Source organism: Eschrichtius robustus, unplaced genomic scaffold (assembly GCF_028021215.1).
Source record: "Eschrichtius robustus isolate mEscRob2 unplaced genomic scaffold, mEscRob2.pri scaffold_661, whole genome shotgun sequence".
In the NCBI taxonomy this organism is placed as follows: Eukaryota; Metazoa; Chordata; class Mammalia; order Artiodactyla; family Eschrichtiidae; genus Eschrichtius; species Eschrichtius robustus.
The window spans coordinates 1-134,492 of NW_027175536.1; the positions used below are offsets into that span (position 1 = coordinate 1).

Below are 134,492 nucleotides of genomic sequence, written 5' to 3' on the forward strand. Positions count from 1 at the left end.
TAGAGGAGACGGTAGGGATTTTTCACTCATTTTGTTCAGATTTCCAAGGAATGCATTTGTGGGAGTCATCATCGATCCAAACTCGGGCTCAAACGTTGGACATGCAAATTTGCAGATTCCACCATGGGACGGCCAGCGAGCTGAATCATATCAGCGTACAGAAGTGCCCAGAGCCGAGCCATGAGTCAGGAAATGCAGCCAGTTCTCAGGGCATGAAAGCTCGTGTTCCCCGAGAAATTACCAGAAGGTGAGGGTGTAGCCCCGGTGCACACGTTCCCGTCGCCAAACCTTTAGGTTAAGCAAAGAAGTGTCCCTTACCGCAACAAGGGTTAAAGCAGGATCCTCATGGAATGCACGCCAGGACCCATCCGAGACTCCTTCGCCTGGCTTCGCCTTGCCACGCCGTCCTCCTTTCAACGGGTATCAGGGATTATACGGATGGCCCCAGGCTGCTGCTAGCATTCTTTCCCTGGCATTCCACCTGGCTCGGGTGAGAGAACACACGCAGGCTTGAGGAGGGTGCACGGGCGCAGCGAGGGACAGGTCGATACCACCCAGTGATGTGTGTTCTATCTCTCCTCAACATTTCATTTGCTGTCCGTCTTGCCTGTGTGTACGCACCCAAACGTGAAAGCATCGTGGCACAGGCGCCTTCAGAGCATGCGGCCATCAGGACAAAGAGCGCCGCCGGCCAACAACACCCTGGTCTCGGGCCCTGAAATTCCTCTCCTGAGCAATCTGCCCCGCATCACAGCAAAACGATGTCTTCCTGATCCCCTGAGACACCCTCAGGACAACTGGGCCCCCTCAGCCTAAGAGCAAGTGCCCTCTTTGGCAACAAACACGCCCTTGGCACTTATGATTCCACACAGTGGACACACCCTTAAGGCGAGAGATCTTCCACAAGGGAAGGGCCCTTGGCCGAATATGACGACCTCCATCAAAAGCGGCTCGTAGGGACCCGTGACAAAGGGCACCTGAGGAACCCCTGGACTGATCAAGGGAGACTCACCAGCAGGCATACTTCCTGGTCTCCTTCCAAGCCAGAGGAACTTCTTAGGACCGCAACCACAGCTAATGGCAAGGGAGCCATTCCAATGCCCAAAGTGGCGGAGCAAACCCTTGCAGCAACTGGGTATCTTATCGTAGCACCTTGCACATTGTCTTTCTTCCCTTCAAGGACAAGACCTTGGAGAAAACATGAGACCCAGGTCCTCCAAAACCAACGTGTCACCCACAGCCGTGCAATGAGGGAACGCCTCCGACATCCTGGACCCTTGAACCGGCATGACTTCTCTGGCTTGAAGCCATGCATGCTGGAGATCACAGGCTCGCAGCACCAGAAGGCGGCAGGACAAAATGACCCCTGCAGCACACATTCACTCCAGCCCTTAAACCTGTAGCATTTCCTTGGCAGCCAACTCGCTCCTTTCTGCATGGTTGGGCCCAAAGACCTCCGGGAAGAGCTCCAAACCTCAGGGAATGCTATGCCGACTGGGCATAGCAATGACGCTGGGCTGTCCGAAGGAACACCTTAACATCCTCAACATAGGGGCAAGGAGGCCACACAGGGACAAAACATCCCAACGGCTCCAAATCGGGCCCAGTGAGAAGACACCATACTGTGCTGTGAAGGCACCATTCAGTGGAACAAGGACCCGCCGTGAAGCACATTGAGAAAGGAGAGGAAAAGGTTGGGATGGTCCATGAATGTGCACCTGTGTTCCTTCCCTACACGGGACTCCAAATGCTCCTGAAGATATCCCAAAAGAGTTCCGGGAACCCTATGTCCACCGAACATCTATCCACCCAACAGTAAGCCTGTGGGCTTAGCCAACACTCTCACGTGTATTTCCCACTCGCCTTGCCTTCCTCTCTCCACCAGGATCCAGACGAATCCACCCCTCACCTAAGTAGCTTGATATCCCCTGGAATTGCCTAAGGCATTTTCCAACCTCTCCACACACAACACACAAGCAGGACACAACCCAAGGAGGAGCCAGCAGCGTCGCCCAAATCTGTGGGACGGTGGCCCATTTGATTTCCCCTGACCATCAGGGCAAATGTAAACTACATCCCACCTCCCAAGCTGAACATGACATAGAAGCCTGGCCTGGCCAGGACTCCTTCTCTGACCCTGAGTGCAGAGACTTCTGCTTCCTTGCGGGAACAAGGCAACGACCTGAGCTCGAGGGTGGCCTGTAGATCTCGAGGGGAAGCCAGAGGAGTACCAGTGGCTCACGCTTCCTTTCATACCTGCATACAGACCGCGGCAGGATATAGCAGTTTTGGCTAGACTCAGGTGCCCAGAGACATCAAGTTGTCCTTAGCCTTCCCATGTAGATGGACATCCCAGGCTCCTTTCCACATGGCTCTTTCTGCACGAGAAGCCCGCCACCCTCAACTTGAACAATGTTGCTGCACACGCCCACAGTAGCAAATGCGACATGGACCTCTCCCTAATTTTCCTTTGGGAGCCACGTGCTGGACCTCAGTTAGGATGAGAAGATGGTAGGTATTGCTCATTCATTTTGTTTAGATTTTGAAGGAATGCATTTATGGGAGTCATCATCGATCCACGCAGCTGCTCAAAGGCTGGACGTGCAAAGTCGCGGATTGTCAGCAAGCTAAAACCTCTCAGCAGTAGGGAGCGGCCAGACTCGAGCCACGGGGCAGAAAGTGCACCCAAGTCTCAGGGCATTGGAGCTCGGGTTCCCCAGGAAGAGCCCGGAATGTGACGGGGTAGTCTCGCCGCACAAGTCCCCGTGGCCAAACATCTAGGTTTCTTCAAAGAAGTTCCGTTTACCCCCACAAGGTTTCTACCACGAACCTTGTCAAGCCAGAGGCGATGCCCTTGGGTCGTACAGAAAGCTATTGGCATTGGAGATATTCCAATGCCCAAACTGGCAGGGCAAACCCTTGCAGCAACTGGGTAACTTGCCCTGGCGCATTGTATTTTCGCCCCCGGGACTGTCAGTGACATGACCGCGGAGAAACCTGAGACCCATTCATTGGTTCAGAGTTCCAAGCAGTGCATTTATGGGAGTCATCATCAATCCACCTGCTCAAAGGCTGCACGTTCAAAGTTGCAGGCTCCACCGCAGGGCAGCCAACGATCTCAATCATGTCAGCAGTCAGGAGCGGCCAGAGCCGACCCACGGGGCTGCCAATGGAGCTAAGGATCATGGCATCGGATCTGGGGTGCCACTGGAGGAGCCAAGAAGGTGAGGGTGTAGTCTCAGGGCACAAGTCCCCGTGGCCAAACATCTAGGTTTCTGCAAAGAATTTCCACTCACCACCACAAGGTTCCTACGAGGATCCTCAAGTACTTCACGCCAAAATCACTCTGAGACTCTTTTGCCTCGACTTGCCTCAACTTGCCGCACTGTCCTCACTTCGCCAGGTTTCATGGACTATACAGAGGGCCCCATGCTGCTGCAGGTGTTTGTTCCCGGGCACTCCACCACCTGCCTCAGTGTGACAGAACACAGGGATGTTTGCGAAAAGTGAACGGGGGCACAGAGGCAAAGGGTGATACTGCCCAGCGAAGTGCGCTGCGATGTGCGCTATATCTCACCTCAACATTTCATTTGCAGCCCATCATGTCTGTGTGTCCACAGCCAAACGTGAATGCATCATGGCACAGATGCCTTCAGAGTGCACGGGCATCAACACAAAGAGCACGGCCGTCCATCAAACCCCTGGTATGGGCCTTGAACTTCCCCGCCTGAGCCGCCTCCCCACCGACACAGCATAGGGATGTCATCCTGAACCGCTGAGACACCCTCAGGGGAAATGGGATTACTCAGCGTAAGAGCCACTGCCCTCTGGGGAACCAAACCACTCCTGGCGCATACGCTTCCACACAATGGACTCAGCCTCAAGGGGAAATGTGGTCCCTGAGATCTTCCACAAGGGAACGACCCTTGGACAAATGTCACGACCTCCAACAAAAGCAGCTTGTAGGGACCGGTGACAAATCGCACCAGAGGAACTCCTGGACTGAATAATGGAGATTCACCTGTAGCCATACTTCCTGGCCTGCTGCCAAGACTGGCAACCTACCCTTAGCCCACACACAAAGCTAATGGCACGGGAACCATTCCGATGCTCAACGCGGCGGGGAAACCCTTGCAACAATGGTGTAACTTGCAGTGGTGTCTGGCACTTTCACACTCTGGGCCCATCAGTGACGTGACATTGGGGAAACCGTGAGGCCCAGGTACTCTACAAGCAACTTGTTACCCACAGCCATGCAACGAGAGAACCCAGACAACAGCCTAGACACTTGAACCGGTATGATTTGTCTGGCCTGTGGCCAGGCTCGCCGGATACCACAGTCTCGACGCACCAGCGGGTGGCAGGAAAAATGACACCCACACCACACATCCTCTCCTGCCCTTAAAACTGTAGCCTTTCCTTGGCAACCGACTCCCTTGTTTCTGCATGGTTGCGCCCAATGACCTCCTAGTAGAGCTCCAATCCTCAGGGAACGCTATGTGGGCCGGGTATAGAAATGATGCTTGGCTGTCCTCAGGAACACCTTCACATCTTCAACACAGGGGGAACGTGGCCAGACAGGCACAAAACACCCCAAGGCCTCTAAATCGGCCCCCATGAGAAGACACCATACTGTGCCATGAAGGCAACCTTTCGCTGGACAAGGACCCGCCATGAAGCAAATCGACCAAGGAGAGGAAAGAGGCGGGACAGTCCACAAAGGTGCTCCCGTATTCTCTCCCTACACGTGCCTCCAGATGCTCCTGAGGGAATCCCAAATGTGTTCCGGGGACCCCATGGCCACCGTCGATCTATCCACCCACCAATAAACCTGTGGGCTTAGTCAGCCATCTCACGTGTCTCTTTCACTCGCCTTGCCTTACTCTCTCTCCACCGGGATCCCAACGTGTCACGGCAAGATGCCAGAGCCACCCCTCACCAAGGAAGCTTGCCGTGACCAAGCTTGACTAAGGCATTTTCCAGCCCCTTCACACAGCACACACAAGCAGGACACAACCCGAGGAGGAGCCATCAGATTGCCTAAACTCCCAGGAACACTGGCCCATTTGATTTCTCCCCTCATCAGGAGAAACCTAAATTGCATATGGTCTCCCAAGCAGAACATGACAAAGAAGCCTGGCCTAGGCCTGGAATCCTGTTCTGACCCTGAGCCTACAGACTTCTGTTTCTTTGAGGCCACAAGGCAATGACCAGCAGGTGGGGGCAGCCTGTAGAACACAAGCGCAGGTGGCAGAACCAGCAATGGCGCACGCTTCCTCTCCTACCTGCATGCTGAACCGTGACAGGGGACAGCAGTCCTGGCTAGACCAAGGAACAAAGAGACGGCAAGCTGTCCCAAGCCTTCCCACCTGCATTGGCATCCCAGGCTCCTTTCCCAATGGCTCTTCTCCCCATGAGATGACCACAACCCTCAACTTGAACAACGTGGCTGTGGACACCCACAGCCGCAAATGCAATGTGAACCTCTCCCTACTTTCCTTTTGGGAGCCACGTGCTGGACCTCAGTTCCAAAGAGGAGACGGTAGGGATTTTTCACTCATTTTGTTCAGATTTCCAAGGAATGCATTTGTGGGAGTCATCATCGATCCAAACTCGGGCTCAAACGTTGGACATGCAAATTTGCAGATTCCACCATGGGACGGCCAGCGAGCTGAATCATATCAGCGTACAGAAGTGCCCAGAGCCGAGCCATGAGTCAGGAAATGCAGCCAGTTCTCAGGGCATGAAAGCTCGTGTTCCCCGAGAAATTACCAGAAGGTGAGGGTGTAGCCCCGGTGCACACGTTCCCGTCGCCAAACCTTTAGGTTAAGCAAAGAAGTGTCCCTTACCGCAACAAGGGTTAAAGCAGGATCCTCATGGAATGCACGCCAGGACCCATCCGAGACTCCTTCGCCTGGCTTCGCCTTGCCACGCCGTCCTCCTTTCAACGGGTATCAGGGATTATACGGATGGCCCCAGGCTGCTGCTAGCATTCTTTCCCTGGCATTCCACCTGGCTCGGGTGAGAGAACACACGCAGGCTTGAGGAGGGTGCACGGGCGCAGCGAGGGACAGGTCGATACCACCCAGTGATGTGTGTTCTATCTCTCCTCAACATTTCATTTGCTGTCCGTCTTGCCTGTGTGTACGCACCCAAACGTGAAAGCATCGTGGCACAGGCGCCTTCAGAGCATGCGGCCATCAGGACAAAGAGCGCCGCCGGCCAACAACACCCTGGTCTCGGGCCCTGAAATTCCTCTCCTGAGCAATCTGCCCCGCATCACAGCAAAACGATGTCTTCCTGATCCCCTGAGACACCCTCAGGACAACTGGGCCCCCTCAGCCTAAGAGCAAGTGCCCTCTTTGGCAACAAACACGCCCTTGGCACTTATGATTCCACACAGTGGACACACCCTTAAGGCGAGAGATCTTCCACAAGGGAAGGGCCCTTGGCCGAATATGACGACCTCCATCAAAAGCGGCTCGTAGGGACCCGTGACAAAGGGCACCTGAGGAACCCCTGGACTGATCAAGGGAGACTCACCAGCAGGCATACTTCCTGGTCTCCTTCCAAGCCAGAGGAACTTCTTAGGACCGCAACCACAGCTAATGGCAAGGGAGCCATTCCAATGCCCAAAGTGGCGGAGCAAACCCTTGCAGCAACTGGGTATCTTATCGTAGCACCTTGCACATTGTCTTTCTTCCCTTCAAGGACAAGACCTTGGAGAAAACATGAGACCCAGGTCCTCCAAAACCAACGTGTCACCCACAGCCGTGCAATGAGGGAACGCCTCCGACATCCTGGACCCTTGAACCGGCATGACTTCTCTGGCTTGAAGCCATGCATGCTGGAGATCACAGGCTCGCAGCACCAGAAGGCGGCAGGACAAAATGACCCCTGCAGCACACATTCACTCCAGCCCTTAAACCTGTAGCATTTCCTTGGCAGCCAACTCGCTCCTTTCTGCATGGTTGGGCCCAAAGACCTCCGGGAAGAGCTCCAAACCTCAGGGAATGCTATGCCGACTGGGCATAGCAATGACGCTGGGCTGTCCGAAGGAACACCTTAACATCCTCAACATAGGGGCAAGGAGGCCACACAGGGACAAAACATCCCAACGGCTCCAAATCGGGCCCAGTGAGAAGACACCATACTGTGCTGTGAAGGCACCATTCAGTGGAACAAGGACCCGCCGTGAAGCACATTGAGAAAGGAGAGGAAAAGGTTGGGATGGTCCATGAATATGCACCTGTGTTCCTTCCCTACACGGGACTCCAAATGCTCCTGAAGATATCCCAAAAGAGTTCCGGGAACCCTATGTCCACCGAACATCTATCCACCCAACAGTAAGCCTGTGGGCTTAGCCAACACTCTCACGTGTATTTCCCACTCGCCTTGCCTTCCTCTCTCCACCAGGATCCAGACGAATCCACCCCTCACCTAAGTAGCTTGATATCCCCTGGAATTGCCTAAGGCATTTTCCAACCTCTCCACACACAACACACAAGCAGGACACAACCCAAGGAGGAGCCAGCAGCGTCGCCCAAATCTGTGGGACGGTGGCCCATTTGATTTCCCCTGACCATCAGGGCAAATGTAAACTACATCCCACCTCCCAAGCTGAACATGACATAGAAGCCTGGCCTGGCCAGGACTCCTTCTCTGACCCTGAGTGCAGAGACTTCTGCTTCCTTGCGGGAACAAGGCAACGACCTGAGCTCGAGGGTGGCCTGTAGATCTCGAGGGGAAGCCAGAGGAGTACCAGTGGCTCACGCTTCCTTTCATACCTGCATACAGACCGCGGCAGGATATAGCAGTTTTGGCTAGACTCAGGTGCCCAGAGACATCAAGTTGTCCTTAGCCTTCCCATGTAGATGGACATCCCAGGCTCCTTTCCACATGGCTCTTTCTGCACGAGAAGCCCGCCACCCTCAACTTGAACAATGTTGCTGCACACGCCCACAGTAGCAAATGCGACATGGACCTCTCCCTAATTTTCCTTTGGGAGCCACGTGCTGGACCTCAGTTAGGATGAGAAGATGGTAGGTATTGCTCATTCATTTTGTTTAGATTTTGAAGGAATGCATTTATGGGAGTCATCATCGATCCACGCAGCTGCTCAAAGGCTGGACGTGCAAAGTCGCGGATTGTCAGCAAGCTAAAACCTCTCAGCAGTAGGGAGCGGCCAGACTCGAGCCACGGGGCAGAAAGTGCACCCAAGTCTCAGGGCATTGGAGCTCGGGTTCCCCAGGAAGAGCCCGGAATGTGACGGGGTAGTCTCGCCGCACAAGTCCCCGTGGCCAAACATCTAGGTTTCTTCAAAGAAGTTCCGTTTACCCCCACAAGGTTTCTACCACGAACCTTGTCAAGCCAGAGGCGATGCCCTTGGGTCGTACAGAAAGCTATTGGCATTGGAGATATTCCAATGCCCAAACTGGCAGGGCAAACCCTTGCAGCAACTGGGTAACTTGCCCTGGCGCATTGTATTTTCGCCCCCGGGACTGTCAGTGACATGACCGCGGAGAAACCTGAGACCCATTCATTGGTTCAGAGTTCCAAGCAGTGCATTTATGGGAGTCATCATCAATCCACCTGCTCAAAGGCTGCACGTTCAAAGTTGCAGGCTCCACCGCAGGGCAGCCAACGATCTCAATCATGTCAGCAGTCAGGAGCGGCCAGAGCCGACCCACGGGGCTGCCAATGGAGCTAAGGATCATGGCATCGGATCTGGGGTGCCACTGGAGGAGCCAAGAAGGTGAGGGTGTAGTCTCAGGGCACAAGTCCCCGTGGCCAAACATCTAGGTTTCTGCAAAGAATTTCCACTCACCACCACAAGGTTCCTACGAGGATCCTCAAGTACTTCACGCCAAAATCACTCTGAGACTCTTTTGCCTCGACTTGCCTCAACTTGCCGCACTGTCCTCACTTCGCCAGGTTTCATGGACTATACAGAGGGCCCCATGCTGCTGCAGGTGTTTGTTCCCGGGCACTCCACCACCTGCCTCAGTGTGACAGAACACAGGGATGTTTGCGAAAAGTGAACGGGGGCACAGAGGCAAAGGGTGATACTGCCCAGCGAAGTGCGCTGCGATGTGCGCTATATCTCACCTCAACATTTCATTTGCAGCCCATCATGTCTGTGTGTCCACAGCCAAACGTGAATGCATCATGGCACAGATGCCTTCAGAGTGCACGGGCATCAACACAAAGAGCACGGCCGTCCATCAAACCCCTGGTATGGGCCTTGAACTTCCCCGCCTGAGCCGCCTCCCCACCGACACAGCATAGGGATGTCATCCTGAACCGCTGAGACACCCTCAGGGGAAATGGGATTACTCAGCGTAAGAGCCACTGCCCTCTGGGGAACCAAACCACTCCTGGCGCATACGCTTCCACACAATGGACTCAGCCTCAAGGGGAAATGTGGTCCCTGAGATCTTCCACAAGGGAACGACCCTTGGACAAATGTCACGACCTCCAACAAAAGCAGCTTGTAGGGACCGGTGACAAATCGCACCAGAGGAACTCCTGGACTGAATAATGGAGATTCACCTGTAGCCATACTTCCTGGCCTGCTGCCAAGACTGGCAACCTACCCTTAGCCCACACACAAAGCTAATGGCACGGGAACCATTCCGATGCTCAACGCGGCGGGGAAACCCTTGCAACAATGGTGTAACTTGCAGTGGTGTCTGGCACTTTCACACTCTGGGCCCATCAGTGACGTGACATTGGGGAAACCGTGAGGCCCAGGTACTCTACAAGCAACTTGTTACCCACAGCCATGCAACGAGAGAACCCAGACAACAGCCTAGACACTTGAACCGGTATGATTTGTCTGGCCTGTGGCCAGGCTCGCCGGATACCACAGTCTCGACGCACCAGCGGGTGGCAGGAAAAATGACACCCACACCACACATCCTCTCCTGCCCTTAAAACTGTAGCCTTTCCTTGGCAACCGACTCCCTTGTTTCTGCATGGTTGCGCCCAATGACCTCCTAGTAGAGCTCCAATCCTCAGGGAACGCTATGTGGGCCGGGTATAGAAATGATGCTTGGCTGTCCTCAGGAACACCTTCACATCTTCAACACAGGGGGAACGTGGCCAGACAGGGACAAAACACCCCAAGGCCTCTAAATCGGCCCCCATGAGAAGACACCATACTGTGCCATGAAGGCAACCTTTCGCTGGACAAGGACCCGCCATGAAGCAAATCGACCAAGGAGAGGAAAGAGGCGGGACAGTCCACAAAGGTGCTCCCGTATTCTCTCCCTACACGTGCCTCCAGATGCTCCTGAGGGAATCCCAATTGTGTTCCGGGGACCCCATGGCCACCGTCGATCTATCCACCCACCAATAAACCTGTGGGCTTAGCCAGCCATCTCACGTGTCTCTTTCACTCGCCTTGCCTTACTCTCTCTCCACCGGGATCCCAACGTGTCACGGCAAGATGCCAGAGCCACCCCTCACCAAGGAAGCTTGCCGTGACCAAGCTTGACTAAGGCATTTTCCAGCCCCTTCACACAGCACACACAAGCAGGACACAACCCGAGGAGGAGCCATTCAGATTGCCTAAACTCCCAGGAACACTGGCCCATTTGATTTCTCCCCTCATCAGGAGAAACCTAAATTGCATATGGTCTCCCAAGCAGAACATGACAAAGAAGCCTGGCCTAGGCCTGGAATCCTGTTCTGACCCTGAGCCTACAGACTTCTGTTTCTTTGAGGCCACAAGGCAATGACCAGCAGGTGGGGGCAGCCTGTAGAACACAAGCGCAGGTGGCAGAACCAGCAATGGCGCACGCTTCCTCTCCTACCTGCATGCTGAACCGTGACAGGGGACAGCAGTCCTGGCTAGACCAAGGAACAAAGAGACGGCAAGCTGTCCCAAGCCTTCCCACCTGCATTGGCATCCCAGGCTCCTTTCCCAATGGCTCTTCTCCCCATGAGATGACCACAACCCTCAACTTGAACAACGTGGCTGTGGACACCCACAGCCGCAAATGCAATGTGAACCTCTCCCTACTTTCCTTTTGGGAGCCACGTGCTGGACCTCAGTTCCAAAGAGGAGACGGTAGGGATTTTTCACTCATTTTGTTCAGATTTCCAAGGAATGCATTTGTGGGAGTCATCATCGATCCAAACACGGGCTCAAACGTTGGACATGCAAAGTTGCAGATTCCACCATGGGACGGCCAGCGAGCTGAATCATATCAGCGTACAGAAGTGGCCAGAGCCGAGCCATGAGTCAGGAAATGCAGCCAGTTCTCAGGGCATCAAAGCTCGTGTTCCCCGAGAAATTACCAGAAGGTGAGGGTGTAGCCCCGGTGCACACGTTCCTGTCGCCAAACCTTTAGGTTAAGCAAAGAAGTGTCCCTTACCGCAACAAGGGTTAAAGCAGGATCCTCATGGAATGCACGCCAGGACCCATCCGAGACTCCTTCGCCTGGCCTCGCCTTGCCACGCCGTCCTCCTTTCAACGGGTATCAGGGATTATACGGATGGCCCCAGGCTGCTGCTAGCATTCTTTCCCTGGCATTCCACCTGGCTCGGGTGAGAGAACACACGCAGGCTTGAGGAGGGTGCACGGGCGCAGCGAGGGACAGTTCGATACCACCCAGTGATGTGTGTTCTATCTCTCCTCAACATTTCATTTGCTGTCCGTCTTGCCTGTGTGTACGCACCCAAACGTGAAAGCATCGTGGCACAGGCGCCTTCAGAGCATGCGGCCATCAGGACAAAGAGCGCCGCCGGCCAACAACACCCTGGTCTCGGGCCCTGAAATTCCTCTCCTGAGCAATCTGCCCCGCATCACAGCAAAACGATGTCTTCCTGATCCCCTGAGACACCCTCAGGACAACTGGGCCCCCTCAGCCTAAGAGCAAGTGCCCTCTTTGGCGACAAACACGCCCTTGGCACTTATGATTCCACACAGTGGACACACCCTCAAGGCGAGAGATCTTCCACAAGGGAAGGGCCCTTGGCCGAATATGACGACCTCCATCAAAAGCGGCTCGTAGGGACCCGTGACAAAGGGCACCTGAGGAACCCCTGGACTGATCAAGGGAGACTCACCAGCAGGCATACTTCCTGGTCTCCTGCCAAGCCAGAGGAACTTCTTAGGACCGCAACCAAAGCTAATGGCAAGGGAGCCATTCCAATGCCCAAAGTGGCGGGGCAAACCCTTGCAGCAACTGGGTATCTTATTGTACCACCTTGCACATTGTCTTTCTTCCCTTCAAGGACTAGACCTTGGAGAAACCATGAGACCCTGGTCCTCCAGAACCAACGTGTCACCCACAGCCGTGCAATGAGGGAACGCCTCCAACATCCTGGACCCTTGAACCGGCATGACTTCTCTGGCTTGAAGCCATGCATGCTGGAGATCACAGGCTCGCAGCACCAGAAGGCGGCAGGACAAAATGACCCCTGCAGCACACATTCACTCCAGCCCTTAAACCTGTAGCATTTCCTTGGCAGCCAACTCGCTTCTTTCTGCATGGTTGGGCCCAAAGACCTCCGGGAAGAGCTCCAAACCTCAGGGAATGCTATGCCGACTGGGCATAGCAATGACGCTGGGCTGTCCGAAGGAACACCTTAACATCCTCAACATAGGGGCAAGGAGGCCACACAGGGACAAAACATCCCAACGGCTCCAAATCGGGCCCAGTGAGAAGACACCATACTGTGCTGTGAAGGCACCATTCAGTGGAACAAGGACCCGCCGTGAAGCACATTGAGAAAGGAGAGGAAAAGGTTGGGATGGTCCATGAATGTGCACCTGTGTTCCTTCCCTACACGGGACTCCAAATGCTCCTGAAGATATCCCAAAAGAGTTCCGGGAACCCTATGTCCACCGAACATCTATCCACCCAACAGTAAGCCTGTGGGCTTAGCCAACACTGTCACGTGTATTTCCCACTCGCCTTGCCTTCCTCTCTCCACCAGGATCCAGACGAATCCACCCCTCACCTAAGTAGCTTGATATCCCCTGGAATTGCCTAAGGCATTTTCCAACCTCTCCACACACAACACACAAGCAGGACACAACCCAAGGAGGAGCCAGCAGCGTCGCCCAAATCTGTGGGACGGTGGCCCATTTGATTTCCCCTGACCATCAGGGCAAATGTAAACTACATCGCACCTCCCAAGCTGAACATGACATAGAAGCCTGGCCTGGCCAGGACTCCTTCTCTGACCCTGAGTGCAGAGACTTCTGCTTCCTTGCGGGAACAAGGCAACGACCTGAGCTCGAGGGTGGCCTGTAGATCTCGAGGGGAAGCCAGAGGAGTACCAGTGGCTCACGCTTCCTTTCATACCTGCATACAGACCGCGGCAGGATATAGCAGTTTTGGCTAGACTCAGGTGCCCAGAGACATCAAGTTGTCCTTAGCCTTCCCATGTAGATGGACATCCCAGGCTCCTTTCCACATGGCTCTTTCTGCACGAGAAGCCCGCCACCCTCAACTTGAACAATGTTGCTGCACACGCCCACAGTAGCAAATGCGACATGGACCTCTCCCTAATTTTCCTTTGGGAGCCACGTGCTGGACCTCAGTTAGGATGAGAAGATGGTAGGTATTGCTCATTCATTTTGTTTAGATTTTGAAGGAATGCATTTATGGGAGTCATCATCGATCCACGCAGCTGCTCAAAGGCTGGACGTGCAAAGTCGCGGATTGTCAGCAAGCTAAAACCTCTCAGCAGTAGGGAGCGGCCAGACTCGAGCCACGGGGCAGAAAGTGCACCCAAGTCTCAGGGCATTGGAGCTCGGGTTCCCCAGGAAGAGCCCGGAATGTGACGGGGTAGTCTCGCCGCACAAGTCCCCGTGGCCAAACATCTAGGTTTCTTCAAAGAAGTTCCGTTTACCCCCACAAGGTTTCTACCACGAACCTTGTCAAGCCAGAGGCGATGCCCTTGGGTCGTACAGAAAGCTATTGGCATTGGAGATATTCCAATGCCCAAACTGGCAGGGCAAACCCTTGCAGCAACTGGGTAACTTGCCCTGGCGCATTGTATTTTCGCCCCCGGGACTGTCAGTGACATGACCGCGGAGAAACCTGAGACCCATTCATTGGTTCAGAGTTCCAAGCAGTGCATTTATGGGAGTCATCATCAATCCACCTGCTCAAAGGCTGCACGTTCAAAGTTGCAGGCTCCACCGCAGGGCAGCCAACGATCTCAATCATGTCAGCAGTCAGGAGCGGCCAGAGCCGACCCACGGGGCTGCCAATGGAGCTAAGGATCATGGCATCGGATCTGGGGTGCCACTGGAGGAGCCAAGAAGGTGAGGGTGTAGTCTCAGGGCACAAGTCCCCGTGGCCAAACATCTAGGTTTCTGCAAAGAATTTCCACTCACCACCACAAGGTTCCTACGAGGATCCTCAAGTACTTCACGCCAAAATCACTCTGAGACTCTTTTGCCTCGACTTGCCTCAACTTGCCGCACTGTCCTCACTTCGCCAGGTTTCATGGACTATACAGAGGGCCCCATGCTGCTGCAGGTGTTTGTTCCCGGGCACTCCACCACCTGCCTCAGTGTGACAGAACACAGGGATGTTTGAGAAAAGTGAACGGGGGCACAGAGGCAAAGGGTGATACCGCCCAGCGAAGTGCGCTGCGATGTGCGCTATATCTCACCTCAACATTTCATTTGCAGCCCATCATGTCTGTGTGTCCACAGCCAAACGTGAATGCATCATGGCACAGATGCCTTCAGAGTGCACGGGCATCAACACAAAGAGCACGGCCGTCCATCAAACCCCTGGTATGGGCCTTGAACTTCCCCGCCTGAGCCGCCTCCCCACCGACACAGCATAGGGATGTCATCCTGAACCGCTGAGACACCCTCAGGGGAAATGGGATTACTCAGCGTAAGAGCCACTGCCCTCTGGGGAACCAAACCACTCCTGGCGCATACGCTTCCACACAATGGACTCAGCCTCAAGGGGAAATGTGGTCCCTGAGATCTTCCACAAGGGAACGACCCTTGGCCAAATGTCACGACCTCCAACAAAAGCAGCTTGTAGGGACCGGTGACAAATCGCACCAGAGGAACTCCTGGACTGAATAATGGAGATTCACCTGTAGCCATACTTCCTGGCCTGCTGCCAAGACTGGCAACCTACCCTTAGCCCACACACAAAGCTAATGGCACGGGAACCATTCCGATGCTCAACGCGGCGGGGAAACCCTTGCAACAATGGTGTAACTTGCAGTGGTGTCTGGCACTTTCACACTCTGGGCCCATCAGTGACGTGACATTGGGGAAACCGTGAGGCCCAGGTACTCTACAAGCAACTTGTTACCCACAGCCATGCAACGAGAGAACCCAGACAACAGCCTAGACACTTGAACCGGTATGATTTGTCTGGCCTGTGGCCAGGCTCGCCGGATACCACAGTCTCGACGCACCAGCGGGTGGCAGGAAAAATGACACCCACACCACACATCCTCTCCTGCCCTTAAAACTGTAGCCTTTCCTTGGCAACCGACTCCCTTGTTTCTGCATGGTTGCGCCCAATGACCTCCTAGTAGAGCTCCAATCCTCAGGGAACGCTATGTGGGCCGGGTATAGAAATGATGCTTGGCTGTCCTCAGGAACACCTTCACATCTTCAACACAGGGGGAACGTGGCCAGACAGGGACAAAACACCCCAAGGCCTCTAAATCGGCCCCCATGAGAAGACACCATACTGTGCCATGAAGGCAACCTTTCGCTGGACAAGGACCCGCCATGAAGCAAATCGACCAAGGAGAGGAAAGAGGCGGGACAGTCCACAAAGGTGCTCCCGTATTCTCTCCCTACACGTGCCTCCAGATGCTCCTGAGGGAATCCCAAATGTGTTCCGGGGACCCCATGGCCACCGTCGATCTATCCACCCACCAATAAACCTGTGGGCTTAGTCAGCCATCTCACGTGTCTCTTTCACTCGCCTTGCCTTACTCTCTCTCCACCGGGATCCCAACGTGTCACGGCAAGATGCCAGAGCCACCCCTCACCAAGGAAGCTTGCCGTGACCAAGCTTGACTAAGGCATTTTCCAGCCCCTTCACACAGCACACACAAGCAGGACACAACCCGAGGAGGAGCCATCAGATTGCCTAAACTCCCAGGAACACTGGCCCATTTGATTTCTCCCCTCATCAGGAGAAACCTAAATTGCATATGGTCTCCCAAGCAGAACATGACAAAGAAGCCTGGCCTAGGCCTGGAATCCTGTTCTGACCCTGAGCCTACAGACTTCTGTTTCTTTGAGGCCACACGGCAATGACCAGCAGGTGGGGGCAGCCTGTAGAACACAAGCGCAGGTGGCAGAACCAGCAATGGCGCACGCTTCCTCTCCTACCTGCATGCTGAACCGTGACAGGGGACAGCAGTCCTGGCTAGACCAAGGAACAAAGAGACGGCAAGCTGTCCCAAGCCTTCCCACCTGCATTGGCATCCCAGGCTCCTTTCCCAATGGCTCTTCTCCCCATGAGATGACCACAACCCTCAACTTGAACAACGTGGCTGTGGACACCCACAGCCGCAAATGCAATGTGAACCTCTCCCTACTTTCCTTTTGGGAGCCACGTGCTGGACCTCAGTTCCAAAGAGGAGACGGTAGGGATTTTTCACTCATTTTGTTCAGATTTCCAAGGAATGCATTTGTGGGAGTCATCATCGATCCAAACTCGGGCTCAAACTTTGGACATGCAAAGTTGCAGATTCCACCATGGGACGGCCAGCGAGCTGAATCATATCAGCGTACAGAAGTGGCCAGAGCCGATCCATGAGTCAGGAAATGCAGCCAGTTCTCAGGGCATGAAAGCTCGTGTTCCCCGAGAAATTACCAGAAGGTGAGGGTGTAGCCCCGGTGCACACGTTCCCGTCGCCAAAACTTTAGGTTAAGCAAAGAAGTGTCCCTTACCGCAACAAGGGTTAAAGCAGGATCCTCATGGAATGCACGCCAGGACCCATCCGAGACTCCTTCGCCTGGCCTCGCCTTGCCACGCCGTCCTCCTTTCAACGGGTATCAGGGATTATACGGATTGCCCCAGGCTGCTGCTAGCATTCTTTCCCTGGCATTCCACCTGGCTCGGGTGAGAGAACACACGCAGGCTTGAGGAGGGTGCATGGGCGCAGCGAGGGACAGGTCGATACCACCCAGTGATGTGTGTTCTATCTCTCCTCAACATTTCATTTGCTGTCCGTCTTGCCTGTGTGTACGCACCCAAACGTGAAAGCATCGTGGCACAGGCGCCTTCAGAGCATGCGGCCATCAGGACAAAGAGCGCCGCCGGCCAACAACACCCTGGTCTCGGGCCCTGAAATTCCTCTCCTGAGCAATCTGCCCCGCATCACAGCAAAACGATGTCTTCCTGATCCCCTGAGACACCCTCAGGACAACTGGGCCCCCTCAGCCTAAGAGCAAGTGCCCTCTTTGGCAACAAACACGCCCTTGGCACTTATGATTCCACACAGTGGACACACCCTCAAGGCGAGAGATCTTCCACAAGGGAAGGGCCCTTGGCCGAATATGACGACCTCCATCAAAAGCGGCTCGTAGGGACCCGTGACAAAGGGCACCTGAGGAACCCCTGGACTGATCAAGGGAGACTCACCAGCAGGCATACTTCCTGGTCTCCTGCCAAGCCAGAGGAACTTCTTAGGACCGCAACCAAAGCTAATGGCAAGGGAGCCATTCCAATGCCCAAAGTGGCGGGGCAAACCCTTGTAGCAACTGGGTATCTTATTGTACCACCTTGCACATTGTCTTTCTTCCCTTCAAGGACTAGACCTTGGAGAAACCATGAGACCCTGGTCCTCCAGAACCAACGTGTGACCCACAGCCGTGCAATGAGGGAACGCCTCCAACATCCTGGACCCTTGAACCGGCATGACTTCTCTGGCTTGAAGCCATGCATGCTGGAGATCACAGGCTCGCAGCACCAGAAGGCGGCAGGACAAAATGACCCCTGCAGCACACATTCACTCCAGCCCTTAAACCTGTAGCATTTCCTTGGCAGCCAACTCGCTTCTTTCTGCATGGTTGGGCCCAAAGACCTCCGGGAAGAGCTCCAAACCTCAGGGAATGCTATGCCGACTGGGCATAGCAATGACGCTGGGCTGTCCGAAGGAACACCTTAACATCCTCAACATAGGGGCAAGGAGGCCACACAGGGACAAAACATCCCAACGGCTCCAAATCGGGCCCAGTGAGAAGACACCATACTGTGCTGTGAAGGCACCATTCAGTGGAACAAGGACCCGCCGTGAAGCACATTGAGAAAGGAGAGGAAAAGGTTGGGATGGTCCATGAATGTGCACCTGTGTTCCTTCCCTACACGGGACTCCAAATGCTCCTGAAGATATCCCAAAAGAGTTCCGGGAACCCTATGTCCACCGAACATCTATCCACCCAACAGTAAGCCTGTGGGCTTAGCCAACACTCTCACGTGTATTTCCCACTCGCCTTGCCTTCCTCTCTCCACCAGGATCCAGACGAATCCACCCCTCACCTAAGTAGCTTGATATCCCCTGGAATTGCCTAAGGCATTTTCCAACCTCTCCACACACAACACACAAGCAGGACACAACCCAAGGAGGAGCCAGCAGCGTCGCCCAAATCTGTGGGACGGTGGCCCATTTGATTTCCCCTGACCATCAGGGCAAATGTAAACTACATCGCACCTCCCAAGCTGAACATGACATAGAAGCCTGGCCTGGCCAGGACTCCTTCTCTGACCCTGAGTGCAGAGACTTCTGCTTCCTTGCGGGAACAAGGCAACGACCTGAGCTCGAGGGTGGCCTGTAGATCTCGAGGGGAAGCCAGAGGAGTACCAGTGGCTCACGCTTCCTTTCATACCTGCATACAGACCGCGGCAGGATATAGCAGTTTTGGCTAGACTCAGGTGCCCAGAGACATCAAGTTGTCCTTAGCCTTCCCATGTAGATGGACATCCCAGGCTCCTTTCCACATGGCTCTTTCTGCACGAGAAGCCCGCCACCCTCAACTTGAACAATGTTGCTGCACACGCCCACAGTAGCAAATGCGACATGGACCTCTCCCTAATTTTCCTTTGGGAGCCACGTGCTGGACCTCAGTTAGGATGAGAAGATGGTAGGTATTGCTCATTCATTTTGTTTAGATTTTGAAGGAATGCATTTATGGGAGTCATCATCGATCCACGCAGCTGCTCAAAGGCTGGACGTGCAAAGTCGCGGATTGTCAGCAAGCTAAAACCTCTCAGCAGTAGGGAGCGGCCAGACTCGAGCCACGGGGCAGAAAGTGCACCCAAGTCTCAGGGCATTGGAGCTCGGGTTCCCCAGGAAGAGCCCGGAATGTGACGGGGTAGTCTCGCCGCACAAGTCCCCGTGGCCAAACATCTAGGTTTCTTCAAAGAAGTTCCGTTTACCCCCACAAGGTTTCTACCACGAACCTTGTCAAGCCAGAGGCGATGCCCTTGGGTCGTACAGAAAGCTATTGGCATTGGAGATATTCCAATGCCCAAACTGGCAGGGCAAACCCTTGCAGCAACTGGGTAACTTGCCCTGGCGCATTGTATTTTCGCCCCCGGGACTGTCAGTGACATGACCGCGGAGAAACCTGAGACCCATTCATTGGTTCAGAGTTCCAAGCAGTGCATTTATGGGAGTCATCATCAATCCACCTGCTCAAAGGCTGCACGTTCAAAGTTGCAGGCTCCACCGCAGGGCAGCCAACGATCTCAATCATGTCAGCAGTCAGGAGCGGCCAGAGCCGACCCACGGGGCTGCCAATGGAGCTAAGGATCATGGCATCGGATCTGGGGTGCCACTGGAGGAGCCAAGAAGGTGAGGGTGTAGTCTCAGGGCACAAGTCCCCGTGGCCAAACATCTAGGTTTCTGCAAAGAATTTCCACTCACCACCACAAGGTTCCTACGAGGATCCTCAAGTACTTCACGCCAAAATCACTCTGAGACTCTTTTGCCTCGACTTGCCTCAACTTGCCGCACTGTCCTCACTTCGCCAGGTTTCATGGACTATACAGAGGGCCCCATGCTGCTGCAGGTGTTTGTTCCCGGGCACTCCACCACCTGCCTCAGTGTGACAGAACACAGGGATGTTTGAGAAAAGTGAACGGGGGCACAGAGGCAAAGGGTGATACCGCCCAGCGAAGTGCGCTGCGATGTGCGCTATATCTCCCCTCAACATTTCATTTGCAGCCCATCATGTCTGTGTGTCCACAGCCAAACGTGAATGCATCATGGCACAGATGCCTTCAGAGTGCACGGGCATCAACACAAAGAGCACGGCCGTCCATCAAACCCCTGGTATGGGCCTTGAACTTCCCCGCCTGAGCCGCCTCCCCACCGACACAGCATAGGGATGTCATCCTGAACCGCTGAGACACCCTCAGGGGAAATGGGATTACTCAGCGTAAGAGCCACTGCCCTCTGGGGAACCAAACCACTCCTGGCGCATACGCTTCCACACAATGGACTCAGCCTCAAGGGGAAATGTGGTCCCTGAGATCTTCCACAAGGGAACGACCCTTGGACAAATGTCACGACCTCCAACAAAAGCAGCTTGTAGGGACCGGTGACAAATCGCACCAGAGGAACTCCTGGACTGAATAATGGAGATTCACCTGTAGCCATACTTCCTGGCCTGCTGCCAAGACTGGCAACCTACCCTTAGCCCACACACAAAGCTAATGGCACGGGAACCATTCCGATGCTCAACGCGGCGGGGAAACCCTTGCAACAATGGTGTAACTTGCAGTGGTGTCTGGCACTTTCACACTCTGGGCCCATCAGTGACGTGACATTGGGGAAACCGTGAGGCCCAGGTACTCTACAAGCAACTTGTTACCCACAGCCATGCAACGAGAGAACCCAGACAACAGCCTAGACACTTGAACCGGTATGATTTGTCTGGCCTGTGGCCAGGCTCGCCGGATACCACAGTCTCGACGCACCAGCGGGTGGCAGGAAAAATGACACCCACACCACACATCCTCTCCTGCCCTTAAAACTGTAGCCTTTCCTTGGCAACCGACTCCCTTGTTTCTGCATGGTTGCGCCCAATGACCTCCTAGTAGAGCTCCAATCCTCAGGGAACGCTATGTGGGCCGGGTATAGAAATGATGCTTGGCTGTCCTCAGGAACACCTTCACATCTTCAACACAGGGGGAACGTGGCCAGACAGGGACAAAACACCCCAAGGCCTCTAAATCGGCCCCCATGAGAAGACACCATACTGTGCCATGAAGGCAACCTTTCGCTGGACAAGGACCCGCCATGAAGCAAATCGACCAAGGAGGGGAAAGAGGCCGGACAGTCCACAAAGGTGCTCCCGTATTCTCTCCCTACACGTGCCTCCAGATGCTCCTGAGGGAATCCCAAATGTGTTCCGGGGACCCCATGGCCACTGTCGATCTATCCACCCACCAATAAACCTGTGGGCTTAGTCAGCCATCTCACGTGTCTCTTTCACTCGCCTTGCCTTACTCTCTCTCCACCGGGATCCCAACGTGTCACGGCAAGATGCCAGAGCCACCCCTCACCAAGGAAGCTTGCCGTGACCAAGCTTGACTAAGGCATTTTCCAGCCCCTTCACACAGCACACACAAGCAGGACACAACCCGAGGAGGAGCCATCAGATTGCCTAAACTCCCAGGAACACTGGCCCATTTGATTTCTCCCCTCATCAGGAGAAACCTAAATTGCATATGGTCTCCCAAGCAGAACATGACAAAGAAGCCTGGCCTAGGCCTGGAATCCTGTTCTGACCCTGAGCCTACAGACTTCTGTTTCTTTGAGGACACAAGGCAATGACCAGCAGGTGGGGGCAGCCTGTAGAACACAAGCGCAGGTGGCAGAACCAGCAATGGCGCACGCTTCCTCTCCTACCTGCATGCTGAACCGTGACAGGGGACAGCAGTCCTGGCTAGACCAAGGAACAAAGAGACGGCAAGCTGTCCCAAGCCTTCCCACCTGCATTGGCATCCCAGGCTCCTTTCCCAATGGCTCTTCTCCCCATGAGATGACCACAACCCTCAACTTGAACAACGTGGCTGTGGACACCCACAGCCGCAAATGCAATGTGAACCTCTCCCTACTTTCCTTTTGGGAGCCACGTGCTGGACCTCAGTTCCAAAGAGGAGACGGTAGGGATTTTTCACTCATTTTGTTCAGATTTCCAAGGAATGCATTTGTGGGAGTCATCATCGATCCAAACACGGGCTCAAACGTTGGACATGCAAAGTTGCAGATTCCACCATGGGACGGCCAGCGAGCTGAATCATATCAGCGTACAGAAGTGGCCAGAGCCGAGCCATGGGTCAGGAAATGCAGCCAGTTCTCAGGGCATCAAAGCTCGTGTTCCCCGAGAAATTACCAGAAGGTGAGGGTGTAGCCCCGGTGCACACGTTCCCGTCGCCAAACCTTTAGGTTAAGCAAAGAAGTGTCCCTTACCGCAACAAGGGTTAAAGCAGGATCCTCATGGAATGCACGCCAGGACCCATCCGAGACTCCTTCGCCTGGCCTCGCCTTGCCACGCCGTCCTCCTTTCAACGGGTATCAGGGATTATACGGATGGCCCCAGGCTGCTGCTAGCATTCTTTCCCTGGCATTCCACCTGGCTCGGGTGAGAGAACACACGCAGGCTTGAGGAGGGTGCACGGGCACAGCGAGGGACAGGTCGATACCACCCAGTGATGTGTGTTCTATCTCTCCTCAACATTTCATTTGCTGTCCGTCTTGCCTGTGTGTACGCACCCAAACGTGAAAGCATCGTGGCACAGGCGCCTTCAGAGCATGCGGCCATCAGGACAAAGAGCGCCGCCGGCCAACAACACCCTGGTCTCGGGCCCTGAAATTCCTCTCCTGAGCAATCTGCCCCGCATCACAGCAAAACGATGTCTTCCTGATCCCCTGAGATACCCTCAGGACAACTGGGCCCCCTCAGCCTAAGAGCAAGTGCCCTCTTTGGCAACAAACACGCCCTTGGCACTTATGATTCCACACAGTGGACACACCCTCAAGGCGAGAGATCTTCCACAAGGGAAGGGCCCTTGGCCGAATATGACGACCTCCATCAAAAGCGGCTCGTAGGGACCCGTGACAAAGGGCACCTGAGGAACCCCTGGACTGATCAAGGGAGACTCACCAGCAGGCATACTTCCTGGTCTCCTGCCAAGCCAGAGGAACTTCTTAGGACCGCAACCAAAGCTAATGGCAAGGGTCAATGCCCAAAGTGGCGGGGCAAACCCTTGCAGCAACTGGGGTATCTTATTGTACCACCTTGCACATTGTCTTTCTTCCCTTCAAGGACTAGACCTTGGAGAAACCATGAGACCCTGGTCCTCCAGAACCAACGTGTCACCCACAGCCGTGCAATGAGGGAACGCCTCCAACATCCTGGACCCTTGAACCGGCATGACTTCTCTGGCTTGAAGCCATGCATGCTGGAGATCACAGGCTCGCAGCACCAGAAGGCGGCAGGACAAAATGACCCCTGCAGCACACATTCACTCCAGCCCTTAAACCTGTAGCATTTCCTTGGCAGCCAACTCGCTTCTTTTCTGCATGGTTGGGCCCAAAGACACTCCGGGAAGAGCTCCAAACCTCAGGGAATGCTATGCCGACTGGGCATAGCAATGACGCTGGGCTGTCCCGAAGGAACACCTTAACATCCTCAACATAGGGGCAAGGAGGGCCACACAGGGACAAAACATCCCAACCGGCTCCAAATCGGGGCCCAGTGAGAAGACACCATACTGTGCTGTGAAGGCACCATTCAGTGGAACAAGGACCCGCCGTGAAGCACATTGAGAAAGGAGAGGAAAAGGTTGGGATGGTCCATGAATGTGCACCTGTGTTCCTTCCCTACACGGGACTCCAAATGCTCCTGAAGATATCCCAAAAGAGTTCCGGGAACCCTATGTCCACCGAACATCTATCCACCCAACAGTAAGCCTGTGGGCTTAGCCAACACTCTCACGTGTATTTCCCACTCGCCTTGCCTTCCTCTCTCCACCAGGATCCAGACGAATCCACCCCTCACCTAAGTAGCTTGATATCCCCTGGAATTGCCTAAGGCATTTTCCAACCTCTCCACACACAACACACAAGCAGGACACAACCCAAGGAGGAGCCAGCAGCGTCGCCCAAATCTGTGGGACGGTGGCCCATTTGATTTGCCCTGACCATCAGGGCAAATGTAAACTACATCCCACCTCCCAAGCTGAACATGACATAGAAGCCTGGCCTGGCCAGGACTCCTTCTCTGACCCTGAGTGCAGAGACTTCTGCTTCCTTGCGGGAACAAGGCAACGACCTGAGCTCGAGGGTGGCCTGTAGATCTCGAGGGGAAGCCAGAGGAGTACCAGTGGCTCACGCTTCCTTTCATACCTGCATACAGACCGCGGCAGGATATAGCAGTTTTGGCTAGACTCAGGTGCCCAGAGACATCAAGTTGTCCTTAGCCTTCCCATGTAGATGGACATCCCAGGCTCCTTTCCACATGGCTCTTTCTGCACGAGAAGCCCGCCACCCTCAACTTGAACAATGTTGCTGCACACGCCCACAGTAGCAAATGCGACATGGACCTCTCCCTAATTTTCCTTTGGGAGCCACGTGCTGGACCTCAGTTAGGATGAGAAGATGGTAGGTATTGCTCATTCATTTTGTTTAGATTTTGAAGGAATGCATTTATGGGAGTCATCATCGATCCACGCAGCTGCTCAAAGGCTGGACGTGCAAAGTCGCGGATTGTCAGCAAGCTAAAACCTCTCAGCAGTAGGGAGCGGCCAGACTCGAGCCACGGGGCAGAAAGTGCACCCAAGTCTCAGGGCATTGGAGCTCGGGTTCCCCAGGAAGAGCCCGGAATGTGACGGGGTAGTCTCGCCGCACAAGTCCCCGTGGCCAAACATCTAGGTTTCTTCAAAGAAGTTCCGTTTACCCCCACAAGGTTTCTACCACGAACCTTGTCAAGCCAGAGGCGATGCCCTTGGGTCGTACAGAAAGCTATTGGCATTGGAGATATTCCAATGCCCAAACTGGCAGGGCAAACCCTTGCAGCAACTGGGTAACTTGCCCTGGCGCATTGTATTTTCGCCCCCGGGACTGTCAGTGACATGACCGCGGAGAAACCTGAGACCCATTCATTGGTTCAGAGTTCCAAGCAGTGCATTTATGGGAGTCATCATCAATCCACCTGCTCAAAGGCTGCACGTTCAAAGTTGCAGGCTCCACCGCAGGGCAGCCAACGATCTCAATCATGTCAGCAGTCAGGAGCGGCCAGAGCCGACCCACGGGGCTGCCAATGGAGCTAAGGATCATGGCATCGGATCTGGGGTGCCACTGGAGGAGCCAAGAAGGTGAGGGTGTAGTCTCAGGGCACAAGTCCCCGTGGCCAAACATCTAGGTTTCTGCAAAGAATTTCCACTCACCACCACAAGGTTCCTACGAGGATCCTCAAGTACTTCACGCCAAAATCACTCTGAGACTCTTTTGCCTCGACTTGCCTCAACTTGCCGCACTGTCCTCACTTCGCCAGGTTTCATGGACTATACAGAGGGCCCCATGCTGCTGCAGGTGTTTGTTCCCGGGCACTCCACCACCTGCCTCAGTGTGACAGAACACAGGGATGTTTGAGAAAAGTGAACGGGGGCACAGAGGCAAAGGGTGATACCGCCCAGCGAAGTGCGCTGCGATGTGCGCTATATCTCCCCTCAACATTTCATTTGCAGCCCATCATGTCTGTGTGTCCACAGCCAAACGTGAATGCATCATGGCACAGATGCCTTCAGAGTGCACGGGCATCAACACAAAGAGCACGGCCGTCCATCAAACCCCTGGTATGGGCCTTGAACTTCCCCGCCTGAGCCGCCTCCCCACCGACACAGCATAGGGATGTCATCCTGAACCGCTGAGACACCCTCAGGGGAAATGGGATTACTCAGCGTAAGAGCCACTGCCCTCTGGGGAACCAAACCACTCCTGGCGCATACGCTTCCACACAATGGACTCAGCCTCAAGGGGAAATGTGGTCCCTGAGATCTTCCACAAGGGAACGACCCTTGGACAAATGTCACGACCTCCAACAAAAGCAGCTTGTAGGGACCGGTGACAAATCGCACCAGAGGAACTCCTGGACTGAATAATGGAGATTCACCTGTAGCCATACTTCCTGGCCTGCTGCCAAGACTGGCAACCTACCCTTAGCCCACACACAAAGCTAATGGCACGGGAACCATTCCGATGCTCAACGCGGCGGGGAAACCCTTGCAACAATGGTGTAACTTGCAGTGGTGTCTGGCACTTTCACACTCTGGGCCCATCAGTGACGTGACATTGGGGAAACCGTGAGGCCCAGGTACTCTACAAGCAACTTGTTACCCACAGCCATGCAACGAGAGAACCCAGACAACAGCCTAGACACTTGAACCGGTATGATTTGTCTGGCCTGTGGCCAGGCTCGCCGGATACCACAGTCTCGACGCACCAGCGGGTGGCAGGAAAAATGACACCCACACCACACATCCTCTCCTGCCCTTAAAACTGTAGCCTTTCCTTGGCAACCGACTCCCTTGTTTCTGCATGGTTGCGCCCAATGACCTCCTAGTAGAGCTCCAATCCTCAGGGAACGCTATGTGGGCCGGGTATAGAAATGATGCTTGGCTGTCCTCAGGAACACCTTCACATCTTCAACACAGGGGGAACGTGGCCAGACAGGGACAAAACACCCCAAGGCCTCTAAATCGGCCCCCATGAGAAGACACCATACTGTGCCATGAAGGCAACCTTTCGCTGGACAAGGACCCGCCATGAAGCAAATCGACCAAGGAGAGGAAAGAGGCGGGACAGTCCACAAAGGTGCTCCCGTATTCTCTCCCTACACGTGCCTCCAGATGCTCCTGAGGGAATCCCAAATGTGTTCCGGGGACCCCATGGCCACTGTCGATCTATCCACCCACCAATAAACCTGTGGGCTTAGTCAGCCATCTCACGTGTCTCTTTCACTCGCCTTGCCTTACTCTCTCTCCACCGGGATCCCAACGTGTCACGGCAAGATGCCAGAGCCACCCCTCACCAAGGAAGCTTGCCGTGACCAAGCTTGACTAAGGCATTTTCCAGCCCCTTCACACAGCACACACAAGCAGGACACAACCCGAGGAGGAGCCATCAGATTGCCTAAACTCCCAGGAACACTGGCCCATTTGATTTCTCCCCTCATCAGGAGAAACCTAAGTTGCATATGGTCTCCCAAGCAGAACATGACAAAGAAGCCTGGCCTAGGCCTGGAATCCTGTTCTGACTCTGAGCCTACAGACTTCTGTTTCTTTGAGGCCACAAGGCAATGACCAGCAGGTGGGGGCAGCCTGTAGAACACAAGCGCAGGTGGCAGAACCAGCAATGGCGCACGCTTCCTCTCCTACCTGCAAGCTGAACCGTGACAGGGGACAGCAGTCCTGGCTAGACCAAGGAACAAAGAGACGGCAAGCTGTCCCAAGCCTTCCCACCTGCATTGGCATCCCAGGCTCCTTTCCCAATGGCTCTTCTCCCCATGAGATGACCACAACCCTCAACTTGAACAACGTGGCTGTGGACACCCACAGCCGCAAATGCAATGTGAACCTCTCCCTACTTTCCTTTTGGGAGCCACGTGCTGGACCTCAGTTCCAAAGAGGAGACGGTAGGGATTTTTCACTCATTTTGTTCAGATTTCCAAGGAATGCATTTGTGGGAGTCATCATCGATCCAAACACGGGCTCAAACGTTGGACATGCAAAGTTGCAGATTCCACCATGGGACGGCCAGCGAGCTGAATCATATCAGCGTACAGAAGTGGCCAGAGCCGAGCCATGGGTCAGGAAATGCAGCCAGTTCTCAGGGCATCAAAGCTCGTGTTCCCCGAGAAATTACCAGAAGGTGAGGGTGTAGCCCCGGTGCACACGTTCCCGTCGCCAAACCTTTAGGTTAAGCAAAGAAGTGTCCCTTACCGCAACAAGGGTTAAAGCAGGATCCTCATGGAATGCACGCCAGGACCCATCCGAGACTCCTTCGCCTGGCCTCGCCTTGCCACGCCGTCCTCCTTTCAACGGGTATCAGGGATTATACGGATGGCCCCAGGCTGCTGCTAGCATTCTTTCCCTGGCATTCCACCTGGCTCGGGTGAGAGAACACACGCAGGCTTGAGGAGGGTGCACGGGCACAGCGAGGGACAGGTCGATACCACCCAGTGATGTGTGTTCTATCTCTCCTCAACATTTCATTTGCTGTCCGTCTTGCCTGTGTGTACGCACCCAAACGTGAAAGCATCGTGGCACAGGCGCCTTCAGAGCATGCGGCCATCAGGACAAAGAGCGCCGCCGGCCAACAACACCCTGGTCTCGGGCCCTGAAATTCCTCTCCTGAGCAATCTGCCCCGCATCACAGCAAAACGATGTCTTCCTGATCCCCTGAGATACCCTCAGGACAACTGGGCCCCCTCAGCCTAAGAGCAAGTGCCCTCTTTGGCAACAAACACGCCCTTGGCACTTATGATTCCACACAGTGGACACACCCTCAAGGCGAGAGATCTTCCACAAGGGAAGGGCCCTTGGCCGAATATGACGACCTCCATCAAAAGCGGCTCGTAGGGACCCGTGACAAAGGGCACCTGAGGAACCCCTGGACTGATCAAGGGAGACTCACCAGCAGGCATACTTCCTGGTCTCCTGCCAAGCCAGAGGAACTTCTTAGGACCGCAACCAAAGCTAATGGCAAGGGAGCCATTCCAATGCCCAAAGTGGCGGGGCAAACCCTTGTAGCAACTGGGTATCTTATTGTACCACCTTGCACATTGTCTTTCTTCCCTTCAAGGACTAGACCTTGGAGAAACCATGAGACCCTGGTCCTCCAGAACCAACGTGTCACCCACAGCCGTGCAATGAGGGAACGCCTCCAACATCCTGGACCCTTGAACCGGCATGACTTCTCTGGCTTGAAGCCATGCATGCTGGAGATCACAGGCTCGCAGCACCAGAAGGCGGCAGGACAAAATGACCCCTGCAGCACACATTCACTCCAGCCCTTAAACCTGTAGCATTTCCTTGGCAGCCAACTCGCTTCTTTCTGCATGGTTGGGCCCAAAGACCTCCGGGAAGAGCTCCAAACCTCAGGGAATGCTATGCCGACTGGGCATAGCAATGACGCTGGGCTGTCCGAAGGAACACCTTAACATCCTCAACATAGGGGCAAGGAGGCCACACAGGGACAAAACATCCCAACGGCTCCAAATCGGGCCCAGTGAGAAGACACCATACTGTGCTGTGAAGGCACCATTCAGTGGAACAAGGACCCGCCGTGAAGCACATTGAGAAAGGAGAGGAAAAGGTTGGGATGGTCCATGAATGTGCACCTGTGTTCCTTCCCTACACGGGACTCCAAATGCTCCTGAAGATATCCCAAAAGAGTTCCGGGAACCCTATGTCCACCGAACATCTATCCACCCAACAGTAAGCCTGTGGGCTTAGCCAACACTCTCACGTGTATTTCCCACTCGCCTTGCCTTCCTCTCTCCACCAGGATCCAGACGAATCCACCCCTCACCTAAGTAGCTTGATATCCCCTGGAATTGCCTAAGGCATTTTCCAACCTCTCCACACACAACACACAAGCAGGACACAACCCAAGGAGGAGCCAGCAGCGTCGCCCAAATCTGTGGGACGGTGGCCCATTTGATTTGCCCTGACCATCAGGGCAAATGTAAACTACATCCCACCTCCCAAGCTGAACATGACATAGAAGCCTGGCCTGGCCAGGACTCCTTCTCTGACCCTGAGTGCAGAGACTTCTGCTTCCTTGCGGGAACAAGGCAACGACCTGAGCTCGAGGGTGGCCTGTAGATCTCGAGGGGAAGCCAGAGGAGTACCAGTGGCTCACGCTTCCTTTCATACCTGCATACAGACCGCGGCAGGATATAGCAGTTTTGGCTAGACTCAGGTGCCCAGAGACATCAAGTTGTCCTTAGCCTTCCCATGTAGATGGACATCCCAGGCTCCTTTCCACATGGCTCTTTCTGCACGAGAAGCCCGCCACCCTCAACTTGAACAATGTTGCTGCACACGCCCACAGTAGCAAATGCGACATGGACCTCTCCCTAATTTTCCTTTGGGAGCCACGTGCTGGACCTCAGTTAGGATGAGAAGATGGTAGGTATTGCTCATTCATTTTGTTTAGATTTTGAAGGAATGCATTTATGGGAGTCATCATCGATCCACGCAGCTGCTCAAAGGCTGGACGTGCAAAGTCGCGGATTGTCAGCAAGCTAAAACCTCTCAGCAGTAGGGAGCGGCCAGACTCGAGCCACGGGGCAGAAAGTGCACCCAAGTCTCAGGGCATTGGAGCTCGGGTTCCCCAGGAAGAGCCCGGAATGTGACGGGGTAGTCTCGCCGCACAAGTCCCCGTGGCCAAACATCTAGGTTTCTTCAAAGAAGTTCCGTTTACCCCCACAAGGTTTCTACCACGAACCTTGTCAAGCCAGAGGCGATGCCCTTGGGTCGTACAGAAAGCTATTGGCATTGGAGATATTCCAATGCCCAAACTGGCAGGGCAAACCCTTGCAGCAACTGGGTAACTTGCCCTGGCGCATTGTATTTTCGCCCCCGGGACTGTCAGTGACATGACCGCGGAGAAACCTGAGACCCATTCATTGGTTCAGAGTTCCAAGCAGTGCATTTATGGGAGTCATCATCAATCCACCTGCTCAAAGGCTGCACGTTCAAAGTTGCAGGCTCCACCGCAGGGCAGCCAACGATCTCAATCATGTCAGCAGTCAGGAGCGGCCAGAGCCGACCCACGGGGCTGCCAATGGAGCTAAGGATCATGGCATCGGATCTGGGGTGCCACTGGAGGAGCCAAGAAGGTGAGGGTGTAGTCTCAGGGCACAAGTCCCCGTGGCCAAACATCTAGGTTTCTGCAAAGAATTTCCACTCACCACCACAAGGTTCCTACGAGGATCCTCAAGTACTTCACGCCAAAATCACTCTGAGACTCTTTTGCCTCGACTTGCCTCAACTTGCCGCACTGTCCTCACTTCGCCAGGTTTCATGGACTATACAGAGGGCCCCATGCTGCTGCAGGTGTTTGTTCCCGGGCACTCCACCACCTGCCTCAGTGTGACAGAACACAGGGATGTTTGAGAAAAGTGAACGGGGGCACAGAGGCAAAGGGTGATACCGCCCAGCGAAGTGCGCTGCGATGTGCGCTATATCTCCCCTCAACATTTCATTTGCAGCCCATCATGTCTGTGTGTCCACAGCCAAACGTGAATGCATCATGGCACAGATGCCTTCAGAGTGCACGGGCATCAACACAAAGAGCACGGCCGTCCATCAAACCCCTGGTATGGGCCTTGAACTTCCCCGCCTGAGCCGCCTCCCCACCGACACAGCATAGGGATGTCATCCTGAACCGCTGAGACACCCTCAGGGGAAATGGGATTACTCAGCGTAAGAGCCACTGCCCTCTGGGGAACCAAACCACTCCTGGCGCATACGCTTCCACACAATGGACTCAGCCTCAAGGGGAAATGTGGTCCCTGAGATCTTCCACAAGGGAACGACCCTTGGACAAATGTCACGACCTCCAACAAAAGCAGCTTGTAGGGACCGGTGACAAATCGCACCAGAGGAACTCCTGGACTGAATAATGGAGATTCACCTGTAGCCATACTTCCTGGCCTGCTGCCAAGACTGGCAACCTACCCTTAGCCCACACACAAAGCTAATGGCACGGGAACCATTCCGATGCTCAACGCGGCGGGGAAACCCTTGCAACAATGGTGTAACTTGCAGTGGTGTCTGGCACTTTCACACTCTGGGCCCATCAGTGACGTGACATTGGGGAAACCGTGAGGCCCAGGTACTCTACAAGCAACTTGTTACCCACAGCCATGCAACGAGAGAACCCAGACAACAGCCTAGACACTTGAACCGGTATGATTTGTCTGGCCTGTGGCCAGGCTCGCCGGATACCACAGTCTCGACGCACCAGCGGGTGGCAGGAAAAATGACACCCACACCACACATCCTCTCCTGCCCTTAAAACTGTAGCCTTTCCTTGGCAACCGACTCCCTTGTTTCTGCATGGTTGCGCCCAATGACCTCCTAGTAGAGCTCCAATCCTCAGGGAACGCTATGTGGGCCGGGTATAGAAATGATGCTTGGCTGTCCTCAGGAACACCTTCACATCTTCAACACAGGGGGAACGTGGCCAGACAGGGACAAAACACCCCAAGGCCTCTAAATCGGCCCCCATGAGAAGACACCATACTGTGCCATGAAGGCAACCTTTCGCTGGACAAGGACCCGCCATGAAGCAAATCGACCAAGGAGAGGAAAGAGGCGGGACAGTCCACAAAGGTGCTCCCGTATTCTCTCCCTACACGTGCCTCCAGATGCTCCTGAGGGAATCCCAAATGTGTTCCGGGGACCCCATGGCCACTGTCGATCTATCCACCCACCAATAAACCTGTGGGCTTAGTCAGCCATCTCACGTGTCTCTTTCACTCGCCTTGCCTTACTCTCTCTCCACCGGGATCCCAACGTGTCACGGCAAGATGCCAGAGCCACCCCTCACCAAGGAAGCTTGCCGTGACCAAGCTTGACTAAGGCATTTTCCAGCCCCTTCACACAGCACACACAAGCAGGACACAACCCGAGGAGGAGCCATCAGATTGCCTAAACTCCCAGGAACACTGGCCCATTTGATTTCTCCCCTCATCAGGAGAAACCTAAGTTGCATATGGTCTCCCAAGCAGAACATGACAAAGAAGCCTGGCCTAGGCCTGGAATCCTGTTCTGACTCTGAGCCTACAGACTTCTGTTTCTTTGAGGCCACAAGGCAATGACCAGCAGGTGGGGGCAGCCTGTAGAACACAAGCGCAGGTGGCAGAACCAGCAATGGCGCACGCTTCCTCTCCTACCTGCAAGCTGAACCGTGACAGGGGACAGCAGTCCTGGCTAGACCAAGGAACAAAGAGACGGCAAGCTGTCCCAAGCCTTCCCACCTGCATTGGCATCCCAGGCTCCTTTCCCAATGGCTCTTCTCCCCATGAGATGACCACAACCCTCAACTTGAACAACGTGGCTGTGGACACCCACAGCCGCAAATGCAATGTGAACCTCTCCCTACTTTCCTTTTGGGAGCCACGTGCTGGACCTCAGTTCCAAAGAGGAGACGGTAGGGATTTTTCACTCATTTTGTTCAGATTTCCAAGGAATGCATTTGTGGGAGTCATCATCGATCCAAACACGGGCTCAAACGTTGGACATGCAAAGTTGCAGATTCCACCATGGGACGGCCAGCGAGCTGAATCATATCAGCGTACAGAAGTGGCCAGAGCCGAGCCATGGGTCAGGAAATGCAGCCAGTTCTCAGGGCATCAAAGCTCGTGTTCCCCGAGAAATTACCAGAAGGTGAGGGTGTAGCCCCGGTGCACACGTTCCCGTCGCCAAACCTTTAGGTTAAGCAAAGAAGTGTCCCTTACCGCAACAAGGGTTAAAGCAGGATCCTCATGGAATGCACGCCAGGACCCATCCGAGACTCCTTCGCCTGGCCTCGCCTTGCCACGCCGTCCTCCTTTCAACGGGTATCAGGGATTATACGGATGGCCCCAGGCTGCTGCTAGCATTCTTTCCCTGGCATTCCACCTGGCTCGGGTGAGAGAACACACGCAGGCTTGAGGAGGGTGCACGGGCACAGCGAGGGACAGGTCGATACCACCCAGTGATGTGTGTTCTATCTCTCCTCAACATTTCATTTGCTGTCCGTCTTGCCTGTGTGTACGCACCCAAACGTGAAAGCATCGTGGCACAGGCGCCTTCAGAGCATGCGGCCATCAGGACAAAGAGCGCCGCCGGCCAACAACACCCTGGTCTCGGGCCCTGAAATTCCTCTCCTGAGCAATCTGCCCCGCATCACAGCAAAACGATGTCTTCCTGATCCCCTGAGATACCCTCAGGACAACTGGGCCCCCTCAGCCTAAGAGCAAGTGCCCTCTTTGGCAACAAACACGCCCTTGGCACTTATGATTCCACACAGTGGACACACCCTCAAGGCGAGAGATCTTCCACAAGGGAAGGGCCCTTGGCCGAATATGACGACCTCCATCAAAAGCGGCTCGTAGGGACCCGTGACAAAGGGCACCTGAGGAACCCCTGGACTGATCAAGGGAGACTCACCAGCAGGCATACTTCCTGGTCTCCTGCCAAGCCAGAGGAACTTCTTAGGACCGCAACCAAAGCTAATGGCAAGGGAGCCATTCCAATGCCCAAAGTGGCGGGGCAAACCCTTGTAGCAACTGGGTATCTTATTGTACCACCTTGCACATTGTCTTTCTTCCCTTCAAGGACTAGACCTTGGAGAAACCATGAGACCCTGGTCCTCCAGAACCAACGTGTCACCCACAGCCGTGCAATGAGGGAACGCCTCCAACATCCTGGACCCTTGAACCGGCATGACTTCTCTGGCTTGAAGCCATGCATGCTGGAGATCACAGGCTCGCAGCACCAGAAGGCGGCAGGACAAAATGACCCCTGCAGCACACATTCACTCCAGCCCTTAAACCTGTAGCATTTCCTTGGCAGCCAACTCGCTTCTTTCTGCATGGTTGGGCCCAAAGACCTCCGGGAAGAGCTCCAAACCTCAGGGAATGCTATGCCGACTGGGCATAGCAATGACGCTGGGCTGTCCGAAGGAACACCTTAACATCCTCAACATAGGGGCAAGGAGGCCACACAGGGACAAAACATCCCAACGGCTCCAAATCGGGCCCAGTGAGAAGACACCATACTGTGCTGTGAAGGCACCATTCAGTGGAACAAGGACCCGCCGTGAAGCACATTGAGAAAGGAGAGGAAAAGGTTGGGATGGTCCATGAATGTGCACCTGTGTTCCTTCCCTACACGGGACTCCAAATGCTCCTGAAGATATCCCAAAAGAGTTCCGGGAACCCTATGTCCACCGAACATCTATCCACCCAACAGTAAGCCTGTGGGCTTAGCCAACACTCTCACGTGTATTTCCCACTCGCCTTGCCTTCCTCTCTCCACCAGGATCCAGACGAATCCACCCCTCACCTAAGTAGCTTGATATCCCCTGGAATTGCCTAAGGCATTTTCCAACCTCTCCACACACAACACACAAGCAGGACACAACCCAAGGAGGAGCCAGCAGCGTCGCCCAAATCTGTGGGACGGTGGCCCATTTGATTTGCCCTGACCATCAGGGCAAATGTAAACTACATCCCACCTCCCAAGCTGAACATGACATAGAAGCCTGGCCTGGCCAGGACTCCTTCTCTGACCCTGAGTGCAGAGACTTCTGCTTCCTTGCGGGAACAAGGCAACGACCTGAGCTCGAGGGTGGCCTGTAGATCTCGAGGGGAAGCCAGAGGAGTACCAGTGGCTCACGCTTCCTTTCATACCTGCATACAGACCGCGGCAGGATATAGCAGTTTTGGCTAGACTCAGGTGCCCAGAGACATCAAGTTGTCCTTAGCCTTCCCATGTAGATGGACATCCCAGGCTCCTTTCCACATGGCTCTTTCTGCACGAGAAGCCCGCCACCCTCAACTTGAACAATGTTGCTGCACACGCCCACAGTAGCAAATGCGACATGGACCTCTCCCTAATTTTCCTTTGGGAGCCACGTGCTGGACCTCAGTTAGGATGAGAAGATGGTAGGTATTGCTCATTCATTTTGTTTAGATTTTGAAGGAATGCATTTATGGGAGTCATCATCGATCCACGCAGCTGCTCAAAGGCTGGACGTGCAAAGTCGCGGATTGTCAGCAAGCTAAAACCTCTCAGCAGTAGGGAGCGGCCAGACTCGAGCCACGGGGCAGAAAGTGCACCCAAGTCTCAGGGCATTGGAGCTCGGGTTCCCCAGGAAGAGCCCGGAATGTGACGGGGTAGTCTCGCCGCACAAGTCCCCGTGGCCAAACATCTAGGTTTCTTCAAAGAAGTTCCGTTTACCCCCACAAGGTTTCTACCACGAACCTTGTCAAGCCAGAGGCGATGCCCTTGGGTCGTACAGAAAGCTATTGGCATTGGAGATATTCCAATGCCCAAACTGGCAGGGCAAACCCTTGCAGCAACTGGGTAACTTGCCCTGGCGCATTGTATTTTCGCCCCCGGGACTGTCAGTGACATGACCGCGGAGAAACCTGAGACCCATTCATTGGTTCAGAGTTCCAAGCAGTGCATTTATGGGAGTCATCATCAATCCACCTGCTCAAAGGCTGCACGTTCAAAGTTGCAGGCTCCACCGCAGGGCAGCCAACGATCTCAATCATGTCAGCAGTCAGGAGCGGCCAGAGCCGACCCACGGGGCTGCCAATGGAGCTAAGGATCATGACATCGGATCTGGGGTGCCACTGGAGGAGCCAAGAAGGTGAGGGTGTAGTCTCAGGGCACAAGTCCCCGTGGCCAAACATCTAGGTTTCTGCAAAGAATTTCCACTCACCACCACAAGGTTCCTACGAGGATCCTCAAGTACTTCACGCCAAAATCACTCTGAGACTCTTTTGCCTCGACTTGCCTCAACTTGCCGCACTGTCCTCACTTCGCCAGGTTTCATGGACTATACAGAGGGCCCCATGCTGCTGCAGGTGTTTGTTCCCGGGCACTCCACCACCTGCCTCAGTGTGACAGAACACAGGGATGTTTGCGAAAAGTGAACGGGGGCACAGAGGCAAAGGGTGATACCGCCCAGCGAAGTGCGCTGCGATGTGCGCTATATCTCCCCTCAACATTTCATTTGCAGCCCATCATGTCTGTGTGTCCACAGCCAAACGTGAATGCATCATGGCACAGATGCCTTCAGAGTGCACGGGCATCAACACAAAGAGCACGGCCGTCCATCAAACCCCTGGTATGGGCCTTGAACTTCCCCGCCTGAGCCGCCTCCCCACCGACACAGCATAGGGATGTCATCCTGAACCGCTGAGACACCCTCAGGGGAAATGGGATTACTCAGCGTAAGAGCCACTGCCCTCTGGGGAACCAAACCACTCCTGGCGCATACGCTTCCACACAATGGACTCAGCCTCAAGGGGAAATGTGGTCCCTGAGATCTTCCACAAGGGAACGACCCTTGGACAAATGTCACGACCTCCAACAAAAGCAGCTTGTAGGGACCGGTGACAAATCGCACCAGAGGAACTCCTGGACTGAATAATGGAGATTCACCTGTAGCCATACTTCCTGGCCTGCTGCCAAGACTGGCAACCTACCCTTAGCCCACACACAAAGCTAATGGCACGGGAACCATTCCGATGCTCAACGCGGCGGGGAAACCCTTGCAACAATGGTGTAACTTGCAGTGGTGTCTGGCACTTTCACACTCTGGGCCCATCAGTGACGTGACATTGGGGAAACCGTGAGGCCCAGGTACTCTACAAGCAACTTGTTACCCACAGCCATGCAACGAGAGAACCCAGACAACAGCCTAGACACTTGAACCGGTATGATTTGTCTGGCCTGTGGCCAGGCTCGCCGGATACCACAGTCTCGACGCACCAGCGGGTGGCAGGAAAAATGACACCCACACCACACATCCTCTCCTGCCCTTAAAACTGTAGCCTTTCCTTGGCAACCGACTCCCTTGTTTCTGCATGGTTGCGCCCAATGACCTCCTAGTAGAGCTCCAATCCTCAGGGAACGCTATGTGGGCCGGGTATAGAAATGATGCTTGGCTGTCCTCAGGAACACCTTCACATCTTCAACACAGGGGGAACGTGGCCAGACAGGGACAAAACACCCCAAGGCCTCTAAATCGGCCCCCATGAGAAGACACCATACTGTGCCATGAAGGCAACCTTTCGCTGGACAAGGACCCGCCATGAAGCAAATCGACCAAGGAGAGGAAAGAGGCGGGACAGTCCACAAAGGTGCTCCCGTATTCTCTCCCTACACGTGCCTCCAGATGCTCCTGAGGGAATCCCAAATGTGTTCCGGGGACCCCATGGCCACTGTCGATCTATCCACCCACCAATAAACCTGTGGGCTTAGTCAGCCATCTCACGTGTCTCTTTCACTCGCCTTGCCTTACTCTCTCTCCACCGGGATCCCAACGTGTCACGGCAAGATGCCAGAGCCACCCCTCACCAAGGAAGCTTGCCGTGACCAAGCTTGACTAAGGCATTTTCCAGCCCCTTCACACAGCACACACAAGCAGGACACAACCCGAGGAGGAGCCATCAGATTGCCTAAACTCCCAGGAACACTGGCCCATTTGATTTCTCCCCTCATCAGGAGAAACCTAAGTTGCATATGGTCTCCCAAGCAGAACATGACAAAGAAGCCTGGCCTAGGCCTGGAATCCTGTTCTGACTCTGAGCCTACAGACTTCTGTTTCTTTGAGGCCACAAGGCAATGACCAGCAGGTGGGGGCAGCCTGTAGAACACAAGCGCAGGTGGCAGAACCAGCAATGGCGCACGCTTCCTCTCCTACCTGCAAGCTGAACCGTGACAGGGGACAGCAGTCCTGGCTAGACCAAGGAACAAAGAGACGGCAAGCTGTCCCAAGCCTTCCCACCTGCATTGGCATCCCAGGCTCCTTTCCCAATGGCTCTTCTCCCCATGAGATGACCACAACCCTCAACTTGAACAACGTGGCTGTGGACACCCACAGCCGCAAATGCAATGTGAACCTCTCCCTACTTTCCTTTTGGGAGCCACGTGCTGGACCTCAGTTCCAAAGAGGAGACGGTAGGGATTTTTCACTCATTTTGTTCAGATTTCCAAGGAATGCATTTGTGGGAGTCATCATCGATCCAAACACGGGCTCAAACGTTGGACATGCAAAGTTGCAGATTCCACCATGGGACGGCCAGCGAGCTGAATCATATCAGCGTACAGAAGTGGCCAGAGCCGAGCCATGGGTCAGGAAATGCAGCCAGTTCTCAGGGCATCAAAGCTCGTGTTCCCCGAGAAATTACCAGAAGGTGAGGGTGTAGCCCCGGTGCACACGTTCCCGTCGCCAAACCTTTAGGTTAAGCAAAGAAGTGTCCCTTACCGCAACAAGGGTTAAAGCAGGATCCTCATGGAATGCACGCCAGGACCCATCCGAGACTCCTTCGCCTGGCCTCGCCTTGCCACGCCGTCCTCCTTTCAACGGGTATCAGGGATTATACGGATGGCCCCAGGCTGCTGCTAGCATTCTTTCCCTGGCATTCCACCTGGCTCGGGTGAGAGAACACACGCAGGCTTGAGGAGGGTGCACGGGCACAGCGAGGGACAGGTCGATACCACCCAGTGATGTGTGTTCTATCTCTCCTCAACATTTCATTTGCTGTCCGTCTTGCCTGTGTGTACGCACCCAAACGTGAAAGCATCGTGGCACAGGCGCCTTCAGAGCATGCGGCCATCAGGACAAAGAGCGCCGCCGGCCAACAACACCCTGGTCTCGGGCCCTGAAATTCCTCTCCTGAGCAATCTGCCCCGCATCACAGCAAAACGATGTCTTCCTGATCCCCTGAGATACCCTCAGGACAACTGGGCCCCCTCAGCCTAAGAGCAAGTGCCCTCTTTGGCAACAAACACGCCCTTGGCACTTATGATTCCACACAGTGGACACACCCTCAAGGCGAGAGATCTTCCACAAGGGAAGGGCCCTTGGCCGAATATGACGACCTCCATCAAAAGCGGCTCGTAGGGACCCGTGACAAAGGGCACCTGAGGAACCCCTGGACTGATCAAGGGAGACTCACCAGCAGGCATACTTCCTGGTCTCCTGCCAAGCCAGAGGAACTTCTTAGGACCGCAACCAAAGCTAATGGCAAGGGAGCCATTCCAATGCCCAAAGTGGCGGGGCAAACCCTTGTAGCAACTGGGTATCTTATTGTACCACCTTGCACATTGTCTTTCTTCCCTTCAAGGACTAGACCTTGGAGAAACCATGAGACCCTGGTCCTCCAGAACCAACGTGTCACCCACAGCCGTGCAATGAGGGAACGCCTCCAACATCCTGGACCCTTGAACCGGCATGACTTCTCTGGCTTGAAGCCATGCATGCTGGAGATCACAGGCTCGCAGCACCAGAAGGCGGCAGGACAAAATGACCCCTGCAGCACACATTCACTCCAGCCCTTAAACCTGTAGCATTTCCTTGGCAGCCAACTCGCTTCTTTCTGCATGGTTGGGCCCAAAGACCTCCGGGAAGAGCTCCAAACCTCAGGGAATGCTATGCCGACTGGGCATAGCAATGACGCTGGGCTGTCCGAAGGAACACCTTAACATCCTCAACATAGGGGCAAGGAGGCCACACAGGGACAAAACATCCCAACGGCTCCAAATCGGGCCCAGTGAGAAGACACCATACTGTGCTGTGAAGGCACCATTCAGTGGAACAAGGACCCGCCGTGAAGCACATTGAGAAAGGAGAGGAAAAGGTTGGGATGGTCCATGAATGTGCACCTGTGTTCCTTCCCTACACGGGACTCCAAATGCTCCTGAAGATATCCCAAAAGAGTTCCGGGAACCCTATGTCCACCGAACATCTATCCACCCAACAGTAAGCCTGTGGGCTTAGCCAACACTCTCACGTGTATTTCCCACTCGCCTTGCCTTCCTCTCTCCACCAGGATCCAGACGAATCCACCCCTCACCTAAGTAGCTTGATATCCCCTGGAATTGCCTAAGGCATTTTCCAACCTCTCCACACACAACACACAAGCAGGACACAACCCAAGGAGGAGCCAGCAGCGTCGCCCAAATCTGTGGGACGGTGGCCCATTTGATTTGCCCTGACCATCAGGGCAAATGTAAACTACATCCCACCTCCCAAGCTGAACATGACATAGAAGCCTGGCCTGGCCAGGACTCCTTCTCTGACCCTGAGTGCAGAGACTTCTGCTTCCTTGCGGGAACAAGGCAACGACCTGAGCTCGAGGGTGGCCTGTAGATCTCGAGGGGAAGCCAGAGGAGTACCAGTGGCTCACGCTTCCTTTCATACCTGCATACAGACCGCGGCAGGATATAGCAGTTTTGGCTAGACTCAGGTGCCCAGAGACATCAAGTTGTCCTTAGCCTTCCCATGTAGATGGACATCCCAGGCTCCTTTCCACATGGCTCTTTCTGCACGAGAAGCCCGCCACCCTCAACTTGAACAATGTTGCTGCACACGCCCACAGTAGCAAATGCGACATGGACCTCTCCCTAATTTTCCTTTGGGAGCCACGTGCTGGACCTCAGTTAGGATGAGAAGATGGTAGGTATTGCTCATTCATTTTGTTTAGATTTTGAAGGAATGCATTTATGGGAGTCATCATCGATCCACGCAGCTGCTCAAAGGCTGGACGTGCAAAGTCGCGGATTGTCAGCAAGCTAAAACCTCTCAGCAGTAGGGAGCGGCCAGACTCGAGCCACGGGGCAGAAAGTGCACCCAAGTCTCAGGGCATTGGAGCTCGGGTTCCCCAGGAAGAGCCCGGAATGTGACGGGGTAGTCTCGCCGCACAAGTCCCCGTGGCCAAACATCTAGGTTTCTTCAAAGAAGTTCCGTTTACCCCCACAAGGTTTCTACCACGAACCTTGTCAAGCCAGAGGCGATGCCCTTGGGTCGTACAGAAAGCTATTGGCATTGGAGATATTCCAATGCCCAAACTGGCAGGGCAAACCCTTGCAGCAACTGGGTAACTTGCCCTGGCGCATTGTATTTTCGCCCCCGGGACTGTCAGTGACATGACCGCGGAGAAACCTGAGACCCATTCATTGGTTCAGAGTTCCAAGCAGTGCATTTATGGGAGTCATCATCAATCCACCTGCTCAAAGGCTGCACGTTCAAAGTTGCAGGCTCCACCGCAGGGCAGCCAACGATCTCAATCATGTCAGCAGTCAGGAGCGGCCAGAGCCGACCCACGGGGCTGCCAATGGAGCTAAGGATCATGGCATCGGATCTGGGGTGCCACTGGAGGAGCCAAGAAGGTGAGGGTGTAGTCTCAGGGCACAAGTCCCCGTGGCCAAACATCTAGGTTTCTGCAAAGAATTTCCACTCACCACCACAAGGTTCCTACGAGGATCCTCAAGTACTTCACGCCAAAATCACTCTGAGACTCTTTTGCCTCGACTTGCCTCAACTTGCCGCACTGTCCTCACTTCGCCAGGTTTCATGGACTATACAGAGGGCCCCATGCTGCTGCAGGTGTTTGTTCCCGGGCACTCCACCACCTGCCTCAGTGTGACAGAACACAGGGATGTTTGAGAAAAGTGAACGGGGGCACAGAGGCAAAGGGTGATACCGCCCAGCGAAGTGCGCTGCGATGTGCGCTATATCTCCCCTCAACATTTCATTTGCAGCCCATCATGTCTGTGTGTCCACAGCCAAACGTGAATGCATCATGGCACAGATGCCTTCAGAGTGCACGGGCATCAACACAAAGAGCACGGCCGTCCATCAAACCCCTGGTATGGGCCTTGAACTTCCCCGCCTGAGCCGCCTCCCCACCGACACAGCATAGGGATGTCATCCTGAAACGCTGAGACACCCTCAGGGGAAATGGGATTACTCAGCGTAAGAGCCACTGCCCTCTGGGGAACCAAACCACTCCTGGCGCATACGCTTCCACACAATGGACTCAGCCTCAAGGGGAAATGTGGTCCCTGAGATCTTCCACAAGGGAACGACCCTTGGACAAATGTCACGACCTCCAACAAAAGCAGCTTGTAGGGACCGGTGACAAATCGCACCAGAGGAACTCCTGGACTGAATAATGGAGATTCACCTGTAGCCATACTTCCTGGCCTGCTGCCAAGACTGGCAACCTACCCTTAGCCCACACACAAAGCTAATGGCACGGGAACCATTCCGATGCTCAACGCGGCGGGGAAACCCTTGCAACAATGGTGTAACTTGCAGTGGTGTCTGGCACTTTCACACTCTGGGCCCATCAGTGACGTGACATTGGGGAAACCGTGAGGCCCAGGTACTCTACAAGCAACTTGTTACCCACAGCCATGCAACGAGAGAACCCAGACAACAGCCTAGACACTTGAACCGGTATGATTTGTCTGGCCTGTGGCCAGGCTCGGCGGATACCACAGTCTCGACGCACCAGCGGGTGGCAGGAAAAATGACACCCACACCACACATCCTCTCCTGCCCTTAAAACTGTAGCCTTTCCTTGGCAACCGACTCCCTTGTTTCTGCATGGTTGCGCCCAATGACCTCCTAGTAGAGCTCCAATCCTCAGGGAACGCTATGTGGGCCGGGTATACAAATGATGCTTGGCTGTCCTCAGGAACACCTTCACATCTTCAACACAGGGGGAACGTGGCCAGACAGGGACAAAACACCCCAAGGCCTCTAAATCGGCCCCCATGAGAAGACACCATACTGTGCCATGAAGGCAACCTTTCGCTGGACAAGGACCCGCCATGAAGCAAATCGACCAAGGAGAGGAAAGAGGCGGGACAGTCCACAAAGGTGCTCCCGTATTCTCTCCCTACACGTGCCTCCAGATGCTCCTGAGGGAATCCCAAATGTGTTCCGGGGACCCCATGGCCACTGTCGATCTATCCACCCACCAATAAACCTGTGGGCTTAGTCAGCCATCTCACGTGTCTCTTTCACTCGCCTTGCCTTACTCTCTCTCCACCGGGATCCCAACGTGTCACGGCAAGATGCCAGAGCCACCCCTCACCAAGGAAGCTTGCCGTGACCAAGCTTGACTAAGGCATTTTCCAGCCCCTTCACACAGCACACACAAGCAGGACACAACCCGAGGAGGAGCCATCAGATTGCCTAAACTCCCAGGAACACTGGCCCATTTGATTTCTCCCCTCATCAGGAGAAACCTAAATTGCATATGGTCTCCCAAGCAGAACATGACAAAGAAGCCTGGCCTAGGCCTGGAATCCTGTTCTGACTCTGAGCCTACAGACTTCTGTTTCTTTGAGGCCACAAGGCAATGACCAGCAGGTGGGGGCAGCCTGTAGAACACAAGCGCAGGTGGCAGAACCAGCAATGGCGCACGCTTCCTCTCCTACCTGCATGCTGAACCGTGACAGGGGACAGCAGTCCTGGCTAGACCAAGGAACAAAGAGACGGCAAGCTGTCCCAAGCCTTCCCACCTGCATTGGCATCCCAGGCTCCTTTCCCAATGGCTCTTCTCCCCATGAGATGACCACAACCCTCAACTTGAACAACGTGGCTGTGGACACCCACAGCCGCAAATGCAATGTGAACCTCTCCCTACTTTCCTTTTGGGAGCCACGTGCTGGACCTCAGTTCCAAAGAGGAGACGGTAGGGATTTTTCACTCATTTTGTTCAGATTTCCAAGGAATGCATTTGTGGGAGTCATCATCGATCCAAACACGGGCTCAAACGTTGGACATGCAAAGTTGCAGATTCCACCATGGGACGGCCAGCGAGCTGAATCATATCAGCGTACAGAAGTGGCCAGAGCCGAGCCATGGGTCAGGAAATGCAGCCAGTTCTCAGGGCATCAAAGCTCGTGTTCCCCGAGAAATTACCAGAAGGTGAGGGTGTAGCCCCGGTGCACACGTTCCCGTCGCCAAACCTTTAGGTTAAGCAAAGAAGTGTCCCTTACCGCAACAAGGGTTAAAGCAGGATCCTCATGGAATGCACGCCAGGACCCATCCGAGACTCCTTCGCCTGGCCTCGCCTTGCCACGCCGTCCTCCTTTCAACGGGTATCAGGGATTATACGGATGGCCCCAGGCTGCTGCTAGCATTCTTTCCCTGGCATTCCACCTGGCTCGGGTGAGAGAACACACGCAGGCTTGAGGAGGGTGCACGGGCACAGCGAGGGACAGGTCGATACCACCCAGTGATGTGTGTTCTATCTCTCCTCAACATTTCATTTGCTGTCCGTCTTGCCTGTGTGTACGCACCCAAACGTGAAAGCATCGTGGCACAGGCGCCTTCAGAGCATGCGGCCATCAGGACAAAGAGCGCCGCCGGCCAACAACACCCTGGTCTCGGGCCCTGAAATTCCTCTCCTGAGCAATCTGCCCCGCATCACAGCAAAACGATGTCTTCCTGATCCCCTGAGATACCCTCAGGACAACTGGGCCCCCTCAGCCTAAGAGCAAGTGCCCTCTTTGGCAACAAACACGCCCTTGGCACTTATGATTCCACACAGTGGACACACCCTCAAGGCGAGAGATCTTCCACAAGGGAAGGGCCCTTGGCCGAATATGACGACCTCCATCAAAAGCGGCTCGTAGGGACCCGTGACAAAGGGCACCTGAGGAACCCCTGGACTGATCAAGGGAGACTCACCAGCAGGCATACTTCCTGGTCTCCTGCCAAGCCAGAGGAACTTCTTAGGACCGCAACCAAAGCTAATGGCAAGGGAGCCATTCCAATGCCCAAAGTGGCGGGGCAAACCCTTGTAGCAACTGGGTATCTTATTGTACCACCTTGCACATTGTCTTTCTTCCCTTCAAGGACTAGACCTTGGAGAAACCATGAGACCCTGGTCCTCCAGAACCAACGTGTCACCCACAGCCGTGCAATGAGGGAACGCCTCCAACATCCTGGACCCTTGAACCGGCATGACTTCTCTGGCTTGAAGCCATGCATGCTGGAGATCACAGGCTCGCAGCACCAGAAGGCGGCAGGACAAAATGACCCCTGCAGCACACATTCACTCCAGCCCTTAAACCTGTAGCATTTCCTTGGCAGCCAACTCGCTTCTTTCTGCATGGTTGGGCCCAAAGACCTCCGGGAAGAGCTCCAAACCTCAGGGAATGCTATGCCGACTGGGCATAGCAATGACGCTGGGCTGTCCGAAGGAACACCTTAACATCCTCAACATAGGGGCAAGGAGGCCACACAGGGACAAAACATCCCAACGGCTCCAAATCGGGCCCAGTGAGAAGACACCATACTGTGCTGTGAAGGCACCATTCAGTGGAACAAGGACCCGCCGTGAAGCACATTGAGAAAGGAGAGGAAAAGGTTGGGATGGTCCATGAATGTGCACCTGTGTTCCTTCCCTACACGGGACTCCAAATGCTCCTGAAGATATCCCAAAAGAGTTCCGGGAACCCTATGTCCACCGAACATCTATCCACCCAACAGTAAGCCTGTGGGCTTAGCCAACACTCTCACGTGTATTTCCCACTCGCCTTGCCTTCCTCTCTCCACCAGGATCCAGACGAATCCACCCCTCACCTAAGTAGCTTGATATCCCCTGGAATTGCCTAAGGCATTTTCCAACCTCTCCACACACAACACACAAGCAGGACACAACCCAAGGAGGAGCCAGCAGCGTCGCCCAAATCTGTGGGACGGTGGCCCATTTGATTTGCCCTGACCATCAGGGCAAATGTAAACTACATCCCACCTCCCAAGCTGAACATGACATAGAAGCCTGGCCTGGCCAGGACTCCTTCTCTGACCCTGAGTGCAGAGACTTCTGCTTCCTTGCGGGAACAAGGCAACGACCTGAGCTCGAGGGTGGCCTGTAGATCTCGAGGGGAAGCCAGAGGAGTACCAGTGGCTCACGCTTCCTTTCATACCTGCATACAGACCGCGGCAGGATATAGCAGTTTTGGCTAGACTCAGGTGCCCAGAGACATCAAGTTGTCCTTAGCCTTCCCATGTAGATGGACATCCCAGGCTCCTTTCCACATGGCTCTTTCTGCACGAGAAGCCCGCCACCCTCAACTTGAACAATGTTGCTGCACACGCCCACAGTAGCAAATGCGACATGGACCTCTCCCTAATTTTCCTTTGGGAGCCACGTGCTGGACCTCAGTTAGGATGAGAAGATGGTAGGTATTGCTCATTCATTTTGTTTAGATTTTGAAGGAATGCATTTATGGGAGTCATCATCGATCCACGCAGCTGCTCAAAGGCTGGACGTGCAAAGTCGCGGATTGTCAGCAAGCTAAAACCTCTCAGCAGTAGGGAGCGGCCAGACTCGAGCCACGGGGCAGAAAGTGCACCCAAGTCTCAGGGCATCGGAGCTCGGGTTCCCCAGGAAGAGCCCGGAATGTGACGGGGTAGTCTCGCCGCACAAGTCCCCGTGGCCAAACATCTAGGTTTCTTCAAAGAAGTTCCGTTTACCCCCACAAGGTTTCTACCACGAACCTTGTCAAGCCAGAGGCGATGCCCTTGGGTCGTACAGAAAGCTATTGGCATTGGAGATATTCCAATGCCCAAACTGGCAGGGCAAACCCTTGCAGCAACTGGGTAACTTGCCCTGGCGCATTGTATTTTCGCCCCCGGGACTGTCAGTGACATGACCGCGGAGAAACCTGAGACCCATTCATTGGTTCAGAGTTCCAAGCAGTGCATTTATGGGAGTCATCATCAATCCACCTGCTCAAAGGCTGCACGTTCAAAGTTGCAGGCTCCACCGCAGGGCAGCCAACGATCTCAATCATGTCAGCAGTCAGGAGCGGCCAGAGCCGACCCACGGGGCTGCCAATGGAGCTAAGGATCATGGCATCGGATCTGGGGTGCCACTGGAGGAGCCAAGAAGGTGAGGGTGTAGTCTCAGGGCACAAGTCCCCGTGGCCAAACATCTAGGTTTCTGCAAAGAATTTCCACTCACCACCACAAGGTTCCTACGAGGATCCTCAAGTACTTCACGCCAAAATCACTCTGAGACTCTTTTGCCTCGACTTGCCTCAACTTGCCGCACTGTCCTCACTTCGCCAGGTTTCATGGACTATACAGAGGGCCCCATGCTGCTGCAGGTGTTTGTTCCCGGGCACTCCACCACCTGCCTCAGTGTGACAGAACACAGGGATGTTTGAGAAAAGTGAACGGGGGCACAGAGGCAAAGGGTGATACCGCCCAGCGAAGTGCGCTGCGATGTGCGCTATATCTCCCCTCAACATTTCATTTGCAGCCCATCATGTCTGTGTGTCCACAGCCAAACGTGAATGCATCATGGCACAGATGCCTTCAGAGTGCACGGGCATCAACACAAAGAGCACGGCCGTCCATCAAACCCCTGGTATGGGCCTTGAACTTCCCCGCCTGAGCCGCCTCCCCACCGACACAGCATAGGGATGTCATCCTGAACCGCTGAGACACCCTCAGGGGAAATGGGATTACTCAGCGTAAGAGCCACTGCCCTCTGGGGAACCAAACCACTCCTGGCGCATACGCTTCCACACAATGGACTCAGCCTCAAGGGGAAATGTGGTCCCTGAGATCTTCCACAAGGGAACGACCCTTGGACAAATGTCACGACCTCCAACAAAAGCAGCTTGTAGGGACCGGTGACAAATCGCACCAGAGGAACTCCTGGACTGAATAATGGAGATTCACCTGTAGCCATACTTCCTGGCCTGCTGCCAAGACTGGCAACCTACCCTTAGCCCACACACAAAGCTAATGGCACGGGAACCATTCCGATGCTCAACGCGGCGGGGAAACCCTTGCAACAATGGTGTAACTTGCAGTGGTGTCTGGCACTTTCACACTCTGGGCCCATCAGTGACGTGACATTGGGGAAACCGTGAGGCCCAGGTACTCTACAAGCAACTTGTTACCCACAGCCATGCAACGAGAGAACCCAGACAACAGCCTAGACACTTGAACCGGTATGATTTGTCTGGCCTGTGGCCAGGCTCGCCGGATACCACAGTCTCGACGCACCAGCGGGTGGCAGGAAAAATGACACCCACACCACACATCCTCTCCTGCCCTTAAAACTGTAGCCTTTCCTTGGCAACCGACTCCCTTGTTTCTGCATGGTTGCGCCCAATGACCTCCTAGTAGAGCTCCAATCCTCAGGGAACGCTATGTGGGCCGGGTATAGAAATGATGCTTGGCTGTCCTCAGGAACACCTTCACATCTTCAACACAGGGGGAACGTGGCCAGACAGGGACAAAACACCCCAAGGCCTCTAAATCGGCCCCCATGAGAAGACACCATACTGTGCCATGAAGGCAACCTTTCGCTGGACAAGGACCCGCCATGAAGCAAATCGACCAAGGAGAGGAAAGAGGCGGGACAGTCCACAAAGGTGCTCCCGTATTCTCTCCCTACACGTGCCTCCAGATGCTCCTGAGGGAATCCCAAATGTGTTCCGGGGACCCCATGGCCACTGTCGATCTATCCACCCACCAATAAACCTGTGGGCTTAGTCAGCCATCTCACGTGTCTCTTTCACTCGCCTTGCCTTACTCTCTCTCCACCGGGATCCCAACGTGTCACGGCAAGATGCCAGAGCCACCCCTCACCAAGGAAGCTTGCCGTGACCAAGCTTGACTAAGGCATTTTCCAGCCCCTTCACACAGCACACACAAGCAGGACACAACCCGAGGAGGAGCCATCAGATTGCCTAAACTCCCAGGAACACTGGCCCATTTGATTTCTCCCCTCATCAGGAGAAACCTAAATTGCATATGGTCTCCCAAGCAGAACATGACAAAGAAGCCTGGCCTAGGCCTGGAATCCTGTTCTGACCCTGAGCCTACAGACTTCTGTTTCTTTGAGGCCACAAGGCAATGACCAGCAGGTGGGGGCAGCCTGTAGAACACAAGCGCAGGTGGCAGAACCAGCAATGGCGCACGCTTCCTCTCCTACCTGCATGCTGAACCGTGACAGGGGACAGCAGTCCTGGCTAGACCAAGGAACAAAGAGACGGCAAGCTGTCCCAAGCCTTCCCACCTGCATTGGCATCCCAGGCTCCTTTCCCAATGGCTCTTCTCCCCATGAGATGACCACAACCCTCAACTTGAACAACGTGGCTGTGGACACCCACAGCCGCAAATGCAATGTGAACCTCTCCCTACTTTCCTTTTGGGAGCCACGTGCTGGACCTCAGTTCCAAAGAGGAGACGGTAGGGATTTTTCACTCATTTTGTTCAGATTTCCAAGGAATGCATTTGTGGGAGTCATCATCGATCCAAACACGGGCTCAAACGTTGGACATGCAAAGTTGCAGATTCCACCATGGGACGGCCAGCGAGCTGAATCATATCAGCGTACAGAAGTGGCCAGAGCCGAGCCATGGGTCAGGAAATGCAGCCAGTTCTCAGGGCATCAAAGCTCGTGTTCCCCGAGAAATTACCAGAAGGTGAGGGTGTAGCCCCGGTGCACACGTTCCCGTCGCCAAACCTTTAGGTTAAGCAAAGAAGTGTCCCTTACCGCAACAAGGGTTAAAGCAGGATCCTCATGGAATGCACGCCAGGACCCATCCGAGACTCCTTCGCCTGGCCTCGCCTTGCCACGCCGTCCTCCTTTCAACGGGTATCAGGGATTATACGGATGGCCCCAGGCTGCTGCTAGCATTCTTTCCCTGGCATTCCACCTGGCTCGGGTGAGAGAACACACGCAGGCTTGAGGAGGGTGCACGGGCACAGCGAGGGACAGGTCGATACCACCCAGTGATGTGTGTTCTATCTCTCCTCAACATTTCATTTGCTGTCCGTCTTGCCTGTGTGTACGCACCCAAACGTGAAAGCATCGTGGCACAGGCGCCTTCAGAGCATGCGGCCATCAGGACAAAGAGCGCCGCCGGCCAACAACACCCTGGTCTCGGTCCCTGAAATTCCTCTCCTGAGCAATCTGCCCCGCATCACAGCAAAACGATGTCTTCCTGATCCCCTGAGACACCCTCAGGACAACTGGGCCCCCTCAGCCTAAGAGCAAGTGCCCTCTTTGGCAACAAACACGCCCTTGGCACTTATGATTCCACACAGTGGACACACCCTCAAGGCGAGAGATCTTCCACAAGGGAAGGGCCCTTGGCCGAATATGACGACCTCCATCAAAAGCGGCTCGTAGGGACCCGTGACAAAGGGCACCTGAGGAACCCCTGGACTGATCAAGGGAGACTCACCAGCAGGCATACTTCCTGGTCTCCTGCCAAGCCAGAGGAACTTCTTAGGACCGCAACCAAAGCTAATGGCAAGGGAGCCATTCCAATGCCCAAAGTGGCGGGGCAAACCCTTGTAGCAACTGGGTATCTTATTGTACCACCTTGCACATTGTCTTTCTTCCCTTCAAGGACTAGACCTTGGAGAAACCATGAGACCCTGGTCCTCCAGAACCAACGTGTCACCCACAGCCGTGCAATGAGGGAACGCCTCCAACATCCTGGACCCTTGAACCGGCATGACTTCTCTGGCTTGAAGCCATGCATGCTGGAGATCACAGGCTCGCAGCACCAGAAGGCGGCAGGACAAAATGACCCCTGCAGCACACATTCACTCCAGCCCTTAAACCTGTAGCATTTCCTTGGCAGCCAACTCGCTTCTTTCTGCATGGTTGGGCCCAAAGACCTCCGGGAAGAGCTCCAAACCTCAGGGAATGCTATGCCGACTGGGCATAGCAATGACGCTGGGCTGTCCGAAGGAACACCTTAACATCCTCAACATAGGGGCAAGGAGGCCACACAGGGACAAAACATCCCAACGGCTCCAAATCGGGCCCAGTGAGAAGACACCATACTGTGCTGTGAAGGCACCATTCAGTGGAACAAGGACCCGCCGTGAAGCACATTGAGAAAGGAGAGGAAAAGGTTGGGATGGTCCATGAATGTGCACCTGTGTTCCTTCCCTACACGGGACTCCAAATGCTCCTGAAGATATCCCAAAAGAGTTCCGGGAACCCTATGTCCACCGAACATCTATCCACCCAACAGTAAGCCTGTGGGCTTAGCCAACACTCTCACGTGTATTTCCCACTCGCCTTGCCTTCCTCTCTCCACCAGGATCCAGACGAATCCACCCCTCACCTAAGTAGCTTGATATCCCCTGGAATTGCCTAAGGCATTTTCCAACCTCTCCACACACAACACACAAGCAGGACACAACCCAAGGAGGAGCCAACAGCGTCGCCCAAATCTGTGGGACGGTGGCCCATTTGATTTCCCCTGACCATCAGGGCAAATGTAAACTACATCCCACCTCCCAAGCTGAACATGACATAGAAGCCTGGCCTGGCCAGGACTCCTTCTCTGACCCTGAGTGCAGAGACTTCTGCTTCCTTGCGGGAACAAGGCAACGACCTGAGCTCGAGGGTGGCCTGTAGATCTCGAGGGGAAGCCAGAGGAGTACCAGTGGCTCACGCTTCCTTTCATACCTGCATACAGACCGCGGCAGGATATAGCAGTTTTGGCTAGACTCAGGTGCCCAGAGACATCAAGTTGTCCTTAGCCTTCCCATGTAGATGGACATCCCAGGCTCCTTTCCACATGGCTCTTTCTGCACGAGAAGCCCGCCACCCTCAACTTGAACAATGTTGCTGCACACGCCCACAGTAGCAAATGCGACATGGACCTCTCCCTAATTTTCCTTTGGGAGCCACGTGCTGGACCTCAGTTAGGATGAGAAGATGGTAGGTATTGCTCATTCATTTTGTTTAGATTTTGAAGGAATGCATTTATGGGAGTCATCATCGATCCACGCAGCTGCTCAAAGGCTGGACGTGCAAAGTCGCGGATTGTCAGCAAGCTAAAACCTCTCAGCAGTAGGGAGCGGCCAGACTCGAGCCACGGGGCAGAAAGTGCACCCAAGTCTCAGGGCATTGGAGCTCGGGTTCCCCAGGAAGAGCCCGGAATGTGACGGGGTAGTCTCGCCGCACAAGTCCCCGTGGCCAAACATCTAGGTTTCTTCAAAGAAGTTCCGTTTACCCCCACAAGGTTTCTACCACGAACCTTGTCAAGCCAGAGGCGATGCCCTTGGGTCGTACAGAAAGCTATTGGCATTGGAGATATTCCAATGCCCAAACTGGCAGGGCAAACCCTTGCAGCAACTGGGTAACTTGCCCTGGCGCATTGTATTTTCGCCCCCGGGACTGTCAGTGACATGACCGCGGAGAAACCTGAGACCCATTCATTGGTTCAGAGTTCCAAGCAGTGCATTTATGGGAGTCATCATCAATCCACCTGCTCAAAGGCTGCACGTTCAAAGTTGCAGGCTCCACCGCAGGGCAGCCAACGATCTCAATCATGTCAGCAGTCAGGAGCGGCCAGAGCCGACCCACGGGGCTGCCAATGGAGCTAAGGATCATGGCATCGGATCTGGGGTGCCACTGGAGGAGCCAAGAAGGTGAGGGTGTAGTCTCAGGGCACAAGTCCCCGTGGCCAAACATCTAGGTTTCTGCAAAGAATTTCCACTCACCACCACAAGGTTCCTACGAGGATCCTCAAGTACTTCACGCCAAAATCACTCTGAGACTCTTTTGCCTCGACTTGCCTCAACTTGCCGCACTGTCCTCACTTCGCCAGGTTTCATGGACTATACAGAGGGCCCCATGCTGCTGCAGGTGTTTGTTCCCGGGCACTCCACCACCTGCCTCAGTGTGACAGAACACAGGGATGTTTGAGAAAAGTGAACGGGGGCACAGAGGCAAAGGGTGATACTGCCCAGCGAAGTGCGCTGCGATGTGCGCTATATCTCCCCTCAACATTTCATTTGCAGCCCATCATGTCTGTGTGTCCACAGCCAAACGTGAATGCATCATGGCACAGATGCCTTCAGAGTGCACGGGCATCAACACAAAGAGCACGGCCGTCCATCAAACCCCTGGTATGGGCCTTGAACTTCCCCGCCTGAGCCGCCTCCCCACCGACACAGCATAGGGATGTCATCCTGAACCGCTGAGACACCCTCAGGGGAAATGGGATTACTCAGCGTAAGAGCCACTGCCCTCTGGGGAACCAAACCACTCCTGGCGCATACGCTTCCACACAATGGACTCAGCCTCAAGGGGAAATGTGGTCCCTGAGATCTTCCACAAGGGAACGACCCTTGGACAAATGTCACGACCTCCAACAAAAGCAGCTTGTAGGGACCGGTGACAAATCGCACCAGAGGAACTCCTGGACTGAATAATGGAGATTCACCTGTAGCCATACTTCCTGGCCTGCTGCCAAGACTGGCAACCTACCCTTAGCCCACACACAAAGCTAATGGCACGGGAACCATTCCGATGCTCAACGCGGCGGGGAAACCCTTGCAACAATGGTGTAACTTGCAGTGGTGTCTGGCACTTTCACACTCTGGGCCCATCAGTGACGTGACATTGGGGAAACCGTGAGGCCCAGGTACTCTACAAGCAACTTGTTACCCACAGCCATGCAACGAGAGAACCCAGACAACAGCCTAGACACTTGAACCGGTATGATTTGTCTGGCCTGTGGCCAGGCTCGCCGGATACCACAGTCTCGACGCACCAGCGGGTGGCAGGAAAAATGACACCCACACCACACATCCTCTCCTGCCCTTAAAACTGTAGCCTTTCCTTGGCAACCGACTCCCTTGTTTCTGCATGGTTGCGCCCAATGACCTCCTAGTAGAGCTCCAATCCTCAGGGAACGCTATGTGGGCCGGGTATAGAAATGATGCTTGGCTGTCCTCAGGAACACCTTCACATCTTCAACACAGGGGGAACGTGGCCAGACAGGGACAAAACACCCCAAGGCCTCTAAATCGGCCCCCATGAGAAGACACCATACTGTGCCATGAAGGCAACCTTTCGCTGGACAAGGACCCGCCATGAAGCAAATCGACCAAGGAGAGGAAAGAGGCGGGACAGTCCACAAAGGTGCTCCCGTATTCTCTCCCTACACGTGCCTCCAGATGCTCCTGAGGGAATCCCAAATGTGTTCCGGGGACCCCATGGCCACTGTCGATCTATCCACCCACCAATAAACCTGTGGGCTTAGTCAGCCATCTCACGTGTCTCTTTCACTCGCCTTGCCTTACTCTCTCTCCACCGGGATCCCAACGTGTCACGGCAAGATGCCAGAGCCACCCCTCACCAAGGAAGCTTGCCGTGACCAAGCTTGACTAAGGCATTTTCCAGCCCCTTCACACAGCACACACAAGCAGGACACAACCCGAGGAGGAGCCATCAGATTGCCTAAACTCCCAGGAACACTGGCCCATTTGATTTCTCCCCTCATCAGGAGAAACCTAAATTGCATATGGTCTCCCAAGCAGAACATGACAAAGAAGCCTGGCCTAGGCCTGGAATCCTGTTCTGACCCTGAGCCTACAGACTTCTGTTTCTTTGAGGCCACAAGGCAATGACCAGCAGGTGGGGGCAGCCTGTAGAACACAAGCGCAGGTGGCAGAACCAGCAATGGCGCACGCTTCCTCTCCTACCTGCATGCTGAACCGTGACAGGGGACAGCAGTCCTGGCTAGACCAAGGAACAAAGAGACGGCAAGCTGTCCCAAGCCTTCCCACCTGCATTGGCATCCCAGGCTCCTTTCCCAATGGCTCTTCTCCCCATGAGATGACCACAACCCTCAACTTGAACAACGTGGCTGTGGACACCCACAGCCGCAAATGCAATGTGAACCTCTCCCTACTTTCCTTTTGGGAGCCACGTGCTGGACCTCAGTTCCAAAGAGGAGACGGTAGGGATTTTTCACTCATTTTGTTCAGATTTCCAAGGAATGCATTTGTGGGAGTCATCATCGATCCAAACACGGGCTCAAACGTTGGACATGCAAAGTTGCAGATTCCACCATGGGACGGCCAGCGAGCTGAATCATATCAGCGTACAGAAGTGGCCAGAGCCGAGCCATGGGTCAGGAAATGCAGCCAGTTCTCAGGGCATCAAAGCTCGTGTTCCCCGAGAAATTACCAGAAGGTGAGGGTGTAGCCCCGGTGCACACGTTCCCGTCGCCAAACCTTTAGGTTAAGCAAAGAAGTGTCCCTTACCGCAACAAGGGTTAAAGCAGGATCCTCATGGAATGCACGCCAGGACCCATCCGAGACTCCTTCGCCTGGCCTCGCCTTGCCACGCCGTCCTCCTTTCAACGGGTATCAGGGATTATACGGATGGCCCCAGGCTGCTGCTAGCATTCTTTCCCTGGCATTCCACCTGGCTCGGGTGAGAGAACACACGCAGGCTTGAGGAGGGTGCACGGGCACAGCGAGGGACAGGTCGATACCACCCAGTGATGTGTGTTCTATCTCTCCTCAACATTTCATTTGCTGTCCGTCTTGCCTGTGTGTACGCACCCAAACGTGAAAGCATCGTGGCACAGGCGCCTTCAGAGCATGCGGCCATCAGGACAAAGAGCGCCGCCGGCCAACAACACCCTGGTCTCGGGCCCTGAAATTCCTCTCCTGAGCAATCTGCCCCGCATCACAGCAAAACGATGTCTTCCTGATCCCCTGAGACACCCTCAGGACAACTGGGCCCCCTCAGCCTAAGAGCAAGTGCCCTCTTTGGCAACAAACACGCCCTTGGCACTTATGATTCCACACAGTGGACACACCCTCAAGGCGAGAGATCTTCCACAAGGGAAGGGCCCTTGGCCGAATATGACGACCTCCATCAAAAGCGGCTCGTAGGGACCCGTGACAAAGGGCACCTGAGGAACCCCTGGACTGATCAAGGGAGACTCACCAGCAGGCATACTTCCTGGTCTCCTGCCAAGCCAGAGGAACTTCTTAGGACCGCAACCAAAGCTAATGGCAAGGGAGCCATTCCAATGCCCAAAGTGGCGGGGCAAACCCTTGTAGCAACTGGGTATCTTATTGTACCACCTTGCACATTGTCTTTCTTCCCTTCAAGGACTAGACCTTGGAGAAACCATGAGACCCTGGTCCTCCAGAACCAACGTGTCACCCACAGCCGTGCAATGAGGGAACGCCTCCAACATCCTGGACCCTTGAACCGGCATGACTTCTCTGGCTTGAAGCCATGCATGCTGGAGATCACAGGCTCGCAGCACCAGAAGGCGGCAGGACAAAATGACCCCTGCAGCACACATTCACTCCAGCCCTTAAACCTGTAGCATTTCCTTGGCAGCCAACTCGCTTCTTTCTGCATGGTTGGGCCCAAAGACCTCCGGGAAGAGCTCCAAACCTCAGGGAATGCTATGCCGACTGGGCATAGCAATGACGCTGGGCTGTCCGAAGGAACACCTTAACATCCTCAACATAGGGGCAAGGAGGCCACACAGGGACAAAACATCCCAACGGCTCCAAATCGGGCCCAGTGAGAAGACACCATACTGTGCTGTGAAGGCACCATTCAGTGGAACAAGGACCCGCCGTGAAGCACATTGAGAAAGGAGAGGAAAAGGTTGGGATGGTCCATGAATGTGCACCTGTGTTCCTTCCCTACACGGGACTCCAAATGCTCCTGAAGATATCCCAAAAGAGTTCCGGGAACCCTATGTCCACCGAACATCTATCCACCCAACAGTAAGCCTGTGGGCTTAGCCAACACTCTCACGTGTATTTCCCACTCGCCTTGCCTTCCTCTCTCCACCAGGATCCAGACGAATCCACCCCTCACCTAAGTAGCTTGATATCCCCTGGAATTGCCTAAGGCATTTTCCAACCTCTCCACACACAACACACAAGCAGGACACAACCCAAGGAGGAGCCAACAGCGTCGCCCAAATCTGTGGGACGGTGGCCCATTTGATTTCCCCTGACCATCAGGGCAAATGTAAACTACATCCCACCTCCCAAGCTGAACATGACATAGAAGCCTGGCCTGGCCAGGACTCCTTCTCTGACCCTGAGTGCAGAGACTTCTGCTTCCTTGCGGGAACAAGGCAACGACCTGAGCTCGAGGGTGGCCTGTAGATCTCGAGGGGAAGCCAGAGGAGTACCAGTGGCTCACGCTTCCTTTCATACCTGCATACAGACCGCGGCAGGATATAGCAGTTTTGGCTAGACTCAGGTGCCCAGAGACATCAAGTTGTCCTTAGCCTTCCCATGTAGATGGACATCCCAGGCTCCTTTCCACATGGCTCTTTCTGCACGAGAAGCCCGCCACCCTCAACTTGAACAATGTTGCTGCACACGCCCACAGTAGCAAATGCGACATGGACCTCTCCCTAATTTTCCTTTGGGAGCCACGTGCTGGACCTCAGTTAGGATGAGAAGATGGTAGGTATTGCTCATTCATTTTGTTTAGATTTTGAAGGAATGCATTTATGGGAGTCATCATCGATCCACGCAGCTGCTCAAAGGCTGGACGTGCAAAGTCGCGGATTGTCAGCAAGCTAAAACCTCTCAGCAGTAGGGAGCGGCCAGACTCGAGCCACGGGGCAGAAAGTGCACCCAAGTCTCAGGGCATTGGAGCTCGGGTTCCCCAGGAAGAGCCCGGAATGTGACGGGGTAGTCTCGCCGCACAAGTCCCCGTGGCCAAACATCTAGGTTTCTTCAAAGAAGTTCCGTTTACCCCCACAAGGTTTCTACCACGAACCTTGTCAAGCCAGAGGCGATGCCCTTGGGTCGTACAGAAAGCTATTGGCATTGGAGATATTCCAATGCCCAAACTGGCAGGGCAAACCCTTGCAGCAACTGGGTAACTTGCCCTGGCGCATTGTATTTTCGCCCCCGGGACTGTCAGTGACATGACCGCGGAGAAACCTGAGACCCATTCATTGGTTCAGAGTTCCAAGCAGTGCATTTATGGGAGTCATCATCAATCCACCTGCTCAAAGGCTGCACGTTCAAAGTTGCAGGCTCCACCGCAGGGCAGCCAACGATCTCAATCATGTCAGCAGTCAGGAGCGGCCAGAGCCGACCCACGGGGCTGCCAATGGAGCTAAGGATCATGGCATCGGATCTGGGGTGCCACTGGAGGAGCCAAGAAGGTGAGGGTGTAGTCTCAGGGCACAAGTCCCCGTGGCCAAACATCTAGGTTTCTGCAAAGAATTTCCACTCACCACCACAAGGTTCCTACGAGGATCCTCAAGTACTTCACGCCAAAATCACTCTGAGACTCTTTTGCCTCGACTTGCCTCAACTTGCCGCACTGTCCTCACTTCGCCAGGTTTCATGGACTATACAGAGGGCCCCATGCTGCTGCAGGTGTTTGTTCCCGGGCACTCCACCACCTGCCTCAGTGTGACAGAACACAGGGATGTTTGAGAAAAGTGAACGGGGGCACAGAGGCAAAGGGTGATACCGCCCAGCGAAGTGCGCTGCGATGTGCGCTATATCTCCCCTCAACATTTCATTTGCAGCCCATCATGTCTGTGTGTCCACAGCCAAACGTGAATGCATCATGGCACAGATGCCTTCAGAGTGCACGGGCATCAACACAAAGAGCACGGCCGTCCATCAAACCCCTGGTATGGGCCTTGAACTTCCCCGCCTGAGCCGCCTCCCCACCGACACAGCATAGGGATGTCATCCTGAACCGCTGAGACACCCTCAGGGGAAATGGGATTACTCAGCGTAAGAGCCACTGCCCTCTGGGGAACCAAACCACTCCTGGCGCATACGCTTCCACACAATGGACTCAGCCTCAAGGGGAAATGTGGTCCCTGAGATCTTCCACAAGGGAACGACCCTTGGACAAATGTCACGACCTCCAACAAAAGCAGCTTGTAGGGACCGGTGACAAATCGCACCAGAGGAACTCCTGGACTGAATAATGGAGATTCACCTGTAGCCATACTTCCTGGCCTGCTGCCAAGACTGGCAACCTACCCTTAGCCCACACACAAAGCTAATGGCACGGGAACCATTCCGATGCTCAACGCGGCGGGGAAACCCTTGCAACAATGGTGTAACTTGCAGTGGTGTCTGGCACTTTCACACTCTGGGCCCATCAGTGACGTGACATTGGGGAAACCGTGAGGCCCAGGTACTCTACAAGCAACTTGTTACCCACAGCCATGCAACGAGAGAACCCAGACAACAGCCTAGACACTTGAACCGGTATGATTTGTCTGGCCTGTGGCCAGGCTCGCCGGATACCACAGTCTCGACGCACCAGCGGGTGGCAGGAAAAATGACACCCACACCACACATCCTCTCCTGCCCTTAAAACTGTAGCCTTTCCTTGGCAACCGACTCCCTTGTTTCTGCATGGTTGCGCCCAATGACCTCCTAGTAGAGCTCCAATCCTCAGGGAACGCTATGTGGGCCGGGTATAGAAATGATGCTTGGCTGTCCTCAGGAACACCTTCACATCTTCAACACAGGGGGAACGTGGCCAGACAGGGACAAAACACCCCAAGGCCTCTAAATCGGCCCCCATGAGAAGACACCATACTGTGCCATGAAGGCAACCTTTCGCTGGACAAGGACCCGCCATGAAGCAAATCGACCAAGGAGAGGAAAGAGGCGGGACAGTCCACAAAGGTGCTCCCGTATTCTCTCCCTACACGTGCCTCCAGATGCTCCTGAGGGAATCCCAAATGTGTTCCGGGGACCCCATGGCCACTGTCGATCTATCCACCCACCAATAAACCTGTGGGTTAGTCAGCCATCTCACGTGTCTCTTTCACTCGCCTTGCCTTACTCTCTCTCCACCGGGATCCCAACGTGTCACGGCAAGATGCCAGAGCCACCCCTCACCAAGGAAGCTTGCCGTGACCAAGCTTGACTAAGGCATTTTCCAGCCCCTTCACACAGCACACACAAGCAGGACACAACCCGAGGAGGAGCCATCAGATTGCCTAAACTCCCAGGAACACTGGCCCATTTGATTTCTCCCCTCATCAGGAGAAACCTAAATTGCATATGGTCTCCCAAGCAGAACATGACAAAGAAGCCTGGCCTAGGCCTGGAATCCTGTTCTGACCCTGAGCCTACAGACTTCTGTTTCTTTGAGGCCACAAGGCAATGACCAGCAGGTGGGGGCAGCCTGTAGAACACAAGCGCAGGTGGCAGAACCAGCAATGGCGCACGCTTCCTCTCCTACCTGCATGCTGAACCGTGACAGGGGACAGCAGTCCTGGCTAGACCAAGGAACAAAGAGACGGCAAGCTGTCCCAAGCCTTCCCACCTGCATTGGCATCCCAGGCTCCTTTCCCAATGGCTCTTCTCCCCATGAGATGACCACAACCCTCAACTTGAACAACGTGGCTGTGGACACCCACAGCCGCAAATGCAATGTGAACCTCTCCCTACTTTCCTTTTGGGAGCCACGTGCTGGACCTCAGTTCCAAAGAGGAGACGGTAGGGATTTTTCACTCATTTTGTTCAGATTTCCAAGGAATGCATTTGTGGGAGTCATCATCGATCCAAACACGGGCTCAAACGTTGGACATGCAAAGTTGCAGATTCCACCATGGGACGGCCAGCGAGCTGAATCATATCAGCGTACAGAAGTGGCCAGAGCCGAGCCATGGGTCAGGAAATGCAGCCAGTTCTCAGGGCATCAAAGCTCGTGTTCCCCGAGAAATTACCAGAAGGTGAGGGTGTAGCCCCGCTGCACACGTTCCCGTCGCCAAACCTTTAGGTTAAGCAAAGAAGTGTCCCTTACCGCAACAAGGGTTAAAGCAGGATCCTCATGGAATGCACGCCAGGACCCATCCGAGACTCCTTCGCCTGGCCTCGCCTTGCCACGCCGTCCTCCTTTCAACAGGTATCAGGGATTATACGGATGGCCCCAGGCTGCTGCTAGCATTCTTTCCCTGGCATTCCACCTGGCTCGGGTGAGAGAACACACGCAGGCTTGAGGAGGGTGCACGGGCACAGCGAGGGACAGGTCGATACCACCCAGTGATGTGTGTTCTATCTCTCCTCAACATTTCATTTGCTGTCCGTCTTGCCTGTGTGTACGCACCCAAACGTGAAAGCATCGTGGCACAGGCGCCTTCAGAGCATGCGGCCATCAGGACAAAGAGCGCCGCCGGCCAACAACACCCTGGTCTCGGTCCCTGAAATTCCTCTCCTGAGCAATCTGCCCCGCATCACAGCAAAACGATGTCTTCCTGATCCCCTGAGACACCCTCAGGACAACTGGGCCCCCTCAGCCTAAGAGCAAGTGCCCTCTTTGGCAACAAACACGCCCTTGGCACTTATGATTCCACACAGTGGACACACCCTCAAGGCGAGAGATCTTCCACAAGGGAAGGGCCCTTGGCCGAATATGACGACCTCCATCAAAAGCGGCTCGTAGGGACCCGTGACAAAGGGCACCTGAGGAACCCCTGGACTGATCAAGGGAGACTCACCAGCAGGCATACTTCCTGGTCTCCTGCCAAGCCAGAGGAACTTCTTAGGACCGCAACCAAAGCTAATGGCAAGGGAGCCATTCCAATGCCCAAAGTGGCGGGGCAAACCCTTGCAGCAACTGGGTATCTTATTGTACCACCTTGCACATTGTCTTTCTTCCCTTCAAGGACTAGACCTTGGAGAAACCATGAGACCCTGGTCCTCCAGAACCAACGTGTCACCCACAGCCGTGCAATGAGGGAACGCCTCCAACATCCTGGACCCTTGAACCGGCATGACTTCTCTGGCTTGAAGCCATGCATGCTGGAGATCACAGGCTCGCAGCACCAGAAGGCGGCAGGACAAAATGACCCCTGCAGCACACATTCACTCCAGCCCTTAAACCTGTAGCATTTCCTTGGCAGCCAACTCGCTTCTTTCTGCATGGTTGGGCCCAAAGACCTCCGGGAAGAGCTCCAAACCTCAGGGAATGCTATGCCGACTGGGCATAGCAATGACGCTGGGCTGTCCGAAGGAACACCTTAACATCCTCAACATAGGGGCAAGGAGGCCACACAGGGACAAAACATCCCAACGGCTCCAAATCGGGCCCAGTGAGAAGACACCATACTGTGCTGTGAAGGCACCATTCAGTGGAACAAGGACCCGCCGTGAAGCACATTGAGAAAGGAGAGGAAAAGGTTGGGATGGTCCATGAATGTGCACCTGTGTTCCTTCCCTACACGGGACTCCAAATGCTCCTGAAGATATCCCAAAAGAGTTCCGGGAACCCTATGTCCACCGAACATCTATCCACCCAACAGTAAGCCTGTGGGCTTAGCCAACACTCTCACGTGTATTTCCCACTCGCCTTGCCTTCCTCTCTCCACCAGGATCCAGACGAATCCACCCCTCACCTAAGTAGCTTGATATCCCCTGGAATTGCCTAAGGCATTTTCCAACCTCTCCACACACAACACACAAGCAGGACACAACCCAAGGAGGAGCCAACAGCGTCGCCCAAATCTGTGGGACGGTGGCCCATTTGATTTCCCCTGACCATCAGGGCAAATGTAAACTACATCCCACCTCCCAAGCTGAACATGACATAGAAGCCTGGCCTGGCCAGGACTCCTTCTCTGACCCTGAGTGCAGAGACTTCTGCTTCCTTGCGGGAACAAGGCAACGACCTGAGCTCGAGGGTGGCCTGTAGATCTCGAGGGGAAGCCAGAGGAGTACCAGTGGCTCACGCTTCCTTTCATACCTGCATACAGACCGCGGCAGGATATAGCAGTTTTGGCTAGACTCAGGTGCCCAGAGACATCAAGTTGTCCTTAGCCTTCCCATGTAGATGGACATCCCAGGCTCCTTTCCACATGGCTCTTTCTGCACGAGAAGCCCGCCACCCTCAACTTGAACAATGTTGCTGCACACGCCCACAGTAGCAAATGCGACATGGACCTCTCCCTAATTTTCCTTTGGGAGCCACGTGCTGGACCTCAGTTAGGATGAGAAGATGGTAGGTATTGCTCATTCATTTTGTTTAGATTTTGAAGGAATGCATTTATGGGAGTCATCATCGATCCACGCAGCTGCTCAAAGGCTGGACGTGCAAAGTCGCGGATTGTCAGCAAGCTAAAACCTCTCAGCAGTAGGGAGCGGCCAGACTCGAGCCACGGGGCAGAAAGTGCACCCAAGTCTCAGGGCATTGGAGCTCGGGTTCCCCAGGAAGAGCCCGGAATGTGACGGGGTAGTCTCGCCGCACAAGTCCCCGTGGCCAAACATCTAGGTTTCTTCAAAGAAGTTCCGTTTACCCCCACAAGGTTTCTACCACGAACCTTGTCAAGCCAGAGGCGATGCCCTTGGGTCGTACAGAAAGCTATTGGCATTGGAGATATTCCAATGCCCAAACTGGCAGGGCAAACCCTTGCAGCAACTGGGTAACTTGCCCTGGCGCATTGTATTTTCGCCCCCGGGACTGTCAGTGACATGACCGCGGAGAAACCTGAGACCCATTCATTGGTTCAGAGTTCCAAGCAGTGCATTTATGGGAGTCATCATCAATCCACCTGCTCAAAGGCTGCACGTTCAAAGTTGCAGGCTCCACCGCAGGGCAGCCAACGATCTCAATCATGTCAGCAGTCAGGAGCGGCCAGAGCCGACCCACGGGGCTGCCAATGGAGCTAAGGATCATGGCATCGGATCTGGGGTGCCACTGGAGGAGCCAAGAAGGTGAGGGTGTAGTCTCAGGGCACAAGTCCCCGTGGCCAAACATCTAGGTTTCTGCAAAGAATTTCCACTCACCACCACAAGGTTCCTACGAGGATCCTCAAGTACTTCACGCCAAAATCACTCTGAGACTCTTTTGCCTCGACTTGCCTCAACTTGCCGCACTGTCCTCACTTCGCCAGGTTTCATGGACTATACAGAGGGCCCCATGCTGCTGCAGGTGTTTGTTCCCGGGCACTCCACCACCTGCCTCAGTGTGACAGAACACAGGGATGTTTGAGAAAAGTGAACGGGGGCACAGAGGCAAAGGGTGATACCGCCCAGCGAAGTGCGCTGCGATGTGCGCTATATCTCCCCTCAACATTTCATTTGCAGCCCATCATGTCTGTGTGTCCACAGCCAAACGTGAATGCATCATGGCACAGATGCCTTCAGAGTGCACGGGCATCAACACAAAGAGCACGGCCGTCCATCAAACCCCTGGTATGGGCCTTGAACTTCCCCGCCTGAGCCGCCTCCCCACCGACACAGCATAGGGATGTCATCCTGAACCGCTGAGACACCCTCAGGGGAAATGGGATTACTCAGCGTAAGAGCCACTGCCCTCTGGGGAACCAAACCACTCCTGGCGCATACGCTTCCACACAATGGACTCAGCCTCAAGGGGAAATGTGGTCCCTGAGATCTTCCACAAGGGAACGACCCTTGGACAAATGTCACGACCTCCAACAAAAGCAGCTTGTAGGGACCGGTGACAAATCGCACCAGAGGAACTCCTGGACTGAATAATGGAGATTCACCTGTAGCCATACTTCCTGGCCTGCTGCCAAGACTGGCAACCTACCCTTAGCCCACACACAAAGCTAATGGCACGGGAACCATTCCGATGCTCAACGCGGCGGGGAAACCCTTGCAACAATGGTGTAACTTGCAGTGGTGTCTGGCACTTTCACACTCTGGGCCCATCAGTGACGTGACATTGGGGAAACCGTGAGGCCCAGGTACTCTACAAGCAACTTGTTACCCACAGCCATGCAACGAGAGAACCCAGACAACAGCCTAGACACTTGAACCGGTATGATTTGTCTGGCCTGTGGCCAGGCTCGCCGGATACCACAGTCTCGACGCACCAGCGGGTGGCAGGAAAAATGACACCCACACCACACATCCTCTCCTGCCCTTAAAACTGTAGCCTTTCCTTGGCAACCGACTCCCTTGTTTCTGCATGGTTGCGCCCAATGACCTCCTAGTAGAGCTCCAATCCTCAGGGAACGCTATGTGGGCCGGGTATAGAAATGATGCTTGGCTGTCCTCAGGAACACCTTCACATCTTCAACACAGGGGGAACGTGGCCAGACAGGGACAAAACACCCCAAGGCCTCTAAATCGGCCCCCATGAGAAGACACCATACTGTGCCATGAAGGCAACCTTTCGCTGGACAAGGACCCGCCATGAAGCAAATCGACCAAGGAGAGGAAAGAGGCGGGACAGTCCACAAAGGTGCTCCCGTATTCTCTCCCTACACGTGCCTCCAGATGCTCCTGAGGGAATCCCAAATGTGTTCCGGGGACCCCATGGCCACTGTCGATCTATCCACCCACCAATAAACCTGTGGGCTTAGTCAGCCATCTCACGTGTCTCTTTCACTCGCCTTGCCTTACTCTCTCTCCACCGGGATCCCAACGTGTCACGGCAAGATGCCAGAGCCACCCCTCACCAAGGAAGCTTGCCGTGACCAAGCTTGACTAAGGCATTTTCCAGCCCCTTCACACAGCACACACAAGCAGGACACAACCCGAGGAGGAGCCATCAGATTGCCTAAACTCCCAGGAACACTGGCCCATTTGATTTCTCCCCTCATCAGGAGAAACCTAAGTTGCATATGGTCTCCCAAGCAGAACATGACAAAGAAGCCTGGCCTAGGCCTGGAATCCTGTTCTGACCCTGAGCCTACAGACTTCTGTTTCTTTGAGGCCACAAGGCAATGACCAGCAGGTGGGGGCAGCCTGTAGAACACAAGCGCAGGTGGCAGAACCAGCAATGGCGCACGCTTCCTCTCCTACCTGCAAGCTGAACCGTGACAGGGGACAGCAGTCCTGGCTAGACCAAGGAACAAAGAGACGGCAAGCTGTCCCAAGCCTTCCCACCTGCATTGGCATCCCAGGCTCCTTTCCCAATGGCTCTTCTCCCCATGAGATGACCACAACCCTCAACTTGAACAACGTGGCTGTGGACACCCACAGCCGCAAATGCAATGTGAACCTCTCCCTACTTTCCTTTTGGGAGCCACGTGCTGGACCTCAGTTCCAAAGAGGAGACGGTAGGGATTTTTCACTCATTTTGTTCAGATTTCCAAGGAATGCATTTGTGGGAGTCATCATCGATCCAAACACGGGCTCAAACGTTGGACATGCAAAGTTGCAGATTCCACCATGGGACGGCCAGCGAGCTGAATCATATCAGCGTACAGAAGTGGCCAGAGCCGAGCCATGGGTCAGGAAATGCAGCCAGTTCTCAGGGCATCAAAGCTCGTGTTCCCCGAGAAATTACCAGAAGGTGAGGGTGTAGCCCCGCTGCACACGTTCCCGTCGCCAAACCTTTAGGTTAAGCAAAGAAGTGTCCCTTACCGCAACAAGGGTTAAAGCAGGATCCTCATGGAATGCACGCCAGGACCCATCCGAGACTCCTTCGCCTGGCCTCGCCTTGCCACGCCGTCCTCCTTTCAACGGGTATCAGGGATTATACGGATGGCCCCAGGCTGCTGCTAGCATTCTTTCCCTGGCATTCCACCTGGCTCGGGTGAGAGAACACACGCAGGCTTGAGGAGGGTGCACGGGCACAGCGAGGGACAGGTCGATACCACCCAGTGATGTGTGTTCTATCTCTCCTCAACATTTCATTTGCTGTCCGTCTTGCCTGTGTGTACGCACCCAAACGTGAAAGCATCGTGGCACAGGCGCCTTCAGAGCATGCGGCCATCAGGACAAAGAGCGCCGCCGGCCAACAACACCCTGGTCTCGGTCCCTGAAATTCCTCTCCTGAGCAATCTGCCCCGCATCACAGCAAAACGATGTCTTCCTGATCCCCTGAGACACCCTCAGGACAACTGGGCCCCCTCAGCCTAAGAGCAAGTGCCCTCTTTGGCAACAAACACGCCCTTGGCACTTATGATTCCACACAGTGGACACACCCTCAAGGCGAGAGATCTTCCACAAGGGAAGGGCCCTTGGCCGAATATGACGACCTCCATCAAAAGCGGCTCGTAGGGACCCGTGACAAAGGGCACCTGAGGAACCCCTGGACTGATCAAGGGAGACTCACCAGCAGGCATACTTCCTGGTCTCCTGCCAAGCCAGAGGAACTTCTTAGGACCGCAACCAAAGCTAATGGCAAGGGAGCCATTCCAATGCCCAAAGTGGCGGGGCAAACCCTTGCAGCAACTGGGTATCTTATTGTACCACCTTGCACATTGTCTTTCTTCCCTTCAAGGACTAGACCTTGGAGAAACCATGAGACCCTGGTCCTCCAGAACCAACGTGTCACCCACAGCCGTGCAATGAGGGAACGCCTCCAACATCCTGGACCCTTGAACCGGCATGACTTCTCTGGCTTGAAGCCATGCATGCTGGAGATCACAGGCTCGCAGCACCAGAAGGCGGCAGGACAAAATGACCCCTGCAGCACACATTCACTCCAGCCCTTAAACCTGTAGCATTTCCTTGGCAGCCAACTCGCTTCTTTCTGCATGGTTGGGCCCAAAGACCTCCGGGAAGAGCTCCAAACCTCAGGGAATGCTATGCCGACTGGGCATAGCAATGACGCTGGGCTGTCCGAAGGAACACCTTAACATCCTCAACATAGGGGCAAGGAGGCCACACAGGGACAAAACATCCCAACGGCTCCAAATCGGGCCCAGTGAGAAGACACCATACTGTGCTGTGAAGGCACCATTCAGTGGAACAAGGACCCGCCGTGAAGCACATTGAGAAAGGAGAGGAAAAGGTTGGGATGGTCCATGAATGTGCACCTGTGTTCCTTCCCTACACGGGACTCCAAATGCTCCTGAAGATATCCCAAAAGAGTTCCGGGAACCCTATGTCCACCGAACATCTATCCACCCAACAGTAAGCCTGTGGGCTTAGCCAACACTCTCACGTGTATTTCCCACTCGCCTTGCCTTCCTCTCTCCACCAGGATCCAGACGAATCCACCCCTCACCTAAGTAGCTTGATATCCCCTGGAATTGCCTAAGGCATTTTCCAACCTCTCCACACACAACACACAAGCAGGACACAACCCAAGGAGGAGCCAGCAGCGTCGCCCAAATCTGTGGGACGGTGGCCCATTTGATTTGCCCTGACCATCAGGGCAAATGTAAACTACATCCCACCTCCCAAGCTGAACATGACATAGAAGCCTGGCCTGGCCAGGACTCCTTCTCTGACCCTGAGTGCAGAGACTTCTGCTTCCTTGCGGGAACAAGGCAACGACCTGAGCTCGAGGGTGGCCTGTAGATCTCGAGGGGAAGCCAGAGGAGTACCAGTGGCTCACGCTTCCTTTCATACCTGCATACAGACCGCGGCAGGATATAGCAGTTTTGGCTAGACTCAGGTGCCCAGAGACATCAAGTTGTCCTTAGCCTTCCCATGTAGATGGACATCCCAGGCTCCTTTCCACATGGCTCTTTCTGCACGAGAAGCCCGCCACCCTCAACTTGAACAATGTTGCTGCACACGCCCACAGTAGCAAATGCGACATGGACCTCTCCCTAATTTTCCTTTGGGAGCCACGTGCTGGACCTCAGTTAGGATGAGAAGATGGTAGGTATTGCTCATTCATTTTGTTTAGATTTTGAAGGAATGCATTTATGGGAGTCATCATCGATCCACGCAGCTGCTCAAAGGCTGGACGTGCAAAGTCGCGGATTGTCAGCAAGCTAAAACCTCTCAGCAGTAGGGAGCGGCCAGACTCGAGCCACGGGGCAGAAAGTGCACCCAAGTCTCAGGGCATTGGAGCTCGGGTTCCCCAGGAAGAGCCCGGAATGTGACGGGGTAGTCTCGCCGCACAAGTCCCCGTGGCCAAACATCTAGGTTTCTTCAAAGAAGTTCCGTTTACCCCCACAAGGTTTCTACCACGAACCTTGTCAAGCCAGAGGCGATGCCCTTGGGTCGTACAGAAAGCTATTGGCATTGGAGATATTCCAATGCCCAAACTGGCAGGGCAAACCCTTGCAGCAACTGGGTAACTTGCCCTGGCGCATTGTATTTTCGCCCCCGGGACTGTCAGTGACATGACCGCGGAGAAACCTGAGACCCATTCATTGGTTCAGAGTTCCAAGCAGTGCATTTATGGGAGTCATCATCAATCCACCTGCTCAAAGGCTGCACGTTCAAAGTTGCAGGCTCCACCGCAGGGCAGCCAACGATCTCAATCATGTCAGCAGTCAGGAGCGGCCAGAGCCGACCCACGGGGCTGCCAATGGAGCTAAGGATCATGGCATCGGATCTGGGGTGCCACTGGAGGAGCCAAGAAGGTGAGGGTGTAGTCTCAGGGCACAAGTCCCCGTGGCCAAACATCTAGGTTTCTGCAAAGAATTTCCACTCACCACCACAAGGTTCCTACGAGGATCCTCAAGTACTTCACGCCAAAATCACTCTGAGACTCTTTTGCCTCGACTTGCCTCAACTTGCCGCACTGTCCTCACTTCGCCAGGTTTCATGGACTATACAGAGGGCCCCATGCTGCTGCAGGTGTTTGTTCCCGGGCACTCCACCACCTGCCTCAGTGTGACAGAACACAGGGATGTTTGAGAAAAGTGAACGGGGGCACAGAGGCAAAGGGTGATACCGCCCAGCGAAGTGCGCTGCGATGTGCGCTATATCTCCCCTCAACATTTCATTTGCAGCCCATCATGTCTGTGTGTCCACAGCCAAACGTGAATGCATCATGGCACAGATGCCTTCAGAGTGCACGGGCATCAACACAAAGAGCACGGCCGTCCATCAAACCCCTGGTATGGGCCTTGAACTTCCCCGCCTGAGCCGCCTCCCCACCGACACAGCATAGGGATGTCATCCTGAACCGCTGAGACACCCTCAGGGGAAATGGGATTACTCAGCGTAAGAGCCACTGCCCTCTGGGGAACCAAACCACTCCTGGCGCATACGCTTCCACACAATGGACTCAGCCTCAAGGGGAAATGTGGTCCCTGAGATCTTCCACAAGGGAACGACCCTTGGACAAATGTCACGACCTCCAACAAAAGCAGCTTGTAGGGACCGGTGACAAATCGCACCAGAGGAACTCCTGGACTGAATAATGGAGATTCACCTGTAGCCATACTTCCTGGCCTGCTGCCAAGACTGGCAACCTACCCTTAGCCCACACACAAAGCTAATGGCACGGGAACCATTCCGATGCTCAACGCGGCGGGGAAACCCTTGCAACAATGGTGTAACTTGCAGTGGTGTCTGGCACTTTCACACTCTGGGCCCATCAGTGACGTGACATTGGGGAAACCGTGAGGCCCAGGTACTCTACAAGCAACTTGTTACCCACAGCCATGCAACGAGAGAACCCAGACAACAGCCTAGACACTTGAACCGGTATGATTTGTCTGGCCTGTGGCCAGGCTCGGCGGATACCACAGTCTCGACGCACCAGCGGGTGGCAGGAAAAATGACACCCACACCACACATCCTCTCCTGCCCTTAAAACTGTAGCCTTTCCTTGGCAACCGACTCCCTTGTTTCTGCATGGTTGCGCCCAATGACCTCCTAGTAGAGCTCCAATCCTCAGGGAACGCTATGTGGGCCGGGTATAGAAATGATGCTTGGCTGTCCTCAGGAACACCTTCACATCTTCAACACAGGGGGAACGTGGCCAGACAGGGACAAAACACCCCAAGGCCTCTAAATCGGCCCCCATGAGAAGACACCATACTGTGCCATGAAGGCAACCTTTCGCTGGACAAGGACCCGCCATGAAGCAAATCGACCAAGGAGAGGAAAGAGGCGGGACAGTCCACAAAGGTGCTCCCGTATTCTCTCCCTACACGTGCCTCCAGATGCTCCTGAGGGAATCCCAAATGTGTTCCGGGGACCCCATGGCCACTGTCGATCTATCCACCCACCAATAAACCTGTGGGCTTAGTCAGCCATCTCACGTGTCTCTTTCACTCGCCTTGCCTTACTCTCTCTCCACCGGGATCCCAACGTGTCACGGCAAGATGCCAGAGCCACCCCTCACCAAGGAAGCTTGCCGTGACCAAGCTTGACTAAGGCATTTTCCAGCCCCTTCACACAGCACACACAAGCAGGACACAACCCGAGGAGGAGCCATCAGATTGCCTAAACTCCCAGGAACACTGGCCCATTTGATTTCTCCCCTCATCAGGAGAAACCTAAATTGCATATGGTCTCCCAAGCAGAACATGACAAAGAAGCCTGGCCTAGGCCTGGAATCCTGTTCTGACTCTGAGCCTACAGACTTCTGTTTCTTTGAGGCCACAAGGCAATGACCAGCAGGTGGGGGCAGCCTGTAGAACACAAGCGCAGGTGGCAGAACCAGCAATGGCGCACGCTTCCTCTCCTACCTGCATGCTGAACCGTGACAGGGGACAGCAGTCCTGGCTAGACCAAGGAACAAAGAGACGGCAAGCTGTCCCAAGCCTTCCCACCTGCATTGGCATCCCAGGCTCCTTTCCCAATGGCTCTTCTCCCCATGAGATGACCACAACCCTCAACTTGAACAACGTGGCTGTGGACACCCACAGCCGCAAATGCAATGTGAACCTCTCCCTACTTTCCTTTTGGGAGCCACGTGCTGGACCTCAGTTCCAAAGAGGAGACGGTAGGGATTTTTCACTCATTTTGTTCAGATTTCCAAGGAATGCATTTGTGGGAGTCATCATCGATCCAAACACGGGCTCAAACGTTGGACATGCAAAGTTGCAGATTCCACCATGGGACGGCCAGCGAGCTGAATCATATCAGCGTACAGAAGTGGCCAGAGCCGAGCCATGGGTCAGGAAATGCAGCCAGTTCTCAGGGCATCAAAGCTCGTGTTCCCCGAGAAATTACCAGAAGGTGAGGGTGTAGCCCCGGTGCACACGTTCCCGTCGCCAAACCTTTAGGTTAAGCAAAGAAGTGTCCCTTACCGCAACAAGGGTTAAAGCAGGATCCTCATGGAATGCACGCCAGGACCCATCCGAGACTCCTTCGCCTGGCCTCGCCTTGCCACGCCGTCCTCCTTTCAACGGGTATCAGGGATTATACGGATGGCCCCAGGCTGCTGCTAGCATTCTTTCCCTGGCATTCCACCTGGCTCGGGTGAGAGAACACACGCAGGCTTGAGGAGGGTGCACGGGCACAGCGAGGGACAGGTCGATACCACCCAGTGATGTGTGTTCTATCTCTCCTCAACATTTCATTTGCTGTCCGTCTTGCCTGTGTGTACGCACCCAAACGTGAAAGCATCGTGGCACAGGCGCCTTCAGAGCATGCGGCCATCAGGACAAAGAGCGCCGCCGGCCAACAACACCCTGGTCTCGGTCCCTGAAATTCCTCTCCTGAGCAATCTGCCCCGCATCACAGCAAAACGATGTCTTCCTGATCCCCTGAGACACCCTCAGGACAACTGGGCCCCCTCAGCCTAAGAGCAAGTGCCCTCTTTGGCAACAAACACGCCCTTGGCACTTATGATTCCACACAGTGGACACACCCTCAAGGCGAGAGATCTTCCACAAGGGAAGGGCCCTTGGCCGAATATGACGACCTCCATCAAAAGCGGCTCGTAGGGACCCGTGACAAAGGGCACCTGAGGAACCCCTGGACTGATCAAGGGAGACTCACCAGCAGGCATACTTCCTGGTCTCCTGCCAAGCCAGAGGAACTTCTTAGGACCGCAACCAAAGCTAATGGCAAGGGAGCCATTCCAATGCCCAAAGTGGCGGGGCAAACCCTTGCAGCAACTGGGTATCTTATTGTACCACCTTGCACATTGTCTTTCTTCCCTTCAAGGACTAGACCTTGGAGAAACCATGAGACCCTGGTCCTCCAGAACCAACGTGTCACCCACAGCCGTGCAATGAGGGAACGCCTCCAACATCCTGGACCCTTGAACCGGCATGACTTCTCTGGCTTGAAGCCATGCATGCTGGAGATCACAGGCTCGCAGCACCAGAAGGCGGCAGGACAAAATGACCCCTGCAGCACACATTCACTCCAGCCCTTAAACCTGTAGCATTTCCTTGGCAGCCAACTCGCTTCTTTCTGCATGGTTGGGCCCAAAGACCTCCGGGAAGAGCTCCAAACCTCAGGGAATGCTATGCCGACTGGGCATAGCAATGACGCTGGGCTGTCCGAAGGAACACCTTAACATCCTCAACATAGGGGCAAGGAGGCCACACAGGGACAAAACATCCCAACGGCTCCAAATCGGGCCCAGTGAGAAGACACCATACTGTGCTGTGAAGGCACCATTCAGTGGAACAAGGACCCGCCGTGAAGCACATTGAGAAAGGAGAGGAAAAGGTTGGGATGGTCCATGAATGTGCACCTGTGTTCCTTCCCTACACGGGACTCCAAATGCTCCTGAAGATATCCCAAAAGAGTTCCGGGAACCCTATGTCCACCGAACATCTATCCACCCAACAGTAAGCCTGTGGGCTTAGCCAACACTCTCACGTGTATTTCCCACTCGCCTTGCCTTCCTCTCTCCACCAGGATCCAGACGAATCCACCCCTCACCTAAGTAGCTTGATATCCCCTGGAATTGCCTAAGGCATTTTCCAACCTCTCCACACACAACACACAAGCAGGACACAACCCAAGGAGGAGCCAGCAGCGTCGCCCAAATCTGTGGGACGGTGGCCCATTTGATTTCCCCTGACCATCAGGGCAAATGTAAACTACATCCCACCTCCCAAGCTGAACATGACATAGAAGCCTGGCCTGGCCAGGACTCCTTCTCTGACCCTGAGTGCAGAGACTTCTGCTTCCTTGCGGGAACAAGGCAACGACCTGAGCTCGAGGGTGGCCTGTAGATCTCGAGGGGAAGCCAGAGGAGTACCAGTGGCTCACGCTTCCTTTCATACCTGCATACAGACCGCGGCAGGATATAGCAGTTTTGGCTAGACTCAGGTGCCCAGAGACATCAAGTTGTCCTTAGCCTTCCCATGTAGATGGACATCCCAGGCTCCTTTCCACATGGCTCTTTCTGCACGAGAAGCCCGCCACCCTCAACTTGAACAATGTTGCTGCACACGCCCACAGTAGCAAATGCGACATGGACCTCTCCCTAATTTTCCTTTGGGAGCCACGTGCTGGACCTCAGTTAGGATGAGAAGATGGTAGGTATTGCTCATTCATTTTGTTTAGATTTTGAAGGAATGCATTTATGGGAGTCATCATCGATCCACGCAGCTGCTCAAAGGCTGGACGTGCAAAGTCGCGGATTGTCAGCAAGCTAAAACCTCTCAGCAGTAGGGAGCGGCCAGACTCGAGCCACGGGGCAGAAAGTGCACCCAAGTCTCAGGGCATTGGAGCTCGGGTTCCCCAGGAAGAGCCCGGAATGTGACGGGGTAGTCTCGCCGCACAAGTCCCCGTGGCCAAACATCTAGGTTTCTTCAAAGAAGTTCCGTTTACCCCCACAAGGTTTCTACCACGAACCTTGTCAAGCCAGAGGCGATGCCCTTGGGTCGTACAGAAAGCTATTGGCATTGGAGATATTCCAATGCCCAAACTGGCAGGGCAAACCCTTGCAGCAACTGGGTAACTTGCCCTGGCGCATTGTATTTTCGCCCCCGGGACTGTCAGTGACATGACCGCGGAGAAACCTGAGACCCATTCATTGGTTCAGAGTTCCAAGCAGTGCATTTATGGGAGTCATCATCAATCCACCTGCTCAAAGGCTGCACGTTCAAAGTTGCAGGCTCCACCGCAGGGCAGCCAACGATCTCAATCATGTCAGCAGTCAGGAGCGGCCAGAGCCGACCCACGGGGCTGCCAATGGAGCTAAGGATCATGGCATCGGATCTGGGGTGCCACTGGAGGAGCCAAGAAGGTGAGGGTGTAGTCTCAGGGCACAAGTCCCCGTGGCCAAACATCTAGGTTTCTGCAAAGAATTTCCACTCACCACCACAAGGTTCCTACGAGGATCCTCAAGTACTTCACGCCAAAATCACTCTGAGACTCTTTTGCCTCGACTTGCCTCAACTTGCCGCACTGTCCTCACTTCGCCAGGTTTCATGGACTATACAGAGGGCCCCATGCTGCTGCAGGTGTTTGTTCCCGGGCACTCCACCACCTGCCTCAGTGTGACAGAACACAGGGATGTTTGAGAAAAGTGAACGGGGGCACAGAGGCAAAGGGTGATACCGCCCAGCGAAGTGCGCTGCGATGTGCGCTATATCTCCCCTCAACATTTCATTTGCAGCCCATCATGTCTGTGTGTCCACAGCCAAACGTGAATGCATCATGGCACAGATGCCTTCAGAGTGCACGGGCATCAACACAAAGAGCACGGCCGTCCATCAAACCCCTGGTATGGGCCTTGAACTTCCCCGCCTGAGCCGCCTCCCCACCGACACAGCATAGGGATGTCATCCTGAACCGCTGAGACACCCTCAGGGGAAATGGGATTACTCAGCGTAAGAGCCACTGCCCTCTGGGGAACCAAACCACTCCTGGCGCATACGCTTCCACACAATGGACTCAGCCTCAAGGGGAAATGTGGTCCCTGAGATCTTCCACAAGGGAACGACCCTTGGACAAATGTCACGACCTCCAACAAAAGCAGCTTGTAGGGACCGGTGACAAATCGCACCAGAGGAACTCCTGGACTGAATAATGGAGATTCACCTGTAGCCATACTTCCTGGCCTGCTGCCAAGACTGGCAACCTACCCTTAGCCCACACACAAAGCTAATGGCACGGGAACCATTCCGATGCTCAACGCGGCGGGGAAACCCTTGCAACAATGGTGTAACTTGCAGTGGTGTCTGGCACTTTCACACTCTGGGCCCATCAGTGACGTGACATTGGGGAAACCGTGAGGCCCAGGTACTCTACAAGCAACTTGTTACCCACAGCCATGCAACGAGAGAACCCAGACAACAGCCTAGACACTTGAACCGGTATGATTTGTCTGGCCTGTGGCCAGGCTCGCCGGATACCACAGTCTCGACGCACCAGCGGGTGGCAGGAAAAATGACACCCACACCACACATCCTCTCCTGCCCTTAAAACTGTAGCCTTTCCTTGGCAACCGACTCCCTTGTTTCTGCATGGTTGCGCCCAATGACCTCCTAGTAGAGCTCCAATCCTCAGGGAACGCTATGTGGGCCGGGTATAGAAATGATGCTTGGCTGTCCTCAGGAACACCTTCACATCTTCAACACAGGGGGAACGTGGCCAGACAGGGACAAAACACCCCAAGGCCTCTAAATCGGCCCCCATGAGAAGACACCATACTGTGCCATGAAGGCAACCTTTCGCTGGACAAGGACCCGCCATGAAGCAAATCGACCAAGGAGAGGAAAGAGGCGGGACAGTCCACAAAGGTGCTCCCGTATTCTCTCCCTACACGTGCCTCCAGATGCTCCTGAGGGAATCCCAAATGTGTTCCGGGGACCCCATGGCCACTGTCGATCTATCCACCCACCAATAAACCTGTGGGCTTAGTCAGCCATCTCACGTGTCTCTTTCACTCGCCTTGCCTTACTCTCTCTCCACCGGGATCCCAACGTGTCACGGCAAGATGCCAGAGCCACCCCTCACCAAGGAAGCTTGCCGTGACCAAGCTTGACTAAGGCATTTTCCAGCCCCTTCACACAGCACACACAAGCAGGACACAACCCGAGGAGGAGCCATCAGATTGCCTAAACTCCCAGGAACACTGGCCCATTTGATTTCTCCCCTCATCAGGAGAAACCTAAATTGCATATGGTCTCCCAAGCAGAACATGACAAAGAAGCCTGGCCTAGGCCTGGAATCCTGTTCTGACCCTGAGCCTACAGACTTCTGTTTCTTTGAGGCCACAAGGCAATGACCAGCAGGTGGGGGCAGCCTGTAGAACACAAGCGCAGGTGGCAGAACCAGCAATGGCGCACGCTTCCTCTCCTACCTGCATGCTGAACCGTGACAGGGGACAGCAGTCCTGGCTAGACCAAGGAACAAAGAGACGGCAAGCTGTCCCAAGCCTTCCCACCTGCATTGGCATCCCAGGCTCCTTTCCCAATGGCTCTTCTCCCCATGAGATGACCACAACCCTCAACTTGAACAACGTGGCTGTGGACACCCACAGCCGCAAATGCAATGTGAACCTCTCCCTACTTTCCTTTTGGGAGCCACGTGCTGGACCTCAGTTCCAAAGAGGAGACGGTAGGGATTTTTCACTCATTTTGTTCAGATTTCCAAGGAATGCATTTGTGGGAGTCATCATCGATCCAAACACGGGCTCAAACGTTGGACATGCAAAGTTGCAGATTCCACCATGGGACGGCCAGCGAGCTGAATCATATCAGCGTACAGAAGTGGCCAGAGCCGAGCCATGGGTCAGGAAATGCAGCCAGTTCTCAGGGCATCAAAGCTCGTGTTCCCCGAGAAATTACCAGAAGGTGAGGGTGTAGCCCCGGTGCACACGTTCCCGTCGCCAAACCTTTAGGTTAAGCAAAGAAGTGTCCCTTACCGCAACAAGGGTTAAAGCAGGATCCTCATGGAATGCACGCCAGGACCCATCCGAGACTCCTTCGCCTGGCCTCGCCTTGCCACGCCGTCCTCCTTTCAACGGGTATCAGGGATTATACGGATGGCCCCAGGCTGCTGCTAGCATTCTTTCCCTGGCATTCCACCTGGCTCGGGTGAGAGAACACACGCAGGCTTGAGGAGGGTGCACGGGCACAGCGAGGGACAGGTCGATACCACCCAGTGATGTGTGTTCTATCTCTCCTCAACATTTCATTTGCTGTCCGTCTTGCCTGTGTGTACGCACCCAAACGTGAAAGCATCGTGGCACAGGCGCCTTCAGAGCATGCGGCCATCAGGACAAAGAGCGCCGCCGGCCAACAACACCCTGGTCTCGGGCCCTGAAATTCCTCTCCTGAGCAATCTGCCCCGCATCACAGCAAAACGATGTCTTCCTGATCCCCTGAGACACCCTCAGGACAACTGGGCCCCCTCAGCCTAAGAGCAAGTGCCCTCTTTGGCAACAAACACGCCCTTGGCACTTATGATTCCACACAGTGGACACACCCTCAAGGCGAGAGATCTTCCACAAGGGAAGGGCCCTTGGCCGAATATGACGACCTCCATCAAAAGCGGCTCGTAGGGACCCGTGACAAAGGGCACCTGAGGAACCCCTGGACTGATCAAGGGAGACTCACCAGCAGGCATACTTCCTGGTCTCCTGCCAAGCCAGAGGAACTTCTTAGGACCGCAACCAAAGCTAATGGCAAGGGAGCCATTCCAATGCCCAAAGTGGCGGGGCAAACCCTTGCAGCAACTGGGTATCTTATTGTACCACCTTGCACATTGTCTTTCTTCCCTTCAAGGACTAGACCTTGGAGAAACCATGAGACCCTGGTCCTCCAGAACCAACGTGTCACCCACAGCCGTGCAATGAGGGAACGCCTCCGACATCCTGGACCCTTGAACCGGCATGACTTCTCTGGCTTGAAGCCATGCATGCTGGAGATCACAGGCTCGCAGCACCAGAAGGCGGCAGGACAAAATGACCCCTGCAGCACACATTCACTCCAGCCCTTAAACCTGTAGCATTTCCTTGGCAGCCAACTCGCTTCTTTCTGCATGGTTGGGCCCAAAGACCTCCGGGAAGAGCTCCAAACCTCAGGGAATGCTATGCCGACTGGGCATAGCAATGACGCTGGGCTGTCCGAAGGAACACCTTAACATCCTCAACATAGGGGCAAGGAGGCCACACAGGGACAAAACATCCCAACGGCTCCAAATCGGGCCCAGTGAGAAGACACCATACTGTGCTGTGAAGGCACCATTCAGTGGAACAAGGACCCGCCGTGAAGCACATTGAGAAAGGAGAGGAAAAGGTTGGGATGGTCCATGAATGTGCACCTGTGTTCCTTCCCTACACGGGACTCCAAATGCTCCTGAAGATATCCCAAAAGAGTTCCGGGAACCCTATGTCCACCGAACATCTATCCACCCAACAGTAAGCCTGTGGGCTTAGCCAACACTCTCACGTGTATTTCCCACTCGCCTTGCCTTCCTCTCTCCACCAGGATCCAGACGAATCCACCCCTCACCTAAGTAGCTTGATATCCCCTGGAATTGCCTAAGGCATTTTCCAACCTCTCCACACACAACACACAAGCAGGACACAACCCAAGGAGGAGCCAGCAGCGTCGCCCAAATCTGTGGGACGGTGGCCCATTTGATTTCCCCTGACCATCAGGGCAAATGTAAACTACATCCCACCTCCCAAGCTGAACATGACATAGAAGCCTGGCCTGGCCAGGACTCCTTCTCTGACCCTGAGTGCAGAGACTTCTGCTTCCTTGCGGGAACAAGGCAACGACCTGAGCTCGAGGGTGGCCTGTAGATCTCGAGGGGAAGCCAGAGGAGTACCAGTGGCTCACGCTTCCTTTCATACCTGCATACAGACCGCGGCAGGATATAGCAGTTTTGGCTAGACTCAGGTGCCCAGAGACATCAAGTTGTCCTTAGCCTTCCCATGTAGATGGACATCCCAGGCTCCTTTCCACATGGCTCTTTCTGCACGAGAAGCCCGCCACCCTCAACTTGAACAATGTTGCTGCACACGCCCACAGTAGCAAATGCGACATGGACCTCTCCCTAATTTTCCTTTGGGAGCCACGTGCTGGACCTCAGTTAGGATGAGAAGATGGTAGGTATTGCTCATTCATTTTGTTTAGATTTTGAAGGAATGCATTTATGGGAGTCATCATCGATCCACGCAGCTGCTCAAAGGCTGGACGTGCAAAGTCGCGGATTGTCAGCAAGCTAAAACCTCTCAGCAGTAGGGAGCGGCCAGACTCGAGCCACGGGGCAGAAAGTGCACCCAAGTCTCAGGGCATTGGAGCTCGGGTTCCCCAGGAAGAGCCCGGAATGTGACGGGGTAGTCTCGCCGCACAAGTCCCCGTGGCCAAACATCTAGGTTTCTTCAAAGAAGTTCCGTTTACCCCCACAAGGTTTCTACCACGAACCTTGTCAAGCCAGAGGCGATGCCCTTGGGTCGTACAGAAAGCTATTGGCATTGGAGATATTCCAATGCCCAAACTGGCAGGGCAAACCCTTGCAGCAACTGGGTAACTTGCCCTGGCGCATTGTATTTTCGCCCCCGGGACTGTCAGTGACATGACCGCGGAGAAACCTGAGACCCATTCATTGGTTCAGAGTTCCAAGCAGTGCATTTATGGGAGTCATCATCAATCCACCTGCTCAAAGGCTGCACGTTCAAAGTTGCAGGCTCCACCGCAGGGCAGCCAACGATCTCAATCATGTCAGCAGTCAGGAGCGGCCAGAGCCGACCCACGGGGCTGCCAATGGAGCTAAGGATCATGGCATCGGATCTGGGGTGCCACTGGAGGAGCCAAGAAGGTGAGGGTGTAGTCTCAGGGCACAAGTCCCCGTGGCCAAACATCTAGGTTTCTGCAAAGAATTTCCACTCACCACCACAAGGTTCCTACGAGGATCCTCAAGTACTTCACGCCAAAATCACTCTGAGACTCTTTTGCCTCGACTTGCCTCAACTTGCCGCACTGTCCTCACTTCGCCAGGTTTCATGGACTATACAGAGGGCCCCATGCTGCTGCAGGTGTTTGTTCCCGGGCACTCCACCACCTGCCTCAGTGTGACAGAACACAGGGATGTTTGAGAAAAGTGAACGGGGGCACAGAGGCAAAGGGTGATACCGCCCAGCGAAGTGCGCTGCAATGTGCGCTATATCTCCCCTCAACATTTCATTTGCAGCCCATCATGTCTGTGTGTCCACAGCCAAACGTGAATGCATCATGGCACAGATGCCTTCAGAGTGCACGGGCATCAACACAAAGAGCACGGCCGTCCATCAAACCCCTGGTATGGGCCTTGAACTTCCCCGCCTGAGCCGCCTCCCCACCGACACAGCATAGGGATGTCATCCTGAACCGCTGAGACACCCTCAGGGGAAATGGGATTACTCAGCGTAAGAGCCACTGCCCTCTGGGGAACCAAACCACTCCTGGCGCATACGCTTCCACACAATGGACTCAGCCTCAAGGGGAAATGTGGTCCCTGAGATCTTCCACAAGGGAACGACCCTTGGACAAATGTCACGACCTCCAACAAAAGCAGCTTGTAGGGACCGGTGACAAATCGCACCAGAGGAACTCCTGGACTGAATAATGGAGATTCACCTGTAGCCATACTTCCTGGCCTGCTGCCAAGACTGGCAACCTACCCTTAGCCCACACACAAAGCTAATGGCACGGGAACCATTCCGATGCTCAACGCGGCGGGGAAACCCTTGCAACAATGGTGTAACTTGCAGTGGTGTCTGGCACTTTCACACTCTGGGCCCATCAGTGACGTGACATTGGGGAAACCGTGAGGCCCAGGTACTCTACAAGCAACTTGTTACCCACAGCCATGCAACGAGAGAACCCAGACAACAGCCTAGACACTTGAACCGGTATGATTTGTCTGGCCTGTGGCCAGGCTCGCCGGATACCACAGTCTCGACGCACCAGCGGGTGGCAGGAAAAATGACACCCACACCACACATCCTCTCCTGCCCTTAAAACTGTAGCCTTTCCTTGGCAACCGACTCCCTTGTTTCTGCATGGTTGCGCCCAATGACCTCCTAGTAGAGCTCCAATCCTCAGGGAACGCTATGTGGGCCGGGTATAGAAATGATGCTTGGCTGTCCTCAGGAACACCTTCACATCTTCAACACAGGGGGAACGTGGCCAGACAGGGACAAAACACCCCAAGGCCTCTAAATCGGCCCCCATGAGAAGACACCATACTGTGCCATGAAGGCAACCTTTCGCTGGACAAGGACCCGCCATGAAGCAAATCGACCAAGGAGAGGAAAGAGGCGGGACAGTCCACAAAGGTGCTCCCGTATTCTCTCCCTACACGTGCCTCCAGATGCTCCTGAGGGAATCCCAAATGTGTTCCGGGGACCCCATGGCCACTGTCGATCTATCCACCCACCAATAAACCTGTGGGCTTAGTCAGCCATCTCACGTGTCTCTTTCACTCGCCTTGCCTTACTCTCTCTCCACCGGGATCCCAACGTGTCACGGCAAGATGCCAGAGCCACCCCTCACCAAGGAAGCTTGCCGTGACCAAGCTTGACTAAGGCATTTTCCAGCCCCTTCACACAGCACACACAAGCAGGACACAACCCGAGGAGGAGCCATCAGATTGCCTAAACTCCCAGGAACACTGGCCCATTTGATTTCTCCCCTCATCAGGAGAAACCTAAATTGCATATGGTCTCCCAAGCAGAACATGACAAAGAAGCCTGGCCTAGGCCTGGAATCCTGTTCTGACCCTGAGCCTACAGACTTCTGTTTCTTTGAGGCCACAAGGCAATGACCAGCAGGTGGGGGCAGCCTGTAGAACACAAGCGCAGGTGGCAGAACCAGCAATGGCGCACGCTTCCTCTCCTACCTGCATGCTGAACCGTGACAGGGGACAGCAGTCCTGGCTAGACCAAGGAACAAAGAGACGGCAAGCTGTCCCAAGCCTTCCCACCTGCATTGGCATCCCAGGCTCCTTTCCCAATGGCTCTTCTCCCCATGAGATGACCACAACCCTCAACTTGAACAACGTGGCTGTGGACACCCACAGCCGCAAATGCAATGTGAACCTCTCCCTACTTTCCTTTTGGGAGCCACGTGCTGGACCTCAGTTCCAAAGAGGAGACGGTAGGGATTTTTCACTCATTTTGTTCAGATTTCCAAGGAATGCATTTGTGGGAGTCAATATCGATCCAAACACGGGCTCAAACGTTGGACATGCAAAGTTGCAGATTCCACCATGGGACGGCCAGCGAGCTGAATCATATCAGCGTACAGAAGTGGCCAGAGCCGAGCCATGGGTCAGGAAATGCAGCCAGTTCTCAGGGCATCAAAGCTCGTGTTCCCCGAGAAATTACCAGAAGGTGAGGGTGTAGCCCCGGTGCACACGTTCCCGTCGCCAAACCTTTAGGTTAAGCAAAGAAGTGTCCCTTACCGCAACAAGGGTTAAAGCAGGATCCTCATGGAATGCACGCCAGGACCCATCCGAGACTCCTTCGCCTGGCCTCGCCTTGCCACGCCGTCCTCCTTTCAACGGGTATCAGGGATTATACGGATGGCCCCAGGCTGCTGCTAGCATTCTTTCCCTGGCATTCCACCTGGCTCGGGTGAGAGAACACACGCAGGCTTGAGGAGGGTGCACGGGCACAGCGAGGGACAGGTCGATACCACCCAGTGATGTGTGTTCTATCTCTCCTCAACATTTCATTTGCTGTCCGTCTTGCCTGTGTGTACGCACCCAAACGTGAAAGCATCGTGGCACAGGCGCCTTCAGAGCATGCGGCCATCAGGACAAAGAGCGCCGCCGGCCAACAACACCCTGGTCTCGGGCCCTGAAATTCCTCTCCTGAGCAATCTGCCCCGCATCACAGCAAAACGATGTCTTCCTGATCCCCTGAGACACCCTCAGGACAACTGGGCCCCCTCAGCCTAAGAGCAAGTGCCCTCTTTGGCAACAAACACGCCCTTGGCACTTATGATTCCACACAGTGGACACACCCTCAAGGCGAGAGATCTTCCACAAGGGAAGGGCCCTTGGCCGAATATGACGACCTCCATCAAAAGCGGCTCGTAGGGACCCGTGACAAAGGGCACCTGAGGAACCCCTGGACTGATCAAGGGAGACTCACCAGCAGGCATACTTCCTGGTCTCCTGCCAAGCCAGAGGAACTTCTTAGGACCGCAACCAAAGCTAATGGCAAGGGAGCCATTCCAATGCCCAAAGTGGCGGGGCAAACCCTTGCAGCAACTGGGTATCTTATTGTACCACCTTGCACATTGTCTTTCTTCCCTTCAAGGACTAGACCTTGGAGAAACCATGAGACCCTGGTCCTCCAGAACCAACGTGTCACCCACAGCCGTGCAATGAGGGAACGCCTCCAACATCCTGGACCCTTGAACCGGCATGACTTCTCTGGCTTGAAGCCATGCATGCTGGAGATCACAGGCTCGCAGCACCAGAAGGCGGCAGGACAAAATGACCCCTGCAGCACACATTCACTCCAGCCCTTAAACCTGTAGCATTTCCTTGGCAGCCAACTCGCTTCTTTCTGCATGGTTGGGCCCAAAGACCTCCGGGAAGAGCTCCAAACCTCAGGGAATGCTATGCCGACTGGGCATAGCAATGACGCTGGGCTGTCCGAAGGAACACCTTAACATCCTCAACATAGGGGCAAGGAGGCCACACAGGGACAAAACATCCCAACGGCTCCAAATCGGGCCCAGTGAGAAGACACCATACTGTGCTGTGAAGGCACCATTCAGTGGAACAAGGACCCGCCGTGAAGCACATTGAGAAAGGAGAGGAAAAGGTTGGGATGGTCCATGAATGTGCACCTGTGTTCCTTCCCTACACGGGACTCCAAATGCTCCTGAAGATATCCCAAAAGAGTTCCGGGAACCCTATGTCCACCGAACATCTATCCACCCAACAGTAAGCCTGTGGGCTTAGCCAACACTCTCACGTGTATTTCCCACTCGCCTTGCCTTCCTCTCTCCACCAGGATCCAGACAAATCCACCCCTCACCTAAGTAGCTTGATATCCCCTGGAATTGCCTAAGGCATTTTCCAACCTCTCCACACACAACACACAAGCAGGACACAACCCAAGGAGGAGCCAGCAGCGTCGCCCAAATCTGTGGGACGGTGGCCCATTTGATTTGCCCTGACCATCAGGGCAAATGTAAACTACATCCCACCTCCCAAGCTGAACATGACATAGAAGCCTGGCCTGGCCAGGACTCCTTCTCTGACCCTGAGTGCAGAGACTTCTGCTTCCTTGCGGGAACAAGGCAACGACCTGAGCTCGAGGGTGGCCTGTAGATCTCGAGGGGAAGCCAGAGGAGTACCAGTGGCTCACGCTTCCTTTCATACCTGCATACAGACCGCGGCAGGATATAGCAGTTTTGGCTAGACTCAGGTGCCCAGAGACATCAAGTTGTCCTTAGCCTTCCCATGTAGATGGACATCCCAGGCTCCTTTCCACATGGCTCTTTCTGCACGAGAAGCCCGCCACCCTCAACTTGAACAATGTTGCTGCACACGCCCACAGTAGCAAATGCGACATGGACCTCTCCCTAATTTTCCTTTGGGAGCCACGTGCTGGACCTCAGTTAGGATGAGAAGATGGTAGGTATTGCTCATTCATTTTGTTTAGATTTTGAAGGAATGCATTTATGGGAGTCATCATCGATCCACGCAGCTGCTCAAAGGCTGGACGTGCAAAGTCGCGGATTGTCAGCAAGCTAAAACCTCTCAGCAGTAGGGAGCGGCCAGACTCGAGCCACGGGGCAGAAAGTGCACCCAAGTCTCAGGGCATTGGAGCTCGGGTTCCCCAGGAAGAGCCCGGAATGTGACGGGGTAGTCTCGCCGCACAAGTCCCCGTGGCCAAACATCTAGGTTTCTTCAAAGAAGTTCCGTTTACCCCCACAAGGTTTCTACCACGAACCTTGTCAAGCCAGAGGCGATGCCCTTGGGTCGTACAGAAAGCTATTGGCATTGGAGATATTCCAATGCCCAAACTGGCAGGGCAAACCCTTGCAGCAACTGGGTAACTTGCCCTGGCGCATTGTATTTTCGCCCCCGGGACTGTCAGTGACATGACCGCGGAGAAACCTGAGACCCATTCATTGGTTCAGAGTTCCAAGCAGTGCATTTATGGGAGTCATCATCAATCCACCTGCTCAAAGGCTGCACGTTCAAAGTTGCAGGCTCCACCGCAGGGCAGCCAACGATCTCAATCATGTCAGCAGTCAGGAGCGGCCAGAGCCGACCCACGGGGCTGCCAATGGAGCTAAGGATCATGGCATCGGATCTGGGGTGCCACTGGAGGAGCCAAGAAGGTGAGGGTGTAGTCTCAGGGCACAAGTCCCCGTGGCCAAACATCTAGGTTTCTGCAAAGAATTTCCACTCACCACCACAAGGTTCCTACGAGGATCCTCAAGTACTTCACGCCAAAATCACTCTGAGACTCTTTTGCCTCGACTTGCCTCAACTTGCCGCACTGTCCTCACTTCGCCAGGTTTCATGGACTATACAGAGGGCCCCATGCTGCTGCAGGTGTTTGTTCCCGGGCACTCCACCACCTGCCTCAGTGTGACAGAACACAGGGATGTTTGAGAAAAGTGAACGGGGGCACAGAGGCAAAGGGTGATACCGCCCAGCGAAGTGCGCTGCGATGTGCGCTATATCTCCCCTCAACATTTCATTTGCAGCCCATCATGTCTGTGTGTCCACAGCCAAACGTGAATGCATCATGGCACAGATGCCTTCAGAGTGCACGGGCATCAACACAAAGAGCACGGCCGTCCATCAAACCCCTGGTATGGGCCTTGAACTTCCCCGCCTGAGCCGCCTCCCCACCGACACAGCATAGGGATGTCATCCTGAACCGCTGAGACACCCTCAGGGGAAATGGGATTACTCAGCGTAAGAGCCACTGCCCTCTGGGGAACCAAACCACTCCTGGCGCATACGCTTCCACACAATGGACTCAGCCTCAAGGGGAAATGTGGTCCCTGAGATCTTCCACAAGGGAACGACCCTTGGACAAATGTCACGACCTCCAACAAAAGCAGCTTGTAGGGACCGGTGACAAATCGCACCAGAGGAACTCCTGGACTGAATAATGGAGATTCACCTGTAGCCATACTTCCTGGCCTGCTGCCAAGACTGGCAACCTACCCTTAGCCCACACACAAAGCTAATGGCACGGGAACCATTCCGATGCTCAACGCGGCGGGGAAACCCTTGCAACAATGGTGTAACTTGCAGTGGTGTCTGGCACTTTCACACTCTGGGCCCATCAGTGACGTGACATTGGGGAAACCGTGAGGCCCAGGTACTCTACAAGCAACTTGTTACCCACAGCCATGCAACGAGAGAACCCAGACAACAGCCTAGACACTTGAACCGGTATGATTTGTCTGGCCTGTGGCCAGGCTCGCCGGATACCACAGTCTCGACGCACCAGCGGGTGGCAGGAAAAATGACACCCACACCACACATCCTCTCCTGCCCTTAAAACTGTAGCCTTTCCTTGGCAACCGACTCCCTTGTTTCTGCATGGTTGCGCCCAATGACCTCCTAGTAGAGCTCCAATCCTCAGGGAACGCTATGTGGGCCGGGTATAGAAATGATGCTTGGCTGTCCTCAGGAACACCTTCACATCTTCAACACAGGGGGAACGTGGCCAGACAGGGACAAAACACCCCAAGGCCTCTAAATCGGCCCCCATGAGAAGACACCATACTGTGCCATGAAGGCAACCTTTCGCTGGACAAGGACCCGCCATGAAGCAAATCGACCAAGGAGAGGAAAGAGGCGGGACAGTCCACAAAGGTGCTCCCGTATTCTCTCCCTACACGTGCCTCCAGATGCTCCTGAGGGAATCCCAAATGTGTTCCGGGGACCCCATGGCCACTGTCGATCTATCCACCCACCAATAAACCTGTGGGCTTAGTCAGCCATCTCACGTGTCTCTTTCACTCGCCTTGCCTTACTCTCTCTCCACCGGGATCCCAACGTGTCACGGCAAGATGCCAGAGCCACCCCTCACCAAGGAAGCTTGCCGTGACCAAGCTTGACTAAGGCATTTTCCAGCCCCTTCACACAGCACACACAAGCAGGACACAACCCGAGGAGGAGCCATCAGATTGCCTAAACTCCCAGGAACACTGGCCCATTTGATTTCTCCCCTCATCAGGAGAAACCTAAATTGCATATGGTCTCCCAAGCAGAACATGACAAAGAAGCCTGGCCTAGGCCTGGAATCCTGTTCTGACCCTGAGCCTACAGACTTCTGTTTCTTTGAGGCCACAAGGCAATGACCAGCAGGTGGGGGCAGCCTGTAGAACACAAGCGCAGGTGGCAGAACCAGCAATGGCGCACGCTTCCTCTCCTACCTGCATGCTGAACCGTGACAGGGGACAGCAGTCCTGGCTAGACCAAGGAACAAAGAGACGGCAAGCTGTCCCAAGCCTTCCCACCTGCATTGGCATCCCAGGCTCCTTTCCCAATGGCTCTTCTCCCCATGAGATGACCACAACCCTCAACTTGAACAACGTGGCTGTGGACACCCACAGCCGCAAATGCAATGTGAACCTCTCCCTACTTTCCTTTTGGGAGCCACGTGCTGGACCTCAGTTCCAAAGAGGAGACGGTAGGGATTTTTCACTCATTTTGTTCAGATTTCCAAGGAATGCATTTGTGGGAGTCAATATCGATCCAAACACGGGCTCAAACGTTGGACATGCAAAGTTGCAGATTCCACCATGGGACGGCCAGCGAGCTGAATCATATCAGCGTACAGAAGTGGCCAGAGCCGAGCCATGGGTCAGGAAATGCAGCCAGTTCTCAGGGCATCAAAGCTCGTGTTCCCCGAGAAATTACCAGAAGGTGAGGGTGTAGCCCCGGTGCACACGTTCCCGTCGCCAAACCTTTAGGTTAAGCAAAGAAGTGTCCCTTACCGCAACAAGGGTTAAAGCAGGATCCTCATGGAATGCACGCCAGGACCCATCCGAGACTCCTTCGCCTGGCCTCGCCTTGCCACGCCGTCCTCCTTTCAACGGGTATCAGGGATTATACGGATGGCCCCAGGCTGCTGCTAGCATTCTTTCCCTGGCATTCCACCTGGCTCGGGTGAGAGAACACACGCAGGCTTGAGGAGGGTGCACGGGCACAGCGAGGGACAGGTCGATACCACCCAGTGATGTGTGTTCTATCTCTCCTCAACATTTCATTTGCTGTCCGTCTTGCCTGTGTGTACGCACCCAAACGTGAAAGCATCGTGGCACAGGCGCCTTCAGAGCATGCGGCCATCAGGACAAAGAGCGCCGCCGGCCAACAACACCCTGGTCTCGGGCCCTGAAATTCCTCTCCTGAGCAATCTGCCCCGCATCACAGCAAAACGATGTCTTCCTGATCCCCTGAGACACCCTCAGGACAACTGGGCCCCCTCAGCCTAAGAGCAAGTGCCCTCTTTGGCAACAAACACGCCCTTGGCACTTATGATTCCACACAGTGGACACACCCTCAAGGCGAGAGATCTTCCACAAGGGAAGGGCCCTTGGCCGAATATGACGACCTCCATCAAAAGCGGCTCGTAGGGACCCGTGACAAAGGGCACCTGAGGAACCCCTGGACTGATCAAGGGAGACTCACCAGCAGGCATACTTCCTGGTCTCCTGCCAAGCCAGAGGAACTTCTTAGGACCGCAACCAAAGCTAATGGCAAGGGAGCCATTCCAATGCCCAAAGTGGCGGGGCAAACCCTTGCAGCAACTGGGTATCTTATTGTACCACCTTGCACATTGTCTTTCTTCCCTTCAAGGACTAGACCTTGGAGAAACCATGAGACCCTGGTCCTCCAGAACCAACGTGTCACCCACAGCCGTGCAATGAGGGAACGCCTCCAACATCCTGGACCCTTGAACCGGCATGACTTCTCTGGCTTGAAGCCATGCATGCTGGAGATCACAGGCTCGCAGCACCAGAAGGCGGCAGGACAAAATGACCCCTGCAGCACACATTCACTCCAGCCCTTAAACCTGTAGCATTTCCTTGGCAGCCAACTCGCTTCTTTCTGCATGGTTGGGCCCAAAGACCTCCGGGAAGAGCTCCAAACCTCAGGGAATGCTATGCCGACTGGGCATAGCAATGACGCTGGGCTGTCCGAAGGAACACCTTAACATCCTCAACATAGGGGCAAGGAGGCCACACAGGGACAAAACATCCCAACGGCTCCAAATCGGGCCCAGTGAGAAGACACCATACTGTGCTGTGAAGGCACCATTCAGTGGAACAAGGACCCGCCGTGAAGCACATTGAGAAAGGAGAGGAAAAGGTTGGGATGGTCCATGAATGTGCACCTGTGTTCCTTCCCTACACGGGACTCCAAATGCTCCTGAAGATATCCCAAAAGAGTTCCGGGAACCCTATGTCCACCGAACATCTATCCACCCAACAGTAAGCCTGTGGGCTTAGCCAACACTCTCACGTGTATTTCCCACTCGCCTTGCCTTCCTCTCTCCACCAGGATCCAGACGAATCCACCCCTCACCTAAGTAGCTTGATATCCCCTGGAATTGCCTAAGGCATTTTCCAACCTCTCCACACACAACACACAAGCAGGACACAACCCAAGGAGGAGCCAACAGCGTCGCCCAAATCTGTGGGACGGTGGCCCATTTGATTTCCCCTGACCATCAGGGCAAATGTAAACTACATCCCACCTCCCAAGCTGAACATGACATAGAAGCCTGGCCTGGCCAGGACTCCTTCTCTGACCCTGAGTGCAGAGACTTCTGCTTCCTTGCGGGAACAAGGCAACGACCTGAGCTCGAGGGTGGCCTGTAGATCTCGAGGGGAAGCCAGAGGAGTACCAGTGGCTCACGCTTCCTTTCATACCTGCATACAGACCGCGGCAGGATATAGCAGTTTTGGCTAGACTCAGGTGCCCAGAGACATCAAGTTGTCCTTAGCCTTCCCATGTAGATGGACATCCCAGGCTCCTTTCCACATGGCTCTTTCTGCACGAGAAGCCCGCCACCCTCAACTTGAACAATGTTGCTGCACACGCCCACAGTAGCAAATGCGACATGGACCTCTCCCTAATTTTCCTTTGGGAGCCACGTGCTGGACCTCAGTTAGGATGAGAAGATGGTAGGTATTGCTCATTCATTTTGTTTAGATTTTGAAGGAATGCATTTATGGGAGTCATCATCGATCCACGCAGCTGCTCAAAGGCTGGACGTGCAAAGTCGCGGATTGTCAGCAAGCTAAAACCTCTCAGCAGTAGGGAGCGGCCAGACTCGAGCCACGGGGCAGAAAGTGCACCCAAGTCTCAGGGCATTGGAGCTCGGGTTCCCCAGGAAGAGCCCGGAATGTGACGGGGTAGTCTCGCCGCACAAGTCCCCGTGGCCAAACATCTAGGTTTCTTCAAAGAAGTTCCGTTTACCCCCACAAGGTTTCTACCACGAACCTTGTCAAGCCAGAGGCGATGCCCTTGGGTCGTACAGAAAGCTATTGGCATTGGAGATATTCCAATGCCCAAACTGGCAGGGCAAACCCTTGCAGCAACTGGGTAACTTGCCCTGGCGCATTGTATTTTCGCCCCCGGGACTGTCAGTGACATGACCGCGGAGAAACCTGAGACCCATTCATTGGTTCAGAGTTCCAAGCAGTGCATTTATGGGAGTCATCATCAATCCACCTGCTCAAAGGCTGCACGTTCAAAGTTGCAGGCTCCACCGCAGGGCAGCCAACGATCTCAATCATGTCAGCAGTCAGGAGCGGCCAGAGCCGACCCACGGGGCTGCCAATGGAGCTAAGGATCATGGCATCGGATCTGGGGTGCCACTGGAGGAGCCAAGAAGGTGAGGGTGTAGTCTCAGGGCACAAGTCCCCGTGGCCAAACATCTAGGTTTCTGCAAAGAATTTCCACTCACCACCACAAGGTTCCTACGAGGATCCTCAAGTACTTCACGCCAAAATCACTCTGAGACTCTTTTGCCTCGACTTGCCTCAACTTGCCGCACTGTCCTCACTTCGCCAGGTTTCATGGACTATACAGAGGGCCCCATGCTGCTGCAGGTGTTTGTTCCCGGGCACTCCACCACCTGCCTCAGTGTGACAGAACACAGGGATGTTTGAGAAAAGTGAACGGGGGCACAGAGGCAAAGGGTGATACCGCCCAGCGAAGTGCGCTGCGATGTGCGCTATATCTCCCCTCAACATTTCATTTGCAGCCCATCATGTCTGTGTGTCCACAGCCAAACGTGAATGCATCATGGCACAGATGCCTTCAGAGTGCACGGGCATCAACACAAAGAGCACGGCCGTCCATCAAACCCCTGGTATGGGCCTTGAACTTCCCCGCCTGAGCCGCCTCCCCACCGACACAGCATAGGGATGTCATCCTGAACCGCTGAGACACCCTCAGGGGAAATGGGATTACTCAGCGTAAGAGCCACTGCCCTCTGGGGAACCAAACCACTCCTGGCGCATACGCTTCCACACAATGGACTCAGCCTCAAGGGGAAATGTGGTCCCTGAGATCTTCCACAAGGGAACGACCCTTGGACAAATGTCACGACCTCCAACAAAAGCAGCTTGTAGGGACCGGTGACAAATTGCACCAGAGGAACTCCTGGACTGAATAATGGAGATTCACCTGTAGCCATACTTCCTGGCCTGCTGCCAAGACTGGCAACCTACCCTTAGCCCACACACAAAGCTAATGGCACGGGAACCATTCCGATGCTCAACGCGGCGGGGAAACCCTTGCAACAATGGTGTAACTTGCAGTGGTGTCTGGCACTTTCACACTCTGGGCCCATCAGTGACGTGACATTGGGGAAACCGTGAGGCCCAGGTACTCTACAAGCAACTTGTTACCCACAGCCATGCAACGAGAGAACCCAGACAACAGCCTAGACACTTGAACCGGTATGATTTGTCTGGCCTGTGGCCAGGCTCGCCGGATACCACAGTCTCGACGCACCAGCGGGTGGCAGGAAAAATGACACCCACACCACACATCCTCTCCTGCCCTTAAAACTGTAGCCTTTCCTTGGCAACCGACTCCCTTGTTTCTGCATGGTTGCGCCCAATGACCTCCTAGTAGAGCTCCAATCCTCAGGGAACGCTATGTGGGCCGGGTATAGAAATGATGCTTGGCTGTCCTCAGGAACACCTTCACATCTTCAACACAGGGGGAACGTGGCCAGACAGGGACAAAACACCCCAAGGCCTCTAAATCGGCCCCCATGAGAAGACACCATACTGTGCCATGAAGGCAACCTTTCGCTGGACAAGGACCCGCCATGAAGCAAATCGACCAAGGAGAGGAAAGAGGCGGGACAGTCCACAAAGGTGCTCCCGTATTCTCTCCCTACACGTGCCTCCAGATGCTCCTGAGGGAATCCCAAATGTGTTCCGGGGACCCCATGGCCACTGTCGATCTATCCACCCACCAATAAACCTGTGGGCTTAGTCAGCCATCTCACGTGTCTCTTTCACTCGCCTTGCCTTACTCTCTCTCCACCGGGATCCCAACGTGTCACGGCAAGATGCCAGAGCCACCCCTCACCAAGGAAGCTTGCCGTGACCAAGCTTGACTAAGGCATTTTCCAGCCCCTTCACACAGCACACACAAGCAGGACACAACCCGAGGAGGAGCCATCAGATTGCCTAAACTCCCAGGAACACTGGCCCATTTGATTTCTCCCCTCATCAGGAGAAACCTAAATTGCATATGGTCTCCCAAGCAGAACATGACAAAGAAGCCTGGCCTAGGCCTGGAATCCTGTTCTGACCCTGAGCCTACAGACTTCTGTTTCTTTGAGGCCACAAGGCAATGACCAGCAGGTGGGGGCAGCCTGTAGAACACAAGCGCAGGTGGCAGAACCAGCAATGGCGCACGCTTCCTCTCCTACCTGCATGCTGAACCGTGACAGGGGACAGCAGTCCTGGCTAGACCAAGGAACAAAGAGACGGCAAGCTGTCCCAAGCCTTCCCACCTGCATTGGCATCCCAGGCTCCTTTCCCAATGGCTCTTCTCCCCATGAGATGACCACAACCCTCAACTTGAACAACGTGGCTGTGGACACCCACAGCCGCAAATGCAATGTGAACCTCTCCCTACTTTCCTTTTGGGAGCCACGTGCTGGACCTCAGTTCCAAAGAGGAGACGGTAGGGATTTTTCACTCATTTTGTTCAGATTTCCAAGGAATGCATTTGTGGGAGTCATCATCGATCCAAACACGGGCTCAAACGTTGGACATGCAAAGTTGCAGATTCCACCATGGGACGGCCAGCGAGCTGAATCATATCAGCGTACAGAAGTGGCCAGAGCCGAGCCATGGGTCAGGAAATGCAGCCAGTTCTCAGGGCATCAAAGCTCGTGTTCCCCGAGAAATTACCAGAAGGTGAGGGTGTAGCCCCGGTGCACACGTTCCCGTCGCCAAACCTTTAGGTTAAGCAAAGAAGTGTCCCTTACCGCAACAAGGGTTAAAGCAGGATCCTCATGGAATGCACGCCAGGACCCATCCGAGACTCCTTCGCCTGGCCTCGCCTTGCCACGCCGTCCTCCTTTCAACGGGTATCAGGGATTATACGGATGGCCCCAGGCTGCTGCTAGCATTCTTTCCCTGGCATTCCACCTGGCTCGGGTGAGAGAACACACGCAGGCTTGAGGAGGGTGCACGGGCACAGCGAGGGACAGGTCGATACCACCCAGTGATGTGTGTTCTATCTCTCCTCAACATTTCATTTGCTGTCCGTCTTGCCTGTGTGTACGCACCCAAACGTGAAAGCATCGTGGCACAGGCGCCTTCAGAGCATGCGGCCATCAGGACAAAGAGCGCCGCCGGCCAACAACACCCTGGTCTCGGTCCCTGAAATTCCTCTCCTGAGCAATCTGCCCCGCATCACAGCAAAACGATGTCTTCCTGATCCCCTGAGACACCCTCAGGACAACTGGGCCCCCTCAGCCTAAGAGCAAGTGCCCTCTTTGGCAACAAACACGCCCTTGGCACTTATGATTCCACACAGTGGACACACCCTCAAGGCGAGAGATCTTCCACAAGGGAAGGGCCCTTGGCCGAATATGACGACCTCCATCAAAAGCGGCTCGTAGGGACCCGTGACAAAGGGCACCTGAGGAACCCCTGGACTGATCAAGGGAGACTCACCAGCAGGCATACTTCCTGGTCTCCTGCCAAGCCAGAGGAACTTCTTAGGACCGCAACCAAAGCTAATGGCAAGGGAGCCATTCCAATGCCCAAAGTGGCGGGGCAAACCCTTGTAGCAACTGGGTATCTTATTGTACCACCTTGCACATTGTCTTTCTTCCCTTCAAGGACTAGACCTTGGAGAAACCATGAGACCCTGGTCCTCCAGAACCAACGTGTCACCCACAGCCGTGCAATGAGGGAACGCCTCCAACATCCTGGACCCTTGAACCGGCATGACTTCTCTGGCTTGAAGCCATGCATGCTGGAGATCACAGGCTCGCAGCACCAGAAGGCGGCAGGACAAAATGACCCCTGCAGCACACATTCACTCCAGCCCTTAAACCTGTAGCATTTCCTTGGCAGCCAACTCGCTTCTTTCTGCATGGTTGGGCCCAAAGACCTCCGGGAAGAGCTCCAAACCTCAGGGAATGCTATGCCGACTGGGCATAGCAATGACGCTGGGCTGTCCGAAGGAACACCTTAACATCCTCAACATAGGGGCAAGGAGGCCACACAGGGACAAAACATCCCAACGGCTCCAAATCGGGCCCAGTGAGAAGACACCATACTGTGCTGTGAAGGCACCATTCAGTGGAACAAGGACCCGCCGTGAAGCACATTGAGAAAGGAGAGGAAAAGGTTGGGATGGTCCATGAATGTGCACCTGTGTTCCTTCCCTACACGGGACTCCAAATGCTCCTGAAGATATCCCAAAAGAGTTCCGGGAACCCTATGTCCACCGAACATCTATCCACCCAACAGTAAGCCTGTGGGCTTAGCCAACACTCTCACGTGTATTTCCCACTCGCCTTGCCTTCCTCTCTCCACCAGGATCCAGACGAATCCACCCCTCACCTAAGTAGCTTGATATCCCCTGGAATTGCCTAAGGCATTTTCCAACCTCTCCACACACAACACACAAGCAGGACACAACCCAAGGAGGAGCCAACAGCGTCGCCCAAATCTGTGGGACGGTGGCCCATTTGATTTCCCCTGACCATCAGGGCAAATGTAAACTACATCCCACCTCCCAAGCTGAACATGACATAGAAGCCTGGCCTGGCCAGGACTCCTTCTCTGACCCTGAGTGCAGAGACTTCTGCTTCCTTGCGGGAACAAGGCAACGACCTGAGCTCGAGGGTGGCCTGTAGATCTCGAGGGGAAGCCAGAGGAGTACCAGTGGCTCACGCTTCCTTTCATACCTGCATACAGACCGCGGCAGGATATAGCAGTTTTGGCTAGACTCAGGTGCCCAGAGACATCAAGTTGTCCTTAGCCTTCCCATGTAGATGGACATCCCAGGCTCCTTTCCACATGGCTCTTTCTGCACGAGAAGCCCGCCACCCTCAACTTGAACAATGTTGCTGCACACGCCCACAGTAGCAAATGCGACATGGACCTCTCCCTAATTTTCCTTTGGGAGCCACGTGCTGGACCTCAGTTAGGATGAGAAGATGGTAGGTATTGCTCATTCATTTTGTTTAGATTTTGAAGGAATGCATTTATGGGAGTCATCATCGATCCACGCAGCTGCTCAAAGGCTGGACGTGCAAAGTCGCGGATTGTCAGCAAGCTAAAACCTCTCAGCAGTAGGGAGCGGCCAGACTCGAGCCACGGGGCAGAAAGTGCACCCAAGTCTCAGGGCATTGGAGCTCGGGTTCCCCAGGAAGAGCCCGGAATGTGACGGTGTAGTCTCGCCGCACAAGTCCCCGTGGCCAAACATCTAGGTTTCTTCAAAGAAGTTCCGTTTACCCCCACAAGGTTTCTACCAGGAACCTTGTCAAGCCAGAGGCGATGCCCTTGGGTCGTACAGAAAGCTATTGGCATTGGAGATATTCCAATGCCCAAACTGGCAGGGCAAACCCTTGCAGCAACTGGGTAACTTGCCCTGGCGCATTGTATTTTCGCCCCCGGGACTGTCAGTGACATGACCGCGGAGAAACCTGAGACCCATTCATTGGTTCAGAGTTCCAAGCAGTGCATTTATGGGAGTCATCATCAATCCACCTGCTCAAAGGCTGCACGTTCAAAGTTGCAGGCTCCACCGCAGGGCAGCCAACGATCTCAATCATGTCAGCAGTCAGGAGCGGCCAGAGCCGACCCACGGGGCTGCCAATGGAGCTAAGGATCATGGCATCGGATCTGGGGTGCCACTGGAGGAGCCAAGAAGGTGAGGGTGTAGTCTCAGGGCACAAGTCCCCGTGGCCAAACATCTAGGTTTCTGCAAAGAATTTCCACTCACCACCACAAGGTTCCTACGAGGATCCTCAAGTACTTCACGCCAAAATCACTCTGAGACTCTTTTGCCTCGACTTGCCTCAACTTGCCGCACTGTCCTCACTTCGCCAGGTTTCATGGACTATACAGAGGGCCCCATGCTGCTGCAGGTGTTTGTTCCCGGGCACTCCACCACCTGCCTCAGTGTGACAGAACACAGGGATGTTTGAGAAAAGTGAACGGGGGCACAGAGGCAAAGGGTGATACCGCCCAGCGAAGTGCGCTGCGATGTGCGCTATATCTCCCCTCAACATTTCATTTGCAGCCCATCATGTCTGTGTGTCCACAGCCAAACGTGAATGCATCATGGCACAGATGCCTTCAGAGTGCACGGGCATCAACACAAAGAGCACGGCCGTCCATCAAACCCCTGGTATGGGCCTTGAACTTCCCCGCCTGAGCCGCCTCCCCACCGACACAGCATAGGGATGTCATCCTGAACCGCTGAGACACCCTCAGGGGAAATGGGATTACTCAGCGTAAGAGCCACTGCCCTCTGGGGAACCAAACCACTCCTGGCGCATACGCTTCCACACAATGGACTCAGCCTCAAGGGGAAATGTGGTCCCTGAGATCTTCCACAAGGGAACGACCCTTGGACAAATGTCACGACCTCCAACAAAAGCAGCTTGTAGGGACCGGTGACAAATCGCACCAGAGGAACTCCTGGACTGAATAATGGAGATTCACCTGTAGCCATACTTCCTGGCCTGCTGCCAAGACTGGCAACCTACCCTTAGCCCACACACAAAGCTAATGGCACGGGAACCATTCCGATGCTCAACGCGGCGGGGAAACCCTTGCAACAATGGTGTAACTTGCAGTGGTGTCTGGCACTTTCACACTCTGGGCCCATCAGTGACGTGACATTGGGGAAACCGTGAGGCCCAGGTACTCTACAAGCAACTTGTTACCCACAGCCATGCAACGAGAGAACCCAGACAACAGCCTAGACACTTGAACCGGTATGATTTGTCTGGCCTGTGGCCAGGCTCGCCGGATACCACAGTCTCGACGCACCAGCGGGTGGCAGGAAAAATGACACCCACACCACACATCCTCTCCTGCCCTTAAAACTGTAGCCTTTCCTTGGCAACCGACTCCCTTGTTTCTGCATGGTTGCGCCCAATGACCTCCTAGTAGAGCTCCAATCCTCAGGGAACGCTATGTGGGCCGGGTATAGAAATGATGCTTGGCTGTCCTCAGGAACACCTTCACATCTTCAACACAGGGGGAACGTGGCCAGACAGGGACAAAACACCCCAAGGCCTCTAAATCGGCCCCCATGAGAAGACACCATACTGTGCCATGAAGGCAACCTTTCGCTGGACAAGGACCCGCCATGAAGCAAATCGACCAAGGAGAGGAAAGAGGCGGGACAGTCCACAAAGGTGCTCCCGTATTCTCTCCCTACACGTGCCTCCAGATGCTCCTGAGGGAATCCCAAATGTGTTCCGGGGACCCCATGGCCACTGTCGATCTATCCACCCACCAATAAACCTGTGGGCTTAGTCAGCCATCTCACGTGTCTCTTTCACTCGCCTTGCCTTACTCTCTCTCCACCGGGATCCCAACGTGTCACGGCAAGATGCCAGAGCCACCCCTCACCAAGGAAGCTTGCCGTGACCAAGCTTGACTAAGGCATTTTCCAGCCCCTTCACACAGCACACACAAGCAGGACACAACCCGAGGAGGAGCCATCAGATTGCCTAAACTCCCAGGAACACTGGCCCATTTGATTTCTCCCCTCATCAGGAGAAACCTAAATTGCATATGGTCTCCCAAGCAGAACATGACAAAGAAGCCTGGCCTAGGCCTGGAATCCTGTTCTGACCCTGAGCCTACAGACTTCTGTTTCTTTGAGGCCACAAGGCAATGACCAGCAGGTGGGGGCAGCCTGTAGAACACAAGCGCAGGTGGCAGAACCAGCAATGGCGCACGCTTCCTCTCCTACCTGCATGCTGAACCGTGACAGGGGACAGCAGTCCTGGCTAGACCAAGGAACAAAGAGACGGCAAGCTGTCCCAAGCCTTCCCACCTGCATTGGCATCCCAGGCTCCTTTCCCAATGGCTCTTCTCCCCATGAGATGACCACAACCCTCAACTTGAACAACGTGGCTGTGGACACCCACAGCCGCAAATGCAATGTGAACCTCTCCCTACTTTCCTTTTGGGAGCCACGTGCTGGACCTCAGTTCCAAAGAGGAGACGGTAGGGATTTTTCACTCATTTTGTTCAGATTTCCAAGGAATGCATTTGTGGGAGTCATCATCGATCCAAACACGGGCTCAAACGTTGGACATGCAAAGTTGCAGATTCCACCATGGGACGGCCAGCGAGCTGAATCATATCAGCGTACAGAAGTGGCCAGAGCCGAGCCATGGGTCAGGAAATGCAGCCAGTTCTCAGGGCATCAAAGCTCGTGTTCCCCGAGAAATTACCAGAAGGTGAGGGTGTAGCCCCGGTGCACACGTTCCCGTCGCCAAACCTTTAGGTTAAGCAAAGAAGTGTCCCTTACCGCAACAAGGGTTAAAGCAGGATCCTCATGGAATGCACGCCAGGACCCATCCGAGACTCCTTCGCCTGGCCTCGCCTTGCCACGCCGTCCTCCTTTCAACGGGTATCAGGGATTATACGGATGGCCCCAGGCTGCTGCTAGCATTCTTTCCCTGGCATTCCACCTGGCTCGGGTGAGAGAACACACGCAGGCTTGAGGAGGGTGCACGGGCACAGCGAGGGACAGGTCGATACCACCCAGTGATGTGTGTTCTATCTCTCCTCAACATTTCATTTGCTGTCCGTCTTGCCTGTGTGTACGCACCCAAACGTGAAAGCATCGTGGCACAGGCGCCTTCAGAGCATGCGGCCATCAGGACAAAGAGCGCCGCCGGCCAACAACACCCTGGTCTCGGGCCCTGAAATTCCTCTCCTGAGCAATCTGCCCCGCATCACAGCAAAACGATGTCTTCCTGATCCCCTGAGACACCCTCAGGACAACTGGGCCCCCTCAGCCTAAGAGCAAGTGCCCTCTTTGGCAACAAACACGCCCTTGGCACTTATGATTCCACACAGTGGACACACCCTCAAGGCGAGAGATCTTCCACAAGGGAAGGGCCCTTGGCCGAATATGACGACCTCCATCAAAAGCGGCTCGTAGGGACCCGTGACAAAGGGCACCTGAGGAACCCCTGGACTGATCAAGGGAGACTCACCAGCAGGCATACTTCCTGGTCTCCTGCCAAGCCAGAGGAACTTCTTAGGACCGCAACCAAAGCTAATGGCAAGGGAGCCATTCCAATGCCCAAAGTGGCGGGGCAAACCCTTGCAGCAACTGGGTATCTTATTGTACCACCTTGCACATTGTCTTTCTTCCCTTCAAGGACTAGACCTTGGAGAAACCATGAGACCCTGGTCCTCCAGAACCAACGTGTCACCCACAGCCGTGCAATGAGGGAACGCCTCCAACATCCTGGACCCTTGAACCGGCATGACTTCTCTGGCTTGAAGCCATGCATGCTGGAGATCACAGGCTCGCAGCACCAGAAGGCGGCAGGACAAAATGACCCCTGCAGCACACATTCACTCCAGCCCTTAAACCTGTAGCATTTCCTTGGCAGCCAACTCGCTTCTTTCTGCATGGTTGGGCCCAAAGACCTCCGGGAAGAGCTCCAAACCTCAGGGAATGCTATGCCGACTGGGCATAGCAATGACGCTGGGCTGTCCGAAGGAACACCTTAACATCCTCAACATAGGGGCAAGGAGGCCACACAGGGACAAAACATCCCAACGGCTCCAAATCGGGCCCAGTGAGAAGACACCATACTGTGCTGTGAAGGCACCATTCAGTGGAACAAGGACCCGCCGTGAAGCACATTGAGAAAGGAGAGGAAAAGGTTGGGATGGTCCATGAATGTGCACCTGTGTTCCTTCCCTACACGGGACTCCAAATGCTCCTGAAGATATCCCAAAAGAGTTCCGGGAACCCTATGTCCACCGAACATCTATCCACCCAACAGTAAGCCTGTGGGCTTAGCCAACACTCTCACGTGTATTTCCCACTCGCCTTGCCTTCCTCTCTCCACCAGGATCCAGACGAATCCACCCCTCACCTAAGTAGCTTGATATCCCCTGGAATTGCCTAAGGCATTTTCCAACCTCTCCACACACAACACACAAGCAGGACACAACCCAAGGAGGAGCCAACAGCGTCGCCCAAATCTGTGGGACGGTGGCCCATTTGATTTCCCCTGACCATCAGGGCAAATGTAAACTACATCCCACCTCCCAAGCTGAACATGACATAGAAGCCTGGCCTGGCCAGGACTCCTTCTCTGACCCTGAGTGCAGAGACTTCTGCTTCCTTGCGGGAACAAGGCAACGACCTGAGCTCGAGGGTGGCCTGTAGATCTCGAGGGGAAGCCAGAGGAGTACCAGTGGCTCACGCTTCCTTTCATACCTGCATACAGACCGCGGCAGGATATAGCAGTTTTGGCTAGACTCAGGTGCCCAGAGACATCAAGTTGTCCTTAGCCTTCCCATGTAGATGGACATCCCAGGCTCCTTTCCACATGGCTCTTTCTGCACGAGAAGCCCGCCACCCTCAACTTGAACAATGTTGCTGCACACGCCCACAGTAGCAAATGCGACATGGACCTCTCCCTAATTTTCCTTTGGGAGCCACGTGCTGGACCTCAGTTAGGATGAGAAGATGGTAGGTATTGCTCATTCATTTTGTTTAGATTTTGAAGGAATGCATTTATGGGAGTCATCATCGATCCACGCAGCTGCTCAAAGGCTGGACGTGCAAAGTCGCGGATTGTCAGCAAGCTAAAACCTCTCAGCAGTAGGGAGCGGCCAGACTCGAGCCACGGGGCAGAAAGTGCACCCAAGTCTCAGGGCATTGGAGCTCGGGTTCCCCAGGAAGAGCCCGGAATGTGACGGGGTAGTCTCGCCGCACAAGTCCCCGTGGCCAAACATCTAGGTTTCTTCAAAGAAGTTCCGTTTACCCCCACAAGGTTTCTACCACGAACCTTGTCAAGCCAGAGGCGATGCCCTTGGGTCGTACAGAAAGCTATTGGCATTGGAGATATTCCAATGCCCAAACTGGCAGGGCAAACCCTTGCAGCAACTGGGTAACTTGCCCTGGCGCATTGTATTTTCGCCCCCGGGACTGTCAGTGACATGACCGCGGAGAAACCTGAGACCCATTCATTGGTTCAGAGTTCCAAGCAGTGCATTTATGGGAGTCATCATCAATCCACCTGCTCAAAGGCTGCACGTTCAAAGTTGCAGGCTCCACCGCAGGGCAGCCAACGATCTCAATCATGTCAGCAGTCAGGAGCGGCCAGAGCCGACCCACGGGGCTGCCAATGGAGCTAAGGATCATGGCATCGGATCTGGGGTGCCACTGGAGGAGCCAAGAAGGTGAGGGTGTAGTCTCAGGGCACAAGTCCCCGTGGCCAAACATCTAGGTTTCTGCAAAGAATTTCCACTCACCACCACAAGGTTCCTACGAGGATCCTCAAGTACTTCACGCCAAAATCACTCTGAGACTCTTTTGCCTCGACTTGCCTCAACTTGCCGCACTGTCCTCACTTCGCCAGGTTTCATGGACTATACAGAGGGCCCCATGCTGCTGCAGGTGTTTGTTCCCGGGCACTCCACCACCTGCCTCAGTGTGACAGAACACAGGGATGTTTGAGAAAAGTGAACGGGGGCACAGAGGCAAAGGGTGATACCGCCCAGCGAAGTGCGCTGCGATGTGCGCTATATCTCCCCTCAACATTTCATTTGCAGCCCATCATGTCTGTGTGTCCACAGCCAAACGTGAATGCATCATGGCACAGATGCCTTCAGAGTGCACGGGCATCAACACAAAGAGCACGGCCGTCCATCAAACCCCTGGTATGGGCCTTGAACTTCCCCGCCTGAGCCGCCTCCCCACCGACACAGCATAGGGATGTCATCCTGAACCGCTGAGACACCCTCAGGGGAAATGGGATTACTCAGCGTAAGAGCCACTGCCCTCTGGGGAACCAAACCACTCCTGGCGCATACGCTTCCACACAATGGACTCAGCCTCAAGGGGAAATGTGGTCCCTGAGATCTTCCACAAGGGAACGACCCTTGGACAAATGTCACGACCTCCAACAAAAGCAGCTTGTAGGGACCGGTGACAAATCGCACCAGAGGAACTCCTGGACTGAATAATGGAGATTCACCTGTAGCCATACTTCCTGGCCTGCTGCCAAGACTGGCAACCTACCCTTAGCCCACACACAAAGCTAATGGCACGGGAACCATTCCGATGCTCAACGCGGCGGGGAAACCCTTGCAACAATGGTGTAACTTGCAGTGGTGTCTGGCACTTTCACACTCTGGGCCCATCAGTGACGTGACATTGGGGAAACCGTGAGGCCCAGGTACTCTACAAGCAACTTGTTACCCACAGCCATGCAACGAGAGAACCCAGACAACAGCCTAGACACTTGAACCGGTATGATTTGTCTGGCCTGTGGCCAGGCTCGCCGGATACCACAGTCTCGACGCACCAGCGGGTGGCAGGAAAAATGACACCCACACCACACATCCTCTCCTGCCCTTAAAACTGTAGCCTTTCCTTGGCAACCGACTCCCTTGTTTCTGCATGGTTGCGCCCAATGACCTCCTAGTAGAGCTCCAATCCTCAGGGAACGCTATGTGGGCCGGGTATAGAAATGATGCTTGGCTGTCCTCAGGAACACCTTCACATCTTCAACACAGGGGGAACGTGGCCAGACAGGGACAAAACACCCCAAGGCCTCTAAATCGGCCCCCATGAGAAGACACCATACTGTGCCATGAAGGCAACCTTTCGCTGGACAAGGACCCGCCATGAAGCAAATCGACCAAGGAGAGGAAAGAGGCGGGACAGTCCACAAAGGTGCTCCCGTATTCTCTCCCTACACGTGCCTCCAGATGCTCCTGAGGGAATCCCAAATGTGTTCCGGGGACCCCATGGCCACTGTCGATCTATCCACCCACCAATAAACCTGTGGGCTTAGTCAGCCATCTCACGTGTCTCTTTCACTCGCCTTGCCTTACTCTCTCTCCACCGGGATCCCAACGTGTCACGGCAAGATGCCAGAGCCACCCCTCACCAAGGAAGCTTGCCGTGACCAAGCTTGACTAAGGCATTTTCCAGCCCCTTCACACAGCACACACAAGCAGGACACAACCCGAGGAGGAGCCATCAGATTGCCTAAACTCCCAGGAACACTGGCCCATTTGATTTCTCCCCTCATCAGGAGAAACCTAAATTGCATATGGTCTCCCAAGCAGAACATGACAAAGAAGCCTGGCCTAGGCCTGGAATCCTGTTCTGACCCTGAGCCTACAGACTTCTGTTTCTTTGAGGCCACAAGGCAATGACCAGCAGGTGGGGGCAGCCTGTAGAACACAAGCGCAGGTGGCAGAACCAGCAATGGCGCACGCTTCCTCTCCTACCTGCATGCTGAACCGTGACAGGGGACAGCAGTCCTGGCTAGACCAAGGAACAAAGAGACGGCAAGCTGTCCCAAGCCTTCCCACCTGCATTGGCATCCCAGGCTCCTTTCCCAATGGCTCTTCTCCCCATGAGATGACCACAACCCTCAACTTGAACAACGTGGCTGTGGACACCCACAGCCGCAAATGCAATGTGAACCTCTCCCTACTTTCCTTTTGGGAGCCACGTGCTGGACCTCAGTTCCAAAGAGGAGACGGTAGGGATTTTTCACTCATTTTGTTCAGATTTCCAAGGAATGCATTTGTGGGAGTCATCATCGATCCAAACACGGGCTCAAACGTTGGACATGCAAAGTTGCAGATTCCACCATGGGACGGCCAGCGAGCTGAATCATATCAGCGTACAGAAGTGGCCAGAGCCGAGCCATGGGTCAGGAAATGCAGCCAGTTCTCAGGGCATCAAAGCTCGTGTTCCCCGAGAAATTACCAGAAGGTGAGGGTGTAGCCCCGGTGCACACGTTCCCGTCGCCAAACCTTTAGGTTAAGCAAAGAAGTGTCCCTTACCGCAACAAGGGTTAAAGCAGGATCCTCATGGAATGCACGCCAGGACCCATCCGAGACTCCTTCGCCTGGCCTCGCCTTGCCACGCCGTCCTCCTTTCAACGGGTATCAGGGATTATACGGATGGCCCCAGGCTGCTGCTAGCATTCTTTCCCTGGCATTCCACCTGGCTCGGGTGAGAGAACACACGCAGGCTTGAGGAGGGTGCACGGGCACAGCGAGGGACAGGTCGATACCACCCAGTGATGTGTGTTCTATCTCTCCTCAACATTTCATTTGCTGTCCGTCTTGCCTGTGTGTACGCACCCAAACGTGAAAGCATCGTGGCACAGGCGCCTTCAGAGCATGCGGCCATCAGGACAAAGAGCGCCGCCGGCCAACAACACCCTGGTCTCGGTCCCTGAAATTCCTCTCCTGAGCAATCTGCCCCGCATCACAGCAAAACGATGTCTTCCTGATCCCCTGAGACACCCTCAGGACAACTGGGCCCCCTCAGCCTAAGAGCAAGTGCCCTCTTTGGCAACAAACACGCCCTTGGCACTTATGATTCCACACAGTGGACACACCCTCAAGGCGAGAGATCTTCCACAAGGGAAGGGCCCTTGGCCGAATATGACGACCTCCATCAAAAGCGGCTCGTAGGGACCCGTGACAAAGGGCACCTGAGGAACCCCTGGACTGATCAAGGGAGACTCACCAGCAGGCATACTTCCTGGTCTCCTGCCAAGCCAGAGGAACTTCTTAGGACCGCAACCAAAGCTAATGGCAAGGGAGCCATTCCAATGCCCAAAGTGGCGGGGCAAACCCTTGCAGCAACTGGGTATCTTATTGTACCACCTTGCACATTGTCTTTCTTCCCTTCAAGGACTAGACCTTGGAGAAACCATGAGACCCTGGTCCTCCAGAACCAACGTGTCACCCACAGCCGTGCAATGAGGGAACGCCTCCAACATCCTGGACCCTTGAACCGGCATGACTTCTCTGGCTTGAAGCCATGCATGCTGGAGATCACAGGCTCGCAGCACCAGAAGGCGGCAGGACAAAATGACCCCTGCAGCACACATTCACTCCAGCCCTTAAACCTGTAGCATTTCCTTGGCAGCCAACTCGCTTCTTTCTGCATGGTTGGGCCCAAAGACCTCCGGGAAGAGCTCCAAACCTCAGGGAATGCTATGCCGACTGGGCATAGCAATGACACTGGGCTGTCCGAAGGAACACCTTAACATCCTCAACATAGGGGCAAGGAGGCCACACAGGGACAAAACATCCCAACGGCTCCAAATCGGGCCCAGTGAGAAGACACCATACTGTGCTGTGAAGGCACCATTCAGTGGAACAAGGACCCGCCGTGAAGCACATTGAGAAAGGAGAGGAAAAGGTTGGGATGGTCCATGAATGTGCACCTGTGTTCCTTCCCTACACGGGACTCCAAATGCTCCTGAAGATATCCCAAAAGAGTTCCGGGAACCCTATGTCCACCGAACATCTATCCACCCAACAGTAAGCCTGTGGGCTTAGCCAACACTCTCACGTGTATTTCCCACTCGCCTTGCCTTCCTCTCTCCACCAGGATCCAGACGAATCCACCCCTCACCTAAGTAGCTTGATATCCCCTGGAATTGCCTAAGGCATTTTCCAACCTCTCCACACACAACACACAAGCAGGACACAACCCAAGGAGGAGCCAGCAGCGTCGCCCAAATCTGTGGGACGGTGGCCCATTTGATTTCCCCTGACCATCAGGGCAAATGTAAACTACATCCCACCTCCCAAGCTGAACATGACATAGAAGCCTGGCCTGGCCAGGACTCCTTCTCTGACCCTGAGTGCAGAGACTTCTGCTTCCTTGCGGGAACAAGGCAACGACCTGAGCTCGAGGGTGGCCTGTAGATCTCGAGGGGAAGCCAGAGGAGTACCAGTGGCTCACGCTTCCTTTCATACCTGCATACAGACCGCGGCAGGATATAGCAGTTTTGGCTAGACTCAGGTGCCCAGAGACATCAAGTTGTCCTTAGCCTTCCCATGTAGATGGACATCCCAGGCTCCTTTCCACATGGCTCTTTCTGCACGAGAAGCCCGCCACCCTCAACTTGAACAATGTTGCTGCACACGCCCACAGTAGCAAATGCGACATGGACCTCTCCCTAATTTTCCTTTGGGAGCCACGTGCTGGACCTCAGTTAGGATGAGAAGATGGTAGGTATTGCTCATTCATTTTGTTTAGATTTTGAAGGAATGCATTTATGGGAGTCATCATCGATCCACGCAGCTGCTCAAAGGCTGGACGTGCAAAGTCGCGGATTGTCAGCAAGCTAAAACCTCTCAGCAGTAGGGAGCGGCCAGACTCGAGCCACGGGGCAGAAAGTGCACCCAAGTCTCAGGGCATTGGAGCTCGGGTTCCCCAGGAAGAGCCCGGAATGTGACGGGGTAGTCTCGCCGCACAAGTCCCCGTGGCCAAACATCTAGGTTTCTTCAAAGAAGTTCCGTTTACCCCCACAAGGTTTCTACCACGAACCTTGTCAAGCCAGAGGCGATGCCCTTGGGTCGTACAGAAAGCTATTGGCATTGGAGATATTCCAATGCCCAAACTGGCAGGGCAAACCCTTGCAGCAACTGGGTAACTTGCCCTGGCGCATTGTATTTTCGCCCCCGGGACTGTCAGTGACATGACCGCGGAGAAACCTGAGACCCATTCATTGGTTCAGAGTTCCAAGCAGTGCATTTATGGGAGTCATCATCAATCCACCTGCTCAAAGGCTGCACGTTCAAAGTTGCAGGCTCCACCGCAGGGCAGCCAACGATCTCAATCATGTCAGCAGTCAGGAGCGGCCAGAGCCGACCCACGGGGCTGCCAATGGAGCTAAGGATCATGGCATCGGATCTGGGGTGCCACTGGAGGAGCCAAGAAGGTGAGGGTGTAGTCTCAGGGCACAAGTCCCCGTGGCCAAACATCTAGGTTTCTGCAAAGAATTTCCACTCACCACCACAAGGTTCCTACGAGGATCCTCAAGTACTTCACGCCAAAATCACTCTGAGACTCTTTTGCCTCGACTTGCCTCAACTTGCCGCACTGTCCTCACTTCGCCAGGTTTCATGGACTATACAGAGGGCCCCATGCTGCTGCAGGTGTTTGTTCCCGGGCACTCCACCACCTGCCTCAGTGTGACAGAACACAGGGATGTTTGAGAAAAGTGAACGGGGGCACAGAGGCAAAGGGTGATACCGCCCAGCGAAGTGCGCTGCGATGTGCGCTATATCTCCCCTCAACATTTCATTTGCAGCCCATCATGTCTGTGTGTCCACAGCCAAACGTGAATGCATCATGGCACAGATGCCTTCAGAGTGCACGGGCATCAACACAAAGAGCACGGCCGTCCATCAAACCCCTGGTATGGGCCTTGAACTTCCCCGCCTGAGCCGCCTCCCCACCGACACAGCATAGGGATGTCATCCTGAACCGCTGAGACACCCTCAGGGGAAATGGGATTACTCAGCGTAAGAGCCACTGCCCTCTGGGGAACCAAACCACTCCTGGCGCATACGCTTCCACACAATGGACTCAGCCTCAAGGGGAAATGTGGTCCCTGAGATCTTCCACAAGGGAACGACCCTTGGACAAATGTCACGACCTCCAACAAAAGCAGCTTGTAGGGACCGGTGACAAATCGCACCAGAGGAACTCCTGGACTGAATAATGGAGATTCACCTGTAGCCATACTTCCTGGCCTGCTGCCAAGACTGGCAACCTACCCTTAGCCCACACACAAAGCTAATGGCACGGGAACCATTCCGATGCTCAACGCGGCGGGGAAACCCTTGCAACAATGGTGTAACTTGCAGTGGTGTCTGGCACTTTCACACTCTGGGCCCATCAGTGACGTGACATTGGGGAAACCGTGAGGCCCAGGTACTCTACAAGCAACTTGTTACCCACAGCCATGCAACGAGAGAACCCAGACAACAGCCTAGACACTTGAACCGGTATGATTTGTCTGGCCTGTGGCCAGGCTCGCCGGATACCACAGTCTCGACGCACCAGCGGGTGGCAGGAAAAATGACACCCACACCACACATCCTCTCCTGCCCTTAAAACTGTAGCCTTTCCTTGGCAACCGACTCCCTTGTTTCTGCATGGTTGCGCCCAATGACCTCCTAGTAGAGCTCCAATCCTCAGGGAACGCTATGTGGGCCGGGTATAGAAATGATGCTTGGCTGTCCTCAGGAACACCTTCACATCTTCAACACAGGGGGAACGTGGCCAGACAGGGACAAAACACCCCAAGGCCTCTAAATCGGCCCCCATGAGAAGACACCATACTGTGCCATGAAGGCAACCTTTCGCTGGACAAGGACCCGCCATGAAGCAAATCGACCAAGGAGAGGAAAGAGGCGGGACAGTCCACAAAGGTGCTCCCGTATTCTCTCCCTACACGTGCCTCCAGATGCTCCTGAGGGAATCCCAAATGTGTTCCGGGGACCCCATGGCCACCGTCGATCTATCCACCCACCAATAAACCTGTGGGCTTAGTCAGCCATCTCACGTGTCTCTTTCACTCGCCTTGCCTTACTCTCTCTCCACCGGGATCCCAACGTGTCACGGCAAGATGCCAGAGCCACCCCTCACCAAGGAAGCTTGCCGTGACCAAGCTTGACTAAGGCATTTTCCAGCCCCTTCACACAGCACACACAAGCAGGACACAACCCGAGGAGGAGCCATCAGATTGCCTAAACTCCCAGGAACACTGGCCCATTTGATTTCTCCCCTCATCAGGAGAAACCTAAATTGCATATGGTCTCCCAAGCAGAACATGACAAAGAAGCCTGGCCTAGGCCTGGAATCCTGTTCTGACCCTGAGCCTACAGACTTCTGTTTCTTTGAGGCCACACGGCAATGACCAGCAGGTGGGGGCAGCCTGTAGAACACAAGCGCAGGTGGCAGAACCAGCAATGGCGCACGCTTCCTCTCCTACCTGCATGCTGAACCGTGACAGGGGACAGCAGTCCTGGCTAGACCAAGGAACAAAGAGACGGCAAGCTGTCCCAAGCCTTCCCACCTGCATTGGCATCCCAGGCTCCTTTCCCAATGGCTCTTCTCCCCATGAGATGACCACAACCCTCAACTTGAACAACGTGGCTGTGGACACCCACAGCCGCAAATGCAATGTGAACCTCTCCCTACTTTCCTTTTGGGAGCCACGTGCTGGACCTCAGTTCCAAAGAGGAGACGGTAGGGATTTTTCACTCATTTTGTTCAGATTTCCAAGGAATGCATTTGTGGGAGTCATCATCGATCCAAACACGGGCTCAAACGTTGGACATGCAAAGTTGCAGATTCCACCATGGGACGGCCAGCGAGCTGAATCATATCAGCGTACAGAAGTGGCCAGAGCCGAGCCATGGGTCAGGAAATGCAGCCAGTTCTCAGGGCATCAAAGCTCGTGTTCCCCGAGAAATTACCAGAAGGTGAGGGTGTAGCCCCGGTGCACACGTTCCCGTCGCCAAACCTTTAGGTTAAGCAAAGAAGTGTCCCTTACCGCAACAAGGGTTAAAGCAGGATCCTCATGGAATGCACGCCAGGACCCATCCGAGACTCCTTCGCCTGGCCTCGCCTTGCCACGCCGTCCTCCTTTCAACGGGTATCAGGGATTATACGGATGGCCCCAGGCTGCTGCTAGCATTCTTTCCCTGGCATTCCACCTGGCTCGGGTGAGAGAACACACGCAGGCTTGAGGAGGGTGCACGGGCACAGCGAGGGACAGGTCGATACCACCCAGTGATGTGTGTTCTATCTCTCCTCAACATTTCATTTGCTGTCCGTCTTGCCTGTGTGTACGCACCCAAACGTGAAAGCATCGTGGCACAGGCGCCTTCAGAGCATGCGGCCATCAGGACAAAGAGCGCCGCCGGCCAACAACACCCTGGTCTCGGTCCCTGAAATTCCTCTCCTGAGCAATCTGCCCCGCATCACAGCAAAACGATGTCTTCCTGATCCCCTGAGACACCCTCAGGACAACTGGGCCCCCTCAGCCTAAGAGCAAGTGCCCTCTTTGGCAACAAACACGCCCTTGGCACTTATGATTCCACACAGTGGACACACCCTCAAGGCGAGAGATCTTCCACAAGGGAAGGGCCCTTGGCCGAATATGACGACCTCCATCAAAAGCGGCTCGTAGGGACCCGTGACAAAGGGCACCTGAGGAACCCCTGGACTGATCAAGGGAGACTCACCAGCAGGCATACTTCCTGGTCTCCTGCCAAGCCAGAGGAACTTCTTAGGACCGCAACCAAAGCTAATGGCAAGGGAGCCATTCCAATGCCCAAAGTGGCGGGGCAAACCCTTGCAGCAACTGGGTATCTTATTGTACCACCTTGCACATTGTCTTTCTTCCCTTCAAGGACTAGACCTTGGAGAAACCATGAGACCCTGGTCCTCCAGAACCAACGTGTCACCCACAGCCGTGCAATGAGGGAACGCCTCCAACATCCTGGACCCTTGAACCGGCATGACTTCTCTGGCTTGAAGCCATGCATGCTGGAGATCACAGGCTCGCAGCACCAGAAGGCGGCAGGACAAAATGACCCCTGCAGCACACATTCACTCCAGCCCTTAAACCTGTAGCATTTCCTTGGCAGCCAACTCGCTTCTTTCTGCATGGTTGGGCCCAAAGACCTCCGGGAAGAGCTCCAAACCTCAGGGAATGCTATGCCGACTGGGCATAGCAATGACACTGGGCTGTCCGAAGGAACACCTTAACATCCTCAACATAGGGGCAAGGAGGCCACACAGGGACAAAACATCCCAACGGCTCCAAATCGGGCCCAGTGAGAAGACACCATACTGTGCTGTGAAGGCACCATTCAGTGGAACAAGGACCCGCCGTGAAGCACATTGAGAAAGGAGAGGAAAAGGTTGGGATGGTCCATGAATGTGCACCTGTGTTCCTTCCCTACACGGGACTCCAAATGCTCCTGAAGATATCCCAAAAGAGTTCCGGGAACCCTATGTCCACCGAACATCTATCCACCCAACAGTAAGCCTGTGGGCTTAGCCAACACTCTCACGTGTATTTCCCACTCGCCTTGCCTTCCTCTCTCCACCAGGATCCAGACGAATCCACCCCTCACCTAAGTAGCTTGATATCCCCTGGAATTGCCTAAGGCATTTTCCAACCTCTCCACACACAACACACAAGCAGGACACAACCCAAGGAGGAGCCAGCAGCGTCGCCCAAATCTGTGGGACGGTGGCCCATTTGATTTCCCCTGACCATCAGGGCAAATGTAAACTACATCCCACCTCCCAAGCTGAACATGACATAGAAGCCTGGCCTGGCCAGGACTCCTTCTCTGACCCTGAGTGCAGAGACTTCTGCTTCCTTGCGGGAACAAGGCAACGACCTGAGCTCGAGGGTGGCCTGTAGATCTCGAGGGGAAGCCAGAGGAGTACCAGTGGCTCACGCTTCCTTTCATACCTGCATACAGACCGCGGCAGGATATAGCAGTTTTGGCTAGACTCAGGTGCCCAGAGACATCAAGTTGTCCTTAGCCTTCCCATGTAGATGGACATCCCAGGCTCCTTTCCACATGGCTCTTTCTGCACGAGAAGCCCGCCACCCTCAACTTGAACAATGTTGCTGCACACGCCCACAGTAGCAAATGCGACATGGACCTCTCCCTAATTTTCCTTTGGGAGCCACGTGCTGGACCTCAGTTAGGATGAGAAGATGGTAGGTATTGCTCATTCATTTTGTTTAGATTTTGAAGGAATGCATTTATGGGAGTCATCATCGATCCACGCAGCTGCTCAAAGGCTGGACGTGCAAAGTCGCGGATTGTCAGCAAGCTAAAACCTCTCAGCAGTAGGGAGCGGCCAGACTCGAGCCACGGGGCAGAAAGTGCACCCAAGTCTCAGGGCATTGGAGCTCGGGTTCCCCAGGAAGAGCCCGGAATGTGACGGGGTAGTCTCGCCGCACAAGTCCCCGTGGCCAAACATCTAGGTTTCTTCAAAGAAGTTCCGTTTACCCCCACAAGGTTTCTACCACGAACCTTGTCAAGCCAGAGGCGATGCCCTTGGGTCGTACAGAAAGCTATTGGCATTGGAGATATTCCAATGCCCAAACTGGCAGGGCAAACCCTTGCAGCAACTGGGTAACTTGCCCTGGCGCATTGTATTTTTGCCCCCGGGACTGTCAGTGACATGACCGCGGAGAAACCTGAGACCCATTCATTGGTTCAGAGTTCCAAGCAGTGCATTTATGGGAGTCATCATCAATCCACCTGCTCAAAGGCTGCACGTTCAAAGTTGCAGGCTCCACCGCAGGGCAGCCAACGATCTCAATCATGTCAGCAGTCAGGAGCGGCCAGAGCCGACCCACGGGGCTGCCAATGGAGCTAAGGATCATGGCATCGGATCTGGGGTGCCACTGGAGGAGCCAAGAAGGTGAGGGTGTAGTCTCAGGGCACAAGTCCCCGTGGCCAAACATCTAGGTTTCTGCAAAGAATTTCCACTCACCACCACAAGGTTCCTACGAGGATCCTCAAGTACTTCACGCCAAAATCACTCTGAGACTCTTTTGCCTCGACTTGCCTCAACTTGCCGCACTGTCCTCACTTCGCCAGGTTTCATGGACTATACAGAGGGCCCCATGCTGCTGCAGGTGTTTGTTCCCGGGCACTCCACCACCTGCCTCAGTGTGACAGAACACAGGGATGTTTGAGAAAAGTGAACGGGGGCACAGAGGCAAAGGGTGATACCGCCCAGCGAAGTGCGCTGCGATGTGCGCTATATCTCCCCTCAACATTTCATTTGCAGCCCATCATGTCTGTGTGTCCACAGCCAAACGTGAATGCATCATGGCACAGATGCCTTCAGAGTGCACGGGCATCAACACAAAGAGCACGGCCGTCCATCAAACCCCTGGTATGGGCCTTGAACTTCCCTGCCTGAGCCGCCTCCCCACCGACACAGCATAGGGATGTCATCCTGAACCGCTGAGACACCCTCAGGGGAAATGGGATTACTCAGCGTAAGAGCCACTGCCCTCTGGGGAACCAAACCACTCCTGGCGCATACGCTTCCACACAATGGACTCAGCCTCAAGGGGAAATGTGGTCCCTGAGATCTTCCACAAGGGAACGACCCTTGGACAAATGTCACGACCTCCAACAAAAGCAGCTTGTAGGGACCGGTGACAAATCGCACCAGAGGAACTCCTGGACTGAATAATGGAGATTCACCTGTAGCCATACTTCCTGGCCTGCTGCCAAGACTGGCAACCTACCCTTAGCCCACACACAAAGCTAATGGCACGGGAACCATTCCGATGCTCAACGCGGCGGGGAAACCCTTGCAACAATGGTGTAACTTGCAGTGGTGTCTGGCACTTTCACACTCTGGGCCCATCAGTGACGTGACATTGGGGAAACCGTGAGGCCCAGGTACTCTACAAGCAACTTGTTACCCACAGCCATGCAACGAGAGAACCCAGACAACAGCCTAGACACTTGAACCGGTATGATTTGTCTGGCCTGTGGCCAGGCTCGCCGGATACCACAGTCTCGACGCACCAGCGGGTGGCAGGAAAAATGACACCCACACCACACATCCTCTCCTGCCCTTAAAACTGTAGCCTTTCCTTGGCAACCGACTCCCTTGTTTCTGCATGGTTGCGCCCAATGACCTCCTAGTAGAGCTCCAATCCTCAGGGAACGCTATGTGGGCCGGGTATAGAAATGATGCTTGGCTGTCCTCAGGAACACCTTCACATCTTCAACACAGGGGGAACGTGGCCAGACAGGGACAAAACACCCCAAGGCCTCTAAATCGGCCCCCATGAGAAGACACCATACTGTGCCATGAAGGCAACCTTTCGCTGGACAAGGACCCGCCATGAAGCAAATCGACCAAGGAGAGGAAAGAGGCGGGACAGTCCACAAAGGTGCTCCCGTATTCTCTCCCTACACGTGCCTCCAGATGCTCCTGAGGGAATCCCAAATGTGTTCCGGGGACCCCATGGCCACCGTCGATCTATCCACCCACCAATAAACCTGTGGGCTTAGTCAGCCATCTCACGTGTCTCTTTCACTCGCCTTGCCTTACTCTCTCTCCACCGGGATCCCAACGTGTCACGGCAAGATGCCAGAGCCACCCCTCACCAAGGAAGCTTGCCGTGACCAAGCTTGACTAAGGCATTTTCCAGCCCCTTCACACAGCACACACAAGCAGGACACAACCCGAGGAGGAGCCATCAGATTGCCTAAACTCCCAGGAACACTGGCCCATTTGATTTCTCCCCTCATCAGGAGAAACCTAAATTGCATATGGTCTCCCAAGCAGAACATGACAAAGAAGCCTGGCCTAGGCCTGGAATCCTGTTCTGACCCTGAGCCTACAGACTTCTGTTTCTTTGAGGCCACACGGCAATGACCAGCAGGTGGGGGCAGCCTGTAGAACACAAGCGCAGGTGGCAGAACCAGCAATGGCGCACGCTTCCTCTCCTACCTGCATGCTGAACCGTGACAGGGGACAGCAGTCCTGGCTAGACCAAGGAACAAAGAGACGGCAAGCTGTCCCAAGCCTTCCCACCTGCATTGGCATCCCAGGCTCCTTTCCCAATGGCTCTTCTCCCCATGAGATGACCACAACCCTCAACTTGAACAACGTGGCTGTGGACACCCACAGCCGCAAATGCAATGTGAACCTCTCCCTACTTTCCTTTTGGGAGCCACGTGCTGGACCTCAGTTCCAAAGAGGAGACGGTAGGGATTTTTCACTCATTTTGTTCAGATTTCCAAGGAATGCATTTGTGGGAGTCATCATCGATCCAAACACGGGCTCAAACGTTGGACATGCAAAGTTGCAGATTCCACCATGGGACGGCCAGCGAGCTGAATCATATCAGCGTACAGAAGTGGCCAGAGCCGAGCCATGGGTCAGGAAATGCAGCCAGTTCTCAGGGCATCAAAGCTCGTGTTCCCCGAGAAATTACCAGAAGGTGAGGGTGTAGCCCCGGTGCACACGTTCCCGTCGCCAAACCTTTAGGTTAAGCAAAGAAGTGTCCCTTACCGCAACAAGGGTTAAAGCAGGATCCTCATGGAATGCACGCCAGGACCCATCCGAGACTCCTTCGCCTGGCCTCGCCTTGCCACGCCGTCCTCCTTTCAACGGGTATCAGGGATTATACGGATGGCCCCAGGCTGCTGCTAGCATTCTTTCCCTGGCATTCCACCTGGCTCGGGTGAGAGAACACACGCAGGCTTGAGGAGGGTGCACGGGCACAGCGAGGGACAGGTCGATACCACCCAGTGATGTGTGTTCTATCTCTCCTCAACATTTCATTTGCTGTCCGTCTTGCCTGTGTGTACGCACCCAAACGTGAAAGCATCGTGGCACAGGCGCCTTCAGAGCATGCGGCCATCAGGACAAAGAGCGCCGCCGGCCAACAACACCCTGGTCTCGGGCCCTGAAATTCCTCTCCTGAGCAATCTGCCCCGCATCACAGCAAAACGATGTCTTCCTGATCCCCTGAGACACCCTCAGGACAACTGGGCCCCCTCAGCCTAAGAGCAAGTGCCCTCTTTGGCAACAAACACGCCCTTGGCACTTATGATTCCACACAGTGGACACACCCTCAAGGCGAGAGATCTTCCACAAGGGAAGGGCCCTTGGCCGAATATGACGACCTCCATCAAAAGCGGCTCGTAGGGACCCGTGACAAAGGGCACCTGAGGAACCCCTGGACTGATCAAGGGAGACTCACCAGCAGGCATACTTCCTGGTCTCCTGCCAAGCCAGAGGAACTTCTTAGGACCGCAACCAAAGCTAATGGCAAGGGAGCCATTCCAATGCCCAAAGTGGCGGGGCAAACCCTTGCAGCAACTGGGTATCTTATTGTACCACCTTGCACATTGTCTTTCTTCCCTTCAAGGACTAGACCTTGGAGAAACCATGAGACCCTGGTCCTCCAGAACCAACGTGTCACCCACAGCCGTGCAATGAGGGAACGCCTCCAACATCCTGGACCCTTGAACCGGCATGACTTCTCTGGCTTGAAGCCATGCATGCTGGAGATCACAGGCTCGCAGCACCAGAAGGCGGCAGGACAAAATGACCCCTGCAGCACACATTCACTCCAGCCCTTAAACCTGTAGCATTTCCTTGGCAGCCAACTCGCTTCTTTCTGCATGGTTGGGCCCAAAGACCTCCGGGAAGAGCTCCAAACCTCAGGGAATGCTATGCCGACTGGGCATAGCAATGACGCTGGGCTGTCCGAAGGAACACCTTAACATCCTCAACATAGGGGCAAGGAGGCCACACAGGGACAAAACATCCCAACGGCTCCAAATCGGGCCCAGTGAGAAGACACCATACTGTGCTGTGAAGGCACCATTCAGTGGAACAAGGACCCGCCGTGAAGCACATTGAGAAAGGAGAGGAAAAGGTTGGGATGGTCCATGAATGTGCACCTGTGTTCCTTCCCTACACGGGACTCCAAATGCTCCTGAAGATATCCCAAAAGAGTTCCGGGAACCCTATGTCCACCGAACATCTATCCACCCAACAGTAAGCCTGTGGGCTTAGCCAACACTCTCACGTGTATTTCCCACTCGCCTTGCCTTCCTCTCTCCACCAGGATCCAGACGAATCCACCCCTCACCTAAGTAGCTTGATATCCCCTGGAATTGCCTAAGGCATTTTCCAACCTCTCCACACACAACACACAAGCAGGACACAACCCAAGGAGGAGCCAGCAGCGTCGCCCAAATCTGTGGGACGGTGGCCCATTTGATTTCCCCTGACCATCAGGGCAAATGTAAACTACATCCCACCTCCCAAGCTGAACATGACATAGAAGCCTGGCCTGGCCAGGACTCCTTCTCTGACCCTGAGTGCAGAGACTTCTGCTTCCTTGCGGGAACAAGGCAACGACCTGAGCTCGAGGGTGGCCTGTAGATCTCGAGGGGAAGCCAGAGGAGTACCAGTGGCTCACGCTTCCTTTCATACCTGCATACAGACCGCGGCAGGATATAGCAGTTTTGGCTAGACTCAGGTGCCCAGAGACATCAAGTTGTCCTTAGCCTTCCCATGTAGATGGACATCCCAGGCTCCTTTCCACATGGCTCTTTCTGCACGAGAAGCCCGCCACCCTCAACTTGAACAATGTTGCTGCACACGCCCACAGTAGCAAATGCGACATGGACCTCTCCCTAATTTTCCTTTGGGAGCCACGTGCTGGACCTCAGTTAGGATGAGAAGATGGTAGGTATTGCTCATTCATTTTGTTTAGATTTTGAAGGAATGCATTTATGGGAGTCATCATCGATCCACGCAGCTGCTCAAAGGCTGGACGTGCAAAGTCGCGGATTGTCAGCAAGCTAAAACCTCTCAGCAGTAGGGAGCGGCCAGACTCGAGCCACGGGGCAGAAAGTGCACCCAAGTCTCAGGGCATTGGAGCTCGGGTTCCCCAGGAAGAGCCCGGAATGTGACGGGGTAGTCTCGCCGCACAAGTCCCCGTGGCCAAACATCTAGGTTTCTTCAAAGAAGTTCCGTTTACCCCCACAAGGTTTCTACCACGAACCTTGTCAAGCCAGAGGCGATGCCCTTGGGTCGTACAGAAAGCTATTGGCATTGGAGATATTCCAATGCCCAAACTGGCAGGGCAAACCCTTGCAGCAACTGGGTAACTTGCCCTGGCGCATTGTATTTTCGCCCCCGGGACTGTCAGTGACATGACCGCGGAGAAACCTGAGACCCATTCATTGGTTCAGAGTTCCAAGCAGTGCATTTATGGGAGTCATCATCAATCCACCTGCTCAAAGGCTGCACGTTCAAAGTTGCAGGCTCCACCGCAGGGCAGCCAACGATCTCAATCATGTCAGCAGTCAGGAGCGGCCAGAGCCGACCCACGGGGCTGCCAATGGAGCTAAGGATCATGGCATCGGATCTGGGGTGCCACTGGAGGAGCCAAGAAGGTGAGGGTGTAGTCTCAGGGCACGAGTCCCCGTGGCCAAACATCTAGGTTTCTGCAAAGAATTTCCACTCACCACCACAAGGTTCCTACGAGGATCCTCAAGTACTTCACGCCAAAATCACTCTGAGACTCTTTTGCCTCGACTTGCCTCAACTTGCCGCACTGTCCTCACTTCGCCAGGTTTCATGGACTATACAGAGGGCCCCATGCTGCTGCAGGTGTTTGTTCCCGGGCACTCCACCACCTGCCTCAGTGTGACAGAACACAGGGATGTTTGAGAAAAGTGAACGGGGGCACAGAGGCAAAGGGTGATACCGCCCAGCGAAGTGCGCTGCGATGTGCGCTATATCTCCCCTCAACATTTCATTTGCAGCCCATCATGTCTGTGTGTCCACAGCCAAACGTGAATGCATCATGGCACAGATGCCTTCAGAGTGCACGGGCATCAACACAAAGAGCACGGCCGTCCATCAAACCCCTGGTATGGGCCTTGAACTTCCCCGCCTGAGCCGCCTCCCCACCGACACAGCATAGGGATGTCATCCTGAACCGCTGAGACACCCTCAGGGGAAATGGGATTACTCAGCGTAAGAGCCACTGCCCTCTGGGGAACCAAACCACTCCTGGCGCATACGCTTCCACACAATGGACTCAGCCTCAAGGGGAAATGTGGTCCCTGAGATCTTCCACAAGGGAACGACCCTTGGACAAATGTCACGACCTCCAACAAAAGCAGCTTGTAGGGACCGGTGACAAATCGCACCAGAGGAACTCCTGGACTGAATAATGGAGATTCACCTGTAGCCATACTTCCTGGCCTGCTGCCAAGACTGGCAACCTACCCTTAGCCCACACACAAAGCTAATGGCACGGGAACCATTCCGATGCTCAACGCGGCGGGGAAACCCTTGCAACAATGGTGTAACTTGCAGTGGTGTCTGGCACTTTCACACTCTGGGCCCATCAGTGACGTGACATTGGGGAAACCGTGAGGCCCAGGTACTCTACAAGCAACTTGTTACCCACAGCCATGCAACGAGAGAACCCAGACAACAGCCTAGACACTTGAACCGGTATGATTTGTCTGGCCTGTGGCCAGGCTCGCCGGATACCACAGTCTCGACGCACCAGCGGGTGGCAGGAAAAATGACACCCACACCACACATCCTCTCCTGCCCTTAAAACTGTAGCCTTTCCTTGGCAACCGACTCCCTTGTTTCTGCATGGTTGCGCCCAATGACCTCCTAGTAGAGCTCCAATCCTCAGGGAACGCTATGTGGGCCGGGTATAGAAATGATGCTTGGCTGTCCTCAGGAACACCTTCACATCTTCAACACAGGGGGAACGTGGCCAGACAGGGACAAAACACCCCAAGGCCTCTAAATCGGCCCCCATGAGAAGACACCATACTGTGCCATGAAGGCAACCTTTCGCTGGACAAGGACCCGCCATGAAGCAAATCGACCAAGGAGAGGAAAGAGGCGGGACAGTCCACAAAGGTGCTCCCGTATTCTCTCCCTACACGTGCCTCCAGATGCTCCTGAGGGAATCCCAAATGTGTTCCGGGGACCCCATGGCCACCGTCGATCTATCCACCCACCAATAAACCTGTGGGCTTAGTCAGCCATCTCACGTGTCTCTTTCACTCGCCTTGCCTTACTCTCTCTCCACCGGGATCCCAACGTGTCACGGCAAGATGCCAGAGCCACCCCTCACCAAGGAAGCTTGCCGTGACCAAGCTTGACTAAGGCATTTTCCAGCCCCTTCACACAGCACACACAAGCAGGACACAACCCGAGGAGGAGCCATCAGATTGCCTAAACTCCCAGGAACACTGGCCCATTTGATTTCTCCCCTCATCAGGAGAAACCTAAATTGCATATGGTCTCCCAAGCAGAACATGACAAAGAAGCCTGGCCTAGGCCTGGAATCCTGTTCTGACCCTGAGCCTACAGACTTCTGTTTCTTTGAGGCCACAAGGCAATGACCAGCAGGTGGGGGCAGCCTGTAGAACACAAGCGCAGGTGGCAGAACCAGCAATGGCGCACGCTTCCTCTCCTACCTGCATGCTGAACCGTGACAGGGGACAGCAGTCCTGGCTAGACCAAGGAACAAAGAGATGGCAAGCTGTCCCAAGCCTTCCCACCTGCATTGGCATCCCAGGCTCCTTTCCCAATGGCTCTTCTCCCCATGAGATGACCACAACCCTCAACTTGAACAACGTGGCTGTGGACACCCACAGCCGCAAATGCAATGTGAACCTCTCCCTACTTTCCTTTTGGGAGCCACGTGCTGGACCTCAGTTCCAAAGAGGAGACGGTAGGGATTTTTCACTCATTTTGTTCAGATTTCCAAGGAATGCATTTGTGGGAGTCATCATCGATCCAAACACGGGCTCAAACGTTGGACATGCAAAGTTGCAGATTCCACCATGGGACGGCCAGCGAGCTGAATCATATCAGCGTACAGAAGTGGCCAGAGCCGAGCCATGGGTCAGGAAATGCAGCCAGTTCTCAGGGCATCAAAGCTCGTGTTCCCCGAGAAATTACCAGAAGGTGAGGGTGTAGCCCCGGTGCACACGTTCCCGTCGCCAAACCTTTAGGTTAAGCAAAGAAGTGTCCCTTACCGCAACAAGGGTTAAAGCAGGATCCTCATGGAATGCACGCCAGGACCCATCCGAGACTCCTTCGCCTGGCCTCGCCTTGCCACGCCGTCCTCCTTTCAACGGGTATCAGGGATTATACGGATGGCCCCAGGCTGCTGCTAGCATTCTTTCCCTGGCATTCCACCTGGCTCGGGTGAGAGAACACACGCAGGCTTGAGGAGGGTGCACGGGCACAGCGAGGGACAGGTCGATACCACCCAGTGATGTGTGTTCTATCTCTCCTCAACATTTCATTTGCTGTCCGTCTTGCCTGTGTGTACGCACCCAAACGTGAAAGCATCGTGGCACAGGCGCCTTCAGAGCATGCGGCCATCAGGACAAAGAGCGCCGCCGGCCAACAACACCCTGGTCTCGGGCCCTGAAATTCCTCTCCTGAGCAATCTGCCCCGCATCACAGCAAAACGATGTCTTCCTGATCCCCTGAGACACCCTCAGGACAACTGGGCCCCCTCAGCCTAAGAGCAAGTGCCCTCTTTGGCAACAAACACGCCCTTGGCACTTATGATTCCACACAGTGGACACACCCTCAAGGCGAGAGATCTTCCACAAGGGAAGGGCCCTTGGCCGAATATGACGACCTCCATCAAAAGCGGCTCGTAGGGACCCGTGACAAAGGGCACCTGAGGAACCCCTGGACTGATCAAGGGAGACTCACCAGCAGGCATACTTCCTGGTCTCCTGCCAAGCCAGAGGAACTTCTTAGGACCGCAACCAAAGCTAATGGCAAGGGAGCCATTCCAATGCCCAAAGTGGCGGGGCAAACCCTTGCAGCAACTGGGTATCTTATTGTACCACCTTGCACATTGTCTTTCTTCCCTTCAAGGACTAGACCTTGGAGAAACCATGAGACCCTGGTCCTCCAGAACCAACGTGTCACCCACAGCCGTGCAATGAGGGAACGCCTCCAACATCCTGGACCCTTGAACCGGCATGACTTCTCTGGCTTGAAGCCATGCATGCTGGAGATCACAGGCTCGCAGCACCAGAAGGCGGCAGGACAAAATGACCCCTGCAGCACACATTCACTCCAGCCCTTAAACCTGTAGCATTTCCTTGGCAGCCAACTCGCTTCTTTCTGCATGGTTGGGCCCAAAGACCTCCGGGAAGAGCTCCAAACCTCAGGGAATGCTATGCCGACTGGGCATAGCAATGACGCTGGGCTGTCCGAAGGAACACCTTAACATCCTCAACATAGGGGCAAGGAGGCCACACAGGGACAAAACATCCCAACGGCTCCAAATCGGGCCCAGTGAGAAGACACCATACTGTGCTGTGAAGGCACCATTCAGTGGAACAAGGACCCGCCGTGAAGCACATTGAGAAAGGAGAGGAAAAGGTTGGGATGGTCCATGAATGTGCACCTGTGTTCCTTCCCTACACGGGACTCCAAATGCTCCTGAAGATATCCCAAAAGAGTTCCGGGAACCCTATGTCCACCGAACATCTATCCACCCAACAGTAAGCCTGTGGGCTTAGCCAACACTCTCACGTGTATTTCCCACTCGCCTTGCCTTCCTCTCTCCACCAGGATCCAGACAAATCCACCCCTCACCTAAGTAGCTTGATATCCCCTGGAATTGCCTAAGGCATTTTCCAACCTCTCCACACACAACACACAAGCAGGACACAACCCAAGGAGGAGCCAGCAGCGTCGCCCAAATCTGTGGGACGGTGGCCCATTTGATTTGCCCTGACCATCAGGGCAAATGTAAACTACATCCCACCTCCCAAGCTGAACATGACATAGAAGCCTGGCCTGGCCAGGACTCCTTCTCTGACCCTGAGTGCAGAGACTTCTGCTTCCTTGCGGGAACAAGGCAACGACCTGAGCTCGAGGGTGGCCTGTAGATCTCGAGGGGAAGCCAGAGGAGTACCAGTGGCTCACGCTTCCTTTCATACCTGCATACAGACCGCGGCAGGATATAGCAGTTTTGGCTAGACTCAGGTGCCCAGAGACATCAAGTTGTCCTTAGCCTTCCCATGTAGATGGACATCCCAGGCTCCTTTCCACATGGCTCTTTCTGCACGAGAAGCCCGCCACCCTCAACTTGAACAATGTTGCTGCACACGCCCACAGTAGCAAATGCGACATGGACCTCTCCCTAATTTTCCTTTGGGAGCCACGTGCTGGACCTCAGTTAGGATGAGAAGATGGTAGGTATTGCTCATTCATTTTGTTTAGATTTTGAAGGAATGCATTTATGGGAGTCATCATCGATCCACGCAGCTGCTCAAAGGCTGGACGTGCAAAGTCGCGGATTGTCAGCAAGCTAAAACCTCTCAGCAGTAGGGAGCGGCCAGACTCGAGCCACGGGGCAGAAAGTGCACCCAAGTCTCAGGGCATTGGAGCTCGGGTTCCCCAGGAAGAGCCCGGAATGTGACGGGGTAGTCTCGCCGCACAAGTCCCCGTGGCCAAACATCTAGGTTTCTTCAAAGAAGTTCCGTTTACCCCCACAAGGTTTCTACCACGAACCTTGTCAAGCCAGAGGCGATGCCCTTGGGTCGTACAGAAAGCTATTGGCATTGGAGATATTCCAATGCCCAAACTGGCAGGGCAAACCCTTGCAGCAACTGGGTAACTTGCCCTGGCGCATTGTATTTTCGCCCCCGGGACTGTCAGTGACATGACCGCGGAGAAACCTGAGACCCATTCATTGGTTCAGAGTTCCAAGCAGTGCATTTATGGGAGTCATCATCAATCCACCTGCTCAAAGGCTGCACGTTCAAAGTTGCAGGCTCCACCGCAGGGCAGCCAACGATCTCAATCATGTCAGCAGTCAGGAGCGGCCAGAGCCGACCCACGGGGCTGCCAATGGAGCTAAGGATCATGGCATCGGATCTGGGGTGCCACTGGAGGAGCCAAGAAGGTGAGGGTGTAGTCTCAGGGCACAAGTCCCCGTGGCCAAACATCTAGGTTTCTGCAAAGAATTTCCACTCACCACCACAAGGTTCCTACGAGGATCCTCAAGTACTTCACGCCAAAATCACTCTGAGACTCTTTTGCCTCGACTTGCCTCAACTTGCCGCACTGTCCTCACTTCGCCAGGTTTCATGGACTATACAGAGGGCCCCATGCTGCTGCAGGTGTTTGTTCCCGGGCACTCCACCACCTGCCTCAGTGTGACAGAACACAGGGATGTTTGAGAAAAGTGAACGGGGGCACAGAGGCAAAGGGTGATACCGCCCAGCGAAGTGCGCTGCGATGTGCGCTATATCTCCCCTCAACATTTCATTTGCAGCCCATCATGTCTGTGTGTCCACAGCCAAACGTGAATGCATCATGGCACAGATGCCTTCAGAGTGCACGGGCATCAACACAAAGAGCACGGCCGTCCATCAAACCCCTGGTATGGGCCTTGAACTTCCCCGCCTGAGCCGCCTCCCCACCGACACAGCATAGGGATGTCATCCTGAACCGCTGAGACACCCTCAGGGGAAATGGGATTACTCAGCGTAAGAGCCACTGCCCTCTGGGGAACCAAACCACTCCTGGCGCATACGCTTCCACACAATGGACTCAGCCTCAAGGGGAAATGTGGTCCCTGAGATCTTCCACAAGGGAACGACCCTTGGACAAATGTCACGACCTCCAACAAAAGCAGCTTGTAGGGACCGGTGACAAATCGCACCAGAGGAACTCCTGGACTGAATAATGGAGATTCACCTGTAGCCATACTTCCTGGCCTGCTGCCAAGACTGGCAACCTACCCTTAGCCCACACACAAAGCTAATGGCACGGGAACCATTCCGATGCTCAACGCGGCGGGGAAACCCTTGCAACAATGGTGTAACTTGCAGTGGTGTCTGGCACTTTCACACTCTGGGCCCATCAGTGACGTGACATTGGGGAAACCGTGAGGCCCAGGTACTCTACAAGCAACTTGTTACCCACAGCCATGCAACGAGAGAACCCAGACAACAGCCTAGACACTTGAACCGGTATGATTTGTCTGGCCTGTGGCCAGGCTCGCCGGATACCACAGTCTCGACGCACCAGCGGGTGGCAGGAAAAATGACACCCACACCACACATCCTCTCCTGCCCTTAAAACTGTAGCCTTTCCTTGGCAACCGACTCCCTTGTTTCTGCATGGTTGCGCCCAATGACCTCCTAGTAGAGCTCCAATCCTCAGGGAACGCTATGTGGGCCGGGTATAGAAATGATGCTTGGCTGTCCTCAGGAACACCTTCACATCTTCAACACAGGGGGAACGTGGCCAGACAGGGACAAAACACCCCAAGGCCTCTAAATCGGCCCCCATGAGAAGACACCATACTGTGCCATGAAGGCAACCTTTCGCTGGACAAGGACCCGCCATGAAGCAAATCGACCAAGGAGAGGAAAGAGGCGGGACAGTCCACAAAGGTGCTCCCGTATTCTCTCCCTACACGTGCCTCCAGATGCTCCTGAGGGAATCCCAAATGTGTTCCGGGGACCCCATGGCCACTGTCGATCTATCCACCCACCAATAAACCTGTGGGCTTAGTCAGCCATCTCACGTGTCTCTTTCACTCGCCTTGCCTTACTCTCTCTCCACCGGGATCCCAACGTGTCACGGCAAGATGCCAGAGCCACCCCTCACCAAGGAAGCTTGCCGTGACCAAGCTTGACTAAGGCATTTTCCAGCCCCTTCACACAGCACACACAAGCAGGACACAACCCGAGGAGGAGCCATCAGATTGCCTAAACTCCCAGGAACACTGGCCCATTTGATTTCTCCCCTCATCAGGAGAAACCTAAATTGCATATGGTCTCCCAAGCAGAACATGACAAAGAAGCCTGGCCTAGGCCTGGAATCCTGTTCTGACCCTGAGCCTACAGACTTCTGTTTCTTTGAGGCCACAAGGCAATGACCAGCAGGTGGGGGCAGCCTGTAGAACACAAGCGCAGGTGGCAGAACCAGCAATGGCGCACGCTTCCTCTCCTACCTGCATGCTGAACCGTGACAGGGGACAGCAGTCCTGGCTAGACCAAGGAACAAAGAGACGGCAAGCTGTCCCAAGCCTTCCCACCTGCATTGGCATCCCAGGCTCCTTTCCCAATGGCTCTTCTCCCCATGAGATGACCACAACCCTCAACTTGAACAACGTGGCTGTGGACACCCACAGCCGCAAATGCAATGTGAACCTCTCCCTACTTTCCTTTTGGGAGCCACGTGCTGGACCTCAGTTCCAAAGAGGAGACGGTAGGGATTTTTCACTCATTTTGTTCAGATTTCCAAGGAATGCATTTGTGGGAGTCAATATCGATCCAAACACGGGCTCAAACGTTGGACATGCAAAGTTGCAGATTCCACCATGGGACGGCCAGCGAGCTGAATCATATCAGCGTACAGAAGTGGCCAGAGCCGAGCCATGGGTCAGGAAATGCAGCCAGTTCTCAGGGCATCAAAGCTCGTGTTCCCCGAGAAATTACCAGAAGGTGAGGGTGTAGCCCCGGTGCACACGTTCCCGTCGCCAAACCTTTAGGTTAAGCAAAGAAGTGTCCCTTACCGCAACAAGGGTTAAAGCAGGATCCTCATGGAATGCACGCCAGGACCCATCCGAGACTCCTTCGCCTGGCCTCGCCTTGCCACGCCGTCCTCCTTTCAACGGGTATCAGGGATTATACGGATGGCCCCAGGCTGCTGCTAGCATTCTTTCCCTGGCATTCCACCTGGCTCGGGTGAGAGAACACACGCAGGCTTGAGGAGGGTGCACGGGCACAGCGAGGGACAGGTCGATACCACCCAGTGATGTGTGTTCTATCTCTCCTCAACATTTCATTTGCTGTCCGTCTTGCCTGTGTGTACGCACCCAAACGTGAAAGCATCGTGGCACAGGCGCCTTCAGAGCATGCGGCCATCAGGACAAAGAGCGCCGCCGGCCAACAACACCCTGGTCTCGGGCCCTGAAATTCCTCTCCTGAGCAATCTGCCCCGCATCACAGCAAAACGATGTCTTCCTGATCCCCTGAGACACCCTCAGGACAACTGGGCCCCCTCAGCCTAAGAGCAAGTGCCCTCTTTGGCAACAAACACGCCCTTGGCACTTATGATTCCACACAGTGGACACACCCTCAAGGCGAGAGATCTTCCACAAGGGAAGGGCCCTTGGCCGAATATGACGACCTCCATCAAAAGCGGCTCGTAGGGACCCGTGACAAAGGGCACCTGAGGAACCCCTGGACTGATCAAGGGAGACTCACCAGCAGGCATACTTCCTGGTCTCCTGCCAAGCCAGAGGAACTTCTTAGGACCGCAACCAAAGCTAATGGCAAGGGAGCCATTCCAATGCCCAAAGTGGCGGGGCAAACCCTTGCAGCAACTGGGTATCTTATTGTACCACCTTGCACATTGTCTTTCTTCCCTTCAAGGACTAGACCTTGGAGAAACCATGAGACCCTGGTCCTCCAGAACCAACGTGTCACCCACAGCCGTGCAATGAGGGAACGCCTCCAACATCCTGGACCCTTGAACCGGCATGACTTCTCTGGCTTGAAGCCATGCATGCTGGAGATCACAGGCTCGCAGCACCAGAAGGCGGCAGGACAAAATGACCCCTGCAGCACACATTCACTCCAGCCCTTAAACCTGTAGCATTTCCTTGGCAGCCAACTCGCTTCTTTCTGCATGGTTGGGCCCAAAGACCTCCGGGAAGAGCTCCAAACCTCAGGGAATGCTATGCCGACTGGGCATAGCAATGACGCTGGGCTGTCCGAAGGAACACCTTAACATCCTCAACATAGGGGCAAGGAGGCCACACAGGGACAAAACATCCCAACGGCTCCAAATCGGGCCCAGTGAGAAGACACCATACTGTGCTGTGAAGGCACCATTCAGTGGAACAAGGACCCGCCGTGAAGCACATTGAGAAAGGAGAGGAAAAGGTTGGGATGGTCCATGAATGTGCACCTGTGTTCCTTCCCTACACGGGACTCCAAATGCTCCTGAAGATATCCCAAAAGAGTTCCGGGAACCCTATGTCCACCGAACATCTATCCACCCAACAGTAAGCCTGTGGGCTTAGCCAACACTCTCACGTGTATTTCCCACTCGCCTTGCCTTCCTCTCTCCACCAGGATCCAGACAAATCCACCCCTCACCTAAGTAGCTTGATATCCCCTGGAATTGCCTAAGGCATTTTCCAACCTCTCCACACACAACACACAAGCAGGACACAACCCAAGGAGGAGCCAGCAGCGTCGCCCAAATCTGTGGGACGGTGGCCCATTTGATTTGCCCTGACCATCAGGGCAAATGTAAACTACATCCCACCTCCCAAGCTGAACATGACATAGAAGCCTGGCCTGGCCAGGACTCCTTCTCTGACCCTGAGTGCAGAGACTTCTGCTTCCTTGCGGGAACAAGGCAACGACCTGAGCTCGAGGGTGGCCTGTAGATCTCGAGGGGAAGCCAGAGGAGTACCAGTGGCTCACGCTTCCTTTCATACCTGCATACAGACCGCGGCAGGATATAGCAGTTTTGGCTAGACTCAGGTGCCCAGAGACATCAAGTTGTCCTTAGCCTTCCCATGTAGATGGACATCCCAGGCTCCTTTCCACATGGCTCTTTCTGCACGAGAAGCCCGCCACCCTCAACTTGAACAATGTTGCTGCACACGCCCACAGTAGCAAATGCGACATGGACCTCTCCCTAATTTTCCTTTGGGAGCCACGTGCTGGACCTCAGTTAGGATGAGAAGATGGTAGGTATTGCTCATTCATTTTGTTTAGATTTTGAAGGAATGCATTTATGGGAGTCATCATCGATCCACGCAGCTGCTCAAAGGCTGGACGTGCAAAGTCGCGGATTGTCAGCAAGCTAAAACCTCTCAGCAGTAGGGAGCGGCCAGACTCGAGCCACGGGGCAGAAAGTGCACCCAAGTCTCAGGGCATTGGAGCTCGGGTTCCCCAGGAAGAGCCCGGAATGTGACGGGGTAGTCTCGCCGCACAAGTCCCCGTGGCCAAACATCTAGGTTTCTTCAAAGAAGTTCCGTTTACCCCCACAAGGTTTCTACCACGAACCTTGTCAAGCCAGAGGCGATGCCCTTGGGTCGTACAGAAAGCTATTGGCATTGGAGATATTCCAATGCCCAAACTGGCAGGGCAAACCCTTGCAGCAACTGGGTAACTTGCCCTGGCGCATTGTATTTTCGCCCCCGGGACTGTCAGTGACATGACCGCGGAGAAACCTGAGACCCATTCATTGGTTCAGAGTTCCAAGCAGTGCATTTATGGGAGTCATCATCAATCCACCTGCTCAAAGGCTGCACGTTCAAAGTTGCAGGCTCCACCGCAGGGCAGCCAACGATCTCAATCATGTCAGCAGTCAGGAGCGGCCAGAGCCGACCCACGGGGCTGCCAATGGAGCTAAGGATCATGGCATCGGATCTGGGGTGCCACTGGAGGAGCCAAGAAGGTGAGGGTGTAGTCTCAGGGCACAAGTCCCCGTGGCCAAACATCTAGGTTTCTGCAAAGAATTTCCACTCACCACCACAAGGTTCCTACGAGGATCCTCAAGTACTTCACGCCAAAATCACTCTGAGACTCTTTTGCCTCGACTTGCCTCAACTTGCCGCACTGTCCTCACTTCGCCAGGTTTCATGGACTATACAGAGGGCCCCATGCTGCTGCAGGTGTTTGTTCCCGGGCACTCCACCACCTGCCTCAGTGTGACAGAACACAGGGATGTTTGAGAAAAGTGAACGGGGGCACAGAGGCAAAGGGTGATACCGCCCAGCGAAGTGCGCTGCGATGTGCGCTATATCTCCCCTCAACATTTCATTTGCAGCCCATCATGTCTGTGTGTCCACAGCCAAACGTGAATGCATCATGGCACAGATGCCTTCAGAGTGCACGGGCATCAACACAAAGAGCACGGCCGTCCATCAAACCCCTGGTATGGGCCTTGAACTTCCCCGCCTGAGCCGCCTCCCCACCGACACAGCATAGGGATGTCATCCTGAACCGCTGAGACACCCTCAGGGGAAATGGGATTACTCAGCGTAAGAGCCACTGCCCTCTGGGGAACCAAACCACTCCTGGCGCATACGCTTCCACACAATGGACTCAGCCTCAAGGGGAAATGTGGTCCCTGAGATCTTCCACAAGGGAACGACCCTTGGACAAATGTCACGACCTCCAACAAAAGCAGCTTGTAGGGACCGGTGACAAATCGCACCAGAGGAACTCCTGGACTGAATAATGGAGATTCACCTGTAGCCATACTTCCTGGCCTGCTGCCAAGACTGGCAACCTACCCTTAGCCCACACACAAAGCTAATGGCACGGGAACCATTCCGATGCTCAACGCGGCGGGGAAACCCTTGCAACAATGGTGTAACTTGCAGTGGTGTCTGGCACTTTCACACTCTGGGCCCATCAGTGACGTGACATTGGGGAAACCGTGAGGCCCAGGTACTCTACAAGCAACTTGTTACCCACAGCCATGCAACGAGAGAACCCAGACAACAGCCTAGACACTTGAACCGGTATGATTTGTCTGGCCTGTGGCCAGGCTCGCCGGATACCACAGTCTCGACGCACCAGCGGGTGGCAGGAAAAATGACACCCACACCACACATCCTCTCCTGCCCTTAAAACTGTAGCCTTTCCTTGGCAACCGACTCCCTTGTTTCTGCATGGTTGCGCCCAATGACCTCCTAGTAGAGCTCCAATCCTCAGGGAACGCTATGTGGGCCGGGTATAGAAATGATGCTTGGCTGTCCTCAGGAACACCTTCACATCTTCAACACAGGGGGAACGTGGCCAGACAGGGACAAAACACCCCAAGGCCTCTAAATCGGCCCCCATGAGAAGACACCATACTGTGCCATGAAGGCAACCTTTCGCTGGACAAGGACCCGCCATGAAGCAAATCGACCAAGGAGAGGAAAGAGGCGGGACAGTCCACAAAGGTGCTCCCGTATTCTCTCCCTACACGTGCCTCCAGATGCTCCTGAGGGAATCCCAAATGTGTTCCGGGGACCCCATGGCCACTGTCGATCTATCCACCCACCAATAAACCTGTGGGCTTAGTCAGCCATCTCACGTGTCTCTTTCACTCGCCTTGCCTTACTCTCTCTCCACCGGGATCCCAACGTGTCACGGCAAGATGCCAGAGCCACCCCTCACCAAGGAAGCTTGCCGTGACCAAGCTTGACTAAGGCATTTTCCAGCCCCTTCACACAGCACACACAAGCAGGACACAACCCGAGGAGGAGCCATCAGATTGCCTAAACTCCCAGGAACACTGGCCCATTTGATTTCTCCCCTCATCAGGAGAAACCTAAATTGCATATGGTCTCCCAAGCAGAACATGACAAAGAAGCCTGGCCTAGGCCTGGAATCCTGTTCTGACCCTGAGCCTACAGACTTCTGTTTCTTTGAGGCCACAAGGCAATGACCAGCAGGTGGGGGCAGCCTGTAGAACACAAGCGCAGGTGGCAGAACCAGCAATGGCGCACGCTTCCTCTCCTACCTGCATGCTGAACCGTGACAGGGGACAGCAGTCCTGGCTAGACCAAGGAACAAAGAGACGGCAAGCTGTCCCAAGCCTTCCCACCTGCATTGGCATCCCAGGCTCCTTTCCCAATGGCTCTTCTCCCCATGAGATGACCACAACCCTCAACTTGAACAACGTGGCTGTGGACACCCACAGCCGCAAATGCAATGTGAACCTCTCCCTACTTTCCTTTTGGGAGCCACGTGCTGGACCTCAGTTCCAAAGAGGAGACGGTAGGGATTTTTCACTCATTTTGTTCAGATTTCCAAGGAATGCATTTGTGGGAGTCAATATCGATCCAAACACGGGCTCAAACGTTGGACATGCAAAGTTGCAGATTCCACCATGGGACGGCCAGCGAGCTGAATCATATCAGCGTACAGAAGTGGCCAGAGCCGAGCCATGGGTCAGGAAATGCAGCCAGTTCTCAGGGCATCAAAGCTCGTGTTCCCCGAGAAATTACCAGAAGGTGAGGGTGTAGCCCCGGTGCACACGTTCCCGTCGCCAAACCTTTAGGTTAAGCAAAGAAGTGTCCCTTACCGCAACAAGGGTTAAAGCAGGATCCTCATGGAATGCACGCCAGGACCCATCCGAGACTCCTTCGCCTGGCCTCGCCTTGCCACGCCGTCCTCCTTTCAACGGGTATCAGGGATTATACGGATGGCCCCAGGCTGCTGCTAGCATTCTTTCCCTGGCATTCCACCTGGCTCGGGTGAGAGAACACACGCAGGCTTGAGGAGGGTGCACGGGCACAGCGAGGGACAGGTCGATACCACCCAGTGATGTGTGTTCTATCTCTCCTCAACATTTCATTTGCTGTCCGTCTTGCCTGTGTGTACGCACCCAAACGTGAAAGCATCGTGGCACAGGCGCCTTCAGAGCATGCGGCCATCAGGACAAAGAGCGCCGCCGGCCAACAACACCCTGGTCTCGGGCCCTGAAATTCCTCTCCTGAGCAATCTGCCCCGCATCACAGCAAAACGATGTCTTCCTGATCCCCTGAGACACCCTCAGGACAACTGGGCCCCCTCAGCCTAAGAGCAAGTGCCCTCTTTGGCAACAAACACGCCCTTGGCACTTATGATTCCACACAGTGGACACACCCTCAAGGCGAGAGATCTTCCACAAGGGAAGGGCCCTTGGCCGAATATGACGACCTCCATCAAAAGCGGCTCGTAGGGACCCGTGACAAAGGGCACCTGAGGAACCCCTGGACTGATCAAGGGAGACTCACCAGCAGGCATACTTCCTGGTCTCCTGCCAAGCCAGAGGAACTTCTTAGGACCGCAACCAAAGCTAATGGCAAGGGAGCCATTCCAATGCCCAAAGTGGCGGGGCAAACCCTTGCAGCAACTGGGTATCTTATTGTACCACCTTGCACATTGTCTTTCTTCCCTTCAAGGACTAGACCTTGGAGAAACCATGAGACCCTGGTCCTCCAGAACCAACGTGTCACCCACAGCCGTGCAATGAGGGAACGCCTCCAACATCCTGGACCCTTGAACCGGCATGACTTCTCTGGCTTGAAGCCATGCATGCTGGAGATCACAGGCTCGCAGCACCAGAAGGCGGCAGGACAAAATGACCCCTGCAGCACACATTCACTCCAGCCCTTAAACCTGTAGCATTTCCTTGGCAGCCAACTCGCTTCTTTCTGCATGGTTGGGCCCAAAGACCTCCGGGAAGAGCTCCAAACCTCAGGGAATGCTATGCCGACTGGGCATAGCAATGACGCTGGGCTGTCCGAAGGAACACCTTAACATCCTCAACATAGGGGCAAGGAGGCCACACAGGGACAAAACATCCCAACGGCTCCAAATCGGGCCCAGTGAGAAGACACCATACTGTGCTGTGAAGGCACCATTCAGTGGAACAAGGACCCGCCGTGAAGCACATTGAGAAAGGAGAGGAAAAGGTTGGGATGGTCCATGAATGTGCACCTGTGTTCCTTCCCTACACGGGACTCCAAA

At 54.5% G+C, this 134,492-nt stretch overlaps 72 non-coding genes and 1 pseudogene across 72 annotated transcripts; all 73 read right to left on the bottom strand.

Annotated features, from left to right (window-relative positions):
• Positions 1 to 78, bottom strand: LOC137758154 (small nucleolar RNA SNORD116; annotated as a pseudogene; the record flags this gene model as incomplete).
• Positions 79 to 2,486: 2,408 nt separating this feature from the next.
• Positions 2,487 to 2,578, bottom strand: LOC137758124 (small nucleolar RNA SNORD116). Its single transcript, XR_011072794.1, has one exon. It is a non-coding gene; the product is annotated as a small nucleolar RNA SNORD116 (small nucleolar RNA).
• Positions 2,579 to 2,967: 389 nt separating this feature from the next.
• LOC137758077 (small nucleolar RNA SNORD116) lies at positions 2,968 to 3,059 on the bottom strand. Its single transcript, XR_011072749.1, has one exon. It is a non-coding gene; the product is annotated as a small nucleolar RNA SNORD116 (small nucleolar RNA).
• Positions 3,060 to 5,517: 2,458 nt separating this feature from the next.
• Positions 5,518 to 5,609, bottom strand: LOC137758076 (small nucleolar RNA SNORD116). The gene has a single exon (XR_011072748.1). It is a non-coding gene; the product is annotated as a small nucleolar RNA SNORD116 (small nucleolar RNA).
• A 2,408-nt stretch (positions 5,610 to 8,017) lies between these two features.
• On the bottom strand, positions 8,018 to 8,109 carry LOC137758127 (small nucleolar RNA SNORD116). Its single transcript, XR_011072796.1, has one exon. It is a non-coding gene; the product is annotated as a small nucleolar RNA SNORD116 (small nucleolar RNA).
• A 389-nt stretch (positions 8,110 to 8,498) lies between these two features.
• LOC137758078 (small nucleolar RNA SNORD116) lies at positions 8,499 to 8,590 on the bottom strand. Its single transcript, XR_011072750.1, has one exon. It is a non-coding gene; the product is annotated as a small nucleolar RNA SNORD116 (small nucleolar RNA).
• A 2,459-nt stretch (positions 8,591 to 11,049) lies between these two features.
• LOC137758114 (small nucleolar RNA SNORD116) lies at positions 11,050 to 11,141 on the bottom strand. The gene has a single exon (XR_011072784.1). It is a non-coding gene; the product is annotated as a small nucleolar RNA SNORD116 (small nucleolar RNA).
• A 2,408-nt stretch (positions 11,142 to 13,549) lies between these two features.
• Positions 13,550 to 13,641, bottom strand: LOC137758128 (small nucleolar RNA SNORD116). The gene has a single exon (XR_011072797.1). It is a non-coding gene; the product is annotated as a small nucleolar RNA SNORD116 (small nucleolar RNA).
• Positions 13,642 to 14,030: 389 nt separating this feature from the next.
• On the bottom strand, positions 14,031 to 14,122 carry LOC137758079 (small nucleolar RNA SNORD116). The gene has a single exon (XR_011072751.1). It is a non-coding gene; the product is annotated as a small nucleolar RNA SNORD116 (small nucleolar RNA).
• Positions 14,123 to 16,580: 2,458 nt separating this feature from the next.
• LOC137758126 (small nucleolar RNA SNORD116) lies at positions 16,581 to 16,672 on the bottom strand. Its single transcript, XR_011072795.1, has one exon. It is a non-coding gene; the product is annotated as a small nucleolar RNA SNORD116 (small nucleolar RNA).
• Positions 16,673 to 19,080: 2,408 nt separating this feature from the next.
• LOC137758129 (small nucleolar RNA SNORD116) lies at positions 19,081 to 19,172 on the bottom strand. Its single transcript, XR_011072798.1, has one exon. It is a non-coding gene; the product is annotated as a small nucleolar RNA SNORD116 (small nucleolar RNA).
• A 389-nt stretch (positions 19,173 to 19,561) lies between these two features.
• On the bottom strand, positions 19,562 to 19,653 carry LOC137758080 (small nucleolar RNA SNORD116). The gene has a single exon (XR_011072752.1). It is a non-coding gene; the product is annotated as a small nucleolar RNA SNORD116 (small nucleolar RNA).
• Positions 19,654 to 22,111: 2,458 nt separating this feature from the next.
• LOC137758137 (small nucleolar RNA SNORD116) lies at positions 22,112 to 22,203 on the bottom strand. Its single transcript, XR_011072806.1, has one exon. It is a non-coding gene; the product is annotated as a small nucleolar RNA SNORD116 (small nucleolar RNA).
• A 2,408-nt stretch (positions 22,204 to 24,611) lies between these two features.
• Positions 24,612 to 24,703, bottom strand: LOC137758130 (small nucleolar RNA SNORD116). Its single transcript, XR_011072799.1, has one exon. It is a non-coding gene; the product is annotated as a small nucleolar RNA SNORD116 (small nucleolar RNA).
• A 389-nt stretch (positions 24,704 to 25,092) lies between these two features.
• LOC137758081 (small nucleolar RNA SNORD116) lies at positions 25,093 to 25,184 on the bottom strand. Its single transcript, XR_011072753.1, has one exon. It is a non-coding gene; the product is annotated as a small nucleolar RNA SNORD116 (small nucleolar RNA).
• Positions 25,185 to 27,642: 2,458 nt separating this feature from the next.
• Positions 27,643 to 27,734, bottom strand: LOC137758148 (small nucleolar RNA SNORD116). The gene has a single exon (XR_011072817.1). It is a non-coding gene; the product is annotated as a small nucleolar RNA SNORD116 (small nucleolar RNA).
• A 2,408-nt stretch (positions 27,735 to 30,142) lies between these two features.
• LOC137758131 (small nucleolar RNA SNORD116) lies at positions 30,143 to 30,234 on the bottom strand. The gene has a single exon (XR_011072800.1). It is a non-coding gene; the product is annotated as a small nucleolar RNA SNORD116 (small nucleolar RNA).
• Positions 30,235 to 30,623: 389 nt separating this feature from the next.
• Positions 30,624 to 30,715, bottom strand: LOC137758084 (small nucleolar RNA SNORD116). The gene has a single exon (XR_011072755.1). It is a non-coding gene; the product is annotated as a small nucleolar RNA SNORD116 (small nucleolar RNA).
• Positions 30,716 to 33,173: 2,458 nt separating this feature from the next.
• Positions 33,174 to 33,265, bottom strand: LOC137758082 (small nucleolar RNA SNORD116). Its single transcript, XR_011072754.1, has one exon. It is a non-coding gene; the product is annotated as a small nucleolar RNA SNORD116 (small nucleolar RNA).
• Positions 33,266 to 35,673: 2,408 nt separating this feature from the next.
• Positions 35,674 to 35,765, bottom strand: LOC137758132 (small nucleolar RNA SNORD116). The gene has a single exon (XR_011072801.1). It is a non-coding gene; the product is annotated as a small nucleolar RNA SNORD116 (small nucleolar RNA).
• Positions 35,766 to 36,154: 389 nt separating this feature from the next.
• On the bottom strand, positions 36,155 to 36,246 carry LOC137758085 (small nucleolar RNA SNORD116). The gene has a single exon (XR_011072756.1). It is a non-coding gene; the product is annotated as a small nucleolar RNA SNORD116 (small nucleolar RNA).
• A 2,458-nt stretch (positions 36,247 to 38,704) lies between these two features.
• Positions 38,705 to 38,796, bottom strand: LOC137758094 (small nucleolar RNA SNORD116). Its single transcript, XR_011072765.1, has one exon. It is a non-coding gene; the product is annotated as a small nucleolar RNA SNORD116 (small nucleolar RNA).
• A 2,408-nt stretch (positions 38,797 to 41,204) lies between these two features.
• On the bottom strand, positions 41,205 to 41,296 carry LOC137758133 (small nucleolar RNA SNORD116). The gene has a single exon (XR_011072802.1). It is a non-coding gene; the product is annotated as a small nucleolar RNA SNORD116 (small nucleolar RNA).
• A 389-nt stretch (positions 41,297 to 41,685) lies between these two features.
• Positions 41,686 to 41,777, bottom strand: LOC137758086 (small nucleolar RNA SNORD116). Its single transcript, XR_011072757.1, has one exon. It is a non-coding gene; the product is annotated as a small nucleolar RNA SNORD116 (small nucleolar RNA).
• Positions 41,778 to 44,235: 2,458 nt separating this feature from the next.
• LOC137758105 (small nucleolar RNA SNORD116) lies at positions 44,236 to 44,327 on the bottom strand. Its single transcript, XR_011072776.1, has one exon. It is a non-coding gene; the product is annotated as a small nucleolar RNA SNORD116 (small nucleolar RNA).
• Positions 44,328 to 46,735: 2,408 nt separating this feature from the next.
• LOC137758134 (small nucleolar RNA SNORD116) lies at positions 46,736 to 46,827 on the bottom strand. The gene has a single exon (XR_011072803.1). It is a non-coding gene; the product is annotated as a small nucleolar RNA SNORD116 (small nucleolar RNA).
• Positions 46,828 to 47,216: 389 nt separating this feature from the next.
• On the bottom strand, positions 47,217 to 47,308 carry LOC137758087 (small nucleolar RNA SNORD116). The gene has a single exon (XR_011072758.1). It is a non-coding gene; the product is annotated as a small nucleolar RNA SNORD116 (small nucleolar RNA).
• Positions 47,309 to 49,766: 2,458 nt separating this feature from the next.
• On the bottom strand, positions 49,767 to 49,858 carry LOC137758106 (small nucleolar RNA SNORD116). The gene has a single exon (XR_011072777.1). It is a non-coding gene; the product is annotated as a small nucleolar RNA SNORD116 (small nucleolar RNA).
• Positions 49,859 to 52,266: 2,408 nt separating this feature from the next.
• LOC137758135 (small nucleolar RNA SNORD116) lies at positions 52,267 to 52,358 on the bottom strand. The gene has a single exon (XR_011072804.1). It is a non-coding gene; the product is annotated as a small nucleolar RNA SNORD116 (small nucleolar RNA).
• A 389-nt stretch (positions 52,359 to 52,747) lies between these two features.
• On the bottom strand, positions 52,748 to 52,839 carry LOC137758088 (small nucleolar RNA SNORD116). Its single transcript, XR_011072759.1, has one exon. It is a non-coding gene; the product is annotated as a small nucleolar RNA SNORD116 (small nucleolar RNA).
• A 2,458-nt stretch (positions 52,840 to 55,297) lies between these two features.
• On the bottom strand, positions 55,298 to 55,389 carry LOC137758107 (small nucleolar RNA SNORD116). The gene has a single exon (XR_011072778.1). It is a non-coding gene; the product is annotated as a small nucleolar RNA SNORD116 (small nucleolar RNA).
• A 2,408-nt stretch (positions 55,390 to 57,797) lies between these two features.
• Positions 57,798 to 57,889, bottom strand: LOC137758136 (small nucleolar RNA SNORD116). Its single transcript, XR_011072805.1, has one exon. It is a non-coding gene; the product is annotated as a small nucleolar RNA SNORD116 (small nucleolar RNA).
• Positions 57,890 to 58,278: 389 nt separating this feature from the next.
• LOC137758089 (small nucleolar RNA SNORD116) lies at positions 58,279 to 58,370 on the bottom strand. Its single transcript, XR_011072760.1, has one exon. It is a non-coding gene; the product is annotated as a small nucleolar RNA SNORD116 (small nucleolar RNA).
• Positions 58,371 to 60,827: 2,457 nt separating this feature from the next.
• LOC137758108 (small nucleolar RNA SNORD116) lies at positions 60,828 to 60,919 on the bottom strand. Its single transcript, XR_011072779.1, has one exon. It is a non-coding gene; the product is annotated as a small nucleolar RNA SNORD116 (small nucleolar RNA).
• Positions 60,920 to 63,327: 2,408 nt separating this feature from the next.
• LOC137758138 (small nucleolar RNA SNORD116) lies at positions 63,328 to 63,419 on the bottom strand. The gene has a single exon (XR_011072807.1). It is a non-coding gene; the product is annotated as a small nucleolar RNA SNORD116 (small nucleolar RNA).
• Positions 63,420 to 63,808: 389 nt separating this feature from the next.
• LOC137758090 (small nucleolar RNA SNORD116) lies at positions 63,809 to 63,900 on the bottom strand. The gene has a single exon (XR_011072761.1). It is a non-coding gene; the product is annotated as a small nucleolar RNA SNORD116 (small nucleolar RNA).
• Positions 63,901 to 66,358: 2,458 nt separating this feature from the next.
• Positions 66,359 to 66,450, bottom strand: LOC137758110 (small nucleolar RNA SNORD116). The gene has a single exon (XR_011072780.1). It is a non-coding gene; the product is annotated as a small nucleolar RNA SNORD116 (small nucleolar RNA).
• A 2,408-nt stretch (positions 66,451 to 68,858) lies between these two features.
• Positions 68,859 to 68,950, bottom strand: LOC137758139 (small nucleolar RNA SNORD116). Its single transcript, XR_011072808.1, has one exon. It is a non-coding gene; the product is annotated as a small nucleolar RNA SNORD116 (small nucleolar RNA).
• A 389-nt stretch (positions 68,951 to 69,339) lies between these two features.
• LOC137758091 (small nucleolar RNA SNORD116) lies at positions 69,340 to 69,431 on the bottom strand. Its single transcript, XR_011072762.1, has one exon. It is a non-coding gene; the product is annotated as a small nucleolar RNA SNORD116 (small nucleolar RNA).
• A 2,458-nt stretch (positions 69,432 to 71,889) lies between these two features.
• Positions 71,890 to 71,981, bottom strand: LOC137758111 (small nucleolar RNA SNORD116). Its single transcript, XR_011072781.1, has one exon. It is a non-coding gene; the product is annotated as a small nucleolar RNA SNORD116 (small nucleolar RNA).
• Positions 71,982 to 74,389: 2,408 nt separating this feature from the next.
• On the bottom strand, positions 74,390 to 74,481 carry LOC137758140 (small nucleolar RNA SNORD116). Its single transcript, XR_011072809.1, has one exon. It is a non-coding gene; the product is annotated as a small nucleolar RNA SNORD116 (small nucleolar RNA).
• Positions 74,482 to 74,870: 389 nt separating this feature from the next.
• On the bottom strand, positions 74,871 to 74,962 carry LOC137758092 (small nucleolar RNA SNORD116). Its single transcript, XR_011072763.1, has one exon. It is a non-coding gene; the product is annotated as a small nucleolar RNA SNORD116 (small nucleolar RNA).
• Positions 74,963 to 77,420: 2,458 nt separating this feature from the next.
• On the bottom strand, positions 77,421 to 77,512 carry LOC137758112 (small nucleolar RNA SNORD116). The gene has a single exon (XR_011072782.1). It is a non-coding gene; the product is annotated as a small nucleolar RNA SNORD116 (small nucleolar RNA).
• Positions 77,513 to 79,920: 2,408 nt separating this feature from the next.
• Positions 79,921 to 80,012, bottom strand: LOC137758141 (small nucleolar RNA SNORD116). The gene has a single exon (XR_011072810.1). It is a non-coding gene; the product is annotated as a small nucleolar RNA SNORD116 (small nucleolar RNA).
• Positions 80,013 to 80,401: 389 nt separating this feature from the next.
• LOC137758093 (small nucleolar RNA SNORD116) lies at positions 80,402 to 80,493 on the bottom strand. Its single transcript, XR_011072764.1, has one exon. It is a non-coding gene; the product is annotated as a small nucleolar RNA SNORD116 (small nucleolar RNA).
• Positions 80,494 to 82,951: 2,458 nt separating this feature from the next.
• LOC137758120 (small nucleolar RNA SNORD116) lies at positions 82,952 to 83,043 on the bottom strand. Its single transcript, XR_011072790.1, has one exon. It is a non-coding gene; the product is annotated as a small nucleolar RNA SNORD116 (small nucleolar RNA).
• Positions 83,044 to 85,451: 2,408 nt separating this feature from the next.
• Positions 85,452 to 85,543, bottom strand: LOC137758142 (small nucleolar RNA SNORD116). The gene has a single exon (XR_011072811.1). It is a non-coding gene; the product is annotated as a small nucleolar RNA SNORD116 (small nucleolar RNA).
• A 389-nt stretch (positions 85,544 to 85,932) lies between these two features.
• LOC137758095 (small nucleolar RNA SNORD116) lies at positions 85,933 to 86,024 on the bottom strand. Its single transcript, XR_011072766.1, has one exon. It is a non-coding gene; the product is annotated as a small nucleolar RNA SNORD116 (small nucleolar RNA).
• A 2,458-nt stretch (positions 86,025 to 88,482) lies between these two features.
• LOC137758121 (small nucleolar RNA SNORD116) lies at positions 88,483 to 88,574 on the bottom strand. The gene has a single exon (XR_011072791.1). It is a non-coding gene; the product is annotated as a small nucleolar RNA SNORD116 (small nucleolar RNA).
• Positions 88,575 to 90,982: 2,408 nt separating this feature from the next.
• LOC137758143 (small nucleolar RNA SNORD116) lies at positions 90,983 to 91,074 on the bottom strand. Its single transcript, XR_011072812.1, has one exon. It is a non-coding gene; the product is annotated as a small nucleolar RNA SNORD116 (small nucleolar RNA).
• Positions 91,075 to 91,463: 389 nt separating this feature from the next.
• LOC137758096 (small nucleolar RNA SNORD116) lies at positions 91,464 to 91,555 on the bottom strand. The gene has a single exon (XR_011072767.1). It is a non-coding gene; the product is annotated as a small nucleolar RNA SNORD116 (small nucleolar RNA).
• A 2,458-nt stretch (positions 91,556 to 94,013) lies between these two features.
• Positions 94,014 to 94,105, bottom strand: LOC137758113 (small nucleolar RNA SNORD116). The gene has a single exon (XR_011072783.1). It is a non-coding gene; the product is annotated as a small nucleolar RNA SNORD116 (small nucleolar RNA).
• Positions 94,106 to 96,513: 2,408 nt separating this feature from the next.
• Positions 96,514 to 96,605, bottom strand: LOC137758144 (small nucleolar RNA SNORD116). The gene has a single exon (XR_011072813.1). It is a non-coding gene; the product is annotated as a small nucleolar RNA SNORD116 (small nucleolar RNA).
• A 389-nt stretch (positions 96,606 to 96,994) lies between these two features.
• Positions 96,995 to 97,086, bottom strand: LOC137758097 (small nucleolar RNA SNORD116). Its single transcript, XR_011072768.1, has one exon. It is a non-coding gene; the product is annotated as a small nucleolar RNA SNORD116 (small nucleolar RNA).
• Positions 97,087 to 99,544: 2,458 nt separating this feature from the next.
• LOC137758115 (small nucleolar RNA SNORD116) lies at positions 99,545 to 99,636 on the bottom strand. Its single transcript, XR_011072785.1, has one exon. It is a non-coding gene; the product is annotated as a small nucleolar RNA SNORD116 (small nucleolar RNA).
• Positions 99,637 to 102,044: 2,408 nt separating this feature from the next.
• LOC137758145 (small nucleolar RNA SNORD116) lies at positions 102,045 to 102,136 on the bottom strand. Its single transcript, XR_011072814.1, has one exon. It is a non-coding gene; the product is annotated as a small nucleolar RNA SNORD116 (small nucleolar RNA).
• Positions 102,137 to 102,525: 389 nt separating this feature from the next.
• LOC137758098 (small nucleolar RNA SNORD116) lies at positions 102,526 to 102,617 on the bottom strand. The gene has a single exon (XR_011072769.1). It is a non-coding gene; the product is annotated as a small nucleolar RNA SNORD116 (small nucleolar RNA).
• A 2,458-nt stretch (positions 102,618 to 105,075) lies between these two features.
• LOC137758116 (small nucleolar RNA SNORD116) lies at positions 105,076 to 105,167 on the bottom strand. The gene has a single exon (XR_011072786.1). It is a non-coding gene; the product is annotated as a small nucleolar RNA SNORD116 (small nucleolar RNA).
• Positions 105,168 to 107,575: 2,408 nt separating this feature from the next.
• Positions 107,576 to 107,667, bottom strand: LOC137758146 (small nucleolar RNA SNORD116). The gene has a single exon (XR_011072815.1). It is a non-coding gene; the product is annotated as a small nucleolar RNA SNORD116 (small nucleolar RNA).
• A 389-nt stretch (positions 107,668 to 108,056) lies between these two features.
• LOC137758099 (small nucleolar RNA SNORD116) lies at positions 108,057 to 108,148 on the bottom strand. The gene has a single exon (XR_011072770.1). It is a non-coding gene; the product is annotated as a small nucleolar RNA SNORD116 (small nucleolar RNA).
• Positions 108,149 to 110,606: 2,458 nt separating this feature from the next.
• LOC137758117 (small nucleolar RNA SNORD116) lies at positions 110,607 to 110,698 on the bottom strand. Its single transcript, XR_011072787.1, has one exon. It is a non-coding gene; the product is annotated as a small nucleolar RNA SNORD116 (small nucleolar RNA).
• A 2,408-nt stretch (positions 110,699 to 113,106) lies between these two features.
• LOC137758147 (small nucleolar RNA SNORD116) lies at positions 113,107 to 113,198 on the bottom strand. The gene has a single exon (XR_011072816.1). It is a non-coding gene; the product is annotated as a small nucleolar RNA SNORD116 (small nucleolar RNA).
• A 389-nt stretch (positions 113,199 to 113,587) lies between these two features.
• On the bottom strand, positions 113,588 to 113,679 carry LOC137758100 (small nucleolar RNA SNORD116). Its single transcript, XR_011072771.1, has one exon. It is a non-coding gene; the product is annotated as a small nucleolar RNA SNORD116 (small nucleolar RNA).
• Positions 113,680 to 116,137: 2,458 nt separating this feature from the next.
• On the bottom strand, positions 116,138 to 116,229 carry LOC137758118 (small nucleolar RNA SNORD116). The gene has a single exon (XR_011072788.1). It is a non-coding gene; the product is annotated as a small nucleolar RNA SNORD116 (small nucleolar RNA).
• A 2,408-nt stretch (positions 116,230 to 118,637) lies between these two features.
• LOC137758149 (small nucleolar RNA SNORD116) lies at positions 118,638 to 118,729 on the bottom strand. Its single transcript, XR_011072818.1, has one exon. It is a non-coding gene; the product is annotated as a small nucleolar RNA SNORD116 (small nucleolar RNA).
• A 389-nt stretch (positions 118,730 to 119,118) lies between these two features.
• LOC137758101 (small nucleolar RNA SNORD116) lies at positions 119,119 to 119,210 on the bottom strand. Its single transcript, XR_011072772.1, has one exon. It is a non-coding gene; the product is annotated as a small nucleolar RNA SNORD116 (small nucleolar RNA).
• Positions 119,211 to 121,668: 2,458 nt separating this feature from the next.
• Positions 121,669 to 121,760, bottom strand: LOC137758119 (small nucleolar RNA SNORD116). The gene has a single exon (XR_011072789.1). It is a non-coding gene; the product is annotated as a small nucleolar RNA SNORD116 (small nucleolar RNA).
• A 2,408-nt stretch (positions 121,761 to 124,168) lies between these two features.
• On the bottom strand, positions 124,169 to 124,260 carry LOC137758150 (small nucleolar RNA SNORD116). The gene has a single exon (XR_011072819.1). It is a non-coding gene; the product is annotated as a small nucleolar RNA SNORD116 (small nucleolar RNA).
• Positions 124,261 to 124,649: 389 nt separating this feature from the next.
• Positions 124,650 to 124,741, bottom strand: LOC137758102 (small nucleolar RNA SNORD116). The gene has a single exon (XR_011072773.1). It is a non-coding gene; the product is annotated as a small nucleolar RNA SNORD116 (small nucleolar RNA).
• A 2,458-nt stretch (positions 124,742 to 127,199) lies between these two features.
• LOC137758122 (small nucleolar RNA SNORD116) lies at positions 127,200 to 127,291 on the bottom strand. Its single transcript, XR_011072792.1, has one exon. It is a non-coding gene; the product is annotated as a small nucleolar RNA SNORD116 (small nucleolar RNA).
• A 2,408-nt stretch (positions 127,292 to 129,699) lies between these two features.
• Positions 129,700 to 129,791, bottom strand: LOC137758152 (small nucleolar RNA SNORD116). Its single transcript, XR_011072820.1, has one exon. It is a non-coding gene; the product is annotated as a small nucleolar RNA SNORD116 (small nucleolar RNA).
• Positions 129,792 to 130,180: 389 nt separating this feature from the next.
• Positions 130,181 to 130,272, bottom strand: LOC137758103 (small nucleolar RNA SNORD116). The gene has a single exon (XR_011072774.1). It is a non-coding gene; the product is annotated as a small nucleolar RNA SNORD116 (small nucleolar RNA).
• Positions 130,273 to 132,730: 2,458 nt separating this feature from the next.
• On the bottom strand, positions 132,731 to 132,822 carry LOC137758123 (small nucleolar RNA SNORD116). Its single transcript, XR_011072793.1, has one exon. It is a non-coding gene; the product is annotated as a small nucleolar RNA SNORD116 (small nucleolar RNA).
• Positions 132,823 to 134,492: the final 1,670 nt, after the last annotated feature.